General features: G+C 39.3%; 2 protein-coding genes across 4 annotated transcripts in view; both read right to left on the bottom strand.

Moving 5' to 3' along the window:
• Nucleotides 1-284: 284 nt before the first annotated feature.
• LOC137261748 (uncharacterized) lies at nt 285-84,597 on the bottom strand. The gene is made up of 3 exons (XM_067799534.1): nt 84,413-84,597; nt 51,822-51,988; nt 285-765 (listed from the first exon to the last, which is right to left on the bottom strand). The coding sequence occupies exons 1-3, from the start codon at nt 84,535-84,537 to the stop codon at nt 689-691; spliced, it is 369 nt and encodes a 122-aa protein (XP_067655635.1). The 5' UTR covers nt 84,538-84,597; the 3' UTR covers nt 285-688.
• A 25,759-nt stretch (nt 84,598-110,356) lies between these two features.
• Nucleotides 110,357-121,896, bottom strand: part of LOC137261831 (uncharacterized) — a 14,976-nt gene continuing 3,436 nt past the window's right edge. For 2 of the 3 annotated variants that reach the window (XM_067799629.1, XM_067799630.1), the window contains 2 exons: nt 121,839-121,896; nt 110,357-111,884 (listed from right to left, as the gene is read on the bottom strand). The exon at nt 121,839-121,896 is cut by the window's right edge and continues 7 nt beyond it. In XM_067799629.1, the coding sequence (XP_067655730.1) occupies nt 111,082-111,882 (801 nt within the window). In that variant the 5' untranslated portion in view covers nt 111,883-111,884; nt 121,839-121,896 and the 3' untranslated portion in view covers nt 110,357-111,081. The remainder of the gene's footprint in view (nt 111,885-121,838) is intronic. The other variant, XM_067799628.1, reaches the window with a different exon arrangement.

Here is a 121,896-nt window from a genome sequence, read left to right as displayed (position 1 = left end):
GGATGCCGAAGAGAACTGACAACCATTAAAAATGACACAATATTTTTCGGCAACAGTGGCAAAATAAAATAAAAACCCCAGAAAGGCAACGGCATTATTACACGTGTTCAGCCTGGAGATCCATGGGACACTGATTGTCCGCAAAAATATTCCCGTCCTCTAAGTCAGTTTTCGAACGAAAGATACCTGGGTCAGTGTTGTAAGGATTACAGCATTATATCTGACAATGTGATAATATTCCATGTCATAGTTTCATCTGTTCAGCGAAAGAAGCAAACGAAGAGTAACATGATCAAGCATTTATTTAAAACAGTGTTTATGAAACACAGAACACCTCGATGTTCGCTAATGTTGAAAGTTCCTTCCCCAGGAAAAAAGTTGAACATAGTGTAGTGAAAATTCAAGGATTTCTGGAGTATAAGTTTAGGATTGCTCGTAGAGAAAACTAACTTGGTTAATGATCTAACGGTCCTTTGTATTGCTGTATACAGTGAATCTGGTGGATATACTCCCTTGCAGTAGTCCTGACGAATGAATGGATGTAAACTAACTGGAAAATATGAAATCATCTAATGGTAAGTTTTAAGCGTACTGAAGAATGACAGAACAAAAGGAGGTATGAATTCCATCATAACCGCACTGAAGGACCTGAATGACAGTCTTCATGTTTTATGATCACAGAATCATGTCAGAGACTTGTGACATACTCCTTCAAAAACAGCCGCCGTACTGAATTCATCACCATCCGCTTTCTTCTTCGCCGACCTGCAAATAGAAACAGATAAACTTAAATTACATGAACACACATCACCTCAAGCAAAAGTAAAATTAAACGTTTCCTTCTTGGAAGATAATGTCAAAGCTATGAGCGGGGACACATGGTATTGTGAGATCATCATGTAACCCATGGATCCTCAAGACGGTATCTTTGAAAAGTGAGGGAAAAGGGTTTCGGAGCCTAGACTTAACGCCCCCAACATCCACAAATAAAAAAAACAAACAACAACAACAACAACAAAAACAACTAAATGTGGATGCCATTCGTCTGTGCACTTGGGTACCGGATCAAGCAAACCTTTGTCTCTAATTAAACGAAACCTTTAAACTCTTGCCAAAATGCAGTCGTTTACAATCTGAGGTAGCTAAAGAAGTTTTCGATACTTAAAATTCAGGGAGTAATCCAATGTGTTCAAGTCAAGTCAAGTGTTTCTTCTGTATGAAAGCCAAAGGCCACATACAGCATTAACATTCATTGGCTCGCCTTGGTAAACGGGTTTCTGTGAACTACGAACTATTGTGCTGTCCCATGCGTCAAGGACATATTTAGAGCAACATTTTTAAAATGATAAAATAAGTCTCTCCTACATCTTCACACAATACAATCCCCTAAACATGTGAAAACAGTAACCGTAGCAATTAGACACGTCATTACTACAAATGCAATTGTCTATGTACATGTCTTAAGAATGCGATCTGCAGGCATCTCAGGAAAACCACTCCCATCTCTAATGTTCCAAAAGTGCTGCATCACAAACCAGTATCACATCATCCGCATTAAGCAACTTATAATAAGGGGATACCTTAAACCAGGCTTTTTCCATCATTCATAACTCTGTAGAAGCTGGTTGAATTAGATAAAAAAAATAACAAAGGCTTCAGTACACGGCCTTGCTTTACAAAGTAGTCGAAAAGTCAACGAAATCAGTCTGTAGTTCCGGGAACAAACCATAGTCAAAAAGCTTGTAAAACGAAAGAAAAGTAACAAAATCATAATAATTGCTTCAATATGTTTCAACCTTTCGCGACGTACTTGTCTGTTTCATTCATTTGTCTTCTCATCAAAAGGAACAATAGCGTTGTCGGCATTATAACAGTATAAGGCACATTCATAAAGGGATTAAACCAACAACTATACCATCTGCTGCATTTAACACTTTTTGAAAGAAAATGTCTCATCCTGTATTCTTATCGTATCCCTTATCCAATAGGTGACCTACCTGAGCGTAGGTCAGACTCGTTGACTTTTTTTTAAGGTATATCTTCCCTTGTTTCCGATTCGCAGTCACTGGATTTATTGGCAGATTATCGATTATTTACAAACCACCTTAAATAGGTGCACGTGACCTTTCAGTATTGACTCCACTGAATTATCACAACATTCATATGCTCAAACTTTTCCCTAATCGGAAATCAATGTTGATAAACTTCACACATCTCTGTCCGCCAACTAAATGCTTTCAAGAGCTTTTGGATTTTTGGTCATGCTTTTCAATTAGAAATCCATATAAAACAAATCTTACTAAGCCATAAATATCGTGAAATTAGGTATATGTGTAACTGGTGGTGAATCTCCACACGTTTTATCAGAATAAAATGCCAGACCTTTTTGGACGGGTCATATACTTATATCAGGACACTGTTAGACGGTATGCTTATTTCTCAAATGGGCACAGGTTTTCCGATCAACTGAGTTACTTGGTTTGTTCTGTACAGACTCGTGTCTGAAGAAAGCTTTTTCAAACTATGCAAATCACAGATCAAGATCCTAATGACTCAGACCAATTTAACAACCTGTTACTGAACAGTTAATATAAGGAATGACCTCCTTTGTCTACATGGAGGAATTTCATGGAGGGAGTTTCTGCGGTTAGGGCGTTTGATTTGTGCTCTGAGACAACAGTGAAATCTTTGTAAAGCTGTCCTTACTTCTAAAGACCGATCATAACATTCATGCTTTATTGTCCGTATCCTTTTAAAACGTCTGAAAATCTCATCGTAAACTCAGGTACCCTTGCCACTCCACACGTGGTCCACACCGAGAATGGAACTTCGCCCAGGATACGTTGTCTTGTTGAATCCACAAAGAACATTCCGGAGAATATGAAGACTCCCAATACTGCAGCTCTCTGTTGTACAAAACACGGTCACTCTCTAAATCTGCGCCAGAAGATAAGAAGGTAACGAACCAAGGGGACCGATATCAATGGAGTCAAACAACAGAGTACTTGCCATGAACGTGAGACATTTAAAAAGCAAGGTGCGCCTGTTACCGACGTACTTTTTAATCTTTGTAGTCAAAATGATGGAAATAATTCCCTGGTTTTATCAGAAACGACAAGATCAGGTCTGTCGGTTTGGATATGTCTGAGGTAGGGTACGTGAAAATTCCAACGAATTTTGTATTTGTCATTTTGCACGACGTCCTCTACATATTGTGGGCCGTACCATTCCTGGACGTTAGCGTTCATGGCGAAGATGGTAATAAGAACACCGAGCAGCACCATCATGTCGATTAATATTCCGTGTGTGTGCCAATGCTGGACATTCAATATCTAGGTGCTGGAGAGTCTGATAAAAATCACACACAGTAATTTTCATATCTACATTTTGACGTGAAACCACATATTGGCGGTTACAGACTTCCATCCAGCACAATGAGAAATAACACTGGTATCATCTTCAAGGATAATTGGTGAACCAACAGTTCATCCTTGTCTCTTTTCTGTACCATGTTAACAGTGACGTTGGGGGAGCCGTCGGATGACAAGTGATCTTAGACACCCTGTAAACAATTTGTACTGTGTATTCTGACACCTCATGTCTGTCAACCCAACTTTGGGGACACATATGGTCCAAATACACCAACCGGCCACATGCCATTAACGTACATCTTACTGATCGCATTTGGCATAATAAGAAAAAATAGTTCTATTGGTCTTAAAGTTACCAAAGTAACTACATGTATCATTCAAATTTCTGTTAGTTTTGGTTTCAAGTGACAGGGTGTACGCAGTAAACGTAACAGGTTAGTGGTTATGTCACTTTAACATGTTATCTCACCTGATCAGGTAATTAACAGTAGTCGTTTAGGGATCGCCTAAAAATCACAGAATTTTCAATTTGAGACTAATCAGGGCCATGATTCAACATTTTCATCAGAGGAACCAACATCTCTCGTCAAGGAAGGTGAAGAACATTTCTGAGAGTGAACAAATCTGCATTTCGAGATTCAAAATACTTAAATCAACAGTGAAATTCGGATTTCGTTATAAACAAATGTCCAGTCATCCTCGATATCTCCAGGGTATACGTTCCGATAAGCCTCCACTATACCCTGGACGCATCTATGGTTACGCCTGATACATTTATTACCTTCCTTGGCTGGCTTTTTATCCACTGTGCTACTGTGACCTGAGGTCATGCACGTGAAGATATACCTCAATGGAATGTGATCAGTGTTACGTGGTATGCAGTCAAGACAAGTAATGCGAGTTATGCCACTTGTGACTGATATGAACTGCGTCACATTATAAGTGCTGTGCCATGTTTACCAGGGTAAAGAAGGTCAAACGATAAAACATTTAGCTCTTTTCTTACTGAAGTACGCAGGTTGTGTAAGGTAACATACGTGCAAACACGTAACCGTCACTTGTGTTATTTGGAAGATATCAGACCAAAGGAGTGTCCCTAAAGTTATGCTGACAGACAACTAATGCGCAGGTGTTTTGGGGATCAGTAAAATCACCTTTTGCAGCTGGAAGTAGAGTTCGACCTTTACAGTAACGAGAAGGGACATCCCCCTGTATTCATGAGAGAATGCAATCAGTGAATACCAACAGAGCCTGGCTCCGCATTGGGCTGCGTGTGAGTCTAGGTCCAGATAAGTATACATGTATTTATAAAATCATTCTGTTTATGATGTTTCAACAGACCAATATTATCTATTGCATTTTACTGTAACAGTTTTTGATACGTATTTTCAAAGGATTGTTTCCAAACGGTTTCTATTTGGGAGTTTGAGGGCTAAAATGTTTTATTTTCTTCAGCAAATTTAAGGTGTATGGGAGAGTCCAAGTTTGGACCCTATGCGCAACAGCACGATTAGTGCATCAGTACCTTAACAGGATATCAGTTACGACCAACTCTGAAAAATCCACCTGGACCTCACCTTGGGCACCGCGTCAGTGAACGGAATTGAAGCCCCAGACGCCAGTTTTGCTGCCACTTCACAGAGCAAGAGTGCACGAGCATGGCATCAACATCAGTGGAAAAGTAATCAGTGGTTAGTGATTCAGTTTTGAGACAGATTTTCGGACCTGACTTGGGTATAATGATTTTTAACAGAAAAGAACCAGTTCATATCATTGTTTTACTCTATTTCTTCCCATCCTTCTACACCTGAAGCAAGTACACCTTCCCGAATGGATCATTGCATATTAGCCTAAAAGCTGAAACATTAATCTGACTGGTATGAAACTTTATTGTCATGACGAAGCTAACAATCACTGGGAATAATGTGATGAATCAAGACACACTTGAGCGCTTAACCCCCTCCTTCCTGCCATTGGCTATCTACATCCACCGTCCTTCCTCTGCAGCTGTAATTGATGAAGTCGGTATGTGGCCCTGAGGAATGAGGATATCTGACAGCTCAGATGTACAGTGTTACAGTTCCGGAGTGGGACCGCCCAAAGCAGCCATTGTTTGCTTAACGTCTGATGGCACATGTGTAATGTTGATTTATACCTCGGTCTTTCCATTGATCTATTTGTTCGCACTATTAGCCAAGTGAGGCCCGTCGGCAACCCTTACACGAAATATTGGGCGATGCTAATTGAAAATAATCTAACTTTACACGTTGTGTAATTACCTAGACACACACTCTTTTAGAATAATGATTCAAATCGAACCACATTGTAATACACTGTGGTGAAAAACCCTAACAATTTAATAAATCTACTTTTACTGTGATATTTAAAGGACATACGGCTTTTCCACTGAAAAACAGATGGGACGTCCATTAGTGTAAGAACGACACATGTTGACATCTTGCGAAATTGGAATAAGTCAGATATTCTTTATCATATCGCCGTTCAGTGATTTCGTCGCTGTAACCCTCCAAGTGAAGGAAAAGAGGACATCCAAAATATGTGCATATCCGCTTGACATCATAACACAGCACGATGCAGCCTTACTTTCAGTTTCAGAAAGCACATGCCATTTGCAGAGGGACAAAGGAGGTGCGGTGCATCTATATATGCCTAATGCTTCTGATGATGGCACTCTTTGCTTGTGGAAAGATATAGTTAGTTTCCATGAATGATTTCGCTTATGATGAATTTTCTAGGAATATCAACTGCAAGTTTACTAAATTGTTTTTGGAACTCAATAAACACGTGTATATATACGATCCTATCCTGTATAAAACTTTGGTTTAAGGGTCGAGTGAAGTCCATAATCTCTGTAAAAAAAAACTCTTTCAGAGGACTGGCAGGCACTATTTTGGTTGCCTTCTTTCAAAACTGCCACATAAGATGGACAATATTTCAGAAGAAATGAAGAAAGCCCCACCCCCCACCAAAAACAAAACCCGAAACAATATACAAAACCACCCCATAAAAACACAAACCAAAAAACCCCAAAAACAAAACAAAACAACGAAACGAAAGCAAAAAATAAAAACCCAACAAAACAAACCAAGACAACAACACCAACCAAAAACAAAACAACACAAAAAAAACCCTAGCACCATAGTCATTACCTATATGACAACAACTACCAGTAATGTCAACATCAAACTCTTCAGTTGTATAAACTCTAATACCCTTCCTGCACGGTATACGTTATCCTTGTGTATAATGTTGTGCATCATTTGCTTGATGAAAACGTTGTCAATCCATAAAAGATGTTCTTCGTCATACCATCTTGTGAACGCCACGTAATGATGTTAAACATCTGGAGGCTCTGAAATGCTCATAACTAGTCGTCTCTTGTATCTGGAGTGAGTTAAAATTAAAATCACATCGGCAATATTTCAGCCCTATCGTTACAAATACAAACTGTAAATTAACCATAAACACATGTAAATTAAAACATCCTGACGGCGAAGGACGGTAAAACAACTAGAATATCACAGTATTTAGAAGTAAAACTAGCACTTATCTCTAAAATTGGATTTCAACTTCGGACAAGACAGTGTAACAGCAGTCATCAGGAGATGACATATTTCCCCGGCTCCCACACATTTTAAAGGACAAATCATCTGAGAGTTACTTCATGTATTTTTAGACTAAGTTCGAATGGTTACGAAAAATATAAATGGCATATATCTGTAAACAGCAAAAAGCACCACTTCAAGATCTGTCTCATATATCTTTCGAGATCTGTTGAAATATATCAAATGGTTTTAGAACGAATCCCCTTTCCTCCCTTTAGAGAATAAGTTCAAATCGTTTCCATGGAAACTCAAAAAATGACCCCCCCCCCCCAAAAAAAAAAAAAAAAAAAAAAAAAACTATCTGTAAATTACAAAAGGCACCATTCTGTGATCTGCCTGATACATCTGACGTATTTTGTTGAAAGATATTAAGAAGTTTTCGGAAACGAAACACCCGCCGTCCGAAACGTTTCCATGGAAACATAAATCACAAAAAATGTGTAAATAGGCACCACTTATGATTGATATATGTACCAAATGTTGCAGAAACACACGGTGTTGTGTTATGTCCCGGAAACGAAGTCCACCCCTCCAGTAAGACTAGGAGCAAAACCTTTCCATGGAAAAATCAAACGAAAAAAAATACACACACAAATAATAATAATAACCCTCTCTGCTGCATTTCTATCTCAATCTGTAAAACATAATAATAAAGGTTCTGGAAACAGTTGTGGTCTGTACCCGAGTTTTCTCCTCAACAGGGAGGAAGGGTACCATCCCGGACCTCCTCAGCACAGATCCCCAACACCTCTTACTCATCTCCTCTACATGGATGACATCGAGCTCCTTGCCAAAGGAGAGACCAATTTGAAAGAACAGGTTCTCCTTGTCGAGTCCTTCTCTAATGATATTGGCATGACTTTTGGACTCGAGAAATGTAATACTCTTTATTTGAAACGAGGCAAGGTAACTAATGATGGATCGGTCAAGTTACAAGGGGGAGGAGTTATTGAGCATCTTGTGGAAGATCAGGCCTACACCTATCTTGGAATGCAAGTTCGAGACAAGCTCCAGAATGCCAAAATTCAAGATAAACTTCGGGCCGAGTATAAATCTCGTTTAAAGAAAATCTGGAGCTCAGAGCTTCAGTGTTGGGGAGCCTCCATATTCTCCGAAAAGTTCTTGGTTGGTTCGACTAGGCAGTGTTTCCTGGGAGAAGTCCCATTCGCTGTCTGGGCTGTGTGTAGAGGGGGCGAGGGCCCTGAGCTGATGATGAGGCCTCCCGGCCTGACTGTGCCAGAATAACCTGCACTCTCTCTGCTGCATTTCAATCTTAATCTGTAAAACAATAATAATAATAATAATAGTTTAAAAAAAAATCCATCCAAAATGCCAAAAATCTGTAAATTGTAAAAGACACAAGCATGGGCTCAGTTTTTTATATGTAGTTATTCTGGTCTCAAAATACTGAGCGGTTCCGGAAACCAAATGATTATGTGATTATGGACGGACAAACAGACGAAGAGTCGACTATATCCCCCGCAATACATGGGCAAAAACTAATAGATCGCCAACAAGTGTAGGCAGATCACCATATTAGGGAGCATGGGCCCCAGCTACATTACCACCATCCCCTCAACTGTCAGCAATTTAGACACATATGCTGCGATTAAGAACAGTGGAAAGTTTCTTCACCAAGTCCTAGATTTCGAAATATTGATACCTTATCCCGACCCAAACAATCGTCATGCAGATATATTTTTAAAAAAAACCCAACATATTATCTCTGATCTAAACTATGGCTCAAGAGTATGCCAAATTATCCATTCTCGCATCAAACTCCGTTGTAGTGATATTAATGCCGATAGGTTTGACAGACATCATCAACCGCCCCTGTAATCACCCTATTGGAAATGCTTCATTATTAAATGTATTTTTCTTTACGTGCAATAAACACATGGAACTAAGGGAAAAAACTCATCTTTCTGTTTGAAGGGATACAGTATCAACATGGCACGACGTGGATGTGCATCGCTCACTAGCAATTATCTACACACGTTATTGAAATCTGCTCTTGATTACATAATAATACGAGAAGGCAAAGTCCTGAATATCCACCACAGTGGTAAAATACTCTTCACGATAATGTGCACTAGTTATGATTTTTTGCCTTTATTGCTGTCTCTCTGAGTCCACAAAGACAGTACTATGTATCTCCACCATTGGCAGAAATTACTGCTCTGCACCGTCTCGGCACAGACTGGATAAGTGACTGAAGTCACTCCTGTAGAAATCGTCCCTACTCTTCCTGCAATGCGATGGCTAGCTGCGTCTGTGTCTGATTTGACGTTGACGTACACGGCGATGGAGTTCCTCCCATTGGTGTTCTGTCGGGTTCAGATCTGTGATGGGGACGGTCATTGGAGTTAGAATTAGCAAGGTAGCGGACCGTTCCGCGTGCTGTATAGTAAGTAGCGTTGTCATGCTGGAACACCTCCCTCTGTCGGTCTAAAATCGGAAGTGTGGGGTGCAAGTTGATATATCGATTTTCTATCAAATTATACTAAACCTCTACTAAATCAGGTCCTTGAGTGCTGGATATCGAACCCCACACCATGGCACTATCCCCACCGAATCTATGGATCTGTCTAATGCAGTTAAGTTGCAAAACATTCATTTCACCGACGCTTCTAAAAACAAGGAGAAAAGTTAAATTACCGCGTTTTTGCGCTGAAGCTGTATACAATCACTCAAAGGTGACCTTTGGGAAAAATAGTACTCTTGTACTTCTATGCTGCAACAACATAAGTCCATTATTCTAAAAATCGCCTATGCGTTTCCTTCTGAAGAACGTATGTATTTGTAATTATGATATCTACACCTTGCACCTGACAGAGTAGAGACAGATTTAATGTAGCTTGGGAAGAAGGCCTTGATCATCAATCTTCCGAGTGAGATGCCCTCTGACACTGTTGTACAAGATGGCTACTGACATTGTTGTACGAAATACTTCCACACGCCGTTGTAAGAGATGTATTCTGACACTGCTGTAGGAGATGTTTTCTCACAAAATTGTACGAGATGCTTTCTGCCACTGTTGTGCGGGATGCCTTCTCGCACAGTTGTGCGAGATGCTTTCTGTGGCTGTTTCTGTCACTGCTGTACGAGATGCTTTCTTACATAATTTGATATGAGACAATTTCTTGTCACTGTTGTTCGAGATATTTTCTCACACAGTTGTACGAGATGCTTTCTGTCACTGCTGTACGAAATTCTTTCATACATAATTTGATGCGAGATATTTTTTGACACTATTGTACACGATGCCTTCTGACACTGTTGTGCGAGATGCTTTCTCACACACTTGTACGAGATGCTTGTTCAAACTGTAAGTTAATCGGAAATGCAGTCTTAACAAATTTAACTGTCCTGTTATGAATATAATTTATGTATGTAGTTACCTGTTTGTAAATGCTTGGTTTCAAGGTAACATTTTGTCACTCACAATGTGGACAGCTATTTTAAAATGATAAATTGTTTGTGCAATTTTACGGTACTGATATTGGTCATACAATACCCGACAAGGTGTAATGCAATCATTATTTCAAAGGAAGTTTCGTTCTCCTACATAACATTCAGTAGTTTCAATGTCAGCGTCTCGTTCACCCAGGTCTAGGTTCCAAATGCATTTGTTGTATCCTTTTCTTTTCAAACCCAGCGTTTTGGGGTTGATGTATGGACGGAAACACGTGGTCTCCACCATCCTCCTTGTTGACCGGTAGAATGAGCATACATACTCAGATATGTGCTCAACCTAGTGTGTCAACAAACATACGGAGCACTAATGTGGACCTCAAGAGTTCCTCCAACACCCTGACATCCAGCTCCGTCCTCCTCTTGTCCCTCTTTCTCTTGGTGTTGGCATTTTTCTCTGTTTGAAGGAGGTACTGGCGGCATCCTAACTTCCTTTCGTTTACAGTTTGGACAAAACTAGACCACCGTGCCGAGCAGACAAAAACACGAGCCGGATAACACTACAGTGCATGGACTAATAAACACGAAAAGAAGAGCGAGAAACAAACCCGTCGCAATAGTTATTGTAAAATATTTGAATTTAGTTTAAATCACACAACGCCACCCTTAAGCTGCTATCGCAGCAAGTTCTAATTGTTTCCGACAAACGCACAATTCAGGATTTCGCCTTTTGTAAATATCTGTTTGGCCGAGGACATCTTGGGTGTACTCCTACATTTCTCGCCAAGATACTGGCAGCTGTGACACGACTGGTAAAGTGTACTACCCTATGTTGTAATCTGCCTGTGATGCGTGCGGCAAGGCAGTAATTCGCATGCGACTACAAAGAAATGTCACCTGACTCCACGTTCATTACACAGTTGGAAGCAATTAGTTGCAGTATCTAGTTAGAGAAGTCAATCTGCTTACTTCGGCGAAGTATTGTGCTAGAAAGTGGAGACACTCCGAGTTTGACCGATATTGTTGGACACTTAGGAGGGTTTATTGAGACATGGCGCTATAAATCTTTTGTTCCAAACTGTTGGACTCTTGATGTGTTCGTGTATATGTTGAATAACAGTCACTTTGTACAAAATTAGACTCATACTCGATTAGGCCCTCTATAGAACATGCAACGCAATTACATGCTGCCAAAATGAATGGCAACATGTTTCTAAGCTGTATTGCAGACAGTGAATTCATTACGAATAACGTTTCAGAGGTACAAATAGGACTGAAGCAGGTATGAATGTATAATACAAATACTCACGTCACAGACAGCGGGATTTGCTCTTGTTGCCTGTTGACCGGTGACGTCGATATATGGCATATCCTGTCTGAATATGAACCATAAAGTAGTCATGTCTTAGCTATCCGTGATACTCAACCGAACCTTCAATGTTGAGGAACAGCTGTGTACTCAAGCTAATACTTTGAAAGCATCGGAATACAAATCGGTTGTTTCTTCATGGAATAAAACTGTTCTCATTTTGGACAAGAACATTGACTTGCTTTACTAACGACCAAAGCATTAAAAGTGTATACAAAAAAAGAGCTACAGTCGAAGTGACATGTTTTCGTTGTTTATTAATGAATACAAGTCTGTAAGTGTGAAGTTACAGGTAAATATCATTATTATGCATACTACAAAGGTACGCAGTGTGACTTCATAGAATTCAGATAAGCGATGAGATGATAACAAACGTTACCATTATAAAATGAAGTGTGAGAATTTTCATTTTGATGATATACCATTTCAAGCACATAGTTTCATACCCAATAAAATGACTTCAAAGAAGAGCTAAGAACGTATGTTCTATGAGGTGCATGCGTGCATGAGGAGATCACCCACCTGAGAGATGTTTTTGTCAACCTTAATGATTACCCACCCCAGCTAGTGAACAGGAAAATTGCAGCAACTTTATCACGGCCTACTACCAAACCCTCTCGACCTGAATCGGCTCCAATAAAGATTTTCATCCCATACATCGGCAAGCCCTCCCACCAGATCAGCAGGCTTCTTAAGCAACAAGCAGGAATAGACATCACCTTCACCACCTCTGTCACCATCAACACCCTTCTACAGGCCAATGGAAGAAAACACCCACAAGCCATAAAACCCAACCCCAAGGATGTAATCTACAAAATTACTGCAATTGTGGGCACTCATACATACGAGAAACATCCAGGCCTGTCGACACCAGAATCAAGGAACATCAGAAATCTACCATCAAATCGGACCAGAAATCAGCAGTGTCAGATCACATAGCGGCCCATCCCGATCACCAAATCAACTGGACTTACTACACCATCCTCTCAAAGAACCAATCAGACTTTACCAAAAGGAAAATAACTGAAGCAATCAACATCAAAAGATACCGACCCCTGATTAACAGAGACCAAGGTTACCCCATCCCCACAGCTTACGATGAGCTCATCAAACCACTCGAGCCTACTGTACAAACAACCCACTCTGTGTACCTCACTGGCTTCCTTAGTTATCATCACTTTGTTAACTTGTATTCATACTAGACTCTGTTCACTACTGGCTTCCATGTTTTCCTTTAACCCGTTGCCTTTATCATCACTTGTTAATTAGTTTATGTATATATATCGCCTGTTCTCTCCCTGTATCATTTACACTTTGAAAACGATACAAGAACCTGTATCGAAACGTCGTGTTCCAGTATTAAAGAAGTTGTCATCCATATACAGTTATCCTATTTACTTCCAACTTCTAAAATATGCCTCTCAAGCATAGACAATGCTATGTTTATTAGCTGTTGAGAGAAAGCGCTGTTTGGTTTCATGAAACTGGTTTATCAACTGGCCAGAAGGTTAAATTGTCACAACTGAAAAATCGACAGGTTACCACAGCACCGACGACAAACTGGCAGAGCATGTGATCGACCAGATCCAGGGAAACCATGTGCCACGACCCCGACTCGAGGTCTTCACATCGTCCTCACTCAGTTAAAGGAAAGGTTCGAACCAGCGTTTAGAGCACTACCAATCGTGGAAGGAGGGGTATTATCAGTCCCAGACCGTACGACGGCGATTACGTCAACTAGGACGCGTTCGTGTTGTTTTTACTAACGAGGCCAGATAAGTTGAGATTGAATCATGAATTTTCCCTACCAAAACAACAGTCCTGCGCCTCCTTTCATAAAGCATTAAGCATAGCCATGTAAAGAATGGGGGTTAAGTTCACCTTAGTAAAGGTTGCTTCGTGAATGGAGCCCCTCTTCTGCCGTGGCTGTGTTCGACGCAAATGATGGCCATGCCCATTACTGACGCTGACTGTTGTGAAGGTATTGTGAAAATTAAGGTTGACCCTCGTCAGTGTTACCGTTTATCTATGGTACACTAAATGATGAATGATTGCTTTTTCTGTTTCTTGTTCAATGTCAGCAGGGACAAGTTCTTTTCTTAATTTATCACGGAGATTAAACATTTATCACGGTGATGCGTTTCTATCGTAGTTCAGAATATAATTAATAACAACAGTTTGGAATAACTGCTGGTTTAACGGGATAGCCTCAGCGTGCGGGGCAGTTTGATCAGTAACGATCTTCCTCACGTGTTCCTGCTATCGCAAAGGATTGAAAACAAAACTGAAACATCATAATCACAACCAAAAGGGTTATAATTACATCAGGCCAAACCAATCGACATAGGATCTATATCCTATTCACCTAAAGTCCTAGGATATTATCGGAATATTATAAGACGTGTTCGTCTCTCAACTGATTAGTATAAAGCCTCACTAGTTGAAACAACCCATGTGTCAACCTTGCTGATGATCATACCCTGCACTAAACTTCCTTTCTAAAGTTTAGACTCATTTAAACACTCACTATATGGTATGTACCTATGTATGGTTACACCGAAGATTGATTTCTCCACTGTAAACCTTCTACAGATGAAATGCACGAGGACCATGCATCACATTGCTGCCAAATTGCTGTAAATATCGTGCATGTGAATAGCTGGATTTTGCTGTAAAGTTTTGTTACGAATCCACCATTTTCACTGATTTTTATCACTTCTTTAACTCATGACAATGATCTCTGCAACCTTACGAAGTTGCTTTACATTACATATGTCCATGTGTAGACAGTACCTTTAAACAGCATGGAATATTTGGCTAAATTTAGTTTAGAACAGTTGCCTGAAGTAAGTGGCTATATTTACACTAGTAGGTGTAAACTTTTGACAAGACGTATATTAAAAGATCTGTTTAGTTAGACAACAAAGAACAATAAATCAACATATTATCGGCTAATCCTTTGAACAAAGTATGTTGTTAGCCATAGGCATCTAGATGTGGGTCTGTTTTAAGTAAACCTACAAACATACTCTCCCCGAAAAGTGTTTCAAACGCATCTTCAGAAACGCACGTGTCAACATGAATGAAATGTCATGGAGAAAAAGTGGTTCGCATTATACATATGCAGTTCTGAGTTTTAGCTAAGTACCGTGAAAGAATATGGTTATGCCGCGACCTGCTGCAGTAAATGGAAACATTGGCATTGGTCGTCTGGAGGCTGGGGAGTCTCAGTCTGCCGTTGCATGCCACCTCAGTGTTCACCAGAGTACCATCTGCCGTTTACAGGACCGATATCAAGACACTAATTCTACGCATGATCTGCCCGGAAGCGGTAGACCTTGGATGACTTCGTGAGGATAGGGTACTCCCAGGTGCTTCATTTGAGGAACTGACCTGTCACAGCAACTGCAACTGTAGAAGCGAACTTTGAACCTGTCTACATCGACATAAACGGGTCCAGTGGTGCAGTCACGTCCGTTTAATGAGTCTAAAAAATGGCTAAGTGTATGGTTGAGTAACGAATCACATCTTCTGCTCCAGTGCCGTGAGGGAAGAGTACATGTCTATCGTCGTCGAAATAAACGTTTTACTCAGAATTATGTCGCTCAGGTTGACCGATATGGCGGTGACACTTGTTTGCCGTGGATTGCGCCCCGGTGCCGGTCGAGGACGGGAGTCTGGTGGTTGAGGGCACTGGTTCGAAGAATAGCGTTCTTTGCCCAGCACTACGCCCCTCACTTCACCTTGACGGGAGGTTGAATGAGTCCGGTTCAATCGATCGGTCGGTCATGCTAAGCCGCACAACCTTTAGAAATTACATAAAACTTTTGTCATCTGACAATATCAAGATGTATTGCTTGAGTATATGATCCAGGTATCCCTGGAGCTGCAGGCAGGAGTCTTTTCTTTCCTGCACCGAATCCGCCCAAACCAATCAGGGCATGTTACCAGGACATGGTGCGAACACTTTCACATTATCTGTCATGTCCTCACTGTGCTGAGAATACAGATGTAACAGAAAATTGTGACAGTAGCTCCAAAAATGTGAAACGTATGCATCCATCACCATCAGAAGCAACCCCAAAAAGAAAATACCTCACCAGTAATTATCCATATGCATTTCAAACAGACTTGACATGGGCAAACATAGACACTACGGAACTCTTATTCTATCAACAAAGACAGCAAAATCACTTACTGACCAGCAGAACCTCTCTCGGAAGCAATCTCCTGTTTCACTACCTCAATCTCAACTTGAGAAAAATGAGAAACCAACAGGAAAAATAAAAGTCAAACCAGGATCAGACACTTCAAGAACAAATCAAGCCCCTAACAGGGTCACACAAGATCAGTTATGTAGCAAGTTTGGGTCACTGGCAGATATGGATATGTCTGATAACATCCATCAGCGGACACTTAGCTTGTCGCCCTCCAGGAAAGTGCGGGGTAGATCACACTACCATACACCGAAAAGATTGTTATACCAAAAATATAATACAGTAGAATTAAGGATTGAGGACTAACTAACAGCTATTAGTCCAACATTTTGCTCTATCAACTTTCTGTCTACAGTAAACATATCTGAAACAGACAGATGCTCTTAAGTTACGTCAGTTTAATGAATACAATCATTTTTCACCTCCGGGTGACAGGGCTCCTGGAGGACCTTCAATCCTCGTTAAGCAGGATGTTATTCATGGTCTTGTAACACTTACAACTAATCCGCAAACCGTTGCAGTGAGACTCACTATTCACGTTACCTTTACGTTTTGATCTCTAAAGTACTCTGACAGTCGGATCTTCAAGCTCTCTATAACCAGCTTCCGAAAACCTGTATTGTAATGGGTCATCTCAATGGCCATAACCCGATCTGGGATGACACGAACATTAACTCAAAAGGAAAAGTACAGTAACATAGTTAGAAAAGTTACGAGATCTTAGGCTTACGAGAGCTTTGTGAAATGGGGTCTTGGAAGGTTTTACCTCCAATGACGCGTAAATACACTGACGATTCAAGTACTTATGTGCCCCCGGCACCTATTCTTCTCTACATTTGTCTCTTGAAGACTCTAACCTCCTAAATGAATTTGATTGGTCAGTCCACAGTGATGTGGAAATAACCACTTTCCTGCTTTTTCCATGGCAGATAGGTCCTTATTTCAAACTTTATGAACAGTCATATAACTGATCCCATTTGGATTTGATTTGACGTTTAAAATGAAATAACTGATGACTGTACACCCAAATCCTCTACAACTCCACGTTCGGAAACCATGGTTTGATAAAGATTTAAGCAGGAATAGACTTATTTCCGCCGTCACCCAAATGTCCACAACTAAAATAAATTCACAATACTCAATTGCGAAGGCACATTGTACCGTCCAAGACACCAAACAGCAATCCTGGGGGAACTATGTCTTCATAATTAAATCACGTACGCCAATATCCAAGGTATGGAACATGGTTCAAAGAATTAATGACAAAGGTTCCAAATCTGCAGTTCACCATCTTTAAGATGGTGATGATTACTGATAATTATATTTGCTATTACTGCAAATGACTTTGGTGAAAGCCTTGCCGAAAGTTCCTCATCGGCAAACTGTTTAAGAGATATCAGATACAACAATGAAAGACAAAGGTCAATTTTTATCAAATAATTGTAACGTCAGTAATGAAGTATACAGCTCTTGAGCAAGCTTATGACACCAGCAGGTGATGACAATATCCATTAATGACTATTGGAACATTTGCCTGAACAATGTCTGGTCATACTTTTAGATATATTTTACACAATATGGACATCTGGAAATTTTCCTCCGTGGGGCAAAGCCATTGTCGTTCCTATACCCAAACCTGGACGGGATCACACAGATCCTTCCAATTACCGACCGATATCTAATACCAGCTTTGTCTGTTAAACCATGGAACGAGTGGTAAAAACACAGATTAATTTGGTATCTGGAAACCAATAACCTCATTACAAATATTAAATGTGGTTTTCAGAAGAATATAAGTACTAGTGATGATTTAGAATCCTTTGTCCAAAATGCTATTACAAATTTGTCTCATCAAAATTCGTAGATGGTGTCTTGAAGACGGATGTAAATTTTCAAAATCTAAAACCAATCGTACACTAACCCCACAAAGACTCCGAATTATCATTAAATGGCACATCCGTCAAAGTTGTAAATGAAGCTAAATTCCTTGGTCTAATTTTTGACCCGCTTTTAACCTGTGTTCTACATATCAAACATCTAAAACCCATAAGCCTGAAGGCGCTCGACTTAGTGAATGTCATTTCTAATTCAATGCGTGGAGAGACAACACTACCCTCCTTCATCTGTACAGATCACTGGTCCAGTCGAAACTTGAGTACAACTGTGTCTTGGATCTTTCAGAACGTTTCCCATTGATAGTCGCTTCGTCGAAGCCGATGAGCCAACTCAAATATCTCACCGCATCAACTGTCTTTATAATATATCATAAAGGTATATTCTAATGAATCCAGTCATGCTCACAACTGTGTGTTTAATCCTCCTTAAGGATCTTTATAATAACAAATTCTTCACTTCCTCTTCCTTATCGGATAAGAACCATTCATTTCTGCTGCTGGCATTGGCCCTGAAAATATATCTTCTTCCCGTCTTCTTTCTTCTCCTCCTTGGCAACTGGTTAGGCCACAACTGAACAAGATTTTATTCAATCAAAAAAAATATATATATAATAATAAATATTATGCATACGAATCCTTATTTATAGATGGATCCAAAGATGGTGGCGCAGTGTCTTGTGCGTCTATCATTGGATCCAGAACAATATCTTCCAGAATACCGAGAAACAGTGCTATCTTTACAGCAGAAGCAATCGCTATATATTTCCTTACAATATATAAAAACACCCTAATCATGAAGTCATAAAGGATACATAATCTTTTCGGACTCTCTTTCGTGCCTTCAGGCGATTAAAAATCTTTCTTCTAAACATCAACGTTTATTAGAAATTATTGAATTGTATAATGATCTTGCTACTGGCTAATACGTCATCGTCTTTTGTTGGTTACCCAGCCAAGCTGGCTTTTCTGGGATGGACGATTGTCGTATCAAAATAAACAAATGTTTTCAGTGATTCAATCGATGGAACCTTTTTTCAATTTTTAAATTTTTTCATGGACGATTTTGCTAGCCAGCACTCAACAACTCTGACTCTACTTCCTATTCCATACCCTGATTACATAGCTAACATTAGAACCTACGTCCGTGATCTAATGCAAAAGAAGTGGGATCATTATATATATTACATAAAATTTTACCAACTATCGGTTACACATACTGGGGTTGTCAGTCAGGATTTTAAGTAGTCATCATACTACAGTCCGTTTGAGTCAGAAACGGGCCGATGAATTGCAAATTTTGTCATTGAACAAAACTGTCACATAAATATAAATAGTACACATGTTTATCATTTACCAATATCCAACAGCTTTCTGATATTTGAAAAATTTCCGGACTCAACCTAAAAAAGGTTCTCTAAGGAACTATCATCATTGAAAACGCAGAAGTTGTTATCTAAGAACTATCTGGCCACTATCTGGCCGTGCACGGGATACACATGCCTGATGAAAAATGAAGTTGAATGCTGACGTGAAACAGTAGATGATTAAAGTGTACGAGTTTTTTCCGTGCTGAAGCCGAAAGGGGCAAACCATTTCATGCCATTAATAAATTCCGTAAGAGGGTATCAAAGGCTTTCGGAGTATCAGCAAGGGCACTGACAAATGTTCTGGAACACAGACATTGTGAAGGTGATGCGAAGCAGGTAGGGGTCGTGTCAAGATCACACAAATTAAAACATCTGGACAACTTTAGAAAGAACCTCGTAAAGAAGTCTATCAACAGGCTCTATTCTGAAAACAAATGCATGTGAAAATTTAAAACAAAACATTTGAATCAAGACCACAATCTCAGGGTATCAAAGTACACACTCTGGCGACTCTTTCACTCTCGTTCGGGGAAAATTTCGGGGGAGATTAGGTCAGTTTTCTGTGAATGTCGTGATATCGTTCGCTTGAGAAAAAATTTTCTGAGGGTAATAAAGAAGGTTCGAGCCAGTATACTTTGACGAGACTTGGGTCAATGCCTCGCACACTGCCAGCTGTCAGTGGGTACCCGATGAGGATGATAAGGGGTCACGCAGAAAGCTGCCTCTAGGGAAAGGAGAGCGATTAATCGTTCTCCTTGCTGGTTGCTCCAGCAAAGGCTTTCCCCCAGGCTGCAACTTGGTATTCAGGGCAAAGTCCACTGATAACAGAGACTACCATTCTGAGATGAATGGTGCGGTTTTCCTTGACTGGGTTAAAAACAACTTGGTACCAGCTCTACCAGAGAAGTCTTTTATCGTAATGTACAATGCCCCATGCCACAGCGTGCAGGAGCCCGACAGTAAAGCCCCCACATCGAACAGTCGAAAAGGTGATATGATATCATGGCTCGACAAATTTCAGAGTTTTCGGTGAAGGAATCCCTTACCAAAATCACTGAAACTTGGCAAAACTGTGTCAACAAGGTAGCTAACGTCATTGAACACGGTTACTGGTCTCGGGGTGACTTGTCATCCCTTTATGTCGTGACTATGACACTACGACAGATGAAGAACCGACAGGTCTCCCGGAATAGATGTCCCCTGCCATAACTGGCTGTTCCGTTTCTGCGGTTTTACCCCGTCCTGCTTGAATGTGTTGAAAGTTTATTTCTACCAGGTTTTAATCGTGGTGTTTTTGCCATTTTAAATGGCTAAATTTCAGCATAGACGCCAGTGACTGAAGGGATGGTGCAGATGTATACGTAGCTAGGGTCCATGCAAAAGTAATGTAAGTCCGTGTGGACCCGAGTATGGTGATCTACCTTAAGTTCTTGGTGATCTATATATAGTCCATTTTTACACTGCAATGTCAAAAATAGTTTTGTACTTTTCAAGATATATGTTAGCTAGTTTTAACTCATTTAATGATAATCTAGTTATATTACTCCCCTTCAGTGACAGTTTTTTATTATTTTTTAATTGCATTTATTTTGATTTTGTAATTTGTTGAAGTCACGATTTGGCTGAAATATTGAGGATGTGACTATAAATCCTAAGACACAAACTCACCTACGCCGAGACAGTGCAGAGCAGTTTGGGGGATACTGAAGACAACGCCCTGCTGGGCTTAACTGGGCTATTTCGTTCGCCTTTCACTTACTGAACTTTCGTAAGCTATGCATGTCGTTATGTCAATAGACATTTGGTGCAATTGATTACACGTGTTATCTCACTTTCAATTTAGCAGATCAGATTTAATTCGTGAAAACACACCAAATGCGTTTCTTTTTTGAGGGAGTACATACACGCTTTTGACAAACCCATTGTGCAAGAAACAGTGATTAATCAAACGTATTATCGGTCAATCATTTCATTTTGGCACCTCAACATTTCTCTCTGCAGTTCATTGTACATAGCATGTAATGCGTTCACCACATCAGACCTTTTAACCACATATTAGACTGGATAATTACCCCATACATATGAAATGCCAAATGCAAACTACTGATTGCTATATATCCTTGACATTTTAAGAACCATCAGGAACCGAACCCACAGCATGCTATGCCCACAGCATTCCCTAGGAATCAGCAATGCATATCTTACTCATCGAGACATTTATTAGCTAAAAACAACCGAGGTGGTACATGAGATACGATGACATGCAGTTGGCAGCATTAACATCAGTGATGAGAATGGGATACATAGATACTAGTATTTAATACTGTGAAAATACCTCGTCTGCACTTTACAAATATCTGAGACAGAGGACCTTTGTGTCAAGAAGTTATTGCGTCTTCCAAGAGAGCGTCGTTTCACAGCAAATGGAAGAAAAAACTTCTTTGTAATTATTCTGTGAATAAAAAGTTATAACTTCTCCAAAGATTTTTTCAGAATAAACACAACTGTAAATTGAAATGATTATGATGTCCCTAAATCAGTTACCAGTTACCTCGCTAAATATGCATTGGTCTTCCGATTTCAACCTTGATTTCCACCGCTTCAAATCAAACAGGCTGGCACAAAACCTTTATTATCGTTATAGATTTGATGTAGAGATCTTTTGTTGTAGAGAAATGACTAATCTTCTAAACTGATCTTCAGAGGCACTACATCGATAGAAAATACCGCGTTAGACGTTACAACCGAAGTAACTGGCCATTTGTCAACCGTGTAGCAATAAATCTTGCCAGTAAACCTTGCGCAAATGTGGGACACATACCAATTGATATATCATTGCTGTTTATTGTGGAAGGGCAAACACATGTACTGCACCAACACGAGACAAGAGATACGTGGAGCGCAATAGTGCAGTGCAAGGCGTCTGCCAATCACGCTAAGGGCCCAAGTTCAATTCACGGTGGAAGAACCTGGGTTTGGCTCCAGGGGTGGGCGCATTTACGTTGTATCGCTGGACAAGATTATTAGATCCACATTCTCTCATTTCCCCCAGCTATAAAATAGGTTTCCTCGTGAATATGTGCTGCTGGCAGTGTGAGTGTTAGTTCATTGCGCCTTTCAAGCAACGTGGTTGTATGATCCCCAAGCAGTTGAAAAAGTGTCCCATGACTTGAGGACAGTGATGCACGTAGCTCCGTGGCCAGGCTCCAGTGTTCCTGGACATTAGCGCCATATACGCGGACTAGCGTGATTATCGCACCAAACGGTGCACGTGTTTATGGGAGGACAATGCATTATAACTAAATATGCCTCTAATGGCGCTGTATCACTAAACTAGGGTAAGTTTAATCACCTTTCAAAAGTGCGAATGCGAGCAGTCTGTCTTGTTACATACAACAAAATACATTTACAAATACATACGTTATTTATATTTCATATTTTAGAGCTTGTGCTTTGGTGTAGTCCATATCCAAATATGCCCACACATGCTGCATTCACTGAAGACACATGGACATGTAGGGTCAATGACTACAAATTTGGGAGTGCATTAGTGAATCAGCGTGGGAAGGCAACTTGGGTAATACAATTCAATTCAATTCAATTTATTACTCAAAACACACCACCAACGGTGGTGCATGAGAACAGAAGATTGCTATATATAAATATATAGATGTCAAGATGGTAGATACAAGCGAAAAAGAAGCAAAAGTATATTTACAGACTTACATCGGTGTACATAAACGACTGCGCCTTCGTTTGGACGTCAACAGTTTGACGGCTTTCCACAAAGTTACAGATACAGGTCAGAAGGTTAATATGTTTGTCTATACAGTAATAAGCATCGCATTTGAACAGATAAAGGAGTTCATCTCCCACTGCATGGGAGTTACATAAAGTACACAGACGATATTCTCAAGGAGCATTTACCAGGAGGTGATGATTACTTGTGCTGAATCTTAAAATCGGGAAATAGATATGTCCTGGCAGAAAGAGATATCTCTCAAATTCTAAATTGTTTTTAGGATACGGTAGAAAGAAAATCTGGAGCTCTACATAATTGAGGTATGCCATTTCTGTAAAAATGGTCTTTGATGATCTGGTTAATCATAAAAGAGAGAAACTTAGTTGTGCAGAGAAATGGGTTATAAATATTTCTTTCAAATCAGTCATTTAGTGTCTTTCTTACAAATTCAAAACAGGAAATACACTGATTTCAGAACTAACTTCCGGTATGATAGGATATATATTATCTGATAATTTGGCTTGGCGGGTGGTTGTTACATACATGCCAGCCACAACATTGCTTCTCTATACACGGCTTGTGGAGCGGAATGTCAGATACATAGGGGATAACGCGTTATTGTGGTGTCAAATGCATTTTACATCTTCATCATACCAATATATTTCTACAGAAAATTACCTGGCCTCAAAGTAGCTTTTACCAACCGTTGCAGGAATAGGTTATGGTTAAATAAACATATCCGCTTGAACGAAAGTTTTCAGGTTTTATTACATGAAACACCAGCTGGCTAATAACCACGATCACAAGCTTCTGTTTATGAATTATTATGAAACATGCCAGAATAAGGTTATTGAATATTCCAAGTGATTCCTAATCACACAATTATACAATAGATATGCAAACTATAACTTGTAAACGAACCACAGTCCACCAGCAACAAGGCAATAGCTAAAATAACATGATTTTAAACTGACGAAAAATTTAGGGACCTACTGCGGCGCCCCACATTGTCTGTGATAAATAGTTTAAAATCGCCACAGAAAACTGAAAGGAGAGAGGTCTGTTTTGCTGCATTGTGAGCACTTGTATCACCTCATCAGCCGACGTCAACAGCCAACCATCAAAGGGTTATGCGGCATGGACTATTGCGTAAGTTTGAACTATCATGATTTTTTAAGTTACTTGATGCTGTTCAGTACACGCCACAATGATGAAGCGTTAACATAATTATTTTTTTCTGAATGTATTGAGGAGCTTGGACTTCAGCAGAAAATATTGGGATATTATTTAGTAGAAAATGTAAATCTTGAACTGACAACTTTGAAACCGTTCGCAGATCCAAGAGCAATGCGATCAACTGGATATATCTTTACTTTGTGCATTGGATATTTTAACATCAGAAATATATCTTACCACTGAACATTAATACCATGAAAAATATGTAGATGTAACGAAATGATAAGGAAAAGATGGTATTCTTCCATGAAAAACATCCTTGTTTATTAAAAATTCCCCGCCAAATAGAGAGCACTTCCGGAACTATATTGAAAAGTGTTAAATGGGTGTGTAGCCCACATTGGTTGCGACACTCGCTGTGCATTTCCGAATCATTGAGTTGACAAATCTTTATATTGAGCCTGAGGAATCCTGTTCTATTTCCGCACCAAACGGGTCTTTAGCTTTTCTTTCAAATCTCGACCCAGACATGCTCAGTCTGCACCATATCAGTGTCAAAGTCGGCCAAGGAAACACATGAATGATATTAGGTTAGCATACACACCTGTGCTGAATTGGGTGTTGTCCTGCTAAACGACAGTCGGTTAAGGTTGGTCGTTGGTCTGGCGTCACAATGAACCTTGTTAAACGGTCCCGTGTAGATAACTGAAGGCTAACAATACACGATACTGCCACACGTTGCGCTGTAAGGCACATGGGCTATCGTAATTCTCATCACCTTGTCTTCACAACTCGATACGATCTTCCAAACCTTGATTTTTCCCGAGATGACAACATGACATCACTACTGACATCACCAGGGCAATTGCTGTCAATCCCACTGTGGGTTTTGTTGAGTGAGACTATGTCAGCATGGACTTCCATTTAATTCCCACCGTGCTTAGCAAAAGTATTAGCTGAGCAGATGTTGTTCTCGTCACTGTCTTCCACACAGATGTGTCACCAGGATGTATTGGTACCGGGCTGTCGTCCTGATACTCCGGCGTCCGGAATGAATCTGGTCTTGGACACTGCCTTGTGACTAATCTGATTTTGGTAGAAACATTGAGAATACTACACGAGGTCTCATTACATACTAATAATACGAAACGAGTGTCCTTGTTGTGGTATCTGACCGAGCGAAATATTTATATATATATTTTGCGGCATTATATCGTATATGCACTAAACTGGCAAAATTGAATTTTTATGTTATTTTTTATGGTTTCAAACCGACACCGGTTTCATAAGGAGATTGCGGAGGAGTTTGTTACTGTAGTACTCTACTTGCATGACGTTACTGCATGGTAACCGACGCCACGATCTGTCTGTTGTCATCGCCTCGTACAGCCTCCTACAGTCAGTTGTTTCACACATTCTCGCAATGTGTGCAAGTTGTAGAATGAATGAGTTCACGTGTTTGTTATATATATAAAAATACTTACGTTAGAACGTGACCTAACAGAGGCCATCGGTTATCCAATCAAATAGTTAGAATCTCAGGTCAAGTTATTACGGTACAGGTCAGCCCGACACGACACTGGTGTGATGTACGAGATATGTAGCTACCCATACGTTGACCATGTGGGTAATAACTATTATATGTGCCTCGCCTCCGCGTTGACGTGAATCAAGTCTGAGCATCACAATGGCAGTTCAGTTATTCAAACCATATTAAGGTGTTTCTCCAAAGGAAAATGCTTGTTTTTTTATATGGACAGGAGGGAAATCCATATTTTAGTATGCAACTATCAAAATTACTGCGTTCCTAATGAGGCGTACGAAAAATTAATGTGTTCCTTCAATGACCGTTTTTCGTGTTTTGTAAACAATTGTTTTCTCAAATCATTATCAAAAAGCCAAGCAAAACAACACAACCCTTAAAATAACTGAAATAAAATAAAACAGCTATTTATGTTTCAATCTCCGCATAAACAAGAAAGATCCAAAATTTAAAATTTAGACCAAACTGCCGATGGTATAATGATTTCTATTTATGTAAGATACAGGCACTGCCATAACCGTCACCCGTTATTATAAGCGGATTGGAGATCTGAAGAAATAGAGAAGGGCTTGCCAGTTTGGAGTTTTGATACGACTTTCAACAAGTGAAGTGATTTCAGACACTTTGTGCCTTGAGATATTTATAAGCGATACGAATATCTAGTTACAGTCAAAATTTAGTCCTATGAAATATGTTAGGAGAGCCAAATTAAAATAGTTGTGGGTCTGTATTTGCCGTGTGCAAGTGTAAACAATATGTTTTAATTTTATAAAGGTTTTCAAGTCGACAATAGTACATTTTACTGAAACCTAATGGTAACGGTCTATCAGTATGCATGTTCCTGACATGGACTTTTAAATTCACTAAAAAAGCGATCGAGCAACTGAATCAGATACAAGTTGTTTCAAAGGCATTTAGAAGTTGGAGGAATCAAACTAAAAGTGCTTTATAGTTCAACTTCTTTATTATACAAGGTCACAACGTTTCGAGACAGATTCTAGTCTCTTCTTCAGGTGAAGTGAGGGTAAAACTAAAGGGTTGCAGTATATAAACACATAACAGTAGACTGATAACAATGGGTAACAAGATATACAGGTTTCTATTAATTGATGTACAGGCTTCGATTGATAGATGTACAGGCTTCAAATTATGTACAGGCTTCAAATGATTGGTGTGCAGGCTTGTGTTGATTAGGTTAACGAGTTACAGGTAAAGATGTTTGGATAAAGATTGGTCACTGAGGATAAGGTGGTTCCATGCATTGGGTAAGTAAACACCTCCGTCTCTGTTGATTGAGGGATTGTTCCGCTTGATTGCAATGGCTTCTAGGAACTTCCGTTTTTTTAAAGTCATTGGCGTTCCTAACTAATGTCCTGGTGTTGTCCCAAACAATCTTGTGATTGGGGTTGCGCATGATTGTGTTCACATACAGCAGACTTCTGATCCAAATTTTGAACTGATGTTTTGTGTTCTTTTAACCTGATAGCCAGTGGTCGACCAGTTTCACCAATATATGTCTCTTTACAACTGCATTGGATCTGGTAGATGCATCCTGCTGGGTTGTTGCATTTAGGTGTTGTTGGCCCACGTCCATTAGCTGATAGTAGCGTTTTCAGGTTGGTGTCGCTACGGAAGGTGACGTCTATTCCTGTTGTTTTCTTGATGAGACGGCTGATGCGATGACTTATCTGGTCATGGTATGGTATGTTAATTCTGATGGGGGAAGGTTCTGGTTTAGTTGACTTAGGAGTTTCTTTCAGGGTCTTGGTGATGGTGTTGCTGACTAGATGGGGTGGGTACTCGTTAAGGTCTTGGAAGGTTGATTTCAGGTGTTTTAATTCGCTGTGGAGGCTGTCTGGGCTGCAGACCGCTTTTGCTCTTCGTGCCAGGGTAGCTACTATGCCTTTCTTGATCTGGGGATGATGGTTGGACTGGTGATGAATGTACTGATCAGTATGTGTTGGTTTACGGTAAACACTGGTGGCTATGGATTGTTGATGTCGATGGAGAAGAATGTCCAGGAAGGGAAGCTGTTGCTGTGTCTCTTCTTCCATTGTAAACTGAATTCTTGGGTGTTGGGAATTCAAGTGTTTCAGCAGGGCCTCTGGATCTTGGTTGTCGTCCAGGAGAGCTAGGACATCATCTATTTTGCGGAACCAATGCTTTGGGGTGAATGGTGCAGTTTTCAGGGCAGTTTCTTCAAAGGCAATCATGTATATTTCTGTCAGTAGTGGTGATAGAGGGGATCCCACTGGCAATCCATGGATCTGTTGGTAGAGCTGGCCATTCCAGTTGAAATATGAAGTCTCGAAGCATTTACTTACGAGATCGACGATGCTTTGGGCTGTGAGTTTGGTGTCTAGGTCTGGTAGAGATGTGTCCAGTCTAGTAGATAGGATGTGAATGGCTTCTTTGATGGGTATATTGGTAAATAGGTTTACCACGTCGTAACTGACTAACTTTTTTGTGTCTGGGCTGTGTATATATACTGCAAACCTTTAGTTTTACCCTCACTTCACCTGAAGAAGAGACTAGAATCTGTCTCGAAACGTTGTGACCTTGTATAATAAAGAAGTTGAACCATAAAGCACTTTTAGTTTGAATCAGATACAACTTTTGAAAGACTATATATTCAGTTTGTAATGCTGAATAACGTGTCTGAGACAATAAATACGGTCTCGTTGGACACACTGATTCTGATTATTATGGTCTCACAAAGTTAAATTCAGAACTTGAAAATGCCAGTTGTTAATATGTGTGATATATAGTTGGGTACACCATATCTCGAACCGGTCGTTATTTCCTTTAACTGAGCTGGCTTCGTGGTAGTATCTTATTTTAAAGCAAAATAGTTAATGTCTTTTTAGTGTATTATTCTTACTTATTATCTTACATAATACTCAGTAGTAGTTCTATTTCTATTTGAAACCACATTGAACATTTTTTTTATAATTTCCGAAGCAAAAGGACATTTGCAGCGTGCATAAAATGCCCATAAACTAGACACATACACAGTCCTTCAAATTTCGGATGAACTGAGTTGATGCAGGCTTGAGGCGCATAGACGACACTACGAATGGTGAATCTTGTACCGCAGATGCTGTCTGCAACGGACAAGACGTGCCTGAAAGTGACGTAGGGGCAAAACTGGACGCAGAACAATCAACCGTTCTTCAATATTCAATATCAGGTTATGAACTTAAGGTATAAAACACATGCAAAATGTGAGCAAGTTAATTGTGCACAACGAGCACGTGTAACGCGGGATACGTGAAAATGTACGTTACTATATACATACTACATACTCGTACCTTCTATTTTATGGAATAGTACGTTGTGCACAGGTACTTTTTCCCGTCAGTATACAAATGAATCACTTTCGACATATCGTGCTTGAGGACCTTGTTAAATAACTTGTGCAAATAAGGACAAAAAAGAGGCTTTTATGTTATAAGTTATTGTATGTGTTATCCAGAACAAGGTGCTTGATAAGAAAGTGGACAGTTATACCCAAGTACTATATAGAAAGTGTAAGATACGAATGGGTAAGAATATGAATGGCGAATACGCCATCTGATCAACCGTTCACAGTTATTCCCGGGTATCTTTTAATGGTATGTCACCAGATTTAGTATGTGGTACTCAAAAAAAAAAGAAGCGAGGTTTGTCTTTGCCACAGCACCTGCTCCGATGTTGCCTTGTAATCATCCAGCAGAATGCATCGTGTTGAGAGTGCGCAGATGAACTATATCTACATTGATAACTGGGTTACTATCACGTTTCTGCCATAAAAGGCGACTCAGCTTGTCGTAAGAGGCGACTAACGGGATCGGGTGGTCAGACTCGCTGACTTGGTTGACACATGTCATCGGTTCCCAATTGTGCAGATCGATGCTCATGTTGTTGATCACTGGATTGTCTGGTCCAGACTCGATTATTTACAGACCGCCGCCATATAGCTGGAATATTGCTGAGTGCGGCGTAAAACTAAACTCACTCACTCACTATCACGTTTCGTGTCTGAAACCACACTGTATGACAGTAATCAGGTGGTTTGTTTCTGAAAACCAAATATACAGTGAGAGAAGTGGTTGAAAAGCCATGATTCTGGTGAATACCAAATTTACCCATCGTACATTTTCTGACCCAGGGGCAGTTTCTTCAGATACTATATAGTACATTCGAAGGGCTGTCTTAATTCACCAAAATCAAAATAACAGGTTATAATATTCTTAACTGCCTGTTTCCTAGTTTGTAAGAGAGTTGAAATGTTGAAACATAGTTTTCTTAGAGACTTTCCATTTTATCAAAGGGGAGTGATTCAGTTTGAAACATGCTTCCTCCACCTCTTTCTGTGATGTTGTTTGGTTGTACATATTGTAAAATTTCAAGAGAAGGGTCATGGTTAAAGGTTCTTTAAGCAGCCATATTTACTGGATGTTTTCAGCTTTTTGAGGTTTGACCTATTGTTTTGGCTATCCGGGTCAGCTGGTTTATAGATGTCAAAATCAGTAGCATGTTTCAAGTTCTATAAATTCATTTTGCCTCTGTGTTGGACATCAAATCTATCCCTGCTAGTGTTAATGTGAATCGAACGGTGGAAAGTTTAAGTGATAATAAAACTTTCTGAAATAGTTGAAAAGTGATCACTTCCAACTCCATGCCAATATTTACTGAAACGTCAAAGGTTATGATAGAAAAGTATGTTGTTAAACATGAGGGTATACATATTTCTCAATATATGTTTGTACGTTGTTGATGTTTGACGGTGTTGATGCTTGTATGTAGATGATATTTGTACGTAGCTGATGTTTGTACATAATTGTCGATATTTGTGTATAATTGTTAATGTTTGTATGCAGATGATATTTGTATGTAGTTGATGTTTGTACATAATTGTTGATGTTTGTGCATAATTGTTGATGTTTGTACATAGTTGTTGGTGTTTGTATGTAGATGATGTTTGTACATAATTGTTGATGTTTGCACATGGTTCTTGATGTTTGTATGTAGATGATTTTTGTACGTTGTTGATGTTTTTACATAGTTGTTGATGTTTTTACACAGCTGATGTTTGTATGTAGATGATGTTTGTATGGTCTTGATATTTTTACATAGTTGTTGATGTTTACACATAGTTGTTGATATTTGTGTGTAAATAAACGACGCATTTGGAGCTGAAAGAGATCCGTAAAATGTTCAATATGTTTGAGACAAATTGAACTCGTTATGGCTTTTAGAGCTGTTGCCAGTTTTCTAATTGAAACGGCAGAGGAGTATCTTCCATCGACAATCTTTCATACATCCATATAGCCAATATTTCGGTTGTACAGCTGACTCAAATGTAAACACAGGACACTTAGGACATATTATGGCAGCTCAAGATCTGACCCTTAATGGTTTCAATCTCCACATCAATGTAAAAATAACATGGTTTATGTATGATCCTTTGGCATAACCAAACCTTTGGCATTTGTAGCAGTGGATTGTGAGTGGGTTAAAAGAGTCAATCTTCGTTGCACACTAACTCATGCCTTGGTCACATATACCGAGCTTTTGAAAGGACGCTGGGTCTCGCTGATGTTACGGCATGTGACAGATTTCTGTCCATACCTGTGTCACTTCGGTGTAGTAGTCACAAAAGCAAGGATGATGAAATGATACTATTCCTGTCACTGACAGTTTGCTGACAAAGATGTCTGTAGTATTTTGAAAAACTGTAAAGTTAGTCTGGTAGAAATCGGCCGATCATCTGATACCTGGACGGTATCTTCCCCATGTAAACCAAGTCCCAGACAGACACTGGTCCATGCCTTGAATAATATCACCGGGTCCCGCTCGGTTGAAAAAGGAGTTCGCTTAGTGCCTCGTGAATCAAGGACGGTGTACGACTGCAAGTTCTGTTTCACAATCGTCATTTCAGTAGACATGATGAGAGGTAGAACTGCAGCGGTAGAAATCGTCATGATGCTCCCTCTGCTGGGTCAGCTATCTTGACGTATGGTGCTCAATTCATTCAGACCCCTGTTTATGTCACGCACCAGGCATATCAACATGCCCGGTGTCTGACTGATACACTTGCGGCGTCTCCTCGATGCTTGCACAGGCTATGATTGGTCACCTTCCGACTCTGTTTACTCGTATCATCTACGGAAGTAAACAATCCTCGAAAGACAACCCTTATGTTGAGGTGACAATACCACACCAGCGCACTGAAAACCAGATTCCCTGGAGTTCTGGCAGGTGCATGTAGGATCGGTGGCGGGTTGCAGGAAGATGTGCCACATATCCGTTACCGATGGGAGAATGGATCACAGGTTGCGATTAGAAAATAACTCTGAGGTCGTTTTTCGATTTTGGCCTCGATGTGTCAACAAGGTCTTTCTGACATCAAAAACATGGCCGAAGCCAACGATGACTGTCCTGCTCTCTCAATTTTCAGCCCGGCCGTACAACGTAAACTAAGCTTTCGTGGTAAAAGTGGATATGTGACCATATCATTATTCATACGCTTGATGGACGTTGAGGTTTGTCACAAGTCAAGAACTGATCGTTTGAGGGCAAACCATCCCTGTGTTTCTTGAACATGTACTGTTTCTTCTTCACGTTGGCAGTCATTCTGACTAGAGTCATCCTAACTAATCTTTGAGAGTTTAAGGGGAGCCACTGATCACCATGGGCCACTGATGGAGAAACATGATTCGCTGGGTATGACGTTTGCTTGTGATACTTTGGTACCCGTCTTTTGTCTGGACAGGACATGTTGATGATAAGTGGAACATACCTTCAGAAGTGTCGTTTTGACCCCGGAAGTGAGTCTGACAAGTGTCTAACCCTCTGAAATACTCGCCAGTTTTGACAGACTGACTGGATAGGTCTATCGCCGTTCTTCAAAACGACGGGGATGCAACCGAATTCAAACTTCTAGTTGAGACAGTAAATGGGGTACTCTGGACACATCTTGTCTCAGACCTCGATAACGTCGTCCATAAGGATGCTTAAAGAAGGACCTGAATGCTCAGATTTGATCTAGTATATCTATCTGAACATGCCTCAAACTTTATTACAGCCTGTTTGTTTGTTTTTTAATTAGAGACCGATGAATCGCTCACTAACACAAAATCTAATAGCTGAAACAAAACCAAATTTTACAGAGTCAGGTGAAATTGATAGACCAATTCTAACGATTTGTCTTAGAATTTTGTCACACCCGAATTAAGGTGTTGACAAAAACCATTATTTTTGTCGCTTATCGCTATTTTGACAGAGGCACATATTGTCATGATTAATTTGAGCTGGGCCATGGATACCTGTGACCTATATTTGTCCATGGAATGTTCTTGATTTAGGCACTGTGTTTTCCGCTAAATACTACAACACACATACAAAATATCTATAATGACTAATGTATATTTCAAGGATAAACAGTGAAATAGGTCGCGATGTACTTTATAAGTTGTTAAATGGTCACGAGTGGTACATGGGTTGATATACTCTCCATGTGTGTTTATGTTCCCTGAAGCCGAAGGGCGAGGGAGAACATAAACAAACATCAAGTGGAGAGTCCTGCAAAATTCCTGTGTACCCTTGTCATCGAAGCCGCCATTTTGTAAGAAATAGGTCATCGGTAGTGATGTCATACGTCAACAATATCATTGACACAAATTCGGCAATTTGTTTGAGGTGAAGGTAGGTTGAACAAGACTAAACACAATCGCCATATCCTTCCGATTACACTTTCACTATTATGATTTTAATATTCTGCGTATCGTTCTCATATATTTTCATGAAACTAATTTCAGTATCAACATTTAGCCTTTACACATGTGTTAGGAGATCACAAGTTGCCATTACTGCAACATGTGATTTAGTTCCTGTGGTTAACAATATTTAGTACGCTGGGTCAATTATTGCACTGTCATATGAACAGGTTAATAAACTGTAATATTAAAATTGATAATATTAATGAAAATGATTCATACGTTTATGAAAGTTACATTTATGAAATGTACATGCACACACACATGAAGGAAAGTTAATATTGAATTGCTAGCTATTGCTAGATTTTGCTTACAAGAAAAACAGATTCAGAGTTCTCCCTTCCCTCGATTTGCATTCGCAAAACATCGGTAATTTCCGTACATCAGACGTAAGTCAATGTTATTCGAGATAGAAAATTACTACCACGAACTACCGAATGAGTCTCCACTGGCAGCGGGGTACATTGAAAATAATAGCAGAACACTCAGCCAGTCAGACAGCGACATTTATGTGTGAGATAAGATAAATGTGTGTGATTGACTTGTATGTATGATATGATAAACAAGCTCATAGTATTGGGGATACAGTGGTTCCATTTTTGTTAGGATATCACGTCAAGTGTACTGAATATTGTGGTTTTAGTTAATGTATCATAAATTTGAATATTCGCACCACATAGGTGACTCTAATTTTACCATACCTTTTACATGCTGCAGATATATTTGGGAGAGATGTATACACACAAGGATGTCGTGATGACATGGATGAAATGTCAGTATTGCCCTTTACGTCAGAAACGGCTACGTTTTATTGGCAAGTTGAAATTTGGAGCAAGACGGAGGATCGTATTCGTAAATGGTTCGCAGTTAGTAACAGCAGATTAAAACCATGATATCTATCGACAGTCAGCGGCCGATTTGGTCGACCAAGAACGATATTTGGCGCACATGAACGACAGATCAGAACTGTGATCGAAACCCCTCTCATATAGACCATTCTTTGCCAATATGCATGACCTTGAGGTCAAATCGAAAGCGAGGCATAAGTATATTGACCCAACCATGAAAATGGCGACCTAGAATAGGAAAGATTACTGCCTTATGCCTTTGTGTCAGAGTGATGTCCGTGATGATTTTACGGTATCGTTTCGCTATATTCCAATGGATAACATCACAAGGAGGCAGTGGTTGACGAAAATACGGAGAGATCGTGGAAAATAATTCATAGTAAGTACCTACGAATCACGGCATGTGCCATTGTCTGCATCTCGACGTGAAATGCACAACTGTTCACTATACAAGATTTTGATTAGAGGCAGAAGTGAAAAGTGAATGTCTCTCTCTCTCTCTCTCTCTCTCTCTCTCTCTCTCTCTCTCTCACACACACATACACACCACCACCACCACCACCTTCACCGCCACTTCCACCCCTTCCCCCTCATGTACAAAATCAATGACCACCCCACTAGTTCAAGTGTACACAACTGACCCTCACCCCTAACACCACAAAACAAAAAGGGATGCACCCCACCCCACCTAAAATAAATTATGAACGGTCCATTATAGAGAGAATCTCACCCAAGTGTCTACCGATATCAATTATATATTTGATATCATTAGACACTTGGGTGAGATTCTCTCTATAATGGATTTTATTTATCATCCAAAATTATTCTTCATTAGTCAAAGAAAAATGTACATCTCTGAACAGTGCACTGACATTAAATTTGCAGTGCAACGATGTCACAGCATTGCGACGTTATCAAGTTCATGACGTCATAGCATTGTCGGGGCATTGTGCAAAATCTACTGTCACAGCGATATCTCCTAGGAGATATTTATAGGATATCAAACGAGCTTCCCCTTTCATATCAAGTTTATGTCCCGAGTGAAATAATTTTGGTTTGTCATACACTTGATATGAAAGGGGTGCGAGTTTTGTATCCTATTTATTAGCCACGTTCTAAAAAATGAAAATATCGTTAAAAAAAAGCAATATTTTGCTTTCCTATATATAGAACCACGTAACGCGGATTAATACATCATATTGGTGATTGGAATGTCAACCGCTTCACTCCAGGAAAACACACGCTGCGTAGAGGCAATGCATTTCTTATACGGCGCCTTATCACAAGAAAATAAACAAATTAAGACAGAATCAAGTCGTAATCAACATTTAATTCTTTTCAGTTGAGGATTTGTTTTCAAAAGCAATAATGCAATTCATCAAAACACTTGTTAAGTGTAAATATTTTGAACTTGACTACGTGACCTAAATCTTGCCTGAACGTCAGTCGGCCATCAATGTCGGGCTAGTCGTCATGTTGAGAAGTGTTCACAAAGAAAAAGATTATAGGGAGCATTTAATTAGCCGCGGCAAACTCAACAGCAGAGATGAAAGTGAATAACAGGGAACAGTACGCCTCAAATAGTTGAGCTTAATGTTCTTCATCGGAGGACGAGTTACTGTAAATAATGCGGCGACGTTTTGCGCAGGATGCCAGTGACAACGTCTCATCTCGACTTGGAATTCCTACATGTCGAGATTCGATGTTTATGTCGAAGACTTAACCGAAAATTTGGTCTGAAAACACTGCCTACAACCTCGAACGGAGACGATTTCAATCCTAATGTGTTCAAATTCTGGGAAGTGCTTTTGACCTCTACATAAGAAACCACGGGAGGCATGGCATGCCGCAGTGATAGAGATACAAGAGCGCCGCTCGTATTTTGATGTTGTGTGTTACTGTGCAGTCCTGACAACATACACGCAGAAGGTATTCAATCTCTTGACAATATTCACAACTCTTCCAACCAGTTGTCCGTCAATTTTGACGACATCTATAACTTTTACGGGCGACACCATATTTGTTTACACTCATGAGAGACCTACTAGACGTATTTGTTTACGTATTTTCATAGATTGTTCTATTTTCGTTTTTATTACAGAAACTTGAGTTATTATAGAATTTTAAAGCATATGGACATATGCAGATACTCTTGTCATGGAGGCAAAGAGTTGTATTTGTAAACATTCTGTTTCAGTGCTAATCAATGTAACATTTCAAGTATAACCAGAACATACGCACGAACATCTTACAGTATTCCAACATTTCAAACACTGGCACTGATTCGCTGCAACTGTTTCATTTGTTGAATATTCTCCCAGGTTTTGTGAAATACCGTGCCCAGTCAGCACAACAATTGAATGGAATGTATGTACATGAATGTGTATGTTGTGTAAATGATTGGTGAGAAAAGTTTACGCACTGATGGATTTATTAGCTGCATAACAGAAAAGTCTTTGCTGCTGTGTAATCAATTATTGATGAAAACGAATTTATTTCATCCTGTTTGAAAAGTGTTGGTTGGGAATCTGAAAAAAATCAGAGATTATGATAATGTGTGAGGGGAGAAAACCTGTGATAAATCATGAATTGATCCCACTCATTTTGACTGAAATAAATATTTTCTTAATGACCATGCAGTTACGCACTAATCGCCATCACTAGTGGGGTTCAACTGACAATAAATACATGGGTAAATGCCCTGTATCTATAATACAGATTTGATAGGACAAAACAGTTTAGACAGTAAAAATACAAAAAACGTGATTTCATGGCATGAATAGTAGTCTTGTTTGTTCCAGATCCACTCAAGAAGAGTTTTGTCTTGCACTTTGTCATTTATTACATCCTAAGTAAACATATCCTCGGTACTTTTCGTTACACTCCACTACTGAGTCTAACAAAACCTTATGGGAGGTCGCGTCAGGTAACCTTTGACATTGACCAATCAGAACACAGCTTACCAAATCGCGAAAGTGCACATTCCCACATACCTTTTGAACTTTTTATCTCGAAAAGGTTCATACCCGAAAGACTCCGAATGCTATTTAGCGTACGCTCGCTTCCGGTGATGCACACGGCGTACGTACAACCATGACAACGGTGAGTGAACATTTGCTGAAAATGGTGTTTTTGGCAATATTCAAGGATGTCATCTTGCGGAAATATTAGCTTATGGTAACCATGTCTACAGAAACCCCAAAGCGTATATACTGCTGGTCAAATAACTGTATTATATGCACATTTTTGTTTGTGGAGAGATCTGTGTCAGTGACCTGAATATTTTGAAAGTCCCTCCGATCCCTAAATAGTAGCCGTTGTCTGATTGGTTAACTGTCTATTTAACTGTCTCGCGTTTGATTGGACGGCCATTTGTCGCTCAAAGGTTACCTGACGCGACCTTCTACTAGGTTTTGTTAGACTCAGTGGTGGAGTGTAACGAAATACACTCAGACTAAGTTTACTGTCATTTATTAATTATAATCTAGATTACCCAGCTCAAGAAATAGCAACACTACACCCATGTGGAAGCGGAGTATTTGAATCCAGGTCATGAAATACGTTGAGTCTTTTGCTTTGAACATATGTTCATAAAGTAAACGAGAATGAGTTCCCTTGGTATTATAGCTAAAATAAATAGAATTATCATTAAAACGCTATCAGAAGTGAGCGGGGCCACTGTAAGTTCATAATGCACGCAAAATGCTTGACGAAGGGCCATTATCAAGTCCGTTGTTAGGTGATGTCATAAACAGCTCAGCTGTTGAAGCTCAATCACCTACGCCTCGTCTGAACTTGAGCACTGTATTGACATATATCTGGCTGACATTCGTCACATGGGAGTACGCACTATTAGAATCCTGTACCACAATGGGCGATCGTTTTGAATTTATCTTTCCTTCACTAATCCGCTGGGTGCGCTGATCCGGACGGTCCAACCTTAAACTGACAGCGCATGTCGTATGCGGGATGTCAGCCATACGAGTTACTATTGCACTTAGGGACAGTTAACCAGTAGAGCCTTCGGTTTGCTGACGTTTTGCAATCGGTAATTTACGTTTGGCACTAGATGTCTAAATGCCACACATTTAAAACTGCGGTGTGTTTTCATTGTATATGTACTGAAATCGCTTTAGTCATACGGTCGATGTGGCTGCATTCATGTAACTCACTGCGGCGAGGAGCTGATGGGGTGCGCGAAATGAGAAACACTGAAAGTCATGTTACGTTAATTTCATCGGGTCAGACAAGATGGGATTGAGATTTTTCACAACACAAACAGCAGGTAGAGAGAGAAGTGAGAAACAACGGTCCGGTAATTGTAAGATAACAGTAACGGACGAATTATGTCAATCATCACCTACATGTAGTATTGCAATATTAAAATACGATATACATGGGCATAACTAAAATCTACTTTTTATGTCTGTGACTGTTTGTGATACATGAAATATAAAATCACAGTATGGATGAATAATGCATGAAACACTGCAAATTTCTACTGCATTTTAATTATACTGAATTTTGGGTATATATTAAAATGTTTTGTATTTTTTCTTAATTTGTAATAAAAGGGGATAATATTAAAATATTGATTTATCAAATATAATATTTCAGTGAGTGAGTGAGTTTAGTTTTACGCCGCACTCAGCAGTATTCCAGCTATATGTCGGCGGTCTGTAAATAATCGGGTCTGGACCAGACAATCCAGTGATCAACAACATGAGCATCGATCTCCGCATTTGGGAATCGATGACGTGTCAACCAAGTCAGCGAGTCTGACCACCCGATCCCGTTAGTCGCCTCTTACAAGCACAGTCGCCTTTTATGGCAACCTTGGTTTGCTAAAGGCCTATTCTACCCCGGGACCTTCACGGGTCTATATAATATTTCAGACACAGAAGAAGCAGTACTACTTGCATAAGTACATATTCAAGGACACTTTCCAAATCCTTGCTTCTTCCAAAGTCTTTTATTGCATAGCTAAAAAAACCCACATATATTCATACTGATTATAGATTTCAGTCTCTAGTATAATAAATGGCACTGTTAAGTGTTGAAGCAACAAAGGCTTACATTTTACCGTTGTGTATACATACAACTTGCCTTAATAATCAGATTATTATAATAGTCATAAAAAAGTTGATATTGTATTTCTTTAATTGTCAGGGATGTGTAATAATCACAAATTGGCGATAAAGATTGGAGGTGTATCTCCGAGTACCTCGGTTTGTTTACATTGAGATCGGTGGTAGTATGGGAACTATTTATAGAATTTTAATGCGGCAATTGCTAATGAATTACCGATGGAAATAACATAGGGGTTGATAACATATAAAAACAATTGTCAATGATGCTACGACACCAAAGACTTGCACCGCATCGTGCTCTGTCGTAGGAAATACCGTGGCAATATATCGATTTTTCATTGCGTTTTCCCTCTTTATCTATATGTGTCAGTTCGTACTGCACTTGGAAATTAAACAAACGATGCCTTTCTAAACTAAAAAGCAAAGCGAAACATGCGTCGGTTAATGGTTTTTCGTCGGAAACAATCGGGTTTTTTTCAATGAAGGTGACCACGGCAACGCGCTTGCTGGGTTCTGTCTGTACATGTAGCGTGTTGTCGCAGCGCACTTTGAGGAGGGAACCAGACCGGAAGCGACAGGTTGGACCGGTGCATATATCATTTCAAAAGGAGAGTTAACGCCCCTCGCAACAAAAAGATCGCCTATTTCTCGTCATTCACTTCCAATCACGACTCTTGAACACTCGCACCATGAAAGCGTCGTATTAGAACAGAGGTCACGTAGGAAGATATGACAAATAACCACTGTGGGAAGAGACTGATTTCTCGTGAGGACGTTATCAGCCGTAGGTCACATGTCACTGAGACAGGCAACCAGTTACTGAGAACCTGTCGGACGCCAACCCGCGACCTTCGGATTGTTAGCCCGACAGCTACGTCCGCATTGTTGAACAGTGTGTAAATTTAGCGTCATTCCTGTGACGTCACGAAAATGAACGGAAACAGTCGAATAGGTTACGGACTATTACGAAAGTTACGAGTAGACTTGGTGTCTCGTGCTTTCAATCTACTGACGGTTGCCGAATGCCTCCGATACCATTTGGCACAATGGTCCCATTCCGCAATCTCTTGTATAAAAATCATTGGGTACTTTCGTGACCCGTGTTGTAGGGAACACAGTAAGGATAATGTGGATCGCGCTAAAAATGAGTGAGGCATGCGCATGCCTAGTGACGGCACGAGGGTGAGTTATCATTACTGAAAATCTGTAGATCTAGAGGTGAAAGTGGCTGACGTGCAAGTTCAAGGCCGATTTCCATTAGCCCAAAATTTCTACATTGTGTGAACAAACTATTTTAAAATAAATAAATAAATAAATAAAAGATAAATAAATAGAAAGGCAAAAGGAAAACAAATGGTCCCTCACCCTAAACCTTAACCCTAAACCATTGAAATAATTCTAATGAACAGTTGACAGAACCGACACGAACATGGCTGACGTTCCAGTGTAATGCATTCTTACCACTTCGAAAAATTAAATACGAATAAACCCCGTTTGATTGTAATGGTGCAAATTACTGACTGACAAAGATATATTTGTATGTTAGTTTACATTTATAACTTATTTTATCCAAACAGTTACGTATGCAACCGAAATATAAAATATATTTCGATTATTTAAACTGACCAAAACTGCGAATAATAGAATATGGCAAAATGTGACCGGTGTAAGGCATTCTTACTAAATATGCGCGTTCGCTGAGCTTGACGACCTTGTTGTTATGCCAGCGCCATTGGGCAAAATTTAAAGAACGTTCTTTGGAACAAAATCACCTGTAATTACGTACAATAGTATGATAACGTGTCTGTAAAGTTTGTGGTGCTGTATTCTAAAGGTAGGCCGTCACATGTATCTGTGCCATTATGCACTTCCTTGGCTGTGCCGACCATAACAATTGTACCATAAATTACAACATACAACAATGAAAATATCGACTGGAAGGCTAACGTTGCTGAGCACTGAAAACGGCTGGTAGTATGGGCAAAGGTCAAGGTCGAATGTCGTCACTCTCAATAGTGAGGTCATCTTTGTTGTTTTATGACTTGTCTATATTTGTAAAATGTGTGTCAGTGACCTCCGTCGTTTGTTGTTAGCAGTAAATGCTTCTTAGCCGATGCCACTGTTTTTAGTCTTATTTTATAAAAAAATCTATTCATTTAGCTATAATAACGGTAACGCTATTTTTCAGGTCATTGTCATTTACAGGAGCACTCGGCTTTTTTCAGTTGCCATTCTTCGTCGGGCAGTTCATGAAAGACCTCGGGCTTCTGCAAATGATAATGCCATGAAAATGCGTTATCCGTATAATATTTCCACTATCGTGACTTCAAAGTATCTTCCCTTCACGACTGATGCGCAGCATGACATGATAAACGTTATTCTGGATATCTAGGTCACGTGACTTATCATGATGTCTCATGAACGACAGTAATTATTCGAACTTCAGTCCGTGGATATGCTTCAGAAATAGCCCTTTCCCATATCTTTGCGATTTTCCTGGACTACTGTACAGTTTCGTAATCGACCGTTCAGTGGAAATTTGAGACCACCTGCAGGAAGTGCAGACTGAGATTTGCCACCATTATGCGAATATGTCCTTGCCCAAGTTAGCCTCGTTTTGGTTTAGATCGAAATATTCATGAGGTCCCATTAAGAATGGTTTATTATCTGGTTAGGCGTGACACCCTTATGAGCCAGAGTGGTGATCTAACATGATCATCTTCATGTCGTCTTTCTTGATGTAACGAGTCATTGTTCCGTGATGTCGGGTACAAAATCAGTCACCCAGTCCTGGACGATAAACCCCGCCCACTTCGTTTTTGACGTTAGTGGGTCCAACCACTGACTAATCATAATGGCGGCATCGCCGGCGAAACGTACGTGATTGAGAAGGTGTTGATGAATTCGGCTTGTGGTTCTTTGGCATTCGTGAATAATATATATATATAAAAGAAAGTTCAAAGTATTTTATTATTAATATATCTTAGTTGTAGTTGTAGTTGACAGATTGTAACTAGCGAGTGAAATTGAGTTACATACAAAATATAGTCTCGATATCTATAAATAGATTGCCAACGCTGTGCATGACGTCTTTATTTCTTTATGCGATGTTCAAATTTAGTTAAATGAATAATGTGAAAACGTGGGTTTCTACCTTTGATGAACAAACAGAAAATATTCCCTGTCTACTACTTCATGCATTTTATTAATGTAAACAAATCAATCACAGCATTATAACCTATTTGATGTTATTTGGGGGAACTGGAAGAGGTGATTATGCTTGTAATACAGTTTCCATGGATGTAACATACCCAGATTTAAATATTCAGCGCCTAATCTGCAGCAATTCTCAGTATATTTCCCTCATCAGAATCTGACCTTAACCAACAGCACACCTGGATCGAGTTAACCTTAGAAACAGAAACAAGGGGTCAACTTCCCTTTCTAGATGTCCTTGTAACCGGAACCCCAGACAACAAGTCCGAAACCAATGACTATAGAAAGCGAACCCACACAGACCAATGCGTTCATTTCGACTCCAACCACGCCTTGAAAACAAAAAACCGGAATCATCTCCCCCAGACGGGCCATAAACCTAACCACCAGCACACCAAGTCAGCCGCCTAACCCAGTCAGCCGCCTAACCCGCTCAGCCACCGCGACTTCCACAAAATGGAAGTTGAACAACTGGTAGTCTAGACTGCCTACTTTGTGGACACCCCCCTCCCCCCACCCCTCCCCCCCTATAAGTGTGAATTGGCACGGCTTCCAGACGATTTTGTACAATTTGCGGTGGCTGAGCGGGTTATGCGGCTGATTTTGTGTCCTGGCGATTAGGTGCCTGAGTCAAAGGGTGCGGGTTCGAATCCCGTATGGGACTCAAACAAAAACGTACCAGAATTTGTACTTTGCCAAGAAAGAGTAATACCAAATATGACATATATTACTAACACACCCTGTATAATACGCACCAGCGATAAGATGTTAGCTAGTGGCCGTTTTGGTTTGCTGTGTACACAGTAATGGCTCGCTACAGCTGAATAGCATTGGTTGCATCACAGTGACAGGTACCGTTTTCACATTTATATGTTATATTGTAAGATCCTTGTCAATTATGGATTGCCAGTATTTATATAAAGTGTTTTAAAATGAGAATGTGTTCAAAGGAATTGTTTCCAATGTGAATTTACGAATTTATACGCCTTTGATTCCAAACAGTGTTGATGCTATTTCATTTGCTTATTATTAGCTAAATTGGCCGTAAAGAGAAATTAACTTGTATATTGTTTTTCAAGAAGCATTACCATAACATAATCGTTAACTGTTGACCGAGAAATGTCAGGAAAGGCTCATATGGCAAAGTATTCACAACGTTTTATAAATTCGATTACACGGTCGTTAATGGTAAGCCATGTGCATAAATACAGTTTGCTACGGTGTCTTTTACCGATTGCTAATGGTCACAACAACTGTGAACACTAACAATTATTGCCGTTTGTAAAACTCCATTTCAGAGATGACTGAACTTCAAAATAGCATGAACATGAGATATGACTTTTGGCTTTATGTCACCAGGAGCTGTTTCACATTTATTTGAAACATAAATTATTCAAACTTGGGACCGCTAAGTTGAAATTTGAAGAAGATGGATCATAATTTTCCATAAAGGAATCTCCCAAATCAACCTGTCCAAGGTTTTCATACCGACCGTGTAACATTCTTTAACCTGTTTACCAATGAGCAATGACATCTTTACTGTATCGCATATTCGTTGTAGTTTGGCATGGACACCATTTGATAACATGCATGCATTAATAAATGGAAGGCGATGTTTTCCGTTTGGAATGTTTAGTCGGCTAGCACATGATAGAAACGTTTCCTTTCTGAATATCTACCAACTTCTCTCAAACAATCTATATTACTAATATTTGAATGATTTCGGTCATATCATTTTCAATATCTTCGTCAACACTCATGTCATAAGACCGAGGTGTCACTGCTAAGTTCGCCACCTTCTCATCCAAAAGCTTCATGACTTCACCATTACTACTTTCTTTACTATTAAAGACCGTATATATTTGTGATTCTGTACCAACACTGTTTTCTGGCCGGCCCCTGGATTCATCTGAGAGTGTATCACTTTCACATGCACGGAGCATGATGTCCTTGCTATCAGATGAAGGAAGGGAACATGAAGTTAGAAACGGATTGGGGATTGGAATCCCGAATGTCTCTCTCTCTCTCTCTCTCTCTCTCTCTCTCTCTCTCTCTCTCTCTCTCTCTGTGTGTGTGTGTGTGCGTGTGCATGCATGCATGCATATTTTTTTTCAGATTCGGGATTCAAATCTTAAAAACATGAACACCCACACCTACACTTTTCCTTATTTCAGTCTCAAGTTTGACTTTTCTTCATATTCAGGTTTCGGCATTTGAATCCCGATTCTGAATCGACCTTTGAATCCCGAATCTCAATATTTTGCTCAGATTTGGAGTTATGACCAACAGTCTCAACATACATTATCTCACCCCTTCTAAGGTACTGGGGGACATGGGTAACACCCAAACCTACATTTTTCCATATTTCAGCCTGAAGTTTGACTTTTCTTGATATTGGGGTTTCAGCATTTGAATCCAGAATCTAAATAGTTTTTTTCAGATTCGAGATTCGAATCCTGAATCTCAATATTTTGTTCAGATTCGGGGTTATAACCAAGTGTCAATATACAGTGTCAATAGATTCAGAATTCGGTATGTATGTATGTATATGCTAGGTAGGTAGGTTTAGGTGGGTGGGTAGATAGGCAGGCACAGAATGTACAAAAAATATTATTACAGGTGTTATTACCAGACGGCGTATTTAACAGCATGATTTTCAATAACGGCGTGTATTTTCACAGAATCATCTTCCGTTGAAGGAGTGATTTGGTGATGATCCAGGGCAACCTGACAGCTCAAAGGTACTCCTACGCCAACACTTGACGCCACATTAGATACTTCATCCAGTACCACAACATCAATGAGCTCCCCTGGCCCTCCAGGTTACCCCACTTAAACCCGATCGAACATCTGTGGGATGCCCTGGACAGATGGGTGCGACGCCGTAACCCTCAGCCCCAAACACTTCAGCAACCCGTACAGGCACTACAGGCAGAGTGGTCTGCGATTAGGCAACACGAGAGAGAGTAATATTTTTGAAAGAACAGTCAGAGTTCTGTGTTACATAGAAATTTCCGTGTCTCGTGAAAGTTACAGTGTCCTTCAACAATATGTTGACCTGTCCCACAGTTATTTCTGTTACATTGGGACACAATTCAATGTAAAGTTCTTAAATGTAAATTTTAGGATGTTTTTAAGATTCTGTTTTTGCCTTTTGTTGCTTATTATTTTTCATTGTCTTATTTTTCTAGATTTCCAAATCAATGTTGAAATCTAGAAATGTACATTACACAATGCCATTTTAGAAAGTGGTCAAATGTAACATATGTCATGTTTGGGGTTAAGACCTTGTGTGCTAGCGATTAGGTGCCTGAGGGTGCGGATTCGAATCCCGGATGGGACTCAACCAGAGAAGAACTAGAATTTGCACTTAAATAAGAAAGTGTAATCCCAAATATGACATATGTGAAAACTAAAATGTTTCAATACATAAGATAGAAAAATATGTTGATAGTGATAGGAAGTCTTTATCGCAGACAAAACTCTATATCTGTTTTATTGACGCTTATGTGTTTGCCTGCCTGTCTGCTAATGATAATATACAGTGTAGAACTTCACTGACCCCACGCAATTTGAACTTAACACCCATCAGGCTATACACCATGAACAAAATACACCGCTTCCTGTCTCTGTCGCATTATGCAATTACACAGACAGGCAGGTGTGATACTTGCACACATGGCATGTTATGATGTTTGTTGTTTGGAAACGAACTGCATCAATTTTCCTCGGATGATTGGATCATGTGGAAAACGGTGCAAACTCTGATTGTCCGTTTCAAGTCCTGCTTTTTACCTGGACGAACGACAATTTCCAGCCACGCAGTAGTTCACATCTTGGTTTTTGTTAACTGGGTTGAACGCAAATGAAGAGAGCATGTATTAACAAACCCTAACATAAATCTTGCTTGACAACGGACCAAGATTCCACATCGAAAGGCCGCATCGTAAACAATAAAAGAATTTGTCACCTATAAAGAATCATACTATCTTATAACTCACCATACTTCTAAAGTGCCAATCGAATAGATCGTCTCTATATACACACACAACGAAGCGTCAGTGTATCAGCAAATGAACCTGGCAATGAAGACTTCGCTACACCAGAGTACACATCCACCCGCTCTGACTGAGTTCGGTCTCACAGATGTTTCGTTTCGAGGGAAGTAAATCCAATTACAAAATACTGCACATTTGATTCGCGTACACTTATACTTTTGCTATTTGTTTTTTGTTCACAATCAGCAATGTAATGAACAAGTGGTAATTGTGTTTTAATAATGTTTGAGTTTTTGGTTGCACGTGACCTTTAAAAGACATAGAAGTAGTAGATAATTTTCATAAATGGTTTATAAAAAGATAAATATTTATTCATTGGTAGTTTAGATGTATACCTGAAATGTATAGTGTTGAAGTATTGTAAAATTATTGTCCTTATGAGAGGGTACGTAAATCCCAAAGAATTCAAGGTAAATTTAAACCTACTACTAGTATTTATCGTGGTATATATGTTCTTTAAATTCGTCGCTAGATTATCTAAATTGCTAATAGCTGAAGGGATGGTTTAAATCCAGCTATGGTCCATGCATGAAGCAAAAGTACTCTAAGCCCCCGCCATGGCCTGCCTTTATATTCAATTGTTGTATGTGCATAGTTAAATATTTTAGAGTTCATTGCTAGTTTTAAATTAAATTAGTCATTTTACTGTCCTTTGTTCAGGGACAAAAACATATAACCTGTCATCAGTCACCAAAAGACTGAAATATTATTGCAGGAGTGACTTAAAATTTTAACTCTCTAACTCTCTAACTCTCTCTCTCTCTCTCTCTCTCTCTCTCTCTCTCTCTCTCTCTCTCTCTCTCTCTCTCTCTCTCTCTCTGAGATTCGTTGTCATCTAATTTGTAATCACTTTGCACATGTGCGAAAGTTTGGAAAATAGTGCAAATTCTCACCTTGGGAGCAGACGTAGGTTTCGTCAAGGAAGGCGAGGCCTGGATCCGCCTAGGATTTTTTGTCTTCACCTTATTAGTTTTGTTGAAGGTACACATCAAATGGCAACAATATATAATTGATATGGCATAATACTTCGTTTCGTTTGACCCCGGAAATAAGTCTGACAAATCCACAAAGCCCACCCGGCCTGCTGATTGGTCGTAATTGACGCAAACGCCAGTTTTCATTGGCAGACTGGGTCGGTCTATTGACGGGGAAGCTGTCGATATCTTCCTTCCTCCCAGCAGGCAAGATTTATAGGAACGGACTTACGTTTTTGTATCAAGTTTACGTGCCGAGTGAAACAATTTTGCCAAGTAAAATCATTTCACGAGTGACATAAACTTGACGTGAAATGGGAACAGGTTTTGTATCTATTTATTACCCACGTTAAAAAAATGACAGTATCGTTAGAATGACGCAATATTTTCCATTCCTACATAGAACCGCCCAACCCGGATTAATAACATCATTCTGGTGATTGGAGCGTCAACCGCCCCACTCCAAGAAAGCCTATGCTGCCTAGTGCACAGGCAAAATTAGCGCAAATCGGCATGCGTAACGTAGAGAATATGACCGGTCGTCTCATGTGCGAACGAAGCGAGCAAAGGTTAGCAACGCACTTCCCTCGCTTCGACTCGAAAATATTTTTCATGTCAAAGTAAAATATCGCCACCATCAAAGGTACACTCCCATTTCCTCACTGGGCTGCGCACTCAGATTTCCAACCCGATATTTAATAATAACTCACGTGAATTATGTTTTATTCAACATTTCAAGCACAACTGGAGGTATGTCGGGCCGTTCTTCGCAAAGATCGAGTTTGATATTTAACTCGGAAATATGACAAATCTCCTTATCAGACTCGCGAACACATGGTAACGAACATAGCTCGACGAGAACCCTCACTAAACGCTTTAAATCTGGACTGAAAGAATGAGACAATCCTAGTGGCGGCCGATTGTGTCTTTCATTATGAACGTACAGTGTTTTGGTTCATACCATTTCCATTCAGTACAAACGTTCGGTCTAGTACCGTGCAAAGGTTCAAGGTTGAATTAAAGTATTTATACAAAAGAAGCTAAACATTAGCTGAAACGGCGATATCTTGCATGCATTTGAACGGTCACGTCACCTCGTGCACACGTTCCACCTTAGAAACGATGCATTCAAAGTATTAGTTAGATCATTTCAAACCGAGATCTGTGCTCGTATACACCACAGTTTTTGCCGGAGTTGATTGACACGTGGGAGGCCTCAACACCTGTCAGTCAACTCCGGCAAGGTGTATACGAGCACAGATCGAGGATTGTATGAGCTAACTGACTTGTACTACGCCTTTTGTGTGGGAAGCGGTAATATTTTAAAGTTTTAACAGTTTCATTCTCAGTCTAGTTACCAAAACGAGTGCACATGTAGTGTGAGACATGTAGTGTGGGACGAGGGCATAGACGACTTGACACTGTCACAGACTGCATCAGTCATGGAAAATGAAGTTCACGTATTTGAGTGACCTTTCCAGCTCACCCTTTCACAAACTTGGAATGAGTACGATGTAGACGCTCTAATGGTAGGGGACGTTCAGGTGAAATCGGATATATTTGATGACATATGTTCATTTCCCGCCTAAAGCGAAGACGAACCTTCAAGATTTGGCAAGCCATTGAATAGTGTTAACTGCAGAAGTTACATTTCCATGTTGCAAACCTGGACTAACATTTCCATGTTGCAAACTTTGAGTGACATAAATTGTGTACAATGTTGAACAATGTTGAGTTCAGTCCACTTGCCGTGGGGCTTGGCTTTTAGGAGCCAATGGCAGACGAAATCTGCCTGCAAGACAAAACTGTTGTCTTCCAGCACATACACCACGGGTAAGATCAAAGGAACCGACAACTCAGGCGTGGTACAACGTTCGAAATCCACTCTGTCATTCATGGTCAAACTTTTGTATGTTAAGAAACTCTCATATAACTCAAAACAACGTAAGCAACTGCTACTCTGTTAACATGACACTTTCGTCAACTTTGGGTTACTCTAGGCAGGGAGCCTATATAGAGGGGGAGAAGAAACTCCTCGAAAAGCCGCTGAACGTATGTCTCGGGTCGTTGCGTAACCAGTGTAGCCAATATGGTGGCAGCGTAGTATTTAAGATTGAGCCCGTTTTATTTTCAACAGCCGATTAAGTTCCCCGAGTGTTATAACAACTGAAATCCAACATGTAAAAGGTTAACTATTTCTCACTTCAGTGTGAGTCAAATAATTGGTATTAGTGTCCGTATTAGGACAGTAGATTTGTAGCAAAGTTTCAGGTCGGAAAGTTATAGCTTCTATTCTCGATTCACCGATAAAAACATCTTTCACACATTCGTTTAATTCTTGGAAGGAGAACATACCTTTAGTTGAAAGGTATTCGCAAGTAATAGTGACAGTTTTATGACTTAAAAATTGTTATGGTGTAATTGAGATATATGAAATACATGACATTTCATCATTGAAATGCCATACGCCGTTGTTTTAGTATTCCTAGTTACTTCCTCAAAACATATTTCACATACACCTTTAATTCATATAGGGGACTATATTATCAAGTGAAATGTGTTTGCAAGTAATAGTGATAGTTTCATAATCTAAAAAGGAATGTTAGGACGTATTTGAGGTGTGTGAAAAATGTGACTTATCGCCGATCTGCTCTGACCCGCCATTGAAATACTATACGCCGTTGTTCGAGTGTTTCTAGTTATTACTTCAAATACATCTTTCACACACACCTTTAATTCTTATAAGGGGAATATACTATCAGGTGAAATGTGTTTGCAAGTAGTAGCGATAGTTCCATAATCTAAAACAAATTGTTAGGGTGTTTTTGATGTGTGTGAAAAATATGACATATTGCCGATCTGATCTGATTCGCCGTTGATGCTTGAGGGTTATAGTTCCATAACTTCTTTCTTTCTTGTTGATCATATTTTTTGACAAAACTATAAAGGTGTTTTAGAACGCTTTGTGAGAGTTTTACACTTTATTTTTGAGGGCAGTGTGACAGTGTCAGTTAACATTTTGTTAATGTCCATTCCATTCCCCACATGCAATAAGTTATCTGAATTAATTATTAATGTAAACAAAAATGTTTCCAAGTAGATTTTCTAAAAGGACGACTGATGTTAACACGTGTTCTCGCGATACTTTTGCGTTCTTTAACATGTTTTGGGAGGGAAGGCCGCGGTGTATCATTTATTCTTTCATTCATTCACATATGTACTTCTTTCTTGTATTCTTTTACTTTATTTCGTTCATTCATTGACATAATTCTTGTTCTTAATTCTTACTACAATTCATTCATTCATTGTAAAATTCCGACTGATACAATAAACTGGCTGAAGTTCTGTTAAACCAGGGATAATCTACAAAGTATATACTCTATATAGTCTCCCTGGTAAAACACAACTGAAGTTGCACTGGGAACGAGCCAAGTCCCTGTGTGCGATGGAGCGTGACGAGGCGCACGTTAATTAGTACAAATGGTAAAGAAAGCACGCGAGTGACCTAACCCTGTTGTAAAGTATCCCTGCTCCAGGTTAGGTCAGTACTGGAATGCACAAACCTCGAAGACGACACTCGATCGTATTATACTGAGCGAGAGGTTATTGTGTCGAAGAGTCGATATTCTACAACAGGTAAACACACAGACACAGCCGTAGTGAATGTGGGGATTGTTTATGGTCTGTGGTACAAAGTGACATATGTCACATATGTGGTCTAGAAGGTGGAAGTCAACGCATCGGTGATGATCGCCACTTGGAAGTGGCATGGCGGACTGTGTGACAGGGCGAGAAAGTGAGTCGTTTTGGGGCGCTAGCATCAAGACAGCAAGTAGAAGATGGGAGAAGAGAAAGGTGAATTTGTGCTAGTTTATTCTGGATAGTTTGTTCCATACGTTCTTTCTCAGAAACAGTTAGACGACATGTATACACTCTTATGGTCAGTGATGGTCATAACACTGAGGTGCACCGACGTGACACCTCAACAACATTGTGGCCCCGGCGACACGGACAGAGTGATTTTTGCACGGGGTTTTTGTACGCTCTGGGTTTCAATAGCTAGTTGCGTCGTCGCCTTGTCATCTTATATATTAACTTTAATGTGAGAGATAATGACACATATGTTTTCGAACAAAAACCGTGGAGTTAACCTACCGGGTGAGCAGGATGGATCGACAGCACAGTCATCTATTATACTCATCAGTGTTCTCATCAGCGCTTGACGACCGGCTTTAGCTCCCAAGTGAGAATACATGCAGGGGAAGCCATCACACGACCTCTTAGCTTCTGACCTTGTGTCATATGCTTGCTTTTCAAAAGATCTGAAACTAAGAATTTTGTTATATATACAAAGAATAACAGAAAAGTGTTTCATACCATCCATTGATCATAAACTAAGATACAGGACAACCACTGATGCAAAGCAAAAGAACATATCAGTTCATACAAAAAGAAAACAAATATTCTAATACATCAACAATTTATGGGGCAGGTTAATAGGCATAGAAATAAAAGCAAAATACTACAGAGAACACCCAGATGCAAAAGTGATTTTAAAATATGCGTAGGTAAGATTAATAAATGCATAACGAACATCGTAAAATGTTCCATGCGTGAAGGTCAGCAGTGTACCCAGAAAATGGTAACACAACACGAATTTCCATCATATAGGTGTTGACTTTATCTTCACTGTCATTCTTGAAGTCTTTCAGATATGCTAAATTTAGATTCCTATAAAACAGTTCTAAAAGGTTCAAACTAGATTTGATCATTGTCTTTGAGTGCAACACACTCACTCGGCTACAAGGGATGCATTGAGTCGGAATCTCTCATTACAGCAACAGATCTCATCAGACGATCAAACATCTAACATATGAGTGAAACAAAGATTCTTGAAACGTACCTAGTTTAATATTTGAGAAAACCTTCATAATATGAACTACCTAGTAACACCAAGCTTTACGACTGTCAGATTTTAGTATTAAATCTAAAGCCGAAAACGCGCGTTTCGTTAATAGCTGTGATGAGCATACATCAGTAAAGAACTCTGGATCCTTGTGCATTTTATTTTGTTACAAAAACAAAAACAACAAGCTTTAGTTTTAGAAAACAGTTTTTATTGAACACTTGTACATCTTATTAAGACATATGGGTAATTGTTTTTCAGTTGCATTCACCGAATACATAGTGCCATTTAGAAAGTGGTCAAATACGGCTTCCACAGTAATTCAGGTTAGTAAACGGCACCATTGATATGGTCATTACAACCTTGAACCAAATTATTCATTTTAGTTTTTAAAGGAGATAGATTGCTCCCATTTCATATGACATGAAAACACTCTAACTTAAAATTGTCCATTTTCTAAAACAGGTCCTACCACAAAGCACAGTCACATGTTAACATACTGGGCAAACCCCCAACAACTCTACAAGAGATCGACCAGGAACTGGTAGGCCAGGGGCCGCTTCGTCCGGGTGATGCATCTGCACAACCGAACAAAACGTGCAACTTAAACAACCAATGGTGTTCCTGGACTTCGTAGAGTATCTGTGCAAACCATCAGAAATCGCCCACGACAGCATGGGATACGACCAATGCGACCATATACAGCACCTTTTCTTCGGCCTTATCATCGTCCTGTACGTCTCCAGTAGGGCAGAAACGTTCGACCATGGACCTTAGTGCACTGAAGGAAGGTCTGGTTTAGTGGTGAGTCGCGGTTCTTTCTGTATCGCCATGATGGTAGGATGCGTGTCTACCGACCCGAGATATGAACGCTACACTCGACACTGTATTCGTGAAGTTGATAGACGCGGCGATAAAAGTGTCATGATATGGGCAGGCATATTATTGAATGGTGGGACAAATCTGGTGCATGTACAGGGAAATTTAACGTGACTAAACCCCCCAAAGTCACCTACAGAATCTAGACCTTATTGAAAACCCATGATTATTTCAGACGCATGACTCTAGTCTCATGTAAATGATCATCGGTACTCCTCTTGTGGTTTATTCCAGTTACCAGACGTGTCGACGCTCATAAGCAGTTAGATGTTAATTCAAAAGATCTGGATGATCACAAACCTATGGTAGAGTTAGGGCCGTGGTAAGTCTATATTACAGTATAGGAGATACGAAAGTCGTATTGCTGCGATAGCTTTGTAAAACGGGGACCTGGTTTGTAAACGGTTTATCAACATCCGTCACAATTTACGCGGGTGATTGAGGAATGTATAACACACAACCTTGGACAGCTAAATGGACAGCTGTGGATTACTGCATGTGGAACACAAAATCTGTGGGTTACTGCCTGTTGAACACAAAATCTGTGGATTGCTGCATGTTGAAGACAAAATCTGTGGATTGCTGCATGCTGAACACAAAATCTGTGGGTTACTGCCTGTTGAACACAAAATCTGTGGATTACTACCTGTTGAACACAAAATCTGTGGGTTACTGCCCGTTGAATGCAAAATCTGTGGATTACTACCTGTTGAACACAAAATCTGTGGGTTACTGCCTGTTGAACACAAAATCTGTGGATTACTGCCTGTTGAACACAAATACCGATGGCGTTACTGAGCTGCTGTTACAACAGACCCAGAATACACTGTATTGACACTGGCCCTCGTGTCATTGCGAGGATTAAAGATTTTTTTAAAAAAGCTTCAAAGTACAATATCTAGACAAGGCCGGACACCTCGGCGTATCCCACCCGGCTGCTTTGCCAATCGCTACGCCACCGTCGCATGCAATCTATTATAATTTCATCTAAACATTATCCTGTGTGACTGGCCTACCGATCACCACCAATGACACCTACCAGTTCTTTATTGATATTTCTACAAGTCGATTCAAAGCCGATTTTGACCCTCAACTAAACGATCTTGACACAAATGGCGGACAATAGCAAGGACGAATGGCCGCATAAAGGGGTGTGGCCAAAGCAGACAAACCCATTGTTTGTCGCAGTTTGCTATCGTTCCAAGCGAGTAGGGGTGGTAAAGTTTAGTTTCCTTTTCTGAAATGTAAATAGGTTGCGAAGCAAAATTAGTGGTTCTGACTTTCACGTGCATTCCAAATAAACTGTCTTGTTGAGATCTTTGTGATTGATCTCACAGAATTGGCTACCAGGCTATGATTTTTTCTATAGTTCGCCTGTTGGGCTTTCAAACTATGGCCGTCTGTCTGGCGGCATATGTGTTTGTGTTCAACATTCAATTTCCCACTTATGCGAAGAAACTGATTTACATACTGATTACTGCATGCCTATGATCTACATTAAGACAGGACATGTTTTCAATCGATAGAAATGTAAACTTAATTTGCACCCACATACCACCATAAGTTCAACTTATTATAATAATAATTGTACTCACTGTAGCCTTAAAAAATTAGGACAGGTAAATTACCTCTCTTCTTTTCAAGATAACTACATATTAATCCTTGGTGGTCTGAATGCACGACCAGGAGAACTGAACAATGCTACAATGGAAGCCGAGCGTATAATTTCTTCTGTTGACTGGTTCGAAAGTTATGATGATACATTTGTTGGTGACCATCGATCATGTGATAGTGTCATCAACAGATCTGGACAAATGTTGTTGGATTTGTGTTACACGTGTACTTTTATATAGTAAATGGTCGAGTGAATGGTGATAGGCCAGGTGGTTGCACTGTAATGACTAGTTATCTCCAGGACATCCCTGGAAATGCTATGTAATTATTATATTTGTGTTCAAAACAAAGACTGTATCCTCAATGAAAAAACTACATTGGAATTATTCCTGTTCCGATGGATTTTTGACAATCGTACCCGAACAAAATACTACTTATCCCTACTTAGCCAAACTAATGTGAACCTAAATGAAGCAAAAGAAAACCTTGTTGATATTTTGCTGGAATCTACAGATTGCATGAAAAAGAAGCTAAAATTGTACAATATGACTCGAAGAAACCACGTTTACCTACATAGTGTAAGGTTGCTACGCATGACGCCTGAAAAGCCATCAAAATGTTTCGAAAATTTCGTACAAACGTTTAAGAGTTATATACAAATGTATATACAACATGCTTTAGAAAGTTTAAAGCTGAACCAAATAAAGGAAAAAATGACAGATTAACACATACTATCATAGTTTTGGAAACGAAACAGTTTATTTATGCATTTCAAAAATAAATTCAACTGATAAACTGCATGGTGTTCCAAATGTAAAAAATAATAGGTCCCATGTACTCTATGATGATGTGGATGAATTGATATTTGAATCAGCCATAAATGATAGCAAGATAACTGAACCTATCAACAACTTGAAATTACGAATGGCACAAGGCCCTGATTGTATCTTAGCGGAAATGTTCAAATGTCGACAATTGTAAAGATGGGGTACACATGTTTTCCAATTTAGCAGAACTTCTAATGCTTCCCTTTGCTGTCGATGCAATATTAGTATCAGACTCTGTTCTTCGACTACAAACTCAGATGCATATGTTGGAAAAATATAGTAATGAATGAAAACTATCGGTAAATTAAAAAAAAAATCAGATATATGCATGAAAAATAAAGGTTTTCAAAGAAAACCTGTCAGTGTTTTTAATTCTTACAAATATATTGGTTTGGTATTGTCTCACACAGTGAGCTTTAACAAATTCCACGTTTACAGATTTATAGATATTTGACTGAATTATTTGAAGTATATTCTAAACTTGTAACTCTTCCCCAAATGTCTTGTTAAACTGTTCGATTCTCAAATACAGCCAGTATTACTTTACGGTTCAGAAGTGTGGGAATTCCAAAGAAACAGTTGTTTTGAAAACATCCACCTTTTGTGCAGGTGAAAAGATACCTTTGGGTCGGGCCTTGCACCCGAATTCTATTGTTTATGGTGAATGTGGAAAATCCACTACATATAGTTTCACAAATCAGATGCCCTAAATTTTGGTTAATGAACGTCTGCCGACAATTGCCGACCACATACTCCTACACTAGACAGTCTAGATGAGGTAACATGGGCTTCACACATGCCAAACCTTTTATTCTCATGCGGTTATGGCATTGTCTGATAGTTGGAGACAGTTGATATGATTTTAAATAGATTCGGGGATAAATATATGAATATATAATTTCAAAATTGGAATTGTACTAAAGTACATTATATAAATCTTACAGATCGTTTAAAAGCCTTCTTGAACCCGAAAAAATACCTTTTCGTAACAACCTGTGGAAAGTTACATGTCTTGAGCGCAGTGTTTGCGATACTTTAATGTGCCAGCTTCCCTTCAATGCCTGCTGCCGCCTGCATGCTTCTGTATCTACAGGCTGAGAAAGAATTATTTGGAAAACTTCTACTGTCTAATTTTAAAAAGTAATCAGATGTTTATTCTCCATGTTCTATCCACTTGATCTAATAAAGGTACCTTGTGTTTTCACTTTATGTAGGTTTTCTAATTCAAGCTTAATTGATTTGTATTATTCTAGTAACACAACTGACTGTCTAATAGCTATGCCCAGTTTAATCTCAGTTTCGCGAAGTTTCTGTTGTACATTTGATTCCGACGCTAAATATTCTTTTTGCGAGTGGAAGAAAAAAGTATTGCTGTTCCTCTAATATTTAACAACTGATCATTTATTGTTAACTTCTTTTCGTCTTTAACAATTTTGTGTTCATCTTGTTCAAGATTGTTATTTATTGTTTTCTTCATCATTTTTACATATTCCCTGTCCTTTAGTAATGCATTCTTGAATTTCCAGAATCCTTTTCCAATTTGCATGTCAGAAAGTGAAACTGTAAGAGATACTATAGATCTGAATGTATACTTAGTATGATATCTCTTTCCTCAGTAGAGTGGAGAATATCATTGGAAGCTAGAAAAGTCAAAACGAACTGGCTTCAATGGTGTTGGCTGTCGCCAAGTGAATCTTCAAGCTGTTGGATTGAGCCTGGCCATGGGTGTTTAAGATCTAATCTATCCATTGGTTCGAGTACTTCCTGTCTTGCTGAGAGTTATTTATATGTTTATGTTGATAGGTATCTTTACCAGGCTCAAAAAGCTAACTTCCAATCTCCACAGGTTTATCACTTAACAGGGTTATCACATACATTCCCAGTAATTCCTTTTATTTTTCTAATTAACTCAGGTTTATCAGAATTAGGCCCATAGATATTGATAAACGCAAATATCTTATCAGTGTTAACATCTACTGCTACATAGTTACCATCTTCTTTATCAAGCTCACATTGTAGTACTTTAAATACGATAGCAGCACCTCTTGCATTACTTCTAAATGGATTAATGTAACATTTTCTCTAACCCACTGCTGTTTCATGATTTGTTCTTGCAAGCAATAAATATGCACCTTTTCGTTTCTTAAAAACCTAAAAACTAAAACTAAAAACTTCCTTTTGAAACTCTTATTTAAGCTCTACAATTCATAGACACTAGCTTAAATTTCCCTTTCGGGTTAGTCATGAGAATAGTACTGCGTAAATTTAATGGAGCTATTTTTTTAGATGGAAAATGCAATTTTTGTCAGTAACAAATATAAACAAAAAAATGATAAAAGGACATTGGGAGTTTGCTTCCTTGCTAGATATCGTAATCGCCACACAACTAGTATATACACATCATGAAAAACGGGATTTCTCAATTTTCTGTCTCATTTCTGTCTGGTGGCGAGGTAACACCGATTTCAGGGAAAGGTTTCCTGTTTCCGAGAATATATCTCCTGAGTTTTGCTTCCATGTCTTTTTTGTATTCATTGCATTCTCTTCTCAGTGACTCAATCGCATTCTTGTTTACATTGATATGTTCGGTACTCATGTCAACGTATTTCACCAGAATATCTGTACCTCTCGAATTTTCATTAATTCTTCACTTAGCTCTTGACTATGATTTCCATATACTGTGAAAATCTAAAACAACAACGAAATTATTTCTCTGCATACACTTGATGTTGAAACTTATGTAACTTTTGGAATGCAAGATGAACAAGATATGTCGTCATTAAATAAGAATGGAAATAAAGACAATATATATCTCTGTCTGTTTGATATCGACAAAGCTGAAATTGAAATAAATTGTGCGTGTCCATAACAAATGCACAATGACGTTATCATTCTAACAGATTTCCATACAATTCACAGCGTAGCGGCGAAAAAAATTTTCTAATATCATAAGATAGAATACGTCAAAAGTAACCTTCTGATTACTTGGGTTTGTAATCACAGATTTTGTACTGGTTAATTCTCATACATATTAATTTCACAGAGCAATGAAATAATAATGAAGAAGCTTTTTTATCTACAATGAAATGAATAACGTTAATGGGTCTTTGCCATTTTAATCAGGGGGCAGTAAATTTTTCTACATATCACGGCACCAGCTATTAGCTTTACTTTCTCAAACACTATAAATATATAGAGAGGGCGGGGTTATTGGAACCCTTACTTCTACATTCCGTATAAGCAGATTTAGTTAGATCAACCATGAAAGAAAGAATTGAGGAATACTCAGACACTGGCACACAAGGATTAAAATATAAATGAATCAGAATTTAAACTTGAGGTCAATGGCATTCTATTTTTGGAAACATTTTTTTTATGAAAGTTAGAGGAAAAACAGTTTCTTTTTCATCTTTTTTCTTAAAAAGAAAACAATTTTTGAAATGTAGATGAAACCTTAATTTCGGAACTTGCGAAACTGAAATCAGAAGTGCAGCAGATAAGAAGAAATGAAAGGAACTCTGAAACAGAATCTTATGGTATGAAGAAGGAGAAAAACCAACAAAATATTTCTACCATTTAGAAAATAGAAACTATGTCAATAAAAAAAATATTACTGATAATGGTGAAGACATTACTGACAGTGATGAACTTCAGGAATTTTATAGAAAACTTTACTCTTCAGATAATAGATATGAAACAGACTACCAGTTTGGAAAGGTGGTAACCCCAACATTGAGTGACCAGTTGAGAAACAAATTAGAAATAGACATTGACATGAATGAAATATCACTGGCTGTAAAAAACATGAACAACAATATAGATGGATTTCCGATAGAGTTCTTCAAGTACTTTTGGAAAGATGTTTAGATTTGGATTTATAGATTTATTTAAGATGTTTCTATAAGAAATAAGATGTGTCTTACCATGAGGAGAGGACTTATCACTTGCATACCAACGGGTAATAAAAACAGAAACCAATTAAAGCACTTGAGACCAATTACCTTATTTGATGTTTTGTATAAAATAATAAGTGCTGTATCTCCGCTTAACCGCTTGAAAATTACCTTAAATTCTGCAATACATGATAACCAGACTGGATTCGTACGAGGCAGAACAATGCACTGAGGTTGCAGGCAAGGTGATCCGCTATCACCATATTTGTTTCTTTTTGTGGCTGAAATCCCTGGATGTATGATACGACAGAATAATAGAATAAAGGGTATTGTACAACTTTCCATTTAAAGATATACTAAACATTCATACTATTGTTGAAATCGAAAAGCCGTTTTGGAGTGATGTATCGACAGCATGGAATGGCTATTGTACTGAAAACACCATTGAAGATAATAACATGTATGAAATCTTATCCTAACCAATATGGCTCAATCATAACTTTAAAAACCAAAACCATTTTATCAGACACTGGGCCAACAATGGAGTTTTAACTATTATGGACCTGTATGATGAACAAGGTTTGATCTCTTATGAAGATTTGAGAAATAGATATGGGACAAGGAGTACATTTTTAAATCTTGAATATATTCTACATATTTTACCCCTGAATAATGGAAAAAGACCTTAAAAGGCTACAGATATATGTATACAAATGATCTCAATATAAACTTTTTACAAAGGGATTTCATGACTTCAGCTAAAGGTTCAAGAACGTTTTATGATAAATTGCTATCTGAGTGTTTAACCACACAGTTGCCATTAATGGGAAAATATAAATTTTTGCATGGAATTATTTATACCAAAAGATAACTTTTCAAGGTGAAATTGGTTGACAATTTTAAATGTACTTTCTGTAACGAAGCGGATGAGTGAGTGAGTGACTTCAGTTTTTAGTTCTGCAATATTCCAGTTATATGGCGGCGGTCTGTAAATAATCGAGTCTGGACCAGGCAATCCAGTAATCAACAACATGAGCATCGATCTGTGCAATTAGGAACCGATGACAACGAAGCGGATGAAAACATTTGTCATATGTATATTGAAAATGTGAGGAAACATTCTGCTAAAAGACACATATATATATTTGCACCCTGAAAAAATAATACCCAACATTGAAAACTTTATAAAGAATGTAAAAAACGTGTTCATGGTGGAAAATTTATTTCCAAAAGACACAGTGTTTTCGATACATTCTCAAAGAAAATGGCTTCCTGTATTCCCACTATTTGATTTAGCATGGTCAATGTTAGCTGCTGAACTTCCATGTGCAATATACCTATTATATATTTAATGTTTCAGCATTGTACATGCACTTATAATTACACGTATTAATATCCTCGAACCTTGTATTCACGTGTACAATGAAAAATAAGCCTTCTGCGCATTTAAATGTATGTACGTACCACTGTTTCTCGTTACTAGAAAGTCATTCTAGATGAGTAATGGAAAATGCCAATGAAATGCCATTGAAAACGGTGAACACCCTATGTAGTTATGTTTTACATATTATATTATTTGCTTCATGAAACTATTTGAAACCTATTTGTTATTGTGTTCAAACACTCGTATATAATTATGTCTGTAGGAACACCTCACTGAACAAATATAAATCCGATCTCTCCGACATCTATCACTTGATTGAACTGAACTATCAAATATGGACTTCACACGATTATGGAGGATTCTTTTGTATGCTACTTTGCAATGTAACTGAAGCATTTGGCATAAAGGGCTTACTCAAAAGCTGACAAGAAATTACATGAAAGGTCCATTCTTACAAGAACTGCTTTCAAGTAACATCACTTATCGGTATCACTGTGTGTTCGTGAAGGAAACCTATTTACAGCAGAATCTTTGAAGGTTTGGGTCCTCGTACAGTCACATTTTTCTTTCTACTGCTTATGTTCACAGATGATGATTAATGTTGAATAGCAAGACGTTTTGCTGCTGACATATCACTTGGGGTTTCTTGGGCTACGATTAATCAGAAAATTCTGAAATTTAGCTTTATTGGTGGAAGGGGAAGAAGGTATGTTAGATGAGAAACTGATACATAGTTGCTGAAAGAGGATATGTATTTAGTTATGACTGAATTACATTTGATGGCAAAGAACATAATCGACAAGCATTCTTGTTTTCTGAGCAATGTGGTAAAATAACCTAAAAAAAGACTTCAGTAAAACTTTAACTCTCACATTTTAATTCATACGAGTTTCGTTCATGGTTCCATTGGGACTTGTTTGAATACGGTTTTGAACTTTGGACAATGCATCAAAGCGACAGACTAAAGTGATGGCAGATGGAACCAGCCAGAATCCCTGGACTAACAGTTTATATCGAAGATATTGTGACTAGTGATGCATCTGTCATGGGTCACGTGAACAACATCCTATTTTTACGGCACACTGACCCAACCTTATGGTCCCGCCATTTTACAACGATATTGTTGTAATCGTTGAAACATTGTCTAATCCGGCATATGTCTTTTGCGTATTCTAGTGCGACTTTCCTGTCACAACAAACAATGTCATTTGTAACTGTCTAAGCCTACATTAGCATGAGCAGTAACCAAATTTGAAGACATTAGTACAACAGTGTGTGAGATATCAAGTTAACAAGAGTTTGAAAAGTGGTCAAAGAGTCGGGGTGGCCTTGAAAATAAGGTCAAGGTCAACAAAATCCATTGGTGTCTGTACAATTTACCAATGTAGACTGTCACCAAATTTGAAGGCACTGGGTGCAACAGTGCATGGAATATTACTGAACAAGAGTTTGAAGGGTCGTTAAAGGGTCGTGGTGACCTGGAAAGTAAGCAAACACAAGGTCATCCAAATCGACTTATGGGTACGTAATGCCCCAATGTAGGTTGTCACCAAATATGAAGATATTGGGTACAACAGTACATGAGATATCGCGTTAACAAGAGTTTGAAAAGTGGTCAAAGCGTAGGGTAGACCTTCAAAATAAGCTCAAGGTCAACAAAATCAATCAGTGTCTGGGTGATCCCCCAAAGTAGGCTGTCACCAAATTTGAACACATTGAGAACAAGAGTTAATGAGACATCGCGTCAACAAGAATCGCGATGTACGCACGTACGAATGGAGGGACACTGCTGAATACATCGTTCCCCGCTCCTCGTTGCGGCGGGGGACAAAAGGAAACAAGCTTAGCGGGAATGTTTGGAGTTAACACTTGTTTGCAAAAGTACGCTTGTCAGTGACTTTGATACTCTTCCTCGGCCATCTCCAAACATTGCAGTTAAATATCTGGTTACGTATCTGCTCCAGCTGCTATTTTATATTTCTTGTCATGGTTTGAGTCAGATCAGCACTTATAATAATATTAATCAAACCATCCTTTTGATCTTAGCCTAAACGACAAAATTCAGAGCAGGCACACGAACACATACATGGTGGAAAGGAAGAGGTGGGCTGAGGAAAAATAAACTATTTAATTTATCAGTAACCATGATTACAGTAATGAATAAGGTCACTTGCAAATACAATGTCATCTTTGAAGGCTACCAAAGACGTAACTCAAATGCTGTATTGGTAGCCTTCAAATGAAGTGAGGCATGGACTCGACGCGACACAGCGACAGATCTGTTGCTTCGTTTGTTGAATAACAACACTTAGCTATATTCCAGGTTTTGGCGACGGTCTGTAACGATCGAGTCTGGACAGACAATCTAGTGATCAGTGGCATGAGCATCGATCTGCACAGTTAAAACACGATGACATGTGTCAACCAAGACACCCGATCCCTTTGGTCGCCAATTATGTCAAGTATGGGTTGCTGAAGATTAATTCTAACCCGGATCTACACGGATATAGTGAGGGAAGTCACTCACAGTGGCACTCACTCCATGCAGATGCACTGACTGGACGGTTAGCTGATCGGTGGGAGTATTCCTTGCTGGAGACTGGTAATCCAATTCCAAAACTTGTTGACCAAACGCATTTCATTTTCATTTACACTGGACATAAAACTTTGATGAGACACGAAGTCATTGCGACAGAGTGATATTTTGACTCTTGTGAACACATCAGATTTATATCACACTGCAGTAAACATCTATTGTTTCTTAAAGGTCAAAGTTATCGACATGATTCATTGAGACAATGCCTTCTTCTACCTTTTTATAAGTAAAGTATCACTCTCACAGCTAAACTTCTCAACCCCCCCCCCCCCCAAAAAAAAAAAAATAAAAAAAAATAAAACATAAAATAACAATAAAATTAGATAAATAAATAAATAAATAAATAAATAAATAAATAAATAAATAAATAAATAAATGAAAGCGTGATGAACTTTCCAACTTTGAATCCATTGCTATTGAGGACAACTCGACAAAACGCACCAAAATCTGTTTTCCTCAGTAAATGCAATAATTTCTGGACGGGTAGAAATTCATGAGTTATTTGCACGCAGATTCCACGAATCATTTCCGATAACAGTCAGGGGTTCAATGCTCTTGCGACAGTTGACAACCTTAAATTTGGTGTTAAAGTCATGCCTAGACTTACTGGGGCTCAGCGCAACAATGCGATTGGTCATTTGGAGGCTGGGCAGTCTCAGTGCGATTGCAAGGCAACTGAACCCGTCACGGAGTACCATAGCAAGACTTTGGCATCGCTACCAGCAGCAAGGGTCAACACGTGATCGCCTCAGGTCAGGTCGACCCCGTGTGACCACGCCCGCGCAGGACAGGTTTATTCGGCTTCGACCTGTTTGCTGAACAGGTTCACCATAGCATCGGTAGTGCCAAGACTCAAGAATTTGTGATCAAACTGTGAGGAACCGCTTACGTGAGGCTGGTATTCGTTCCAGAGGACCTTTGCGAGGACCTGTCCTTACACGTCAACATCGGCAACAACGCAGACAGTGGTGTCGCCAACATCTCCCATGGCCATTGCAAAGGTGGAGAACTATTATCTTCAGTGATGAGTCACGTTACATACTGCGATGTCCCGATGGAAGAGCATGTGTATATCGACGTCGTAACGAACGCTGCGCTGCAAATTGTGTACATGAGGTGGACAGATCTGGTGATGGAATTGTCATGGTTTGGGCTGGCATCTCATACAGTGGCAAGACAGATGTCATTCAGGTCTAGGACAATTTGACAGCTCGACGTTACCGTGACAAAATCATCAGGTCTCACGTCCTTCCTTTCATGAACCGCCAGAACGTCATTTTCCAACATGATAACGCTCGGCCGCATACACGGCCTCACTGGCCCTCACGATCACCGGATCTTATCCCTCTTGAACATTTGTGGGACGAACTGGATCGCCGTGTGCGACAAAGTGACCCTCAGCCACACACGTTACCTGTTCTATTTGTGGCCTTGCGGGAACAGTACCAACTCATTCCCAGGCACTTCATCCAGAATCTGGTAGAGTCTATGGGACGCAGGTGCCAACTAACCATTAATGCTAATGGAGGCCACACAAGATACTGACTGCTCTGCGACCTTGATCTTGATACACTTGTCACTTGTGACGTACAGTTTGTTGCAGCATTGGACCGTTAATGTTCATAAAGGCTTTCTTCATGACTGCCGTGTATTACTGAACCTTAAGTGTATAAACTGATAACAATTTTCAGCTATGCGTTTCTTTTTTGTGTAGTATATAATATACATAGAAGTAAAGCATCCTCTACATAGAAGTAAAGCGAGCAATACCTTCTCCTACCTTCTTATAAGTAAAGTATCACCTTCACAGAAGTAAAGTATCATCTACATAGAAGTAAAGTATCACCTTCACTGAAGTAAAATATCATTTACATAGAAGTAAAGTGTCATCTAGCAATATTCCGCACTCAGCAATATTCCAGCTATATGGCGGCGGTCTGTAAATAATCGAGTCTGGACCAGACAATCCAATGATCAACAACATGAGCATCGTAAAACTAAACTCACTCACTGATTAAAAAGGCGCTATACATATAATCTGGCAGCAGCGGTTCCTTTCGCGCACGCGTCGAGGCACGGCATCAGCACTAATGGGTCTGTTGTGAGTGCTGTTTCTGTTACTCTGGTGGCATGATCCTGTAGATGGGTGCTCACATTCTTTCGGTCTTCACGTTGTGATGTGACTGCAGACCGCTCCTGTAGTCGGTAGATTGTCCTAACAGAACATTGGAATGATTGGCTAGTCTCCGTACTGAGTGGACGGTCTTGGATGATGTTAGTGGATTGATACCGCTCCTGTAGTCGGTAGATTGTCCTAACAGAACATTGGAATGATTGGCTAGTCTCCGTACTGAGTGGACGGTCTTGGATGATGTTAATGAACTGATACCGCTCCTGTAGTCCTGACAGGCACATTAAACTGCCTCCGTGCAGTCTGGTCAACTTATAATAGTTTCATGGCTTTTAACGAATGTCGTGCGGAATCCGTTATCACGTTGCCTTTTTAAGTACGTTTGATAGATATGCTTCTTCACCAGAAAACATTCGAATGATGCTAATAACTGTCAAGTTGGATCGAAAATCACAGAAACAAAAACGATACAATCTTGGTATAAACACCTCCTTGCAAGAACAAAAAGCATTTGGTTTTGAAAAGTGACGTTAGTTCATATATTAGAAAATGTGACTCTGCTGCATCAATTTAATCCCATATCCACGTAAGAGAAAACTGTTCACATTTATATTATTCATATGGAACAAGGAACCAAAGTGTTTTGCAACTAGATTAACATATTATGACAAGTACACTTGATGATGATTGATTTAGAGTAACTGTAAAAAATGCCGCATCGTAGCAATGTGACTGAGGACTTTCTTGAATGTCCATGCTATACTTTTCAAAGACAACTATTCATAAAATGTTAAAATCTTTAGAAAAAACATAGAAACCAAGAAAGAAGAACACTGATTGGTATAAACTGCATCTTACGCTGCAAAGCAGCTCTGTCAGTTAGAATGTTTTCAAATATGTACATACCTATATCTATCAAACAAAACATTTTACTCAGTTAACTTGTGTTATATATCTTAACCTTTGCCTGTCAGTTGTGTACACTGTTGTAAGGTGAACTGCGTAATTAATGGAAGAGGGCTTTTCTAAATCCTGTTTCACCTTTGCTGGCGGTACATCATGGTCTATCAAGGACCGTACATTCAAAGATCTTAACCCATTTGTTCAAATGCCAATGATTATGGAGGGCTGACCAATGAAGATGCGATTAAAAGAGTACAGGTTGAACGTAATTTATTCAAAGTTACACAGAAAGCAAAATGTTGGAAGATTAATGATAAGTGGAACAGGGTTTAACATTATGCCATGAGAGAGAACAACCTCTGTAGCTTTATCACAAGAAGGGAAAGATGAATGGTAAGGACCGTAGTTATGGTTGTCAAATTGATTTGTGTTTCATAAATATGTCTTTCAGACAAAGAGTCCATGGTTTAATGTGTTGAATCAATAGCAGAATGTCGCCAACAAAAGCGTAAGACTCTGCAATTCAGCTGTATAATGTTTGGTTATTGGTGTTTCCACGGGAGATACATCACGCGAACTTAAGGAAGACTTTCATTAACCCTAGTGTAAGATGAGGTTACCTCCCTGTTCAGAGAACCAAGCCATTGAGAAAGTTGGGCCATTCTATAGAACCGATGACCTTTGATTGCGGTGGTTACAGCAGCTACCGTTGCTGCTTTTGTTTTGATAATGGTTATTGTATGGTTATAAAATCAGCAGAATATTTCTTCTTAATATGGTTGAAACTATGACTTGGCGGGCCGAGAATAGAGGCATTGGGTTGTATGTTTTACATGCAGTCTCATGCATCATTTACTTCCAACATGGTCCATACCAGTTTGTCTTTTATGTGACATTCACTATGTTTGAAAAGTCATGGAAGTTATAGGGGTAATCGATGTGGATATGGCCGTGATTTTTTCGGCCAAACTGAAATATTAATCAACATACATGTATACTAACACATTAATGTTAATGTACTTGTACTGATGCCAGTTTCGCCAAGTATATGAGCGCAGACATTGTGACATATGTTAGTAGTTTGTCACCTGTGTAAATAAATAGATATTGGAACGCCCTCACTTCATGTAATTGTCAATTTTCTCATTCTCTGATGGCTGATTTTGTCATAGTTACTGCTGACGAATGCAACTAACATATGTCAGTGTATCATTTGTTTCTTAACATCAATTAGAATTACATGTACGCCTAATCATCCGGCTTCTCATTGTGGCGCATTGTGAAACAAGGAGGGCAAACTTGATATCAGTTTACATATCATTGTGAAGTGGCTTGCTCCACGGGATACTAATCACTATAGTGACCTTTCAGCATTAAGTTCAAACACAACAGAGAGGTCACATCTGTAGTGAATGAACGGTGGGACATGACTGAAATATCAGATGTGACATCAGACAATGACGGTATAAATAATTTGTTGATAGTTATTTGTGTATTCGCGAGATATCTATGGATAACGCATCTGGGAATCTAAAGAAATGAATGTCATTATACCCATGAGGGCGGCATTTTCGCTACTCCACCACGAGTTGTAACAATCGACCTAAGGTGTGGATTTCGAAACTGAAAAGTTATGTATAGTTTGAGGCCTTAAACGTGAAGCTACTTTATGAATGAGCTATCTCCAGCTAATGATAATAAGAACCACCAAGCTGTAGTATGGAAACAGCGTGTGAAGAACATTAGTGAAATGTGTTAATATTGAGCATCAATCTTCAATTTCCTTTAACCATTCTGAGACAAACTTCAGGAAGTGACCTCCTAAACAGAGCTCTTACTTCTTTGTACTCATCATATGTACTGTGATGCATACCCCGTGGCCTACCAGCATTAATCAGTCTCTTCTTATTCATCGTCTTATGGTACTGATTATCAATGTTTCTCCAAAATGGTTTCAGGTTTCTGTTATACATTTTCATAGGCAAAGTATCGCTCGCAGCTTGCAGTAAACTCTCCACAATAAAATGATAATATCGATGAATCTCTGATGGGCACTGGCACTGAAAGGTGTTAGTCCAGAGCGCCAGAGACACAGCACATGTATAGTCAACCATCTAATCTATGTCTCTCACTTTATCCCGGGCAATTGCAGTCTTCTGAACTTGTGACTGTAAACTAACCGATGTAATAACAGAATGGTGATCAGAGACGTTGTTGACTGTGACCACCACGCACCCAACACTACTGGGCATCCCACAGCAGTGATTTTGGGTACAAGAATATGGTCGATCATGGTCTCTGGACCATTTCCATGTGACTGTCCAAGTCCAGATAGCACGAGTATAGATCTTCACTATAGCTAAACCTGACTCCATCAAATTCTGATGCCGCCATCTGCTGTGGTTACACAGCGAGGTCCTGCAGTTTTAGTGCTCATGTCACCGACAGTAATCACCTAACCAACAGTTGAACGCCAGTGCTAGCTTGTTTAATCAAACAAAACCACAATTTTATCCAACTGCCATTCACTCACACTGCTAGTCTCACCCTTCTTGCGGCCTTTAACCATGTTTAGCTAACGTAGTCGGCCATCTAACGTGCTCTAAGTATACAAATTCGAAGTATATAAATTCAGATTAGTCTGGAATATGAGCTGCCAGTGTCATTTCACTTGAATACTCTAAATGTATGCTTCATACCGGTTAAACGCCATTGAATGCAGTGAAATTAATTATATATAATATTACATACATTTAAAGATTTTCAATTTTCCTGATTGCTTCAGACATAATATTTTATGTTTTGTTTCAGCAAGTAAAGCTACAAACCAAAAAGGTCTTCGTAAATATATTTCTTCATGACTCAATGTCTGTTATAATTCCATCAGCAAGTTTTAGGAAAGTGCAAGTTGTCGCAAAAAAAGCCAGTTTCCAATTCCCCATAGTTATGAGGCGCCTTAATTGTGCCATGCATTTTAAAGATCTCCTGTCGACGGTGCTTGTTGCATGTACAACAAGGCAGAGGACACATGCATGTACACATGCCATTGTGTCATCAGAGGAAGTATTCAACGAGCATCCCCCAAGGGACACTCATACGGTATAAAAGTTGTATGCTAAACAGCTCCGATATATTTTTGTAAAAGCAGTTTTTCCAACACGTAAATATTTCGTTGAAGTGTAACGTAGACTGTGTATCATGGGACTATCTTCAAAACACTTCATTCCTTCAACATACAGGGACCGTGGCCATGTATGTCCCTTTCCTTCAGAAATATGGGAGTCGAGGAGGCCCTGAAGGCCCCATTCTTTCTAAAATGTAAGAAAGCCAAGAACAGATGGTTATTCAGGAATGAAGATTTAATCCGACATTTGTTTCCCGTTTGAAACATAGACACCTGACCAGCGTCGATTTCTCCAGTGTTGTCGTCATGTGCACCATTGATTTCTACTGTCAATTTGACGGTTTGTAAGGACACGTGCCGTCGAGCTGGCTGGAGAAGGTTCCTAATCGGGTGTCGAATGAACATCATATAGCTGGTATGTTGCTGAGAGCGACGTTAAACAACAACAAACAAAGAACTATATGCAATGAGTGTTTCACAACCTGTTTCAATATGGCAAGGAATCTCGAGACATTCCTCGTTCTTGCCATTCCGTAATCCTCTTATATTAACAGGCTAAAAACACAGCTTATGTGCGACTTAACTGTTGAATAGCTTGTCACAAATGTGGGCCCTGTCAGTTACTTTGCCTGTTGACCTGTTTTATAGGGATTAAGGAAAAGTGAAGGGAAGAGAGGCTACATAAGTGAAATACCATATATCATTTAAAACAAGGTGAAAATTGTATACTTGCAAAAAGGAATATATGTAGGAAAATATACTAATATACAATTTCAATATATTTTGAGCATATATTGTTTCAAGATGGCTGTCACGTCTGCCGTATTGGAATTTCATTCGAGCCTCTTGAACAATGTATTGTTAACGTGCATTTGAAGTTTCAGCTTCAGGAAATATCTAAGGCCTACGGCGCTCGATACACAAACAGGCAACGACATAAAGCTTGCGTGAGCCGAAAATAGAATCGAATGAAACTTCGTGTGGTGTAGTATGATGAAACAATGATACTGGAGGATTACGAACGTCTTTTCTATGCGTTTCGGGAAACACAAAAGTGAGAGAACTAAGCAATATTCCAGCTGTATGGCGGTGAGCATCGATCTGCGCTATTGGGAACCGATGACGTGTCAACCAAGTCAGCGAGCCTGACCACCCGATCCCGTTAGTCGCCTCCTTTCATGGCAAGCATGGGCTGCTGAAGGCCCATTCTACCTCGGGACCTTCATGGGTCCGAGAAACACAAGAAATCATATTCAACGGTCACACAATAAACCCAAAGGTAACATAGCAGACATGGGTTTAGAATAATGAATTGATGAATTTAATCAGATTATTTTGTAAATAGTTCATATGTAAACAGGGTGAATATGGATTGGGTCACGGGTGGTTCAGTCGAGTAATTCACTGCCGATAACTAAGCAGTGAAACACATCGGGGCAGGGAGCCTATATGGAACGGGAGAACAAACTCCTTGAAAAGCCGCTGAACGTATGTCTCGGGTCGTTACGTAACCAGTGTAGCCAATATGGTGGCAGCGTAGTATTTAAGATTGAGTCCGGTTTATTTTCAACAGCTGATTTAGTTCGCTGAGTGTTGTAACAACTGAAATCCAACATGTAGTAGATAGGTTAACTATTTCTCACTTCAGTTTAAGTCAAATAATTGGAATTAGTGTCCGTATTAGTGCAGCAGATTTGTAGTGTTAAGTAGGTATGTAATAGCTCACTGGCTTCTATTCTCGATTCACCGTGAAGATAGACTAAATTGTGCCGATAAAAACTTTTTTTCACACATTCGATTAATTTTTTTGAAGGAAAACATATCTTTAGTTGAAAGGTATTTGCAAATAATAGTGAGTTTTATGACTTAAAACATTGTTAGGGTGTAATTGAGGTGTGTGAAAAATATGACATTTCGCCGATCTGCCATTGAAATGCTACATGCCATTGTTTGAGTGTTTCTAGTTATTTCTTCAATAACATCTTTCAAATACACCCGTAGTTCATATGAGGGGAATATACTATCAAGTGAAATGTGTTTGCAAGTAATAGTGATAGTTTCATAATCGAAGAAAGAATGTCCGGGTGTATTTGAGGTGTGAGAAAAATATGACACATTGCCGATCTGATCTGATCCGCCATTGACGTTTTAGGGTTATAGTTCCATAACTTCTTTCTTTCTTGTTGATCATATTTTTTGACAAAACTATAAAGGTGTTTTCGAACGCTTTGGGAGAGTTTTACACTTTAATTTTTAGGGCAGTGTGACAGTGTCAGTTAACATTTTGTTAATGTTCTTTCCAGTCCCCATATGCAACAAGATATCTGAATTAATTATTAATGTAAACAAAAATGTCGCAAAGTAGATTTTTGTTAAAGGACAGCTGATGTTAACACGTGTTCTCGCGATATTTTTGCGTTCTTTAACATATTTTGAGAGGGAAGGCCGCGGTGTATCATTTATTCTTTCATTCATTCACACATGTACTTCTTTTTTCCATTCTTTTTCTTTCTTTCTTCATTTCATTCATTTATTCACATATTTCTTACTATAATTCATTCATTGTCAAATTCCGACTGATACAATAAACTGGCTGGAGCTCTGTTGAACACAACTGAAGTTGCGCGGGGAACGAGCCAAGTCTCTGTGTGCGTTGGAGCATGACGAGGCACACGTTAATTAGTACAAATGGTAAAGAAAGCAAGCGAGTGACCGGTATCCTCCCAAAACTTCCACAGCTTATTACAACAATTTTTCTGGTTGAGTGCACACACTCTAGCATACTGATTACCCCTGTTTAAATGGATTAACCCATCTGTCAGTAAGAAATACAAACACACGGTCATGTGGTTACATAGTTATTTATCAAGGTTGCTTCTGAATAAAAATACATAGATCAGTATATATATTCATGTATATACAACATATGACATTTGAAAGTCTCAACATCCCAGGGGAAAATAATGTCCAACAGCATCAAGAAACTGTTGTGGTGTTTTCTGGCCTTGTCTCAGTTGTTGTCGCAGACGAAATGTCTCAGCAGCCTGAAGGACCTCGAGCTGCTGTAGTGTGGAAAAGGTAATAATCTTGTCTTCGTCACCATCAGTGAAGAGCAGAAAGGGTTTACCATCTCGAGTCTCAGTAAACCTTCCTTCAAGGTTAGCTTCAGTCCTGGTCTGTGGAAGAACGGGTAAAGTCTTTCTTCTGTGTCTGTAGAGGGCACTGTGCATCGACTGGAAGGAAGGCAGGTGATGGACGACTTCTTCATTTTGCTGGGCCACTTCATGATCATACAAAGTGTGCATCTTAGTGATCTCCTCTCGGGCTCTCTTCCTCATGTTGCCGATGAATCTGACTTTGGCATCTTCTGCAGGATGGGTATGTTCGGTGGAATTTCTAACAAACTCACCTACAGTTGTACATCTTGCCTTACATTCAATAGACCCTATGTTTCAGTTCAACACACTTCCTGATCTCCTGATCTCCGGATCTCACGTTTCACTTCAGTGCACTTAATGAGCTTAATGAACTTGCCTATTATCCAACAAGGGGAGATGGGTAGTTGTTGTTTTAACATTTTGTGGATGTATTGGAATGTGGAAGTTTTGGGATATAACCGAGTCACCTATCCCTGATCAAGAAGCGATCAACGTGGCATGGGTTCCTTGCCTAGATCGCTTCCATTACGCAGCTCCAAGTCGTGATCTTGATTTCACGAGAGTCTGCCAACCAATAAAAAAATATTATGTCTAAAACTTCGAAGCACTGACTCACCTCTCAGATTAATTATAAGCCTGAGCACATTAAGTATGACACATAAATCAACCAAATTAAACTGAAGCGACATCGTCAAAGTGTGAGTAATATCCAGCAAACCAAACTGACAAATTGAGTAGAGGTGAGATGAAATGAAATTTAACGTTCAAGATGATTGCAGCTGTTTAATGCCCCCCATGCACATGTGCGTAGAGGAAGGCGTTAGTAATATAACCCTGAAATTAGTGTGGTGATAACGTTTCTTTCAAATAACTCAGCCTTGAATGTGAAAACAAACATGAAGATGTAAAGCAGCTTTTCTGAATTTGGTCAGTATCTGAGTATAGTGTCATTATGCTCCTTTCGTGTCCCTGTGATCACTGTTTCATTATCAGTGTTTTAACCTGAAGGTTCTCGGCCGAACTTGTGTCATCATCACAACGTGAACAAACCAGCATCAGACCTTACAGTCACGTGCTTCATTCAAACTTGTTTTTATTCCAGCTATTTTTAATGTTCTTGGATCTTCACCGTTTCAAAGTAGAAACATCTTTTGATTTCTAACACTGACAACTTTTCTTGCAGAACATAGCAGAAACCATGGCAGACCGTACATTAAATGTATAGTGCTCTCAGGTGTGTAAAGAAAGTCGCTCAATTTTGGAAAGCAAACACTATAATGGAAACAGACAATGATCGGCAATCCTAATTTCCTCTCAGATTATTTCTTGTTTAAACATCAAACAATATGTTCTGTGCCATTTGCTATGTGCAGTCAGAGGTTGAGAGATAGATAAAAAGTGCACATTTCTTTTCGTGCTACACTCACACACTCCTTACAACTTGGCGTTTTCTTAGCCACGCAGAGTAATGATAAAATTGACGTTCGAAAACACTCACTGCTTGATATGGGCAAAAATGGTACACAACAAGACCATGTAAATGATGTCGCTCATTTTAAGCCCAATGTTCATCTTAAACCAAATATTTAAGCAGTGTGTTTTGGATTAGCCGCATCCTTTGATGTACATCAGTCAAACCCCACCGTCATTTCCACCTATAAAACATGTTACTTCACAGCAAAAGACAACATAGGGCCTCTCACATATAATTCCAGGTAAATACAACTACATGTATATAGCCTCATTAATCTCACCTTGAGAAACATACGGACTGGGTGGTAGTTGTGTGGTAATAATGAATATTGTGCTGAAAACTGCAATTTGTAATACTTGATTTTGTGAAATGCCACATGGTAACCCAGGTAAGAATTCCACGTTGTCATAAGCAGTTATACTTTCGTTGTTACAAGGTTATTCTGTGGACTCCCTTTTATGTCAGTGACGTTGTGATACGTCGTTTTACCTCGCAGTTGGTAATTTGATGCTAACGTATTTTACGTTGTCATAACGTTCTGTTTAACGTAAATAGTTTTCAAGTAGTGAGTAGTACATAAGAAACAAAGGAGAAATTCAATTCGATGTTCATTCGTCAATGTGCATGATGATCTGGCCGTGTGTCTTATGAAGCTGTGGCTTAATAGTGAAGAAAGAATCTCAAAGTGAAAACATTTACAGAAAACTATCGTGACACCAATGTTCAAAAAACGTTGTTATAACGCTATAAAGAAACCCCGTAACGTTATCCGTGTTACCTGGGAATGAAATGAGGTGTAGTTTACGCAGACAAAATCTAGCTTGTCATCATCTTATGTACTCCTGTAAGTGTCAACGAACTCATATTTTTTGTCCCCAAACTATTGAACAAATCTATATCTTTTGTTATATATTTGTTTTTCATGTCCTTGGAAAATATATACAACATTCGCGCCTACCGTTTCTCCTTAATACTCATTAGTATCCATTATCAGATATTAAGATGTTTGTGACGTAAGTTACCGTTTATATTTCAGTTGTAACTTAAGTTAGCATACGTTACGTTTCTATTTCTAAACAGGCTTTGTTGGTGGCAGTTGGACATTTTCACATGCTCCTTTGTTTTAAATCGAGGAATATGTAAAAAATGACTAGGTCTCGTTTCTTTGTAGCATTTTCTATCACCTGTTCTATCAGATCCGGTATCGTAAATATGTGCTGGTATGTTCCCCTAACATCGCAATCCAATAATGTACTGAAAATCGCATTGTAGGAATTAGCTAGCAAGTGTTGCCGAGGCAGTGAAAGTCCTCTGTCTCGTTCAAATACGTACTTATTCCATCAGAAGTGAGCATACTACCTAGGGGAACAATAAAGTTAATTTGGTGAACATTGTAGAATTATATGTAGTCACATACACCCGCACGAATTTCAACGCGACACAACTATCTGCTCGTTCAATCATGTAGATATTTACATGAAATCGGAATAAATTACGGTGTGATGGCAAAGAGGTTGGTTCAGTCTATCACAGCCTGGGCCACTAACAGGCATAGTGAAAGACAATTACAATGTGTTTCTTCACATTCTTAATGGCCTAATGGGGTTACGGCTTCGGAACGAGCGGCTAGAGGAGCTCCTCAGAAGATCCGAAAATGGCAATAATTCGTGACAAGGAAATAAAAGGCAATCGGTAAGATGTGGTCTGCTTTATGGTTTCTGCTATCGGCGCCGATGGAAAGTCTCACGGATTAACTGTGTGTTACAATTCTCGCCCAAGGCTATCCGCACAGGAAGGCTAACACATCGGTTGCACTATATACACTAGTGGGCAAAAGAAAGTAAACACATTTAATTTTGAATTTTTGGCAATGTTTTCAAGTTGGTAAAATCCTTTAGGCTGAAACGGTTCGCCCACACACGAAATACAGCATGTTGGCTGAGGAGAAGCACGTGAATTTGCGGAAAATGGCAAACCGTGCATCCCGGAGATTTTGCAAAATGCTTGTCGAGAACTGGTATAAAACGAATCAGTGGTCATACATCTCCACAGGAAGACCGTCATTTGCGTACTCTTTATCTGCGCAACCGGGTCATCACAGCAACGGAAACGGCGGCAGCATGTCATCAGTGCTACGTACCGAGCTACGACGCCTACGTGCAGCAGGTATCGGAGGTCGACACCCCCTGCATGGAAAACAGGAACATCGTCGCCTGTTAAGACATTGGCAGAGTGTGTTTTCACAGTCGCAAGTCGAGTCACAATGTTGATTTGATTTTATCGATCATTAATAAGGGTGTTCACTTTCTTTCGTCCACTAGTTTAGCCAGTGCAATCGTCTCCGCATATGAAAAATATCTCAGTTACGATCTACTTTAATTGCCTGTTTGTTCTAAATGAGAGTGTGTTAGCATATATTTCTAATGTGCAGTCACAGAGAGTATTTAACTGTGATAATGTGAATGCTATACTTTACTTAGCGCCACAGTTCTGTGGGGTAAGTAGAAAACAAAGAGAGCACAGACATAGCTGAATCTTGTATGCCACAGATCACGTCTTTTTATCGGTTTAACAAAAAGTGATAATATCAAGATGAATGAATTCTAATAAATAGACCACCGCCAGACGGCATTGGAACAGAGCTCCAGATAAGGCGCGTATTTGAGTATTTTATTCAGTAAAAATCACAGTTACTCAATTAATTACAAATCTGGGAGTACAAAAACCGCAAAAGAATCACTTACAACTCAAAGGGTCTATGATATCTTGCGTACTTTACTCAACTAACTAAATTGGCCTGCGTATGATTCGTCGTGGCGCCCGAACTCTACAGCAGCATTAGTATTAGCTAATAGTAGGCGATTTCTATATATACAGAGTACAGTGTCCAGGGTTTACTCTACTTGTCACATGACTTCCATGTTCAGTATTTAGAAATGGCAGCCATCTGTTTGACAATATGGCAATTACTAAAAACTTTAAGCCTATTAAGATGCATTTATATTCATATATTTAGTTACTTACCCAATTAATGCAATAGCGCATACACATACAGACATGGGAGTAAATACTCAATAGCTTAAAAAAATAACCGGAGCTCTGTTGGAACAAAGAAACTTAAGAGATTAATCTTATATTTGCACATGCGCAGATTTATTTGCTGATGCATGGAAAATATAGATATAAAGATCTCTGATAACACATATGAGTGTGGGTTCCAAAGTCGGTTATATAGTGCAAGCCATGTTAGATCCCATGAGGCACCATGCGTCATACTTTGTTTATAATCACTTTCGCCTATTTTCGGATCTTTAACCTGCAAGATTTCACTAAACAACCGAGACTTCAGATAGTATATTCGTTACAGTAGGAGGAGCGGTAACGGAACACGTTCGGCTCCACATTCAATCTAACCGTGTCAGGTGAACTTTTTCGCTGAAAATACGATGTTTTGACTTACTAATTAGTGTGAGCATTGTGTATTCATAGTTAGTGTGGGCTCATTATGTCCTTCAATTGAAGGGTTACAATCACCCCTTGTATTGTCTCACGTTTCTCTCACAGGAGGCCGGTTCGTTTGCACATTGATAAGTCGTTTTTGTTGGTATTTGCAACAGTGCAGTAGTGAAGTCTTCAGGCATTTGTCTACCACAGACGAAGAATCTGTGCTGGAATCATGAGCTTGGTAGAACTAATGTATTAGCAGTGGTTTGTATTCTTCTCACTGCATTTGCTAAAGTTCAAACTGTTTTCATTCTGTGCGGGCTACACCCTCTACTAAAATGTTGTTTTACACACGTTAAACACAGAACCTTAACCATTTGCTTTCGTGATTGAATTCACCTCTGACTAATTACACTGGGGAAGTAAAATGTTCATTCGAAATTGAATTATACGCTGAGTACACATGAAAACGCACCACTTGAAAAAGTCAATATTTAAGTTCAAATCAACTTCAAAATACTTTTTAAACAACAACACTACAGTGACGTCACCCGAGATGCCAGGTGCAAAAAATACGAGAATTTCAGGTTAACTGTAACGCTAGGCAAAAACGCAACATTTTGCACGTACACCACGGGAATAATGAATTTCACTCTGAATTTGTGCACACATTGCCCTTAAAAGCATGTGAATCCGAATAAAATTTCACTTCTTCACTGACACTTGTGAAACGCCGACACGATGCCGCGACTTACATGAACGGGGACCTGCCATAGGCATGCTTCAAAATGGCGCCAGCACCAGGGAAATTGCCACACGACTACACTGCGCACACACAACGATCGCAAGACTCCACAAAGGTCTCTGCAAACTGGGAGCACCCGGGACCGTCCTCGACAGGGTCAAGAACGTGTGACAACGGCACGTCAGGACCGTCTGATCGTACGGGATCATGTCCGAGACCGAACACCACCAGCGACAAGAACGGCTGCTCAAGTCCAAGGACGACGTGGATTCATTCACCCCAACACCGTACGGAACCATTTGCGAGCTGCAGGCCTGCGTGCACGACGTCCTTATTTCGGCCCCATATTGACGGATCGTCACCGAAACCAGCGTCTACAGTGGGCAAACAGGCACCAGAATTGACGACTACGACAATGGCACGGTGTCATCTTTTCTGAAGAGTCACGATTTCACTTGAGGAACTCAGATGGCCGTATACGTGTTTGGCGGAGACGCAGTGAACGTTTTACGCCGATTGTGTCGATTGGAAGCGTTATGGTGTGGGGTGGGATATGAGCTACCGTCACAGAACCTCTCTCCATATCTGCAGAGGAAGGGTGAATGGCGTCTACTACCGGGACCAGGTGCTGCAGAACCATGTCGTACCGTTCTTCAACTAACACCACGATGTCCACACGTTCCAACAGGGCAACGCTAGGGCACACACTGCAAGGGTGTCCATGCAGTACCTTGCACAGCAGAATATCGCCGTGCTTCAGTGGCCAGCTCTGTCACCCGACCTCTCCCCATCGAGCACTTATGGGGTGAAATTATACGTCGACGCCAGATGGACAACATCCGAGAACTTGAGGTTGCCCTTGTTCAGGAGTGGAATGCTATCCTTCAGAACACTATCCAGAGACTGATCAACTCCATGCGACGACGATGCACCGCATGTGTCAATATAAATGGCCGACACACCCGTTATTGACTTTCCTGTTTGACCCCTACACCAGTTAAGCCTCTCTCGCGCATTAACATCGTGCATGAAATTTAATGATGTTTACATGTCTTCTTAAATCATTCATTATCTCAAATGCATGGTAAGAATATACTTCACATATCAATCCGTGGAGCTATTCCAAATTTCGTGAGTGGTGCGTTTTCATATGCACTGAGTATATTTGTTCTGCAACCACAAATCCATGACAACCTATTCATGTACAAATGTGCATCATCATTGTGTATCATTGTTACCACATGTAAATACATCTGAGAATATGAACTGATCTGACTTTCATATTCAAAAGAGATTATAATAGTTTATCTCTACTCTTCATTTCCTATCCGGCGCGAACAAAGAGGATCAAATCAGAGTGCTTGCCATGCCAAATATAGGTGAGTTTCTGTTGATAGTAATAACAGTAATAATCATTGTCTGGACAATAAAATATACAGTTAGCCAGCTTCACCTACACACAGATTAGTAATATCAGTAATCAATGACGTCACAGGGGTTTTGCGAAGCAAATGGATCTGACTGGAAAACAGATATAGTTATAAATAGAGATATTCTGTTATCTTTCAGCTTCTTATTAGACAATGGTACCTGCAAAACAGATACGAGTGCAGGAATCTCTCTCTTACAAGCCTAAATACATTCAGTCAAGGCATTTAGTTTATCCGACAGATGGCAGCAGCGAATTAATAGTATATCACAACGATTACGTGTGATGTCACACTAATCCAACCAAGTGTGACCGTCCACAATACCATTACAGCGTTATATGTGGATTATCAACGCGATGATGATAACGCAAACTAGGTAAGATGGCATGTCATCTATTGACACTCTACAATCACACACACGCACATTTTGTGCCGGACTCATTTTCTTTCACAACATAAGAGTTTATGATACAATACAACTATGAAATGGTGTCAGCAAAATTGTCTGACGCAGAGGATTAAGCTGAACTCCAGTATGGAGACATTGCCCTCCACACCTTCAAGGAGTGATGTTATACAGCAGAATCTCCTACTATACATACATCACGTCTTCCAGTCGGCTACCAACACACAAGTAAGGCGTCTTCTTCAAGTATAGAAGAAAGAAAAGTAACATTGATATATAATATGATTTGGGGAATGGCAGGGCATGAACGGCTATATCCTGCACGCAGAAATATAACTCTTATAGCAATATTTATAAACTATACATGTTAACAGACATGATATTTTAAAAACATTACTGTCAAATGTGGCTGCAACTGATCCAGAATTATATCATGTGTTATCTCACTTTAAAGGTAGCAGACTGAATTCGTGAAAATTCGTTTCTTTTTTGGGGAGATTATGTTAGTACCGAGTAAAATCTGACCAAACAAACATGACATATATCATGCATTTACGCACACGTTGTTTAGAAAGGTTTGAACACATTTGTTCATCGTTGATGATTCAAATATATGCATGGGTTAAGTATGAGGCCATATATGTCAGTAACACCGACAACATATTTCAGTCGATAATTTAGCCTGCAGAATGTGAAACACACATATTTTTTTATTTTAAATTTAACTTGAAATGAAGCAACCGTATTGGCACGTACTATATTCGATAGTCCTTTTCTTGCTGAACACAGTGATGTGGCCATTCCGAAGCTTTGCCTTCATACAATCCTGTGACACGATAGTAGATAGAAAATACTAATAGCTTTGTTGAATAGTGTGCACAAAATTGACTGGTCCATAACATCTCTTTCATTCATTCAGGAAGACCGAAAACGTATCATCTCCTAATGGAAAATGACAAGATACTCTGTTTTCTGATGCGTTTGCTCCTATCAACAGAGCTATTCAACTGTGATAAATATGCCTCATGAGTAGTTTTTAGGCAACCTATCAACTAAAGCATGCAATAAACGTCCGGCTATACTTAAGTACAGCTGTAGTTGTATTGCTCTTACATCCAGAAGTGCGTTTATCCTTTAAAGCAAACACTGGGCAGGACAGCCCTTTAGTTGATGGTGAAAATCAGATGTCGTCATGACGTCATTCGATAATACTGCCTTTGATCAAATGTATTCAGTCTACTAGTCTATTACAAAAGACATGAGGATGTCTTCTGAAGCAAAACGGCACAGAAGAAATATTATATGAGATTAAAGTGATTTGGAGATGTGGCATGCAAGACCACTGTATATTGAGAGATATCCGTCCTGGACATTAGAGCACTACGTGAAAGGATGTAATGGGAAGGGCTATGATACAGTGGCTAGTCCTCTCCTACAACGTGCAGCAGCATCCGTGGGTCGTATAGGAATATGGCATCGATGGGAATATTTCCCAGACACACTGGAAGTAAAAGAAGGGACACGTCTTTGTGATAAGGATGTCAATGGTCAACATCACTACACGAAGCTACTGGTAGAATGTTATTCACAAAGTACTTGAGGGAAAATATCACAGCAATATTCACCTGCTAATTAAACCTGTCCAAATGCTTCTTTATTGTAGCAAGTTCCCGGTTCGCAATTAGATGTGGGCTTATTCTGTGACAGCTTATGAAATAGGCTTGTGTTTTGATAGAGCTTTGCCATTATTGGGTGATAAGACACGGCTAATATGGCGAGGAGATGGAACGCGAGCTGTCAACGAATGTGAAATCGAGCATTTTACTTGTCAATTACCTTGTCTGGCAGTCGGGAGTTGGAGATAGAGATAGAGGCTATTAGTGGTCACTGAGTGTTACAATTAATTAGAAACCGAATCTATCATTACAAAATCACCTAAGTCAGGCTTGATGCAGAATTAGTTGTGACTGGCGACAGCGTTAGGCAGCTTGGCTGACGTGGTACTTGTCAACCTCAGGCTATGTTCATCAATTTGGTTGGCAGGACACTTCACAGCTTTGCGAAATACCCTTTCAAGACAGTTAAGTGATACTACGAATTCGTAACATACAATTTTGGCTGAAATGGTGTACAAGATACATCGATGTAACGTAAAAACAATTGTGACCACGGGGTAAGAACCTACAATTCGTTCTGTTCTCTTCTTCTGTCATTATTGGGGAATGCTGACAAATTTCAATATGCTGACATAAAATCTAAACTAGACCCGTGTGGATGTATGAATGTCATGTGAAACCGCACAATCTCACAGCTGAGTACTAGAGCACTAAAGTAAGATTTAATCAGTTGGAAGGATGTTGTAGTTAATCTCATATTAATCCCGATTTTCATGGGCCCATGACGACCATGCCTAGTGAGTACCTGAGGTAGCTTGGTACAGTTAGAAGTCTGACACATATTTATCTTACTATCCCATAACATTCATCTTTTTTCGTTTCCTTGTTTGTTGTGTATGCGGAACTTTATAATAGACCAGCTATATGATGGCGGCTTAAATATTCAAGTCAGCACCAAGAAGTCCAATTATAGGTAGCCACAAATATCGGTAAACTATGACATTACATGTCTTGATCCCTTCCGCATGTTCTTGACGATATTAGAACGTCTAGCCACTACATTGGTGGTGTACGCGTAGAACACTTTGTCTAACTTACAATCGAAGAACAATATCTGTTAATTAAGGTATATTAAATGTCAACTTAAGTCTTAACAAGTGCCTTTGCTTAAAACTGATACAACACTTCGACCAATTTAAACCCGGGTTGTTGGGTATTTTTTGACACTTTATTGTAAAATTCACATCCTGGTATCTGATCGGAAGCGCCTGTTGATATTTGGTCAAAAGGAATGTATGTGTTGACAAGGGCTTATGTTTACCTTATTGTGGCAAAAAGCATATTCCGTTTCGTGTATACGTGACTTTAAATGTTGTAACTAATTGTTTATTACACAATTTTAATGCATGTATACTTTGTGTTATGTACTAAGCAAGAGGTGATGTTTCTATTTGCAGTTTTCTAAAGCTAACCATCGGCTATCGTCTTTTGTAGTACACAGCGGCAGAACATTCCCACTTAAATAGCTACAATATATATACGCACTGACCAGCATGATTGTTTCAATCTAATGTGATTCTCACCGCAACCGTTACACATATTTACATTAAGATTTTATCATTGCATATTCTTAAACAACGAAATAGTATTATCTGTTTTGCTGGGAACATAAAACCGTCAGACAGTGACACTTGATCTGGAATATTGTGGTATGATCTGAATCACAAACATCAGCAATGAGAATTCTAACATGTTCCTCTTCCTTAACTGTAAATGTATAAAAACAACATTCAAATTTTAAACCTCGAAGAATGTACCTTCGGATACGTCCTGGATCTAGTTCGCATTCAGGTAAGAATAAGACACAATGTTTCTCATAGAAACGAGTATATTTTGATTTGGATTTCGTCTCAGACCGATCTGACAATTTAATAGTGGCGAAAAACACGAGGAAATGTCAAATGTTTCAGGTTGTGAGACGTTTATCATCTTTAAGGTTAAGTCACCTTTCAAAATAGTCAGTCAGTCAGTCAGTCTCAGAGAGAGAGAGAGAGAGAGAGAGAGAGAGAGAGAGAGAGAGAGAGAGAGAGAGAGAGAGAGAGAGAGAGAGAGAGAGAGAGAGAGAGAGAGAGAGAGAGAGAGAGAGAGAGAGAGAGAGAGAGAGAGAGAGAGAGAGAGAGAGAGAGGTGCTGGTGTGATTTGTTGTATAAACTTACCTGCGGGGGACAGAGAATGTATCCGTGGCACCAGTAGAGCTTGGTGGGCGCGGTGTTACTGCCGACAAAGTACACAAAAATATGCCTATGAAGCAACACAACTGACGTACATCGTTCGAGGCCATGTTCCCTGGACAGTTCGTGTGGACGGAGGGAGGTGAGATGCGCCAGCCGGCCGCAACTGCCCTGCGTTCTGCTTAAATATATAGCCAGTTCATCCTTAAGGGATTGGTAGCAATAAGGGTCGATGAAGCCACGTTGGCGCAATCGCTCAGATGGGCGGGGCAGACTTGTTACCTGTATGTGTACATTGGCATACAACACACACAGACGGAGCGGGGGTCATATTGATTCGGCTTGAGGAAAAATTGGATTAAGATCAATGGAAACTGTTTTATCCGTAATTTACAGTTATCCAATATCGTTTCATTACCTGCAGTGTGTGAGTTGTCTTGTTGCATCAGCCACATGCGGCTTTATAACTGGCAAGACATACCTATAATTAAACCTTACACTGAATTGTTCTGCAATCTTAGAAGTTAGTGTCACTTCATCACGAATAACTTACCATTTCACATATGGTAAATGAAGTATAGAATTGGTAGACTCCCTGGGTCTGGTCTCCTTGGTATTGTATCAGGCTCTTACCAAATACAAACTTGACTGAAACCAAGTGTTCTTAATACTAATATTTGGCACAGTCTTGATGATAAGTAGTTGTTCAGAAGCTGAAGTGTAGTACTCGGCGTAAACCAACCCATATAATACGATTTGATATTGGTTCAGGTAATATAGATGTAATAACAAGTCTTACCTCAGCATAGCCTTGTTATGACGTCCTGAAGTCAGCATAGCCTTGTTATGACGTCCTGAAGTCAGCATAGCCTTGTTATGATGTCCGGAACTCACCATAGCCTTGTTATGATGTCCTGAAGTCAGCATAGCCTTGTTATGATGTCCGGAACTCACCATAGCCTTGTTATGATGTCCTGAAGTCAGCATAGCCTTGTTATGATGTCCGGAACTCACCATAGCCTTGTTATGATGTCCTGAAGTCAGCATAGCCTTGTTATGATGTCCGGAACTCACCATAGCCTTGTTATGATGATTTGTCAAGAGCTGTTCCAGCTGCTTCGGTGCAAACCATTCCAGTAACCAACAAACTGTCGCATTTGCCAGTAGAAAGATCATTATATAACTGCAGAATTTCAAAAACATTTTTCAGTGCCTGAAGGCTTAACATGGAATCAGAGATGATGACAAATAATTTACTATTTGATTGAAGCCGAATGTACTTCATATCCATTGTTCAACAGTGAAACTTGAACTATCGTCTGGTATTCTGAAAGATGTTCGTTCAGGTCCAGTGGCATTGGGATGTGAAACCTTGCCACCGTCCTTGGACGAATCAGTAAATACTGAACAAGCAGAATCATATTTCATTCTCAATTGCAGATATTCCTATTTGCAAACCAACTAATTTGTGCCTGATTATCAAAACTGAGTAAGAGTAATGACTGCTTCTGGAGTGGCTTTGTAGTCCTTGCCCTTGTCAGAATGAAAATTAAGTAAAATTTGTTTTCTTAAACATAGACACAAGTCGACGAGGAGGAATGTTACTGATTTTCAGAGTTTGTATGCTATATGAAATGTATCTGTCTGTGACCTTTTCCCTTCCTTTACACGGTGAACACGAAGCTTTTAATGTTTTGTGTCATATTCCAACTATGAGAGTTCTTGAATAATTTTCAGATACATACGTACTACCTTATCCTGATGAATGTGAAGTTGGAATGTGGTAACTAACAAGGGTCATCAGGAACTGACCATGAACATTCATTGAGTAGCCTTGAAAGGGACAAATCAATTGAGGAGTATGTGCCGGATGTAGGGTGTTAACAGGTGCGTGAATCAGTCACTTGCTGGTATAACAGCAAGGTAATCAGTAAACGTGTGCAGTGATTTTCAATGTTACTCTTTTTACGCGTAGAATTCCCCTGGCTGTTCTACCAGCAAGATTTTGATTTTGTTGAATTTATTATATTTTGTGTTTGTGAGCACTTCATCGGTCTCATATGAAATCAAACGGACTATAGTCCTGGAACCAATGCCATCAAACGTCAAACTCCCTTTCGTTCACCGATACAGGTGTGCAACGAACGACAAACACGTTGCACAAGTTGAACTCTTAACGAACTCTGAACACCCCGGGTCCACACAGAAGAAGAGACGGAATGAACTTCAAGAGGGCAACTTGACGAAAATAATGTAGTCCCAAATATCCTTGGTCAGCAAGTAAATGAGGCTCTCGTAAAATATTCACCATATTCTACACAGAATCCAGAAAATATTGACTGTGTTGAAACAGCTGAAGGACTCATTCTGAGAAAACGATAGGAAAACCTATGAGGGAAAACTGCTTGGTATCTACAATTACGACGAACAGGTACTCAATAGCAATCAGAGTTTCTTTATGTGGTGTGGCTAGATCAGAATGTGAGGACTTTCCTTGGGGAATACTTATCAGGCATGTGAATCGAAGTGGCCAAACTAAAAGCGTTACTGAAAAATATGCTTCTGATGTGTATGCGGTTTATAGGTTTATCAAAGGTGCAGTTCCTGCCCATGTAATTCAAACTGATGTACTGACCAGACAAAAATCTGTTCAAGATAAAACAGCACACGAACATGTTCACGAGAAAGACTTAGACCTATTGGGGAATATTATGTCAAAACGCATGTTTATTCAAGCAACGTGAAGTTAGAAACGGATTGGGAATTCGGGATTGGGAATTCGAATCCCGAATTTCTGAATATTTTGTTCAGATTCGGAGTTATGACCAACAGTGTCAATATATTATCTCACCCTTTCTAAGGTACTATGAGCCGCTAGTAAACCTGGGTACCGTAAAAACATGAACACCGAAACCTACATTTTTCCATATGTCAGCCTCAAGTTTGACTTTTCTTGATATTCGAGTTTCTGCATTTGAATCCCCGAATCTGAATATTTATTTCGGGTTCAGGATTCGGAGTTATGACCAACAGTGTCAATATATATTATCTCACCCCTTCTAAGGTACTAGGAGCCGCTAGTAAACCTGGGTATCTTAAAATCATAAACACCCAAGCCTACATTTTTCCATATTTTAGCCTCAAGTTTGAATAATTTGAATCCCGAATCTGAATATTTTGGAGTTATGAGTTATGACAGTGTCAATATACATTATCTCACCCCTTCTAAGGTACTAGATGCACATTTTCGAAAGGTATTTGAATCCCGAATCTGAATTTTTTTTTCACATTCGGTGTGTGCGTGTGTGTGTGCGCGTGTGCGTGTGCGTGCGTGTGTGTGTAGGCAGGCAGGTAGGTAGTAGGTGCGTACAGAATGTTTTAAAAAACATTACAGGTTTTAACCCCCTGGATGCCGATTTTTTTTTTCAGGCGCACATTTTCGTAAGGTTTGAAAAGTGAACGTTGTGCGAAATTTGTATCTGTATATTGTTATATGTTTTGATCGTTTGCACTGTAAATGACGGAAGAAGCCAGAAATGCCGACAAGTACCGTTGTCATTCTGCGTGATTTTGCGTCAGTCATGGCGTCACGCTGCACTAAAAGTTTGACAGATTTTTTATGAATTATCAAATGATTGCATTGTATCTATTTTTAATTTGTTATTTCTTGCTACGATAATATTCTAAGCGTATTGAGCCATTGTAAGGAATGATTACACGGCTGGATGTTGGAAAATTTCCTAAAATGCTACGCAGTGTAAAATCGGATTTTTTCTTTGTTTACATTTCAAACAAGCGCTGTCTTTCGAACAATGCGTTCGTTTTCATACCAAGTATATTTCGTTTCGTTTTATCTAGACAGTTGGTATTGGTGACAAGGCCATTTGTAATTTGATTCTAAGGTGTATGGGGAATTCAATGATGCATTTGTCGCAGCTGACTATGAAATATACGTGATGTAATAGGCGTCTCAATACCGGCCTTCTCGAAACGTGATTTTGTAAACATTATCCAATATGGCGGAAAACGCACTTCTGCGTTCGTGAAAGTGTATTTCGAAAACATCCCAACCGATTCTGGGTCCATCCTCGACGTTTCAGAATTAACATTACTGGTAACATGAAAACTTGATATCAGTGATCATTAATATGATATTTTTGAAATACAATACTCTCAGTAAATATCCGATTTTCAAATTTCAAAACATACAGCAAATGACTCTCTGAATCGCGATTTTGTATAGTGTGAAAAATAGCGACATTTACGATGAAGTCAACTTTGAAAGGCAATTCAGCTTGGTCTGAGATAATAGTGAATGGTATCAGGAAACGGGGAATGTTCCGCAGAATTCAAAACTGTGAAGTATATATATGTGCGTGGTATATTTAGAATTTTATTGGACTTCAAAGGGAGGGGCGAAGCCGAGGAGGGACATATATGTCCCTGTGGCATCCAGGGGTTAGTCATAAATGCAAACAGAATACTTGTATTTCCAACATGTATCTTCAGAGAGATTGTATCAGTTACAGTATGACGTCATTACATATACATTATGGCGTCACAGGAGGGACAAAGTTCTAGAGTGACAAGTTAAAGCTTAGTTATAGGATATTAAATGAGCTTCCCCTTTCATATCAAGTTCATTTCACGAGGGATATAAACTTGATATGAACGTGACAAACCAGAATTATTTCACTCGGGACATAAACTTGATATGAAAGGGGAACAAGTTTTGTATCATATTTATTATCCACGTTCTGAAAGATAAAAATATCGTTAAAATAAAGCAATATTTTGCCTTCCTATATAGAACCATGTAACGCGGATTAACACATCATATTGGTGATTGGAATGTCAACCGCTTCACATCAGGAAAACGTACACGGCGCAGAGGCAATGTGTTTCCTATACAGCGCCTAATCACAAGAAAATAAACAAATTGAGACAGAATCAAGCCGTAATCAAAATTCAGTTCTTTTCAGTTGAGGATTTGTTTTCAAAAACAATAATGTACTCATCAAAACACTTGTGAAGTGTAAATAATTTGAACTTGACTACGCGACCTAAATCTTGCCTGAACGTCAGTCGGCCAATACTGTCGGGCTAGTCGTCATGTTGAGAAGTGTTCACAAAGAAGATTATGAGACACTTTGTTATGAAACACCTTTACGAAGTACCACGTGGGTAATAAAATGGTTTAACTTTTGTTTGAAGTTATCTATGAAGTAGTGTTATTTTAAAAGTCATTTTAGTTTGTCTGAATTTTGAACTTGATAAAAACGGAAATGTTATGAATTTAATCTCATTTCTCTGCACAGACATCTAGATGTTCACTCAGTGGGATACATCGGGTTTTAAGTCACTTTACTTGTTGTTTATGGACACGAACCCGGGCTTTCAAATCTTCTGATTGAGCAATATACCGTTCATTACAGCCTGTGCATGTTATGACATATATACTCTCCCAAAAAGAAACGCATAATAAAAATTCCAATGTCATGTAGCAATGAATTAAACGTGATTCATTTTAGGGTTTGCTCTGTTTGTGAGTCCTATGGTGTCCTATGGTGTTTATGTCTTGAAACATCACAACAAAACGTACCATCCGTAAAATACCCGACGGCGTATTTAACAGCATGATTTTCAACATCGGAGTGTATTTTCACAGAATACACAGTTAACATACAGTGTACGTGAACGTTGGGGATCAAATAGTCTCAACGATGGGTATAAAAGTGTGATCGCAGTCTATCGATTATTCCCTGCATTTGGAATACTGTTGACGAACGCAATATGCCACGTCTACGTGAAGTCAACCCTCATTGGTCTCCTTGAAACTGGCCAGTATCAACGTGCAGTAACCAAAGCACCATTTCACAGTTCTGGGAGAGATATAGACGGCAAAATTCGGTTGCAGGCGCCCCTCGTATTGGGCGACCTCGAGCGACCACTGCGGCACAGGATCACCGTACATCCGGGTACATCACCTGCGTCATCGAACTGCTACGGCGACCAGTACTGCTCATCAAATACCTGGATTGAGGAGACTTTATGCACAGACCGTCAGAAACAGGTTGAGAGAGGCTGGTTTACGTGCCATCGTAGACATCGAGTTCAATGGTGCACCAACGTTCAGGCCTGGAACCTATCGAATCGGCGTAGAATCTGGTTCAGAGATGAATCACGATTTCTACTGGAACGACGCGATGGCAGAATGCAGTGGTACAGACGCCGACGCTTTCGTTCCCCAGGTGGGCAGATTCGTCCGGGGCAGTGTTATGATGTGTGGGTGGGTGGCAATCACCATCCGTTGGAGGAGTGATTTGGTGATGATCCAGGGCAACCTGACAACTCAAAGGTACTGTGACGAAATCATACGCCAACACCGGCAGAGGGAGTTGTTTCAACAGGGCAATGCCCGGCCCCACACAGCACGTTCCACTAGAGACTTCCTCCAATAATACAACATCAATGTGCTCCCCTGGCCCTCCAGGTCACCGCGTTAAAACCCGATAGAACATCTGTGGGATGTTGGGTGCGACGCCGTAACCCTCAGACCCAAACACTTCAGCAACCCGTACAGGCACTACAGGTTTGCGATTACAGGCAACACGAGATTCTGGGACCTGTTTGTTCGATGCGGAAGCAATGCCGTGCAATTGTGGATGCCCACTGTGGTCACACTAGGCATTTATGTTATATTTGGACACAATTCAATGTAAATTTCTTGAAAGTAAATTTTGCTGTGGTTAGGATCTTTTTAAGATTCTGATTTTGTCTTTTGATACTTATTATTTTTCTTTGTCTTATTGTTCTAGATTTCCAAATCAATGTTGAAATCTAGAAATGTAGATTGCACAATGCCATTTTAGAAAGTGGTCAAATGTAACATGTGCCAATGAAAAGACTTCGATACACTAGCTAGAGTACACATCCACCTGCTCTGACTACGTTCGATCTCACAGATGTTTCGTTTTGAGGGAAGTAAACCCAATTACAAAATATTGCACATTTGATTCGCGATTGTACACTTATAATTTTGTTATTGTTTTTTGTTCACAATCAGCAATGTCATGAACAAGTGATAATTGTGTTTCAATTATGTTTGAGTTTTTGGTTGCACGTGACCTTGAAAAGACATAGAAGTACTAGATAATTTTGATAAATGGTTTATAAAAAGATAAATATTTTATCATTGGTAGTTTAGATGAATAACTGAAATAGTGGCTGTACCTTCAAAAGGTGTTGAAGTATTGTAAAATTATTGTCCTCCTGAGAGGGTACGTAGGTCCCAAAGCATTCAAGGTAAATTTAAACCTTCTACTAGTATTTTGTATATATTTGCCTGAATGTTCACGTTCATTTTGAAGAGTTGCTAATAATGAAATGTCACTTTAATTAGCCTTCACGTCATGACTTAAACTGATGTAACGCACCTGGCAAGGAAAATTATCACAGGCCATAAACCACGGAACATGTCAAGCTTAAAACTCAAGCCACTGTTTATTGCACCAATAAATGTCCTAATGACCACTGTATAGACATCCAGACCACAACTGTAATAAATCCAGTCTAATTAGCCCCAACTACTGTTGTCGCGGCCAGGTGAAATCAGCTGTAGGAAGTAAACTGACATCCAGACTTAAGGATCTAAACTTGTTACCCCACACGAGCAAAGGTGAAAATTACATGGAATATTCGTGGTGTTACGAACTGTTTAGCGGAACACAAGTGTAAATTAGATAGCTGTGATATACTCTTCCTTGAAGAAGAAGAAATATTTATTAACGTCTCATTCGTAGACAAATAAAATTCATTAAACATACAAAATTTGACAAAATAAAATTGTATACGACCAATCGTACAACGATTTATGAGAGACACCAAAAAGGCTACAATAAATATTAAAATGCATATATACAATACAATATGAAAAGATAAAAATTATTTATATAAAATACTTCTTCTTTTAAAGAGAATGTTATTGCAGGTTCTGGCCGTTTCAAACATCACACCTGGACTTGATAATATATAATAAAATGTATCACAGTCAGATAACATGTTAAAAGTCGGACAGACAGTCATGCAAACATTCAGCAGTCTGTCTCTTTCACTCTCATACAATGGGCATTTTAGTAGCGTGTGGAGCTCATCTCCAATCTCATCAGGGCAATTAAAACAACGTCTTCCACACCGTGGGATGTTTTCATAGCGTCCGGTCTCAATCTTAAGAGGGGCAACTCCAGTCCGGAACTTAGCAAGGGAACTCCAGTGGGCACGAGGCATAGGACACTTAAGATATTCCTCAGTAGAATATTCAGATTTAAAATGTCTATATTGACGCAACTTATTCCTTCCATTTTGTGTGGTGTCAGATTTAAGCAGATTGTTGTACGTCATTACATATTCGTCAAACACAATTCTCTTCACAGCTCTAGAAAGAAGATGCATCTCTATGTCACCGTTAAGATTATAAATACGCGATAAATTATTCCTTGTCATAAAATCTCCAATCTTGTTAGTCCAGGTATGTTGGTATGTTGATGGTTAACTCGTACAGAGCACTGCACATCACTGTACATAGACTTGATGGCGCTGAACATTCTGACGTGTACACCACGATCATGTAGTCTCTCCCACAGCTTTGCTCTATCAATCCCATCATAGACCTTCTTGAAGTCTATGCAGGCTGTATAAGTGTTTTTTCTTAACAGTTTTCGTGTCTTTATAATGGAAGTTAAGGTACTAACATGATCAATTGTTGACCGACTCAGTCGGAACCCTTTCTGTTCATCGCTAATCACTCCATTCCGTTCCGCCCATGAATATAGTCTCTCGTTAAAGGTCACATGCAACGTAAAACACAACTTTGCAGATTCTGGTACCTTTCGGTGTGCACTTACCGAAACAAATCATTAAAAAATGCCAATGCAACCTATAAAGTTGAAAAAAACGCGATGAAAGAGAAATCGGAGTACAAACGTTTCACTAAAATCCCCCCAGGGCTGGGGGGGGAAACTGGTTTCAACAGCTGCGCTGCGCTGCGTCCATAACGCATGCGCAGTGAATAGGTTCGCGGAGCTTGAAACAATATGCATGCCCAGCGTCTGAGGTCGTGAGCAGTAGTCTAATCTTGGTTGTGTACACAAACAAGTAAATAATCTACTTGATACGTAAAAAAAAACTTGTTGATTGTGGTAAGCAGTCTCTGTCACAGAGAAAGCTCAGTGTCTGGTTTATTCACACCTGCCTGTCTGCTAAAGACAACATGCAATACACAGCTTCAATCACTGACCACGTGCAATTTGAACTTAACACCTATCAGACTATACGACATAAAGAAAATATGTTGATTTATGACTCGTGCACCCGAGTCCCGTGTCTGCCACATTATGTAATTAGGCACGTGTGATACACATGACATGTTTTTATGTCTGTGGGTTGCAAACATACTACATTCATTTTTTTCGGATGACTGGATCTGACGGAAACTGGTGCAAACTCTTGTCAGTTTTAAGTCCTGCTTCGTACTTGGACGAATGACAGATTACCATCTTTACTGACATGATTTTTTATTGGATCGAGCGCAAATTCAGAGAACAGATATTTTCCAAACCCAACATCTCTATATACATTCTTCATGGATAACGACTTCTTTTAGTGTTTGACAACAGTATATGAATCCATACTGAAACGACGAATCAAGTACACAAAAAGAAGTTGTTATCCATAAAGGATCTTACTTTCTTGTGACTGGCTATACTTCTAAAATGCCCATCAAACAGATCATCTTTCTGTACACACAATGAACCCTCGGCATATCAGCAAATGAAACAGCCAAATCGGAAGCCGTCGTTACACTTGAGTGCATATCCACCCGCTATGACTGGGTTCGGTCTCCCGAGGGCTTCATTTCGGGGGAAGTAAGCCCAAGTACAAAATATTGCACTTTTGAATTGCGATTGTACGCTTATAATTGTGTTTATTTGTTTTTTTAAAAGCAGCAATGTATATTATATGTCATGAATAAGTGATAAATGTGTTTCAATTATGTTTCATTTTTTGGTTGCATGTGACCTTTAAGTACACTACAATAGATCTTGAAGACAGCAGGCGCGAGTGTGAGTCCTCGATATCCCAGTAGATCCCTTGGGTTTGCCGCTGTAGACTTCGGTATGGGGCATATTATTCCTCTAGACCACATTCTTGGAGTGATTGATGACTTAAAAACATATATTATTCAGTCTGTGTAAGATGACAGCTATAGAGTTACAATGTTATGAATATGCACAGGAGTCTCATCTACATCAGGGGCTTTGTCAGACTTGGCTTTATCTAGAGCGCGGTGCACCTCCTCCAGTCATAAATCTTCACTAAGACAGGACGAGTCAGACTCGCCATCACATACCTGGTCACACACCTGGTCAGCAGAGTCACACCCCGAGTCTGTGTCCCCGTTCAGCCGTCTGTGGTAGTCAGTCTTCCATCTGTCTAACACAGTCTCCTTGTCTCTATACACCTCACCATCTTCTCCTACAACCATGATATCTGCTTCTGTCTCTCGTGAACACTGAGAGTGAACACTGGCTGAATGACAATCAGAAACCAACTCTAACTGATCTTAATAATGATTTCCGTGTGTACGGCAACTGCCAGCAGCACCATTCTTCACCTAGAGGAGACGCTGGGGTTGCATTATTTTTCAGGAAACAAGATACTTGCAGTCTCTCGGTATTAAATATACCGAACAGTGAACACATCATTGGTGTTAAACAGCCCAACTGTGTGGTATTCAAGCATATGCAGTTGGTGTGCGACTCCCATCTTCTAATGTCTTGGACAATGTCTGTGCAGAAGAACTCCATAATGCCATGGAGGTGTACGACATCTGTTCATATCATGGACGAACTGTAATACTTGGTGATTTTAATACTGACCTTCGGATTGTCTCAGCATTAAAATCTTGAGCTAAGTCTTTTACACAGAGCTTTACAGGAGCGTGACCTGATCTCGGTTGTACCAATCGACATTTGAAAGGTCTACTACACCCACACCAGTAATTGGTTGAAACTATGATTGATTATAGTTTTGTTAACATTGATTGTAGACGCAGCATTGTTGGCTACGATACTGACTATTCCATCCCATACTCTGTCTCAGATCACTACCCTATACGTATTTGTATGTATAGCTATACAATCTAAAGAATGCTTATGTGGCACATATGCCTATGACTTTGTAAAACATGTATTTCTGTTCTGTCCACAAACGGAATGTAACAGAGAACGTCTTTTTAACTCTGTTATTGGTCTATTGGATGTTACAACCTTTGTAAGTGTTTGGAACGATGATGATTATATACTGATTAGTTTTCTACTTGGAGTGCCAAATGATAACATTACAGACTTTGATACTGATGTATGGATTCAGTGTATGAAAATCACAAGTAAAGCTGTTCATGAATGGAAGCGTTATTTCTACACATGTTACAAGATTACCCATCGCCCCCCCCCCCCCCCGCACCCTGTAGATATACGCACCCTCAAATGTTTTTGCATTGTATAACTTTTATACACTTGTCATTTGTAAAATGTAATATCTGATAAATCGTGCGTATGTATCTTCAATTCTGGAGGAAATTAAGAACCCTAAATCTGAATTTTACAATACGGCGAGAACAATATAATCCCCACAACACACTTCTCATGGAGGTCAAGATGAAATACGTAAAAAATACTGAGAAAATTTAAAACAGAAGAAATACACAGTTAAAACACAAGGATTTATGACCCGATCAAAAGCTACGACGTAGTAAGGACGTAAAACGAACGGATCTCGAATAAACAACGAGTTCATGTGTTTTCTTAGAAATAAGCCATGTACAAGATATCAGGGAATGATTTTGTGCAAGTAGGGTGATACTGTTTAAGAAGTCACTAAATCGTGTTGAAATTTTTTTTTCAAAATAAACTCAACAAAAATAAAAAAAACCTGTACACTCGTTTCAAAGACAATAATTTGAACATTTTGGAAAATGGGTTCTGTCGAGGGTTCCTTACTTGATGGAGCCGCCTAACACATTCCACACATGCTCTATGGGGTTGAGGTCGGGATATCTTAAGGGCCACTCCATGATATTGATACCAGCGTACCTGAGGAAATTCGTTCTTAAATTGGCCGTATGACTTCTGGCGTTATCCTGTTGGAAAGTCAGACCTGGGCCATGAGCTGCCATGAATGACAAAAGCTCTGGAACGAGCACCTGATCCCTGTATGCTGCCGCATTAAGGTTTCCCTGGATGACAATGAGTCGGGATCGAGCACGACCGTTGATAGGACCCCAAACCTTAACGCTACCTCCCGCAAATCGATCCACTTCCTGTTCGCAACACTGGGCATTGCGTTCTCCTCGTCTTCTCCAGACTCTGACCCTTCCATCAGCAAACGTTAATGTGAACCTTCACCACTAAACACAACTCTATTCCAATCTCGCTGGGTCCATTTCAGGTGCCGTCGTGCCCAGAAAAGACGTTGGCGTCGATGGTAACGGGTTAGAATTGGTCCATGATATGGTCGCCGTGCATGAAGACGAGCAGAGCGCAGCCGATTTCGAATGGTTTGAGTCACTCGACCTCCAAACAATACATTCCCAGTGGATGTGGCAGTGACAAACCGATTACGCAACTGACGTCAGACAATCTGTCAGTCTTCTGCGTGTGACGTCACACGTGGTTGACCAGTTTGATGGACACGTGTCTGGAGACTATGGATGGTCTGTCGACTTCATCCCATAACCCTTGCAACATCAGTGACGGACGTCCCCGTATTCAGCATGCCAATTTTGACAGTCGTGGCATTACAAATTAACGAATAATTAACCACAAAAACCGTGTTTTTTTCTGAGATGACACTCTACTCTGCTACTTTGAGATCAATTGCACGTGTATAAATAGGTCACGTGACTTGCGGCATTGCTTTCCCCATTGCTACGTAGGCCCGACCAGTAGAGTGACGTAATGTCCTTGACAATGCATTTACCCATAATCACAACAAGAACTCTTTCAAGAAAAGTTTCAAAACACTGTTTAAAAAATAATGAGTGTCAAGTTTCTATTTTTGCTGAGTACTCAGTTTGGTGGATTTCCAATCCATGATTAAGTCTGGTAACGGGGCATTTATGTTATCCTCAGCTGAAGTGATGCTAACAACGAAGTATATACTGAGTCAAAAAAGAAACTTCACATTCTTTCTTCTGGGCACTATAAGAGAACAAGAGATGGTAAGATGGTTAAATTATTATTGTTTCATTGCTGAGATCTGTGTGATGTACACGATACACTGACAGTGCCACAATCAGTTCCATTAGGCTACACCGCCGTTCCAAAACATGGGTATACAGAATGTCAAGTAACAAAGATAAAAATTCGAAATTTCTCAGTTCGATATTGTGCGTGGCCGCCCCGCGCATTCACCATTGCTAAACACCGTCTCCTCACCGACTGCCTGATGATTGTGAACACGTGGTTTGGGATTCTGTGCCATTGCTCTTGCAAGGCAGCCCCAAGTTCCTGCAAATTCTGAGGTTGGTTCCTAAGACCACGAAGCCTTCTCCGAAGTGAATCCCAAACGTGGTCGATTGGGGACCTCGATGGCCAGTCCACGACGTTGATTGCAGCGTTTTGAAGGAAACTTTCGCGTCAACATCGCGGTATGCGGACGAGCGTTATCATGCTGGAACTGTAGACCTGGGCCATGAGCCGCTATGAAAAGAACGAGTTCAGGGGTGAGGACCTGGTCGCGGTAAGCAGCAGCTGTGAGGTTTCCACGGATGACCAGAAGTCGGGAACGGTTGTTCCCACAGAAAGCACCCCATACCATGCAACGTTCGGCCCCGAATCTGTCGACTTCCTGTACACATTGGGCATACAGTTCACGACCAGACTCTATGCCTGCCGTCCGCGAATCTGAGGGTAAACATGAATTCACCACTAAAGACGAGTCGATTCCAGTCCCTCTGGGTCCATCGGAGGTGATACTTGGCCCACAGCAGACGTTGACATTGGGTGAGTGAGTTAATATTTAACGTCACATCAGCCATATCGTGACGAGGACACTTAAATGAACACTTAAATGAAATATATGCACATTCTAAAAATCTGTCAACGAAGGACAGTAAAACAACGAGAATATCACGAGTTTAATTAAAACCAGCATGAGAAGTTAAAACCAAAATCACTATCACTATTTAGACAATACAATATAAAAACAGGCTATAGATCGCCAACAGCAGAAGGTAGATCACCACACTAGGGACCATGGGGACTTACAGTACCTTTGCTGCCTGCATGGACCCTAGCTGGATTTACATCACCCCTTCAGCTGCGGGCGAGTGTACAAAATGCTTGCCAAAATTAAAACAACACGAATACTACGATTAAAATCCTGGTAGATTTAATTTTACTATGAATGTTTTTGGACTTATGTACCCTCTGAAGAGGACAATAATTTTACAACGCTTCAACCCCCTTTGAGGGTACAGGCACTAACAATTCTAGTTACTAATATAAACCACCAATCATTAAATACATCTATTTACAGCACATACTATTCATAATTCAATCAAGAAATCAATTTCCTTTGAAAAACCAATGATTAAACGAGAATTAACAGTGTTAAATAGATCCTTGACAGTTTTGACACTGAAATATTTATCCCTTGTGATGGAGAATTCAACACAGTCAAGCAGGATATGCTTGACCGTGACTCTCTCATCACAAGGGATACAAAACGGAGGGTCCTCACCTTTAAATAGGTATGCATGGGTATAACGTGTATGGCCAATACGACATCGTCTTAAAATAACCTCTTCAAATCTGGACTGACAGCCCAAGTAGGTATAACCAGTATACGGTTTTATTTCATGTAATTTATTTATACCTATTTGGGCGTCCCACTTCTTCTGCATCAGATCACGGATGTAGGTTCTAATGCTCGCTTTGTAATCAGAGTATGGAATAAGAAGTGGTGTCACAGATTTGTTGAGTGCCGACTTGGCAGCAAGATTGGCCACTGTGTTACCAGAAATGCCTACGTGGTTTGGTAACCAACAGAAGACGATGTCGTACTGGCCAGTAGTAAGATTATTATACAATTCAATAATATCAATTAAAAGTGGATGTTTACGTGATAAATTTTTAATCGCCTGAAGAGAGTCTGAATAGATTATATATTGTTTACGTTTAGGGTGTCTTTGAATATATTTAAGAGCTGTTAATATGGCGTTAGCTTCAGCTGTAAAATTAGAACTATTATCTGGTAATCTAGAAGATATTGTTCTGGATCCAATGACAGTGGCACAAGCCACTGCGCCACCAACCTTGGACCCATCTGTAAATAAGGATTTATAATTGCTATATCTATGTTTTAGTTGATTATATTCTTGTTTATATTGTAATTCATTAGTTTCTGATTTTTTAAATGTGGTCAATGTTAGGTCTACTTGGGGCGTGACTAACTGCCAAGGAGGAGAAGAAAGAAGACGAGAGGGAGCTGTTTTCCAGCTCAATGCCGGCAGCAGAAAGAAATGGTTTAATTCTATGTCCTCGAGGCGGGACAAGAGAAGACTTTTTTTTATAAATCCTCATAAAGGGGATTGAAAACACAGTTATATGCATGGTTAGATTCATTGGAGTATAATTTAGTAAAGTACTGTAAAGCTAACTTTATACGTCGCTGCTCAAGGGATGGTTCATCAGCCTCTACATACAGGCTGTCAATAGATGAAGTTCGAAAGGAGCCAAGACAAAGTCTGGGACCTTGATGATGGACAGAATCTAATAGCTTTAAGTTGCTTTTCCAGGCTCCACCATAGACGATGGAGCCATAATCAAGTTTAGAACGCACGAGAGATCCATATAGATGGAGAAAGGTAGCTTGATCCCCTCCCCATTTAGAATTTGAAACCACTTTCAACAAGTCAAGTGCTTTCAGGCATTTAGATTTAAGTGACTTAATATGCGGTAAAAACGTTAAGTGTGAGTCAAAACTGATACTCAAGAACTTGGCTTCCTTCACAACTTTAATTGGTGTGCCATTTAGAGAAAGTTCAGGGTCTTTATGTGGTTTGTATTTACGACAAATATGTATGCAGTTAGTTTTCGATTTAGAAAATTTAAAGCAGTTTTCAAGACACCATTCATTAGTCTTGTTTAAACACAACTGCAGTTGCGTTCAATGGTATGCATATTTTTACCACGACAAGAAATATTAAAATCATCCACAAATAACGATGCATCAATTGAATCGTTTAAAACTTTGGATAAACTGTTTATCTTTATACTAAAAAGTGTGACACACAAAATACTTTCTTGTGGAACACCCTGATCCTGATTATAATGATCAGACAGGGTAGAACCCAAGCGAACTTGAAATAGTCTGTTATTATTAAAAAGCTGGCTATGAATTGAGGTAAACGACCCCGCAAACCGAAAATGTAAACATGCAAACATGTAAATCTCTTAAAATGCCATATTTCCAGGTTGTGTCACATGTTTTTTCTAGATCAAAAAAGATAGACACAACATGTTGTTTATTAATTAGTGCGTTTTAAACAAATGATTCCAAACGCACTAAGTGGTTGACTGTTTTTATGGAAACCACATTGTATATCTGTTATGAGATTATTTGTTTCCAAGTACAAAACAAGTCGATTATTTATCATGCGTTCCATGGTCTTGCAAACACAGCTAGTTAATGAAATCGGACGATAATTGGATGGATCCGTATGATCACGTCCAGGTCTAGGTATTGGTACTACTATGGCGTCACGCCGTGAAGAAGGAAACTTCCCAGAAGTCCAAATATCATCAAAAATATATAAGAGGGTCTCTAAACAGGATTCTGGTAATTGCTTCAGGAGTTGATAATGCATGTTATCAGCTCCTGTAGCAGTGTCATGAGCTTGATCAAGAGCAGTTTGGAGTTCATGAATAGAAAATGTTTCATTATAATCTTCCCCATTATCTGAGTTGAATGAATAGTTTTCTTTTCTTCTTGTTTTTGATATTGTTGGAATTTAGGCACATAATTAGAAGAGGAAGAATGTTTAGCGAGAGTTTCACCCAGTTTATTAGCAATATCTGATTTATCAGTAAGTAATTGATCTCCATGTTTCAGATGATGGACACTAGATTTAGTACCTTTACCTTTGATTTTCTGAACCATGTTCCAAACCTTGGACATGGGTGTCCGAGAATTTATTTTGGATCATTTTGGATTCTGTTTAAAAGTACGCCGCGCTTTAGCATTTGAGATTTTAAATTTATTTAAATTATGCACCATGGGATGACGACGGAAATAATGTTCTGCCTTTTTCCTTGCCTTCCTAGCTTGTTTGCACTCATCGTTGAACCACGGTTTTCGAATATGTGGAACTGCAGAGGACTTTGGTATACATTCATCAGCTATAGATTTTAGTTCATCAGAAAACCTTTTGATAGCGTCAGGAACATTAATAAAATATTCAGGTTGAAGCCTGACAGCACACAACGTTTCATATAAAGGCCAGTTAGCCTTTTTAAAATTCCATCTTGATGATGGAGGCATATCAGATGGTGTTACAGATTTCAGTACAGTAGGAAAATGATCACTTCCACAGAGGTCATTCGAATTCATTTAGTAAGTTGGAGTCAGTTAATGACAAATTAAGAGCTGTATATATTCCTGTGCCAGGATGTAAATATGTATTTCTACCATCATTATATATACATAAATTATTATTCGAAATTATATCCTCCCGAAGCTGACCTTTTGTGTTCGTGGTTACACCACCCCAAAGTGGGTCGTGCCCATTTAAATCACCCATGAGTATACATGATTTGGGTAATTGATCGTAGAGAGTTTGTAGATCAGCCTGCATAAGAGTTGATGAAGGTGGAATGTACAATGAACATACAGTAAGCGTAATGTTCAAAGTCATTCGCACTGCAACCGCTTGAAGATTAGTTTTGAGTTTTACAGGTCTATGAATAACATCATGTCTTACAAGGATTGAAGAGCCTCCAGTGGCTCTATCACCAGGTGGGGAAAAGTGATGTTATGCATTATATTGACGTAAGTTAAAAGTATTTGTCTGCTTTAGATACGTTTCTTGCAAGCAGAATAATGATGGTGTAAAGTCTTGGACTAATAGGTGAAGCTCATTAAAATTAGTTGTTAGGCCCCTGCAATTCCACTGAATAATATATGAAGAAACTTTCTTTGGGGGATTTATTGGGGATCTACCCCTTGATTTCCCAGAGGGCGACAAGCTGTGTGCCCTACTTTGGATGTTTTCGGACACATCCATGTCCTCTAAGGATCCAAAGTTATTAAAAAGATTGATGGTGTCATTTGAACCTTTGGAGGTTCTGCTACTTTGTACGTCATTTTTGTTTTTGATTTTATTTTTGGTAATATCTTTCCCATTGTTGACGCTTAGGCATAGTCAGTGATGATCAGGACGATTGTTCTTGAGAAGATGACCGTGATTTAAATGGAGCAAGTGTTTTTGAAAGTGATTTAGCGGTCTGAGTCGACGGGTTGGGTGTGTATATTTCAGGTTTCTCAGTATCCACCCATGTCAGATCAGTTTGGCACTCTATTGATGAAGTGGATACAGTTGCTTTGTGACTGACGGCAGAGGTTATCCTCGTAACTGAGGCATAAGAAGTGGTCTGGTCTGTTGGGGTAAGAACAAGTTTCTTGGCATCAGCAAAACTAATATTTTGCGTGAATTTAATTTTGTTTATTTCCATTTGTTGAATCCAGATGGGACATTGTTTAGAGAAAGATGTGTCCCAGAGCAGTTTGCACATTTTTTAATGTTGTTATTGCAATCCTCAGTAACATGAGTTTTCTCACTGCAATGAGTACAGGTAGTGACACCGTGTCCATACTTTTGACATTTGAAACATCTCAGTGGATTGGGAATATAGGTATCAACACTGAGATTGCAATATCCTGCTCTAACTGACTTTGGAATGGTTGGTGAAGAAAAATGGAAAAAGATACGTATTAGTAGGTTTTGTTTCAGAGTTTATTCGTGTTGTAAATCTTTTGACAAAAATCACTCCTTGCTCTTTCATTTCTGCCGCGATATCAAGTTCTGACATATCAGAAAACAGTCGATCTCTGTCTCTGACAATCCCTTTGCTCGTATTCAGAGTCCTGTCAGGGGAAATTGAGACCGGAACTCCAACGAACAATTCGGTAGACATCAGGTTGGTGGATTGTTGTTTCCGATTACACTCTATAAGGAGACAGCGTGAACGTAATCGCCAGACATTTCTGACATCACCCGCAATACCATGTATACCTTTTGATACTGCAAAAGGATTTAATTTAATAGGTGATTTGTCAAGAGTTTCCATATCGAGAAATCGTGGCCAATATTCGATTGAGCTGGACGGTCGAGGTTCATCATCACCATAGTCAAGGTGACGTTTGTTTCTTTTTAGGGGGGTTGTGTAAGCCATGGGTAATGTAGTATGGTTCATCATCTGAGGTCCCCACCCACCATGGAGTATCACAAGGACAATGCTAAAAACAAGTGGGCCTCCGACTTGCAGCACCAAGGATACTCAGATGATATACTCTAGCGGAAGAATTATAAATAACTAATCCACCAGACTGGCCCATGAGCCACCGCCCTCTGGCATAAGACTCTAGGCAAAGTTCAAATACATATTAACATATTTCAAATTCCAAATCATTGCACTGTAATAATAAGTCCAAGTCCGAAAATCAAACAATTCCAAATACGATTTGTGCATTGACATATAAACAGTCCATACACAGGGCTTGGCATGACCAACCAATTGGCTGAACCGGGCCCATTCAACCTCCCGTCTAGAGTAAGGGTCGAAGGGGTGTGTTGAGCAAAGGGAACGCAGTCACATGCCCCCCAGTGCTCTCAACCCCCAGACTCCCACACTCCACCGACACAGGGCCGCAACCCACGGCAAACGGGTTGGTGGACCAAATATCCCCCCGGTTCCACAACGGGGGTGTCGGCGAGCTCTTCGCGTTACCCAGCACCTACCACGAGGAGGTGGCTCGCCACGGGTACCCCGACCTAGGGCGATCAAAAAAAGTGGTGCCAGTTTGTTGTAGACGACCTTCGATGCGAAGATCACGTAATCGACTGCACATGCAAAACCTGATTTGGCACTATCGCCATTTGTACGACGAATGGATGGATTTGAGTGGGGTTTGTTAACGTGTTTCTAGAATCGAAAGACAGGGATCAAATTTCAGATACATAGATGTATCATCAGAGAAAAATTATTCGTTATTTTTAAACATTACATTTTGTGAAGTATCCTTTTTGACTATATTATAGTATATTTATGCCTGCTTGTACTTGTGTGGTGGTGTTTTTAGAAGAATTAACTATCTGACGCAAAACTTTCTATTTAGCAATAGGATCATGAATCCCTTCTGATCTCTCAGGTGAAAAATACACATCACTATCCTCATATGAGAGAAAGGACCCATCTCGATCTGCAACTAGTTATAGACTGGGAAATACCATAAGAAGAGGTACACTTTTCGAAATAACTTAGAATCCCTACCAGCAGCTACCAACTTCTCTGTTTTAACAGAAGTGGCCTTCCTTCCTAACTCTGAAAACTATGAGCTCTAAGAGGATTGTCCTTATACTTCAACTCCACTAATTCTTGATCCCATTATGGGGACTGCTCCCTGTCTTGATCAACTTTACTCACAGACGGGTACACACTTTTAATGTGGGCTACAGCTTGGTGAAGTAACTTTACAAACATAGATAGAGTCATCACTACATATATTATCCCAAACAAGAAACGCGTAGGCGATTTGTGTTAGAAATATTTCCTGTTGTAGTCAAACAATCGTCAAAATATGACACAAAAGTGTTGATAAGATGATTTTACACAATTGTGAAAGTGAAAAATCGATTTTACCTGAAAATGTTGATTTTGAAGAGACTTCTTACAAGGATAAGAGAGGCATCGACGCAACGCAATCCAAAGCACATTCCAGTTGAAACTGTGCAGCAAAGAGCATTCGATACCTTGAGGGAGTTTCAAGTTCAAATCGCTACGTCACTCTGCGACATGGAACATGGCCACTGCATCCCTTCTCAAACCATCATGACGGTTTTATCCACTAGGCAACGAAGGATCGCTGTGAAGAATGGGATTGTCTCTCGGTACGAACCGTGTGTTCCTCGCAAGATGGGCAGTACGGGCAGCGCACGTGCGGGGTACGGGAAGCAAGTGGAGGGCACGTGCATTGCGCGTGCAAGGCGAGGCGTCGGTTGCCAGTCTCATCCCAGTTGTTTTTCAACAGGGAATACCAAATGTTGAAACTATATCTAAAGTAGATATCTTCAGTAGGGTTATAGGCTGATGTATAAATATAAAATCATAAACTTGTTTATATAATATCTGGCGGCGTCCCAAAAGGGTTCTACACATTCGCAAACAGTATTATTTAAGATCTTCAGAGCTCAAAAGGAGTGATAACTTCTCAGGTTCTGGTAAGAGGGTAAACGTGACATGAAGAACTTTGCTGATCTTAAAAGGTTTTCTGCTAAGTCGCGGTAAAGCGAAAATTTCAGCTGTAGGCGCTGTGTCCGTCCTGAACAAGGCGAAGGCACGTGTGTGACACTTGGACAAAGATGTTAGAACATGGCCTCTATTACGAAGATTGATTAATGGATTCTGTAGTACCTGATTTTGGTTTTCCACGATCCCGGTTTTGTGTTCTCCCGTTTTAATGACATTGCTGGATGAACTTACAATACTTCCTTAAAGTCTCTTACAGAGATGAAGTTGTTTAAAACAGTGTCCTTGGTAACTGCCAGTAAAACTAAGTCTTGTTTCTGTTCCATGCTTGATTATTTTCCCAATTAAAAACATAGGTATTTGTACGTTCTTGATCATTCATTCTCCTCCAGTAACGAATCAAGCATATATCTTGTCATATATTTACACGGTTCCATGCCTTGCCACAAATAGCTGCTTGATTTGGTGCTGATATTGACGTCACCAGCCCAGACCAAGGTAATATATCATAGCATGATTTTGCATCACGTTGATAGATGAATAGTCCTCTGGTCCATACATCGATAAGCCTTTACTTACAACTGGCCAAACAAATGGATCGTGCAGTTTAGTAAACGGGCATAAGGCCACAGTACGTCATCTTTTACTGTTCTTCTGTTCAGATTCTATTTGAGGGAGATGCCGGCGTTCCTGAGTCTTGTACATGAAAACAACTACCTGCTTATGTTACACGTGACATGTTTAGTTGTCGATGATTGATATCTTGTGAGTTTTCAGTGCTCTTTTCGTCCACAAACATAAGATGTACAAAAATTACAAACACAGTCAATTAATTCTTCATTTATTAGACAGGTGATCGAAGAGGGTCGGAGTAGTGTGATGGGTGCCCGGGTCGACTGTTTACCCACTCGTCACAAGTATGCGGGTTACCCGTCCAATTAATGCCGTGTTATGAACTTAAGAATAATGCCGACCTGTCATTTGAACCTGTGATTCTGAATAGCGGAGCAGTCCATTTACTATCTTTTACTATCTTTGATAGCCATTGTAGATGAAGAATGAGGACTACGTCGCACTCACTGAATAAAAGAAGTTGTATATCCATAAATCATAGTCCTTATTCTATTTGCTATTTTGCGGTTGACGATTTCCATACACAACCCAATACAACACTCAGCTTTCTTTGTGTGTGTGTATTTTTGTGTCGTCTGTAATTAATCTTGGATCTATCCCCGTTGGTACCCAAATGCCGCCAACTGCTCCCTGATCATTTTGCCAACGTTTTGATACAGCGTGACTGGCGTGTACCCATGTTTCGAGGATACATACGATTGCACGGTTATGTTTATGTACTGACCAATTATTCTGAGATGACTCAAACGCCATGCAACAATGTCTCTTCGCTCCATTAGGACATGTCTGTCTGAACGAATTTTTCGCCATTTGAAACCAATTTTCCTTAAACATTTACGTATTGTGTTTTTACTTCCTGCATATCCCAAATCATCAGTAGTCATTATCATAATGCTTGTCAGTGTTCATCAGCAAATTATGTTTTTCTCTTCGATACGAGAACGCAGTTTTTCCTGGGCGAGTGAACTCACTGGTACCCATCGCGGGAACGCATTTACCTTTTTCATTTATTTTGTGCAAGGTACTGACAAATATACAAGTAGCATCGCTTGCTTTTTTCAAAGCACTGTGTGTGCTGTCGGCTATAGTACACTTGTACTGAATTATTGTGAATGAATGACTGGACCCCGTTTATCCAATTTAGAGTGCAACATAATTTCAAGAGTTTACCACTCTTTCCACAGTGCATTTTACATGATACTACCATACAAATGTCTGAGCAGAAGAATGACGGTTCCAAATCATTGCGTAGAAAGTGATTACTGCAAGGATCACAACGGAGACGTGCGCAAAGTTTTCATAACCTGTTCCCCTTTCGAATAGGTAGTGGATCAGTTCACTGCCATCCTCGATATCTCTAGGGTATACGTTCCGATACGTCTCTACTATACCCTTGGCGCATCTACGGATCGGCCCGATAATTTTATTTCCTCACCTTGCTGGCTCCGCATTCTCACAGTAGCCAATCAGATAGGCCGCCGTTATAACCGAGCTTGCCATTGTCAACAAAGGTAGCAGTCGCAACTGCGAAGGTTTGCTCGCCGTGCGACTCACAATTTGAGGAAGTCATACAGACAAATTTATAGATCCGAAACTTTTAAAATATATATCAAGAACCCCATCTACCTCTTTCAGAGAACCTCTGCATGATTTGTTTGCCAAGTTTAATCGGTTAGATAATTTAAAAAGCGAAAATGAGTTGGGATTGGTTCGCTCAACGTCCCAGCGGAGACACCTGATTGGATAAAAAGCCAGCCAAGGGAGTATACCAGGGAGATATCGAGGATGGCAGTGAACACATCGCGCACGTGTCCGTTGTGATCCTTGCAGTAATCACTTTCTACGCAATGATTTGGAACAGTCATTCTTCTGCTCAAGCATTTGTATGGTAGTATCATCTCGCCGTTCACAAAGGCGTCTTTCGCGCACCTCATTCTAATGTTGGTTGGACAGCAAGAACGCCCAAGGAGGACACGAAGTCTGCAGAGACATCGCCCCGTTTGCATGTCTGACCCTTGTCTAATATAGTCACCGCTATCATTCTGCCGTCTTCGAGCATATCAGAGGTATTTCATACATTCTATATATATTTCATATAGAACGCAAAGAGAGTGTGAGTGGGTGAGTTTAGTTTTACGACACACTCAGGAATATTCCAGCTATATGACGGCGGTCTGTAAATAATCGAGTCTGGACCAGACAATCCAGTGATGAACAACATGAGCATCGATCTGCGCAACTGGGAACCGATGACGTGTCAACCAAGATGACATGCCTCACTACCTGATCCCGTTAGTTGCCTCTTACGACAAGCACAGTCACCGTTTATGGCATGGGTTGCTGAAGGCTTATTCTACCCCGGGACCTTCACGGGTCCAGAGCGCAAAGAGAAGGCAGTAACTGCACAAATAGGAAATAGTTGATAATTACGACAAAATAGTTCCGATGGAATCTTTTCGAAACATTGCATTTAACAAATACTTCCTTTGGATTGTTTCTCACCTGCAACGGGTATCCAGCAGTACGGAAACATTGCACATTAGATGCGCGTCTTACATTACTTAGGGGCATCTCTTTTCTCTAACCTAGGCCTCCTAAGTAACCATATTGCTCTCTCTGTGGGTATGTATGTACGTGTGTGTGTGTGTTTATGTCCATATGTATAGGGGATTTCTGCTTTGTGATCAGTAGTTTTTCGATTCTGTCGAGTTGTCAAAAAAATGAGAACCCACAGAGTGAATATTTACGTAATTCATACAAAGCCATATTTGAATTCCCTGTGTGTCTGTGCGATTATTCAACGCCACTGTCATTGTTTTATACTAATGTTCGATGTCAGTGGAAATCTCGAAACGAGGCTCTGCCGCTAGAAATGTTGGGTGGTCTGGTACGGAACTGATATTACATCAGCCTCATCGTTCGTTACAGAACTATACTGAATAAGCGCAAAAAACAAGAGTCAACAGAAAATGACATATCCCCCCCCCCACCCCCCATATTTCAAAGGAAAAATCATCTTATTGAGTTACGTATTGAGACTGTTTGAATTGTTTCCATGGAATTCATGAAAAATATAAATGCCATATAGCTGTAATCAGAAAAAAATCACCATTTCAAGATTTGTCAAGTTGTGCTCTGGAAACCTAGCCCATCCCTCCCTTTTGAGACTAAGTACAAATCATTTCCATGGAAACTGAGAAAATGATAACTCACAAAAATCTGTTAATGGCAAGAGGCACCACTTAAGGGATTGCCTCATATATCTTGAAAGATATGAAATAGTTGTGCTCTAGAAACGAAGCTTATCCCTCCCTCTCTTTTGAGAAGTCCAAATCGTTTCCATGGAAACAGGGAAAAATAAAAATGCCAAAAATCTGTTAGAAGCAAAAGGCACCACTTTGGGGTCTACCTCACACATCTGCCAAGTTTTTAAAGATATGAAAGATATTAAGAAGCTTTCAAGTTGTGTTCCGGAAACGGAGCCCATCCCTTCCTTTGAGACTAAGTACAATCGTTTCCATGCAAACCAAGAAAAATAATAATGACAAAATTCTGTAAATAGCAAAAGGCACCTATTTGGCTCATGTTTGATATATCTACCACATTTTATTGAAAGATATTGTTTTTTTTCAGTTGTGCTCCAGAAACAAAGGTCACCCCTCCCTTTTATACTAAGTTGAAATCATTTCCATAGAAACCAAAATAAAAATGACATTTCTATGCTTTTATAATGCAAATAAGCATATATCCATGACATACTCTTATGACATAAAAACATATATGTCACACCCCAATGTATATATGCAAATTAAACAATCATGATCAAATATCAGTGAAAACATATTTGAAATACACTAAATGCTGTTACCATTTTATAATTTTCATTTATTCTAAGAACTCTGTTGAAGCATTTTGTAAAATAAAAACTGAGGAACTCTTTCTTTGAGTGAATAAATATGCCAAACTGGTTAAATAACTTAGTCAACATGGCAATGAAACACATGTAACCTTACAATCGATAGATATACTTTCAAAAGTGTCTGATGTTGATTTTGTTACTTATATCTTAAGAGAGAAAGAGTAATTTGTAAATGATAGCGAGTTTTACGCTGCACTCAGCAATATTCCAGCCATATGGCAGCGGTCTGCAAATAAATACGATCAACCAGATAATTCAGTGATCAACAGCATAAGCATCAAAGCAATTGGGAACCAATGAAATGTGTCAACCAAGTCAGTGAGCCTGACCATCTGATCCAGTTAGTCGCATCTTACGACAAACATAGTCGCCTTTTGTGGCAAGCATGAGTTGCTAAAGACCTATTTAACCCTGGATCTTCATGGATTTTGTAAATGATAACAGAATTCACCTCTCTTATTTTTCTAAATACAGGTAAGATCAACTGAGTCTTTGTGCATCATGTGAAGATCATTTTAATCATCCTTGACTTCCTCCTGACTTGCACGTGAACGAAAATTTTTTTTATTTCCTCGTTTTCTCTTAAATGAAACTTTTTCATTTATGTTTTTTTCACAAACTTCAGCAATCTCATCTTCATTTTCTATTTCCTCTACGTCCAGCAGAGCCACCTCCTTCTGACTGCTGGTGCTGCAGCTCTGTGAATTAATTTTCTGCCCCTTCCTGTCTTGGCGCCTCACAAACTTTATTGCCATCTTGGAACAGGCAGTCCCATCCAGGTCAGCAGGTGCATCTTCTTCAGAATGTCCTTCAAGTTCTCGTAATCTTTTCCTCTCATCTAAGAACTTGAATGCTGCCTGTGTGTTAGAAGAATCAGACATATCAGAGTTGGACACATCGTGTAGAGAGTAGGCTGTCCATCTATCTGGATGAAGTTCATAATCTGGGGTATCATGTCCATGACATCTGCGGTGTGAAAATGGTTTAGGAGGACATTTAAAATGCCTATCTAGATCCTGTGTATGCCATGGTCTGCCATAACTTCTGTTTTGTGAGTGGATATATGGTTTGTCACTGTGCAGATCATGCTTCTCTCCATGATGTTTATACTTGGCAATTTTCTCTATTGTTCTTGTATCATCTTCATTTGGATCTTTCTTCAGAAGATCATCATAAGATGTCTGATGAGCCTTCTGATGTTCCTCATGTTTTATTTCCAGTATGGAGAGACAGCCAAAGACATTCTTGGTCTTGTCTGCAAATCTGTCAGTGCTGTTGCTCAGCTGGAATTCTGGAGCCTGAGCTTGATTTTCCATAACTGGAATACAATAGAAGGTATATTAATAATTCAAACAATGTACCATTGCCACTAATCCTGCATTTCTTATTGTCTCTAACATATGTCTAACATATGGCCTCTTCAATGATAAATTTCTGTAACAGGTTGTGTGAAAGACAGTATCTTGATATTCTAAATTATCAAGTATGTATAAGTTAGGATAACCTATCAAAAAAACAATATTTAAATTCTGAAACACAATTGGTCGGCATTACATCTGATATACAGAATAGCTTGTGCACATCCAACAGGATAAATAACATCAAACTCATAATATACTCATGGAAACAAGTAAGGGAACACATGGAAGTACAAGTGCTCCTTTATTCGTAACAAGGTGTTTATTGCATTGAGGGTGCAATTTTGGAAATAAACATTTCCAGACAACTTATATGGGCTCCCCATTCCAAGTGGGATGGGTCTGTAAACGGTTGAGTTCCCAAAGTACCAGTGAAATGCCCTCCACACCTTTCTCATGCTACATCCACAGCTTGATCACTCAGTCATTATGGTAAACAAGATGTTATTAATCCAACCTTGATGATCTTGCTGACTTCATCCATCTATGTGTGACTCCAATATTCCTTCTAGCCTTTAAAAACGTGTGATACTAAGGTGGGTCATGTCAAATTGCTGTGACTTGGTAGCTATACAGGATTAATTATTGATTAAATTAAGTTCACATACTATAATTGACTTATGATACAGGTAAGGCCAACAATTAGAAAATGACAAACCAAACCAAGATCTGTTAAACACAGTCATTAAACATTTGAATTTGAAGAAAACCAATCTGAAATGAACCCTTCATCTTTGATACAACAGGTTTTTAAAAAGCTTTTAAAAAAATACACAAAGCTATTTAGTAAGTGGTGAGATGTAATATCTGTTATATTTGGGATTACAGTTTCTCAGTCAAGTACATAGTCTAGGTCTTTTGTTGGGTTGAGTCCCATTCGTGATATGAATCCACACCCTCAGAGTCAGGTACCCAATTGCTAGCACACAGAGTCAGATGCCTAACCTACTCAGATACCATGGCCTCCAAGGTTGGTGAACTTTAAAAAATAAACAGAATACTTGTTAAAAGTTAATAGCTCCTTCATCACAGTATACAAATGGTGCAAGGGTGCATCTAACACTGTATGAGAAGAAATAAAACTTCAACACTTGGTTTGAATCTGGTGTTGAAGTAAACAATGTCTAGTACTGGCAGATGAATTAGGAAACCATATGGGCCAGGAATATTACAAGAAAAGTCATGTTCAGATGTTTCTGCATCCTGTATCTTGCAGGTCATCAGTGACTACATTCAAATGTATTTGCTTCTCTGTTCAGTTTCTGTTGGCAATGTGCAGTTTGTAAAGCAAGGTAAAAAGAGCGCAGTAAATAGGCAACCTTCCTGAATCTGTGAATTAGAAGTCGATACAGATAATGTTTAATACTTGTGTTAAGTTTGTCTTTGAATCAGACAGTGCCTGTGGTGTGCCACCTACCCAACTTTCCTGACAAGATATTTTCAAAGATGACATGACAGCTCTTTTCCTTGGTACCCACAGGTGTCTTTGTCCATGCAATACACATTCTTAGCTAAAAGAGACAATGGATTCCATGCACAGTCTTAAAGGATAGGCGTAGTGTCTAACTGGACTGAATGAGACTGGTAAGGTTCCTGTGCCCCTGAGTATCTCTACTGCAACCCTAGACAGTCTGCCCACTTAGTTTTCACACCTTGAGTGAGACTCCATTGGAAACACCTAAAAGATTGGGGACTGAGGAGATAATCACTCCTACCCAATAATGTGTATCCATAACACAAATCATGCAGAGGTTCTCTGAAAGAAGTAAGAGTTCTTGCAAGTATTTTTCTCTTAAGTTTCAGACCTATCAACTTGTCTGTGTGACTTCCCATAAGTCTGAGTCGCACTGTGAACAAATCTTTGCAGCTGCAACTGCTATCTTTGTTTCTACTGGCAAGTTCAGTTACTGTGAGAATGCGGAGCCAGCATAGGGGGTTATAAAATTATCGGAACTTACTTATCGGAACGTATATCCTGGAGATATCGAGGATGTATTAAGGCAAGATCACATTGTTTTGACCATCACTACCCAACTACTGTTCTAACTTGTATTTATCCAACACCAACCATTGTTCCTGACAAATTGGATTCAAGTATTCCCCAGGAGCTTTGGCAGTCTAAGTAAACTTAGTCTCAGTGTTATTTGTTACACTCCACCACTGAGTGGTTGTTCCTTTTGTTATTGTTTTTCTCCCATGAGTACCCGAATGATATCCCAGAAACAGTCACTGGTTCGTAACCTCTGCTGCGCAGTCTGTACGCTCAATTGAGAGTTTAATTATAGACAGATCAAATATGGTGAAGTCATTTTTACTTGGAACACTTGCAACATGCAAATGTTGAATTTAAAACAGACTAATTTTATAGCAACAATGTCAGGCTATTACCTTGTTCAGGAATGTATCCATCAATATCATCAATATCATCAATATATTCATCAATATCATCAATATCCACTGGTAAATAATCCTGCTATATGTTGTGTCTAGAGTCTGATTTGCAAAAAAAGTGACACATGGTTTCAGGTCTTTCATATTGGTGAAAACCTAACAAACCTCTCATTGGTCACCCAAGATAGCACACCTGGCAACTATTTGTATAATGTCCGCCATTCTACAGAATTTAGTTAACCAATAATGAGAAGAAGAAGCACATTAAAGAAGCACAGAAATAGGATCAAATTGTGTCAGTCACTATACCATCCAGGCATCAGAAAAAAACTACACTGCTGGGATATTTTGTTACAATCAGACAAAGAATACCATGGATATTTTTAAATAATGGCGTATGATGGGCATCCGGCCTCATGACTGTTTAGGGTGAAGAAATTCTGCTAATGTGGACAGGAGCCCAGCCCTTTGTCCATCACGGTCCAGGGAGTGGGTGCTGACCAATTTGCAGTTTGGTTTCGCAATTAGACCGTTGGCATGAAACATTATTCGCTCCACATCAGTGCCCCTTTAAGTAAATCCAGTAGTCGCTCAAGGAGATCAATATAATCAAGAGACTTCAGAATCCATTCATGAGGGACAGTGTTGGATGCTTTTTTGTAGTTATGCCATTTGTGCCAAGCAAGGGCATCCACTGACATTTTCTGTAAATTCACTGCAAAGTCAACATTTCATCTTATGAGGAGTACACTGCCATCAAGAAAATCAATCTCAAATTTTGGACTCTGAAAAAATTTCTTGTCAAGTTTAACATTTGTGCAGGCTTCCTTGATTTCATTATGAGTTGACGCGCATCACCAGATCACCAGAATCTCCACATCAATAAAAGCCATGGACTGATCCATAGGGGTGTGTGTGTGCGTGAGCGTGTGCGTGTGCGTGTGCGCATGCGCGTGTCCAGTGTTTTGTGATGTGATGTGTTTTGATGAGAACAGTTAAATGAGATCACACTCAAAGGGAGATAACCTTTATATACTTGGACAACAAATGTCTCATATCATTTTATTTTCAACCAAATTTCAGAGGTGAGAAAAATCATCGCATACTTTCAATCACTAACACTGACCAATACTAAGATAGTGTTTTGTTTCACAAACACAAAACATGTTGTGTACAGTTCCCTTATTGAATATTTAATACAAGTCTCATTATCATGACACATTGATATACCTATACAAATACGGCAATGACAGAATCATTACTGAAGCTGAAATTCCAACAATATAATTAGATATAGGTAAATCAAAAACCATAAACTGCAATTCTATAGAACAAAAGATGCTATAATGTATAATTGAATATGATTAACATTTCTTAATGTGCCACATACCAGTTATCTCCAAATCTATTTGTCACAGGTTCCATGAATGGTAAACATTACAGTATGTGCATGACAGTTTTACAGTAAGTTCTGAGTTGACTTGTTTTGAAGCATCTAACCGTCAGAGAAGTTAAGGATGGTCCAAAACCTGGAAGACCACATAAGCACAAGGAACATGATGATCAAGTCCAAATTTGTCTGCCAAGATGCAATCCCGTGACAGATGCCAAAAAACTGCAATTGAGACTTTTCCAACTCTCCATCTGTATAATCAGGAGGCTGCAGGTCCGAATCAGGCATCCCTTTCTCACAAACTGGCACAGGCTTGGTGCCATCTTTGATACAGTTCATGGGCCTGTTAATAGTAATTAAGTTCTACACACTACTGATGGACTCTTTGATGTCCATCCCCTTGCCAGTCATTTGACAATCATGGACAACAATGCAAGACCTCACAACTCTGACTGCCCATTTGTAGAACATCATCGAAAAATTACCCTGGTCCACAAGAAGCCACTAAAAAAAGTGAGTCAGTTTAGTTTTGCACCACACCCAGTAATATTCCAGCTATATGGCAGAAGTCTGTAAATAATTAAGTCTGGAGCAGACAGTCTTGTGATCAACAGCATGAGCAGTGATCTGCGCAATTGGGAACCAATGAAATACGTCAACCATCAGCGAGCCTGACCATCCGATCCTGGATATTTTTGGGACTATCTTGGACGCCAAATTTGAGCTATATATCTTCTTGTTCAGTGTAAGACAACACTGGCAGATTTTTCTGTGCATGGGATGGCTACACCAGGTAGTTATCATTAACTGAAATATAATCAAAATGTTTGAGCACTAATGGTGACCATAGTTTATGGCATTGTTGATATTCTGACTTTTCCTCTTTGTAACCAAATTTCAGTTTGAGTTGTTTTTGTGCTTAAATAAGAATTAAATATGCTACAGCTACAATAATATTTTGTGGATTTGCTTTCCAAAGCAAACACAACATGTAGCAATGAGAATGAAGTGGGAGGTGCTTGATTAATGCTCTTGGGTGTAAATCAATTTCAAAATTTGGGTAAAATGTCTCTCTCGAGATAGTCAATCACAAGAAATATGTCCTTTTTCTCTTGTGCGACATCCTTGAAGTTCCCTGAAGCATACATAAACAGAACAGTATGTTTTTGAGTGAACATAATTTTTTTATTTCAAACTTATCCTGATTGATGATGTTACTCCAGTGGTATGAATCAGGATAAGTAGCATTTTCACTCTGAAAAATACATATCTTTCTTTATCTCATTCATAAATTGTGGTTGAATTAATTGATGTAGGCGGTGGGCAGTCACCTAAATGTGAATTTATGTTCTGTTCATATAATGCAGTGGGAACTTAAAATTTTCTTGAATCTTGGTGAAAAAGGGGTACCACATTCTTTTCAGTTTGGGAGCTACTAGAACCATAGGTCCAAATTGTTGAATACCACAACAACCTACCAGAGTCTCTGAGACACTGGTTGGCAAAGACAGTATCAGACAGTATCAAACAACCTTCCATAATGGGTGTGATGGAGAGGTTGCCATGAGGAGCTAGCATGGATGCCATGGCTCTTACTTCAAGCAGATTGGATGTTGCAAAAAGGATTGAGTTCCACAGTTAAAGACTTCTCTAAAAGTGGCGGGCAGTGGAGGCATGAATATAATCCTTTTCTTCGAGCTGTTCTTTTCAGGTATATACTAAGAGCACTGAATCTTCTATTTAATGCCATGCCAACAGTCGATGCCAAAGGGTTTGAACTGGAGATATTAAGGTTGCTATCTTGTTGCCAACAGGTCTGTCAGTGGGCAACCCTCCTTCAGAACTGCAATTTGAAATGCCATTCACTTAGCAATAGTTATTTGTAAAATATTCCAAAAGGAATTACGTTTGATTGGTAATGATGACCATTATACATGATGATTTTGTGGACTTTTTTTGGATGGTTATGTATAGATGCACACGTTGAAGATTTTGTAACAGTCATTTGGCCTTATCAGCTGCCTCAAATCTGGATGATGGAGCATCTTCATGTTCAACATACTTCTTGTTGAACGTGTCCATTTTGCAGATTAGACAAAATCTCTCACCACTAGTTTTACAAAAATAACATTTTTCTTTTGATTATCATTTTTTATGTTTTTTCAAACTGATGTCTAATGTCACTTTAATGTAGCTTGCATCACAATGTTTTAATGAAACAAAAAAGACATCATATGGATGGTTTAACTGAATAATGGAAAGATAAAAAATATAATTCTGTTACTTTTGTCCATATTAAATAATCATGGTGCCTTAAGTTCTACATGATAAAGGACCAAAACTGTCAAGTTTACTCAACAGAATTCATCTTAAAGATAACAGCTTTGGTCAGTCAACAATCAAAGCTGCCACCAATTTTTCAAGATGACTGCTTTTGATCATACAAAACATCTGGGCCCACTTGCACAAAACGATCTTAGAGCTACAATTTTTGTAAATCCTTAAGATCGCGATCTTAGGCTTCGGCTACAATCGCCATCCACTTGCACAAAGCAATTGTAGGCTAAGATCATTGTAAGTTACAATCAAAACTTACAATTGGTCGGAAGCAATTGTAAGGAGCTAAGATCATTGTAGTCAGTAGCAAAATGGCGTCCACGCTGGTGTCAATTTCACGCAAATAATTAGCTTTACGTTTGGGGATTGCTTTCACATTGCATAAAACTGTATGATTCGCCTCGACACTTCAGCGACACGGAGAATGCAACATCGATTTAACGTCAGAAATATCGTTATTAGCGGTAGTGAACAACAGAAATATCGAGTCGATATCATAGAGTACAATTCTCACCCGATTCAGCATTGGAAAAGTATGAACAACATGCCCTGTTGATAAACAAGGAAAGGATAGTAACGAAAGGTGTCTGCATGCGATTAGCAGTGGCCATGACCTTTTCAATAACTCAAGGGCAGCTAATCTTAGTTTTTACGCAAGATGGGAGTGGTTTCCCTTTGCATATTATGCCGTTGCCGTAAAATCCTCAATGACTAAATACAATGCACGTTTTGTTGTGACAGAACAGATCTCCACATGTTTCTTTTTGGTTAATGATTTTGTCTTAGTTTATCATTGAAATAATCTACAGTTGGATAACGTGCAGAATTATGTTTTTTCTAGTTGTGAAAATTGAATCTGACGAGAGACAAGAGTTGTAAACTATGCATTTTAAATAAGTATTCTTCAAACGGGAAAAATACACATGCTGGGGTATGTGAAATTTGCATAAAACGTTTTCTTAACAAAACGAAAAAATAATTACCAACAAAATATCATAAAGTAATTAATATACTGTGGATGAGCATTCAACAACACATACAACACACAAAAATAAGTTACGTTTTGATGTTTCCCTGTAATGAATTTTCCACAACACTCCAACAGTCATGTCACACTTTCATATCTTTACAAATCTAATGCTTGTGGGATATATTTGGGATTTTACTCCAAATAACACCTACAAGATGCCGAACATAGTTTGACAGCCACTGACAAATCATGGTACATTTAGGCGTTATGTCATAAGTAAATTTTATTTATGTGCTATCTTTTCATTTCATGATTATTATGTCAATAACTCAAGACCCAATGTGTTAATGTATTTGTTTGCATTTCATTACTTGCATAAAACATGATATTTCTGTGGTTGCAGTATCACGTCTAGGTCATAAAAAAATTAGAATGTAGAAAAGTTAGAGAATAACCCCTGAGGTACGAGTGATTATACATGTTACCTTCCACGTTATCGCTTCTTTCTTCAACGTTATCATTTCCTTCAAAGATTTGTGGGTTGGGGTTTTGGGGGGTTTTGTTTTGTTTTCATGAAAAATCTGCAAGGTGCGATTAAGGAAGGGGTGTCATTTGCGTGTAGTAACCAGTTCCATGTTTTATTTGCGCTGCATGCTATGCGCACTTGAAGACAACTGTAGACAGGAGTCGAGTTTAAGAAATTTGTACCTCCAACGTTGAAGAGTTCGATCTTAGTTAAGACTGCGATCTTAAATTCATGCTGTCTTAAGATCGTGTTTGTGCAAGTGGATTATAGCAATTGTATGGTGATTGTAAAGTTGATTGTAGGGGCCTAAGATTGATTGTAACTAAGATTGCTCTGTGCAAGCGGGCCCTGGCTTTTTTGGATATCCTTTGCAGGCTTTCATCACTATAATATTCATTCCTAAATGTGTTCTACTGAGATATACTTGAGGCAATTGGTCAAAAATATTTCATTAGCATCATTTTGCATATTTTCATTTTAAGGTTGTTGATCTTATAAAAAAAAAATACAATAAAAAAATAAAAATAAAGAAAAGAACATGTGGTTCTTGGTTTCTTTATTTCTATTCAGAAACTGCTCAAAGAGTTTTGCTAATTTCACATCCAACTTAAAATTAAGCACCTGCTATTTTAAACTGATGGCTAATATACCATAAACCTTTTAGAGTCTCTCAAGATGTCTTCATGGATTCACATGAGTTGCTGCAATGAATCAATATGTTGCATTCTCTGAAGTCATACTGGCTGAGTGATTAATTGAATCCAACAAACAGTACAAATCAGCTGCTTGAACCCACACATGTTGTATCACAAGTATGTTAAGAGCCTCTGCTAGTTATTCGGTAAGTTGGATGTGACATGACTAATCAAACTGTTTTGGTGTCACATTATGTTTACGTAAAATCACGAAACATGGCTCAGTTTGTTGGGTGAGAAACCACTCCTCAATTTTACATGGGTGGAAATAGAAGTTTTCATGGTTCATTATCTCAAAATTTGAATTAAAGATTGTGATAACTTTCTTCTCTCATGCCAAAAAGTTGTAATCCGACAGTCCATCTTCAATTTCATTTTCCTTTATGAGAAGATTGTATGCTCTGTGCATGTTGCGATGGAGAATTCAGTCTTTCGTCCAGTAACCAAATACAGCAAAACACTATGAGGTTGACACTAATATCGTCAGAAGGAATCTTGTGAGAGTTTGCAAACAGATCAGTCAATATACATTACAACTGCTGAATATGTTGTACAATGTTTAGAAATTGGCAGGGTGTTACAATGTGCTGACCCTTGTGAGTCATGCTTAAGACTCCAAAATATTTCATGTTCTAACTGGCTCTAACAACAATAGGATGGATGCATGACACACTTTTTGAGGGGTAAATTGCTGATTAGTGAAAATACGGAATCTGTGAGCTTACAACCTTCACAAAAACTCATGTTGCTAAGTGTAATGTAATGTAACTTTGTTTACATTTGGCATGATTAACACATAAATACTTTTTGGACATTTGTTTTTGTCTGTACCCCAGGGGTAAAAACACTGTTTGGGCAATACGTCTAAAGAGTAAAATCTAAACTTAGCATTCAGTGATTCATCATACATGTATATTGTTTTTATATGTTATGACTGATTTTCTAGTCACATTGACCTCAAAACATCCAAGCCAAAATGGCCACGAAAATGTCAAAATGGCCACCAACCCCTAGTCAAAGTAGCCATACCAAAATGTCAAAATGGCCATACATTATTATTTTTTTTATTTTATACTCATACCATTTTCTCATGTTGTATAATCTGAAGGTATAATCAAGGTGTAAAAATGACAAAAGTAGTTATATCAGAACAAAAGTGATGATTATTACACATCAAGAAATCATATTTTCCACAAATAACATCACTGCATGAAAACCAGAGTGTTCTATGTCATTTAAACCTAATTATATCTCTATTTATGATAATAACCAACCTCAACCTCAATTGTTGTATAGACCATATAGCTGGTATTTCTGTCTGTCTGTCTGTTGAACCTAATTTGGAGATAATGGACTCAGAACACTGAAATCTGATTTTCTGACCATTTATCAAAAGAATATCTCCTCAGCTGTAGTATGATAACCATAACATATTATTTTTACATAAAACGGACTTGGAAAACTCTAGTTTTGGGGTGACGATATATCTGTAAGTTCTCTCTTCATGTACATGTATTCTTGTACTGGGCTGTTGTCTACAACCTTGTTGGTCAGCTTTTCAGCAGTGGAGCAGACAGACTCCTGTAGATTTGCCATGGCT

Source organism: Haliotis asinina, chromosome 14 (genome assembly GCF_037392515.1).
Source record: "Haliotis asinina isolate JCU_RB_2024 chromosome 14, JCU_Hal_asi_v2, whole genome shotgun sequence".
NCBI lineage: Eukaryota > Metazoa > Mollusca > Gastropoda > Lepetellida > Haliotidae > Haliotis > Haliotis asinina.
The sequence above is the reverse complement of the archived record's forward strand: the minus strand, read 5'-3'. Positions and strand labels throughout refer to the sequence as shown.

Excerpts from the sequence above, each read along its gene's own strand:
- LOC137261748 (XM_067799534.1), bottom strand. The coding sequence starts at position 84,537 with ATGGCCTCGAACGATGTACGTCAGTTGTGTTGCTTCATAGGCATATTT. Across the intron at positions 51,989-84,412 it reads ACATTCTCTGTCCCCCGCAG|ATCTTTTGAAAAGCAAGCAT; the intron begins GTAAGTTTATAC and ends TCTTAGTTTCAG. Across the intron at positions 766-51,821 it reads CGATCCATCCTGCTCACCCG|GTCGGCGAAGAAGAAAGCGG; the intron begins GTAGGTTAACTC and ends TTCTATTTGCAG.